Genomic DNA, 118678 nt, shown 5'->3' on the forward strand with positions numbered 1-118678 from the left:
TGTATTTGCGTAATCGCTGCTTTTTTGCAGTTTTTCCCATTGAATTTAATGGGGGAGGTAAAATCTGCAACAAATAGCAGATGTTGCGATTTTTGCAAAGGAAATCCTTTGCTTCTTTGTCCAGGCTATCCTCCTGGAATGACGTTTCATCCCATGTGACTGCTCACAGGGTGCAGAAGTCACATGGGATGAAATGTCATCCAAGGGGGCCGGCTGCTGGATGGCATGGCTATGGGTAGGTATGTGCTGTTTTCCACAGCTGACATTCCGCCCAAAATCTGCACCACAATTTGGTGCGTTTTTCGGCCGGAGTTCCCTGCAGTGACCAGGGCGGATAAGCTGTGTTCTTTTACACAGCGTATCTGCCCTGTGTGAACATACCCTTAATGTATATTACTACGCAACAAATTGGTCCCATTTATCCGACTAGAGGTAACCGAAATCCATGTGCTTGTCACAGAATTGTAAAAAATTATTTTTATTCTGTTTCTGAAAAGCAGGATGAACAAAAGACAGCAATGTTGCCATTGTTTTACAGTTGTTTTTTTTTTTTACCGTGTTCACTGTGCAAGATATCGTATGGGTCAATACAGATGTGGCAATACCAATTATGTATAGACTTTTACCAATAATAAAGAAGTTTGTAATGGGCTGTTTTTCTTTTTTTTTTTTAAACTAAAATAATTTTTTCACTTTTCATTTTAGTAGCAGTAAGGGATTTGAAAAAGCGATCCTCTGATCGCTTCTATAATATATTGCAATACTTCTGTATTTTGACTGTCAGCGTTACACTGATAGGCAGCCTATTTGGTTTATGTACCTGGCCCGTGTCATCACTCTGAAATACTATTACTCTCCCGCAAAGTAATAGTAAGTAAGAGGGTGGGAAGGGATTAAAATATATAGAGAACTGTAAAATTCTATAAAAACATGCATCCATGATGATGTGATATGGATGGTACAGGTTTTTAGTGCACAGAAGTTTTTACCAATTCCACAATGCAAAAACACAATAATACAGCTAAAGTTTGGTTACCTGCATTAGAAGATTTTTTTCAAAGTTTAGTGCTTAGTTCATTTCACGCCTTTAACCCAAACAACATCTTTCTACTGAGTAATACCGATGCAATTTGTTGTTTAACAGCTTAAAAAAAAAAAGAAAGAAAAAAAAAGGATCTTTCTTTGTACAACCAATTGAATGGTGTGTTTGAGTTGTTGATAATGCTGTAAGTGCCAGTGTCCATTGAGCGTTTCTATTTAGTCCATGGTGAGAGAAAGACAAAGATGAGGGATGGAGCAAAGAAGAGCTATAGGCAGTGGTGGATACTACTACAGATTAGGGATGCACGATGCATCGAAACTTCGATACTGTTTCGATACTCTGCATCCCTAAACGGTTCGATACCGCTATTTCCTGTATTTCGATACTTCGCTGCGCAGCCGCACAGCTCAGTATAGTAATACATGAATGTATGGGAGCGCGGCTGCGGATGTGTGATACAGCCATTGCTCCGCTCCGGAGTCCTGATAACAAGTGCCGCGGGGTCAGGATGATGCGATGCGGCCGCCGCTGCACTAATGAGCGGCGGCACTGAAGACAGAACATGGCGGGCGCACTGCAAACACCCCTATGTTCTGTCCTCAGTGCCTGAACCGCCGCTCATTAGTGCAGCGCCGGCCGCATCACCTCATGCTGACCGCGCGCGCACTTCCTGTCAGGAGCGGGGCAATGACTGTATTACACAGCTGCAGCCCCGCTCTATAACGGCGGAGATCAGAGAAACCTCTCCTCTCCGCCGCTATTCCCCTGAATGCTGCGATCACAGCTGACTGCAGCATTCAGGAGAAAATGAGAAGGGGGGATGCCCCTGGATCGCGTCACAGGGAATTCCTGTGACGCGATCGAGGGCCATACCATATATGGGCAGACAGCCCAGGGTCTATTGACGGACCCCAGGGCTGTCTTACCATATTTCCTGTTGTTAGGGCATACTTAGGTATGTCCTAACAACTGCCTGTGTGCTATATGTACACAGGCTAATGTACTGGCATATATCTGATATATGTCAGTACATTAAAGTTTAAAAATAAAGTAAAAACAAAGTATTGTTAAATTTAAAAAAAATACACATACACCTTTTTTACAATAAACATTAAAATAAGTCTCAATACATAAAATATACACATTACGTATTGGCGCGCACAACTATTTTTTTTGCATCATTTATGATGTGTACGCTGTAAAAAAAAATGAAATAAACATGGCTTTTTATAACTTATTAATGTGAGGCGCGAGGTGCGATGAATTTACCCTCCATGTTCCTCACATTAATAGTAATTAACTCCATCATGTACCTCACACATTAACCCATTATGACTCAGAAACATGATGGGATTAATTACTATTAATGTGAGGCGCATTCAAAATTCATCACACGTCGCGCCTCACATCAGAAAACTGAAGAAACTTTTTTTTTAATTACTGTTGCCAAAAGTGTCGAAAGTGGTATCGAAATCGCAATACTAAACGAAGTATCGGTATCGAATTCAAAATTCTGGTATCGTGACATCCCTACTACAGATACGTGGAAGGTTGGACACCTGTCCCTGCATAAGTGTAAAGTAGATGGAGGGGGGAATAAGGCAAATAAATTAATGTTGATTTTCAGGGACTGATTGTGGCAGGGCGCATTCTGAAACACCTGCCTTGGGCACCAGGAGAGCATGTCCTACCCCAATCCGCACCAAGTGTAAGCTATTATCAGACGCATTATAAATCCCTGGACAACATTGTCTAAACACAAATGGTTTTGAATTGCACAGGGTAGATGTAACACTAAAGTAGTGATAGAACATACATGTAATTAGGTACAATAGACAATTATCTGAGTAAACTGAAAGTAGAAGAACTTTATTGTTAAAATAAATGCACTGGAAATGAATAAAAAGTATCTATAGATTATACGTTACTAGAGTTAGTTTTAGTAACTAAACATAAGAGGAAATGAAAGTAGAATTCAAATGCATCGTTCATACCACAACGTTTGATAAGATGAAATCTCAGGCTATTAGTCAAGTGCCCCAGTGTTAACAAGCACCTGACCAAGAATCTCAAGGTTTACTTCTGTAAGAAAAAAAGAAAGAAAACAACATAAATAAACTGTAATAAATAAGTTAAATACTTCACTTACTACTGCTGTAATCCCACAGTTAAGAGCAACACTGGTCTGTTAAGCCAAGCCCAATGTATATTGAAATTACTATAACTGCAAGTTTGAACACAACAATACCTAGTTATGCATGTGTGATAAACCCCTTTTTAGACTTGACTACATAAGTGAACAGACTTAAAATTCGTGCATACAGCTGGGACAGTAGTTCCACCGTATGACGCACCATATTCATTGCAAAGCTTTGGAACCTGACATTTTTTTTTTTCTCACAGATGTATATGAAAAAACCTTTATATCTCCATATGAAATCGGAGGCTCCATATGGGCACATAAGCAGTCTATGGGAGCCGTATTGTGGATTTGTACAACAGTGGTTCGTAATAGAGCCGTGTGAATGGGCTCTTAAATACCTTCAAAGAGTAAACCGGTTATTTCTTTTCTCATGCCTGGGAGGTCCTTAACAATGCTTTTAACCCAATTTTTAAAGTTGGGCAATATCCTCTTTCTCCATCTACAGCTATGGTGTCCGTCATTATATTCTCCTGGTTTTTATAATCACTGATGACACTGAAATCTATTTATAAAGTCCTGTGCAAGGCACATTCACATCGCATTTGAGAGATCCACTCTCGCATACATCTTTTTTTCTTAAAAAATGTAAACAGATACCAGCACAAGGTGAAAAGGGAAATAATTACCAAAACATTTACTAAGGGAATATTTCCGTAACCTTCTGGGTAACCACTTGAAAAATCTATTTTTGATAAAAAACCAGAAAAAAAAATACATGGAAGAGCACAACCCATTGTGAAAGACCCTTACTGCAGACTTAGGCCTCATGCACACGACCGTGCCCGTAATCACGACCCACGATTGCGGGCACAACCGGCCACGGGCCGCATTTTCGGGCTGTGCTCCCTTACAAAGTAGGACATGCTCCATAATTCTCGGCACGGTTCCACGGCACGGACACCTATCCATAGCGATACGGAAAGGTGTCCGTGGCCACTAGAACCGGGCGGGTCCGTAATTGCGGTCCGTGAGTTTTTTACGGTCTTGTGCATGGGGCCTTACTACTCTTCTTTTTTCCTCAAATACAGTCCACAGAATTACAATACTATAATGACTGTAATTCAAGGGACTATGTTTGGCATGCAGGCACATACAGTGAAGGAAATAAGTATTTGATCCCTTGCTGATTTTGTAAGTTTGCCCACTGTCAAAGACATGAACAGTCTAGAATTTTAAGGCTAGGTTAATTTTACCAGTGAGAGATAGATTATATTTAAAAAAAAAAAGAAAATCACATTGTCAAAATTATATATATTTATTTGCATTGTGCACAGAGAAATAAGTATTTGATCCCTTTGGCAAACAAGACTAATACTTGGTGGCAAAACCCTTGTTGGCAAGCACAGCAGTCAGACGTTTTTTTGTAGTTGATGATGAGGTTTGCACACGTTAGATGGAATTTTGGCCCACTCCTCTTTGCAGATCATCTGTAAATCATTAAGATTTCGAGGCTGTCGCTTGGCAACTTGGATCTTCAGCTCCCTCCATAAGTTTTCGATGGGATTAAGGTCTGGAGACTGGCTAGGCCACTCCATGACCTTAATGTGCTTCTTTTTGAGCCACTCCTTTGTTGCCTTGGCTGTATGTTTCGGGTCATTGTCATGCTGGAAGACCCAGCCACGAGCCATTTTTAATGTCCTGGTGGAGGGAAGGAGGTTATCACTCAGGATTTGACGGTACATGGCTCCATCCATTCTCCCATTGATGCGGTGAAGTAGTCCTGTGCCCTTAGCAGAGAAACACCCCCAAAACATGTTTCCACCTCCATGCTTGACAGTGGGGACGGTGTTCTTTGGGTCATAGGCATTTCTCTTCCTCCAAACACGGCGAGTTGAGTGAATGCCAAAGAGCTCAATTTTAGTCTCATCTGACCACAGCACCTTCTCCCAATCACTTTCAGAATCATCCAGATGTTCATTTGCAAACTTCAGACGGGCCTGTACATGTGCCTTCTTGAGCAGGGGGACCTTGCGGGCACTGCAGGATTTTAATCCATTACGGCGTAATGTGTTACCAATGGTTTTCTTGGTGACTGTGGTCCCAGCTGCCTTGAGATCATTAACAAGTTCCCCCCGTGTAGTTTTCGGCTGAGCTCTCACCTTCCTCAGGATCAAGGATACCCCACGAGGTGAGATTTTGCATGGAGTCCCAGATCGATGTGGATTGACAGTCATTTTGTATGTCTTCCATTTTCTTACTATTGCACCAACAGTTGTCTCCTTCTCACCCAGCGTCTTACTTATGGTTTTGTAGCCCATTCCAGCCTTGTGCAGGTCTATGATCTTGTCCCTGACATCCTTAGAAAGCTCTTTGGTCTTGCCCATGTTGTAGAGGTTAGAGTCAGACTGATTAATTGAGTCTGTGGACAGGAGTCTTTTATACAGGTGACAATTTAAGACAGCTGTCTTTAATGCAGGCACAAAGTTGATTTGGAGCGTGTAACTGGTCTGGAGGAGGCTGAACTCTTAATGGTTGGTAGGGGATCAAATACTTATTTCTCTGTGCACAATGCAAATAAATATATATAATTTTGACTATGTTTTTTTATATAATCTATCTCTCACTGGTAAAATTAGCCTAGCATAAAAATTCTAGACCGTTCATGTCTTTGACAGTGGGCAAACTTACAAAATCAGCAAGGGATCAAATACTTATTTCCTTCACTGTACAGGCATGTAGGCACATAAGGGTGAATCTATTAATTTTCTACGCCATTAGCTGCAATTTTCACAACAAAATTGTGACTTATAAATGTATGTACGCCGCTCATGGCACTTTTCAGAAAGTGGGTGTTTAGCGAAAAATGCGTGGCCTGTCTTAGCACGATATATTTACTATACTATACACCAGAAATTGGTGTAAATTATAGCGATAATCTGCACCAGCTCATAGACCGCGTGGATCTAACTTTCAGGCGCACAGCCAGACAGAGATAATAGACTTGTTAGTAAATAGTACAAGCCTTGGACTGCCCTAAGGAAGAAGTCAATAAAATCCTAAAATATATAAAGGTAAAAAAAAGCCAAGAAAAACTGCATTAAAGAAAAACAGAAGTAATGTCATTATAATATTAAAAGCTGTATATTTAAATGTTAATTTGAACTCCTACTATTTATCTATTTGTACCGACTCTACGTATATTGGCGGGCACGAGAAAAGCAGCACCCATCCGAATGCAATAAACCTTAATTGGAGATGTGCCTAAGGCTGGGTTTACATTGTGCGTTTCGTTGAGTATTTAGCATGCATTTTTTCTTTTGGTTGATGAACTCAAATGGTGAGACATGGGAGTTTATCTACCAGGACAAAAAAATGCATGCTTTAAATATAAAAACAAAAACGCAGTGTGAACCCAGCCTAAATAGCACAACTCCATCAGGTTAGCGATGCATATATGTAGATATTCCTACTACCACCTGCCTTGTTTAGCAGGTTTTACCTCAGCTGTGAGGTGTGGAGCTTGTTTCTTTACACTTACCCTGAAGAGCCGGATAAAAGGGAGAAAGGGTCCTGAGGATATTTGTCACAGTATTTGCATCTTTTCCTTTAAGAAGATGAAGTATGTCAGGACTCAAAGTTTTGGATGTTTTTCCATGTGTATGGCTTGATGAAGGCTTTTCAGAAGTAGGTTCATTTGAGCTGTTGCTAGTGGAAGATGATGGCCCAGAAACAACAGTATTTTTCTCAGCACCTACATCAGACATCTCTTCTATATCCCTGTCATTTGTTGACTCGATTTCTTGAACGGCCTCAATTTTTGAACTGTTGTCATTCTGAGAGACACTATTCTGTGGTGTATCTTTTACCATCTGCATCTCTCCACCAAATGTCTCGGGAACATTTGATTTTTTGTTAGGAATGCTGAATGTGTAATAATTTGGGTAAGAATGTGAAGAAGACACTTCAGATGAGCTAGGCCGGGGGGATCCCACGTCATTCATGTAGGAAAAAGATGAATGCATGGTGGAAAAATTATCAAGCTCCTTGTGCTTTCTCTTTTTTCTTCTCTGACATTCTAAAATAAAAAAATTCAAGTTATGTACAGTCATTTATGCATACATTGAAAACACTCACGGTTTACCCCACTTTACCATTAAATTCAGATATCCTTTTTATTGTACAACTTCCTTCAAAATGATTCCCATTTTGACATTGAAATTATTTTATGAGAATAATCTTTGCAAAACGCCAAAGAGTTAGTCTGTTAAAGGCTCAGAAGTTTACAATGTATCTTCAATTTTATTACAATAAAACTAAATACATATTTAAAGAGGCTCTGTCACCAGATTTTGCAACCCCTATCTGCTATTGCAGCAGATAGGCGCTGCAATGTAGATTACAGTAACGTTTTTATTTTTAAAAAACGAGCATTTTTGGCCAAGTTATGACCATTTTTGTATTTATGCAAATGAGGCTTGCAAAAGTACAACTGGGCGTGTTGAAAAGTAAAAGTACAACTGGGCGTGTATTATGTGCGTACATCGGGGCGTGTTTACTACTTTTACTAGCTGGGCTTTCTGACGAGAAGTATCATCCACTTCTCTTCAGAACGCCCAGCTTCTGGCAGTGCAGACACAGCCGTGTTCTCGAGAGATCACGCTGTGACGTCACTTCCCCAGGTCCTGCATCGTGTCAGACGAGCGAGGACACATCGGCACCAGAGGCTACAGATGATTCTGCAGCAGCATCGGCGTTTGCAGGTAAGTCGATGTAGCTACTTACCTGCAAACGCTGATGCTGCTGCAGAATCAACTGTAGCCTCTGGTGCCGATGTGGCTGACACGATGCAGGACCTGTGAGTGACGTCACAGATCTGCACTGCCAGAAGCTGGGCGTTCTGAAGAGAAGTGGATGATACTTCTCATCAGAACGCCCAGCTAGTAAAAGTAGTAAAAACGCCCCGATGTACGCACATAATACACGCCCAGTTGTACTTTTACTTTTCAACACGCCCAGTTGTACTTTTGCAAGCCTCATTTGCATAAATACAAAAATGGTCATAACTTGGCCAAAAATGCTCGTTTAAAAAAAAATAAAAACGTTACTGTAATCTACATTGCAGCGCCGATCTGCTGCAATAGCAGATAGGGGTTGCAAAATCTGGTGACAGAGCCTCTTTAAGAATGGAAAGGAGAGTAATGAGAGGTGAAAATTCCTATATCTAAAGGAGAGAACCTAGACATTTATGGCGCATCCTCAGGATATGCTAGAAAAGTCTGATAGGTAAAGGGTCTGGTCTGGTAAAGAGGTCACTTGCTCTGGTAGAAAAAATCCTTCAGACTTCCCGATAGGCAAGGGTCCCAGTGGTTATGCCATAGATTAGAAAACCCCTTAAGGCCAGTTTCACACAGTGTAGTCAATTTTTTTTATGCAACTTTTTTTTTTTAGTCAAAACCAAGATTGGATTTAAAAAAAAAAAAAGAAGAGAAGTCTTTCCTTTATAATTCCTCTTTTCAGGATCTACTCCAGGTTTCGGCTTTGTTCACATGCCAACTACTGTGTTATGTGTAATGGAAATAGCAACTACTTCGTGCTATGTAGAAATTAAGCGGCAAGAACAAATAACACACAGTACAAGGTCTTTACAAATTAAAAGGTAGAAAACACATATAAACACTGTGACAATGTGACAGCGGATTTTCCATTTTTGAGGTTAAATTACACAAAGTTATGCTGCGCCAATTTTTTTATATTTTTAGTAAATTGGGAGATACTTTGTAAAACTATAGGGCCAGCAGAATCCCTACTGTTGCCAGGCATGATGTGCTTTTAATAATATGAAAAAAAAAACGTCTCCCTAAGTTTACATGCGATACAATGGGAATTAGAACTTAACCAGCAAGTTGGTTTCCAGGAAGTCGCATGACAGTACTACGATGGAGATTGACTCTGATCAGTTGACATGAACGGGGAACAGAGGAATAAAAGCGACTCCAGCAACCTGAACTGTTTTTTAAAGTATTGCTTGAAAACCCCCTAATAAATAGCAACCAAATAAATAAAGGTAAGTTATACAGGTGCTGCCCTGAGGATTCCTGGAAGCGATATTAGTGGCAAGTACAAATTCACATTTTTCCTCAAGACAGCACCATGTCAGAGAACTATACAATATAAAATCTATGGAGGAACAAGTACGTCTAATCTGAAAAGCACAGTTGAACCCAACCTTAGGGAAATAATTCCCTTAATTCCCTTGGTCGTCCTTCTTTGCACCCGCTCTAGTTCAGCTATGTCCTTAAACTTAAAAGGGGTTTTCCCCATCAGAGACATTTATAATATCAGATATATGTGGGTCCCACCTCTGGGACCTGCACCTATCTCTAGAACGGGGCCCCCTAAACCCCGTTCTATTGCTCTGTGTTGTCGCTGAATCGTGTAATTTCCGACCATGAATTACAGAAACAGCATAATGCTGCGTAATGCTGTTTCCGTGAGTCCCATAGAACTGAATGGTAGTTCCAGAAACAGCGTAGCTCGCATGCTACGCTGCTTCCGTAACTGCCATTCACTACAATTGGAGTTACGGAAACAGCTCAGCGAGCTCAGTTCGTTACCCAGAAACTACAGTTAGTTACGCAAAAAACAAGCCCTCACAGGTCTCTTGATGAAAAAATGAAAAAGTTATGTCTCTTAGTATATGGCAAGACAAAAAGTAAATGATTTTTTATAAAAAGTATTTTATTGTGCAATTGCCATAAGATATTAAAAAAACTATAAACATGGTATCGCCGTAGTCGTATCGCCCCGCAGAATAAATTGGATATGTAATTTATAGTGCATGGTGAACACTGTAAAAAAAAAAAAAAAGAAGGAATAAAAAGCAATGGTAGTATTGCTGTTTTTTTAGTCACCACGCCTCTTAAAAAAATTGAATAAACGCTGATCAAAAAGACACATGCACCCCATGAAAACTACAATGAATTCCTCAAGGGGTCTAGTTTCCAAAATGGGGTCACTTCCCCAATACTGGTATCTCAGAAGCACTGCAAATGCGAAATGGCGCCCAGAAAGCAATCCAGCAAAATCTACATGCCAAATCGCACTCCTGCCTTTCTGAGCCCTGCCATTTGTCCAACAAGCAGTTTATTACTTCATATGGGGTATGGTCGTAATCGGGAAAAATTGCTTTTCAAATATTGGGGTGCTTTTTCTCCTTTATTCCTTGCAAAAATTTAAAATTTGTACCTTTTATCGGAAAATACGTGGTTTGCTATTTCACAGCCTAATTCCACGAAACGCAGCAAGAAACCTGTGGGGTCTAAATGCCCACTATACCCCTCGATAAATTCCTTGAGGGGTGTAGTTTGCCAAATGGGGTCACTTTTGGGGGGTTTCTACTGTTTTGGCACCACAAGACCTCTTTAAACCGGACATGGTGCCTATAATATAATCTACTAAAAAGGAGGCTCCAAAATCCCCTAGGTGCTCCTTTGCTTCGGAGGCCTGTGCTTCAGTCCATTAGGACACTAGGGCCACATATGGGGTATTTCTGTGGTAAAACCTTCTGTTGTACAGAAAAAGAATGGAATAAAAAGGATTTTCTGAAGAAAAAATTAAATTTGTAAATTTCACCATTACTATGCTCTAAAGAGGCTTTGTCACCAGATTATAAGTGCCCTATCTCCTACATAATCTGATCGGCGCTATAATGTAGATAACAGCAGTGGTTTTTATTTTGAAAAACTATCATTTTTGAGCAAGTTATGAGCAATTTTAGATTTAGTTTCTTAAAGACCAACTGGGCGTGTTTTTACTTTTGACCAAGTGGGTGTTGTAAAGAAGTGTATGAGGCTGACCAATCAGCGTCAAACACTTCTCATTGTTCCAGCCCAGCTTCTTTCACTGCACAATCACACTGTAACAATCACACTGTGCTGTGGATCATGCTGGGCTGGAACAATGTGTATGACGCGGATTGGTCACTGATTGGTCAGCCTCATACACTTCTTTACAACACCCACTTGGTCAAAAGTAAAAACACGCCCAGTTGATCCTTAAGAAACTAAATCTAAAATTGCTTATAACTTGCTCAAAAATGATCGTTTTTCAAAATAAAAACCACTGCGGTTATCTACATTACAGTGCTGATCACATTATGTAGGAGATAGGGCACTTATAATGTGGTGACAGAGCCTCTTTAAATTCCTGTGAAACGCCTAAAGGGTTAAGAAACTTTCTTAATGCTGTTTTGAATACTTAGAGGCATCTAAGATTTTAAAATGGGGTGATTTATGGAGGGTTTCTAATATATAAGCCCCTCAAATCCACTTCAGAACTGAACTGGTACCTTGAAAAAAAAAAAAAACGGCTTTTGAAATTTTATTCAAAATATGAGAAATTGCTGCTTAGTTCTAAGCCCTGTAACGTCCTAGAACAAAAAAAGGATGTTCAAAAAATTATGCCAACATATAGTAGACATATGGGAAATGTTAATTAGTAACTATTTTGTGTGGTATTACTATCTGTCTTACAAGCAGATGCATTTAAAGGGAATGTGTCGCTAGAAATTTTTTCTTTTCTTTTCAGTTAAACAGTTAGTATATAAGTGATTAAACATTGTTTTAATTTTTTCACAAGTCAGGAAATATTATAAATTAGATTCTTATTTATAACATTTCCATGTGCTGGTCACTAGAGGGAGCAATTCCCAAAATTGCAGCATTGGCATGTGGTAAAGCAACCACATTGCTTTATGCTGCAAATTTGGTGTAGACACACTCGCTCTAGTGTCCTCACACAATCCCCCCTCCCTTATCCTGGCTAGTGCCAGGAGAAGGAGGTGGTTGAATCTTCTAATCCTCCTACGCTGTGCATTCGCTCAGAAAATGGTAGCACACAGTGTAGGAGGATTAGATACAGTGGTAATCAGACAGTATAGCACGAACATAATACACACATCACATACACGAACATAACTTACCTGCTCCTGCTGCCTCCGCTCCTACTCCTCGCTGCCTTGAACATATGGCCGGAAGCCGTGACCGTAAGTCGTCATCTTACTGTCCGGCCGCGGCTTCCGGTCCACATGAAAATGGCGCCGGATTTCGCTCTGCCAAAGACCTTCCTTTTGGTCTGTGTGGGAGTGGCGCATGCACCGTTCCCACATAGACGGCGTACGCTATAGTGAATGGAACGGCTCCCGTTCGCATTCTCTATGGGGATGTATGTGCCGTATTCCATCTCTGTATGTGTCGTTAATCGACACATACAGGGATGAAAAAAAAATGGCAGCCCCCATAGTGAAGTAAAAGTAAGAGAAAAAGAACACCACAAATAAATTACATTTATTTTAATATCATACTAAAAGCAATATTATATAAAAAAAATAATTTACGTGACACCTTGCCTTTAAATTCAGAAAAATTATAATTTTTCACATTTTGCTATTTTTCACATATAAACACTGAATATATGACCAAACTTTACCACTAACGAAGTCCAATGTGTCATGAGAAAATAATCTCAGAATCGCTTGGATAGGTGACAGCATTCCTGAGTTATTACCGCATAAAGTGACACGTCAGATTTGAAAAATGGGCTCTGAGCCTTAAGGCCCAAACTAGGCTACGTCATTAACCCCTTAATGACTAGACCATTTTGTGTTTTTAATGACCAAAGATTATTTTTAGTTTTTTCACTGTTGCCTTCCAAGAGTCGTAACTTTTTTTTTATTTCGTCGACATAGCCGTAGAAGGGCTTGTTTTTTGCGCGACGAGTTGTATTTTGCAATTGCATCATTTTTGGGTGCATATAATATATTGATTAACTTTTATTAACTTTATTTTAGGAAAGAATTGAAAATAAACGGCAATTCCAGCATTGTTTTTCACGGTACAAATTGACGCCGTACACTATGCGGCAAAAATAACGTTACCTTTATTCGATGGGTCGGCACGATTATAGTTATACCAAATATGTAGAGGTTTTGTGTTTTCCTACCTTTGCAGAACCAAAACCATTTAAAAAAAAAAAATTACTTGTTTTTGCATCGCCGCATTTCAAGAGCCGTAACTTTTTTTTTCTCCGTCGATGTAGCTTGTGGGAAAAGGTGTAGTTTCTATTGGTAGTATTTTAGGGTACATGGGACTTATTGATTAATTTTTATTTTTTATTGTGGGAATGGAAGAAAAAAAAAGGATTTTTGCCATTGTCTTTTGCGGGTTTTTTTGGACACTGTTCACCCGGCGGTTTAATTAATGCGTTAACTTTATTGTTCGAGTCGTTACGATTGCGGTGATACCATATATGTGTAACCTTTTTTTTAAATATATATATATATATATATATATATATATATATATATATATATATATATATACTTACTTGGGGAAGCTTTTTACACAACTTTTTGGGGGAAAAAAAGTGGATTTTATTTTATTTTTACTGTAAGCTTTTTATTATATTTTTTTCATAAACTTTATTTAACGGTTTTACTTTTTCAGAGACTGTCGTGCACCATGGTGAGAAGATAGAAGCAGTTTTTACAGCTTCTGACTTCTCTGATCTCTCAGGGCTCAATGAGAGCGGTGTATGGAATAAAACGCAGCTGCCTCTATTGGTCCCGTTGATCATGTGACTGGTCACATGATCGCCGCGATGCTGTTAGTGGCAGGCTGATGCTGGGTCTAACTACACCCAGCACAACCCTAACAGTGACAATAGTCACTATAACAGGGCTGATTACCCCTGTAACTGGGGCTTAAAAATGGCTAAACGGTGTCTGGTCCTGAAGGTTCAAAATAGCCCGGTCCTGAACCGGTTAAACAAACTTGTATAGACTTAGGGTACATAACTAGCAGTAGTGAAGGGCTTAAAGGAGGGCTTGTCTAAAAAAAAACATTCTTCAAATTTGTAGACTCCTATATTGGTAACGTATAATGAACTGGCCAAAGTGTGAATAAAGTTCCTAACTCTGAAGCAAGGGATTTGTTGCCTCAGCCATCTATCAATTAATACCCATTCTAACTCTAAAATTTTAAAACTTTCCAGCCTCTCCATCAGACAACAGGAAAACCAGAAGAAATCAGTTTTTCGAGCAACTGCACCTGCAGAAGTTAGCCCGTAAAAACAGACTGCAACCTTCCTACATCAAGGAAAAGCTAAAGAAACAGGCAGGGAAAGACCACTTCTGTTGAGATCAAGGCCACAGCAAATTTTGTATCTAGTGTGCTACCATAGAAGGGTGGGAGAAATGACCGAAAGGGAACACGGTTGCGACCTAACCATAACAGAATTTTTCAGGGGGATCACCAGGCCACGGCACAAAACCCATGGGATACCATGCAGTGAACCGGTCTGCTGAAGATTACTTACCTTGGAGTTTTTTGGCCAGAATTCCCTGCAGCGTCCAGGGCAGATACGCTGTGTGCTTTAAGGCTACCTTCACACAGGGCAGATACGCTGCGTAAAAGGAAATCGTGAAATAAAAAAAAAAAAAAGGATATTCTTATTATGGCGACGCGCCTCTCCAACATCCTGCAGTCCTGGGATGACATTTCATCACATGTGACCGCTGCTTTGGTCACATGGGATGAAAAGTCATCCCAGGAGGCCGGCCAGGACGAAGAAGCACAAAATTCTGGGTAAGTAAGATTTTTCCGCTGCAAAAAAAGGCAACACCTGCCGTTAGTTGCAGGTTTTACCTCACCATTGAATTAAATGTTTAAAACCCGCAACACAAAAGCAGCGATTATGCAAATACAAGTGACATGCTGTGGATTAAAAAAAAAAAACGCACTGCAGGTCAGTTTCTGAGTGTTTTTTCCGCTCATCATTTAGGCAGCGTGTGGATGAGATTTGTTCAAATCGCATCCACTCTACTGCTACTGTATAATGCTGCAGATTTTCTGCAACTAAATCCATTGTAGAAAATCCACAGTATTTACCCTATGCGTGAATTTACCCTAACGCAGAGTATCCGCCCTGTGTGAACATACCCTTAATCTTTTGTGGTTTCCTGTCCCCGTCAGTTAATTGGAGTTAATCTCAAGCGTGGTGCTGTCATGAGGCAATATTCTTGAAAACTTTAAACTGGCTTATATGATTTGACTCGTCAGCAATTTCTATTTTGAAGTGAAAATGACATAAATGGGTTCAGGATTATAATTATTAGGTTATGGAGGGATATAGAATATTTAGCAATAAAAGAAAAGTTGTTGTAGGGAAATAAAATTATTGCAAATATATATATATATATATTTAAAAACATACCGCTGCTGCTTTCTGGAATCGCATCACTCTGATGAGAAAAATCTTCAGACACTCGAGGTTTGCGTCCCCCACCCATGTTATCTGACCGTTTTACTGGCATGCCATCAAACAAATGCACTTTTGTTTGTGTAGACATGGAAGAAGACGGCTCTTGTGGGTGCCACTGCATCTTCTTTGCTGCAATCTTTAAGCCTTAAAAATATGAAATAAAAAACATTGCACAAGAATAAGCTTAACATTTCCACTTGTTGGTTTTTACTAAAATCATACCTGAAGCATTCTTGCGAATTATAATATGCCTGGCATAAATGATATAAAAATAGCAATATTTTAGCTTTCTTTATTCATTATGCAAGAGCAAAATTATAATTGCCATTTAAACGAAAATATCACATACCTTGGTTTGCAGCACTTTTAGAATGTATGTTTTCATTAATATTTGGAGAATAATCCTAGAAAAAGACACGCCAAAGTTATTATGTAGTATCACTTGTTATAATGTTGAATAACACGTTCACTCACTGTGCATAAATACAAACATAGTGTATGTATCTTCATGGAGCTGATGTAATGATGCAGCTTGGTACTCCATTACTTGAGATAGGTTGCTACTGCTTAGTGTACATGTCTGTATTCAGAACAAGACAAGCTCAAGACGTTTTTGCGCTCTAAATAACGGTAAGATTAGTGACATCAAGTGCACGAAGCATAAAGACAATCTTGCAATGGAGACATCATTATCCATACAGCACGCAAAAATGTACAAAGCAAAGGCATGTAAACTCTGGGTGCAAACGCTTCAGAGTTATGGAGATACAAAGCTGCGTAATTTAATCAGCTTATATTTCCATGATTGATTTTACAGTTTGTACCTATATACAATGCATATTTTGTACTAATTTTGAGTTACGTTATGTGTTTCTCTACATTTACAACAAAAATCCCAGAGTTGTCATATTGTTAATTGAGCTCTCACACTGCAATGAATGCTGAAAGCTTTACTAAATTTGACTGGACTAAAAGATACAATGCAATTCAAAATCAGTACAAGATAAGCAAAGTAAAGCAATTAAACTTAATATGTCATGTACATTTAAGTACCTACCGATGGCGCTGGTGTGGAGTTTGTGAAGGTGCTGTCTGACATTGTGGAATCCAGAACCTTAAAATTTAAGAGAGTTACTGGTCAGTGAAACATGTATTGCTAGAACGGACTAGCCAATCACATCAGACCGGGAAAAAGAAAATTTCTAGTTGTATAATGCAGGGATAATATATTCATATTGACATAATACTTGGAGAAGGCCAACCTTGCAACCATTTTATTGTTCCAATGCATGTAAAATGAAATAGGCCCCATAGAAGCTCAAAACAATTAGATTTTTAGGTTGCGAAGGTAGACCTCCCCTTTAAGGTATACCAAACGTTATTTTAGACATCAGTCCTTCTCCCCATTACTGCCTGCTAATAAGTGACAACCTATGCGGAAATGTAGATTCAGCTGGACCCTGCTGTAAAGATTATAACCTGTTCATAGGCAATACTAGGGATCAAGCCTGAGGTTTGACAGAAGGGTTGCCAGTTTATTTTCTTTTGCCAAGTGGGAGGAAATACCCAATAATCACAGAGGCAGGATCACTGGGTTAGTAAGCATGAGACAACTGCTCCATTCAACGTCTATAGGACTGACCGTAACAGCCGAACGCTGTTCCATTTAAAGTCCTTCTCACCGCAGTGGAGCAGTGAGAAGGAAAGAGGTGGGAGCTCAGGACCGCCGTTCTCGTGATTGGTGGGGGTTCCTACAGTGGAGACCCCAGCGATCATAGGATAAGTGATAATTATCTAGATAGGTGATAATCGTTGATTCTGGTACAACCCCTTTAAAGGGCTTTTTCGATTTTATATAAATAAAGCTTAAATCAAATCATCAGAGCAGAACTAGTAAACTGTACAGGTTTGTAGCATGTGAACATAAGCAAAAGTGTCCCTTCACGGACGGCAAACAAATATCTTGAAAAGGATGAGAAAATGAAATGCAATGTACAATGAAAAGTTGTATTGCATTTTCATTTATACAGGGATTACTCTTGATTTACAAAACCTGGAAAAACCCTTTGATAGTTTTTAAATGTACTATTTCTTACTAGTCCTTTTACAAAGTCATTCCTGTATATCGATCAGTAAATATCTTTACTGTAACAATGGCAACATAACAGTGGTGTACACATCTTTCAGCATCGAATCTACCATTCATCATCTTATTATACTAATAAAATTTGGTAACTCTAGGTTCCCGCTGCATTTTCGGATATGCTTTATGAGTAATCTAGTGTATGGTGAAATCCACCTTACTATAGAATGTACCGCTAAACCACTCATATATATGGAGATGATAAATTGTAGGTTCCTGCAGCATCTGGATGCAATGACCTTAATCACACCAGAGTTCTTAATGGACTTATGAGATGAGGCGAAGGCACTATTAAACAAAAATATCTATAAAACGCCCTTAAAAGGGCTTAACTAATGGGTGTCAAGAGCTCCATTACACAGATCCAAGAAGATCTACAGTTGGGGACAATATTGTTGTTCAGAATAGATTATGTATTATGTTTTTTTCTAGTCATTTTATATAGAGTTGCAGAACTTACATCTAGAGTTTTGTATTTCAAAAAATATTTCTCCAGTTGGTCACTCAGCTGCTGTGTTAAGTTCAGCACTATGGTTGCTTCTTCCCGAGATGAGATCTTGAACTTTTCCTACGAAATGTTAAATTGTATTGTCTTACATTACAATTGGACATTTTTAGAGAAGTAAATAAATAAAAGAAAAAATATATACTATGTAATTAAAACCGGCTAAATAATATCTAGTTAACTTACCGAATAATTTAAAGCCATTTGTCTTTTATCTAAAACTTGAAACTGTAAAATAAATAAACAATAATTATTAGCTGCATATTTAAATTATATTATAGAAAATGTTTTCATCCGGGACTGCATCAAACTAAGATCTAATCAAATTAAAGCTCTGTTCACACTGGAGTCCAGGCTTTCGTTTTTGATTAAACGGAACAAACGTAACAGATCCTAGTGTGCACCGTTGATTTTAATGGAACTTGTCAGGTTTTCGGCTTTACTTCTTTACTGCGTAGCATAGCATAGCAGACTACGCTATGCTGCGTGTCAAAAGCAACACCAATGGAAACTGACTAAATAAAGTCTAACTGAAGCCAAATGATGCCATGTGCCTTCAGAAAAATCCTTTTGAAATCAATGGGGAAGTTAAAGGGAATCGGTCATGACTTTTGTCCCACCACACTCCCAATACAACTACATAAGGGCACGGGAGAGAAGTTTAAGCATACCTACGTCGGCATTCTGGCTGAAAGCAAGACTCTGGATATTAAGTTTTAACCTTCACGTGCCAAATGTGTCCGACTTCTTGCTGTAAACCCTCTCGACTGCTCGAGTGACGGCTCTACTGGTCATGTTCATATGCCATGCAAACCAAGAGGCGTCAGTCAACAGCAGATGGGAGGGGTTACAGCGAAAAGCCTGACACTTTACATTTGCCATGTGAAATTTAAAACGTAATTTCCAGAGTGTTGCTTTCAGCCAGAATGCTGACATAGGGATGTTTAAAGCGACCCTCAGGTCTCCGGACAAAATTATAAATGTGATGGGATATATGGAGTAATATTACCTGGTTCCCTCCGTTTGCCCCCCTATGCGGTGGATATATTGTTTTAGGGTCCTCCTGTGTAGTCTCAAAATGGCCACAGCGCTTCTCAGATGGGGTCTAAGACACACCCCTCGGTTCATGGATTGGACAGAACTGCTCACATAAGCAGCTCTGGTCAATCAGAGAACAGTGGTAGTGTCTCAGACTTGTAGTCCAAGAAGCACTGCAGCCATTTTGGGACAGCACAGAGGGGACCCTAAAATGGCGGATCCACGGCAGAAGGGCACAACTGGATGGCACTGGGTAATATTACTCCATATACACTATCATATTTAAAATGTTGTCCTGGGACCAGAGGGTCGCTTTAATCTGGTCTCCCGAAACCCATATCTAGTGGATTCATGGATTCATCAGTGTGGGGGGACAAAAGTCCGGATACACTCCCTTTGACAGAAACAATTCTCTGTATTTAAAAAATAAAAATGATAAAGTAGAAAAAAAATGCAAGTATGAATAACGTCTAAAGTTATTATAAAACACAAAAGTGTCCTTGCAGGTTGAGCAAAGTAAGTTGACCTGCTACAGAGAATGTGGTTACAATATAATTGTTATCATCTTAGTAATGCATCATCTGACACTTATACAAGAATATCTTCTGCCTTCATGAGCGTAGTCACCTTCTTATCCGTTGAACCTCCAAAACGAAAGGGATTATGTAATATGTGTTTCCTTTTTCAGTAGAGTCAGTACCATAACAGTGCCAACCAATGGCTCCCAGACACAACACTGGACCTCCACGCTCCTGTAACGCATCGTCCTTTTAGTGGCGGCAGCAAAGAGAAGCTCCAGTTTGTGGTACTCTGTCCTATGCGATCAGGCAGAGCACTCGGCGTATAGTATTGCTCCTGCCTAACCATTAACCAGGGGAAGGCACTGCAACCTATCCAGCTGCCTTCTAATGGGGCCTGGGCTCCACAGAACACACAATGCCCAAGCTGAGCATCACTGCTCTAAGGTCTGTATGAAATAGAATTTATTTTCACACTTCTAAATTTGCTGGGATATCACTACTACTGCCCTGACCATTTCTTTATCATTGTATGCAATTTGCAATTAGTTTTTACATGCGGTTTTCAATTATGCAGTTTTTCCTCTATTAAAGTGAACCATAAAAAAAAACTGCAAAAAATGTGACAAAAAATGTACTGAAAAATGCACAGCTTGAAAACATGATACAAACCTGATTTACATGTAAAATCTGGGTGCTGCCCGTTGACTCCTTCTGGTGGCCACAGCCAGGGCCGGCCTTAGGAAAGATGGCACCCCGTGCGAAATGATCTTTCGGCGCCCCACCCCATCATAAAAAAACGTCCCATAAAAAAAAGTATAATGCTCCCACAGTATAATGCCGTATATAGTGCCCCCACACAGTATAATGCCCCTCATACAGTATAATAATATTTAAAAATATAATCTATTATAACCCCCTTCAAGGACACAGTATTATGCCCCCTAAGTGCCACACGCAGTATATTGCCCCCTGTATTACCCCTACACAGTATAATGTCCGCTTAGTGGCCCCCACACAGAATAATGCCCGCCTCTCCTGGCTGCAACACACAGCCCCCCTTGTAGATAGTGCCCCCTGTAGATTGTGCCATACAGCCTCACTCTAGACAGTGCCATAATCCCCCACCACCTCCTTGTAGACAGTGCTATACATCCCCCACCTCCCCCTTGTAGATCGTGCCATACAGCCCCAACCTCTCCCTTGTAGACAGTGCCCGCAAAGAAAGGTACCACTGGAAAAATAAAATTTTCTCAGGGCACCCCTACCAAAAATTGTTTAGAGAAAGACCGAAAACGGCTAAAACCAAGCACTACACTCTTAGGCTGTGTTCACATCAGCATTGGGCTTCCATTTATCGTTTGCGTTCGACATTACCGTTGGATGAACCGATGAACGGAGAGCCAAACGGAAACCATAGCTTCCGTTTGCATTACCATTGATTCCAATGGTAATGCTTCCGTTGCAGTTAGTTTCCGTTTGGTAAAGTTTACGTTTTTTTCTCGAAAACAATAGCAAATTCGACAAACATTGATCAATAAAATGTATAAATTTTACACTGTTATTATGCTGTCTGCAACCGATCTTTATCGTAAAGTCCTCTGACCACTTTTCAAAACAAAACTCGTTGCGATAACGATTATTGCTGGTGAGGAATGTCTAATACATTTTTATGGATGAAACGGATTTCGGTCTACTAAAAAAAACAAAAACATTGTTATAGGTGAATGCATTAGTTTACGAATTTGCACAAATGGATTAAGGTTAGAGTTTGCATAGGGGATAGGAAATTATATAGATATATAATCCCCAATTTAGTTTGCATGCAAAAATCTGTTAACATATTGCTGCGGTTTGCCGTTACTTTAAAACACACAACAGTGAACATAGACATGTGTGATATGTATGAGCTCCTTACATCTTAAAGTGTTTTGCAAAGTACATTTTGGAATGCAAAGCTGTCTGCTTGATAAGCATTTTAGTCGCAAAGTTGAATTTTACACAATTTTTGCTTATAATCAGTTTGATGTAATGTTGCATGAAGATGGTTGTGCATATAAATTGATGAATTTTTATAAACTGCATTTAAAAAAATAAATAAAAAATGAACGCCATATATTGAATCACTTCCGTTTCAGTGTTTTTGAGATCCTTGTGGTATATATAAACTTTGAATGCCTTTGCATGCCTTGATCTATGATTTTTATATCGTTTTTGTGTGTAAGCCGCTGCTTGGATAAAAGTTTTGGGCGCAAATGTAAAATCTAAGGCAACATTTGTTTGCATGAAGGAGGACATGTCTGTAAAAAGCAGGTTAAAACAACTGCGCTCCTCAGGATGTCAGCTTTCAGCAGATATAAAGAGTTTAGGAGTACTTCCACTTTCTGCATGAGGTAAAGCAAAAAAATGCTCAAGGAAAATTCCTCTTACCACCTTAATATATAAAGGTACACTATATGGCCAAAAGTGTGTAGAAACTTCAAGTTATCGAGTTCAGGTGTTCTAGCCATACCAATTACAAACAGATACATAAAATCAAGCACACAGCCAAGTGATCTAGATAGACAAACAATACTAGTAGTATGGGTTGTACTGAATAGCGCAGTGACCACAAGTCAGTTTATGAAATTTCTGATCTGCTCCGATTGAATATTAGTGCTACAATTGTAAAGTGAAAACATCTAAAAAGGCACATCAGCTCAGCCACAAAGTGGTATTCCATGCAAGCTCACAGAGTAGGGCCAAGTGCTGAAGTGCGAGGCATTTCACCTGTCCTCTGTTGCATCACTCTCTACAGAGTTACAAACTGTGAACCAGGAGCTTCACAAAATTGATTTCCATGGTGAAGCTACACACACGCGCCTAAGATCCCATGTGCAATGCCAAGTGGTGGCTGGAGTAGTGTAAAGAACGCCACCACTTGACTCTGGAGCAGTGTAAGCATGTTCTCTGGATTGATGAATCACGTTTCACTATCTAGAAGTCTGGGGGATGAATCTGGGTTTGGCCGATGCCAAGAGAACTCTACCTACCAGAAACCAGAATGTAAAATTTGGTGGAGGAGAGATAAAATGGTATGAGACTGTTTTTCAGAGTTTGGTCTGGGTCTCTTATTTCCAAAAAAAAAAGGTAATTTAAAAAGACATACAACGACATTTTGAACTATCGTATGCTTCTAACTTTGTGGCAACAGTTTGGGTAAGGCCCTTTCCTGTTCCAGCATGAATGTGCCCGCGTGTACAAATTAAGGTCCATAAACACATTGTTTAACAAGTTTGGTGTGGAGAAACTTGAGTGGCCTGTACAGAGCCCTGACCTCGACCCCTATCTAACACCTTTTGGGATGAATTGGAATGCAGAGCCAGATCTTCTCATCCAACATTTTTCTTGACATCAGAATGCTCTTTTGGCTGAATGGACACAAATTCCCACAGACACACTCCAAAAACTTGTGGAAAGCCTTCCCAAAAGAGAGGAGGCTATTATAGCTGCAAGAGTTAACCCAACTCCATATTAATGTCCTTGGTTTTGGAATGGGATGTCCAAAAAGCTCATAGGTGTAATGGTCAGACGTCCACATACTTTTGGCCATAATGTGTTTATATAATTTTGGGATGATATGATAGTGCTGTAGAGCATCCTCCTTGTGTTATTTATTATTTATTTAGTAAAGCACATCATCGATGCTGCGAGCCCGGAGGGTGACCATGGGGTATTTACAAGGGGAGTATGGGCATATTTGCTATTATTGCTCATAAGCAGAAGCCAGAATGTAAGCTTTCCATCTAGTAAAAGTAAAATATGAAACAAAATTCAAAGGCAAAATGCACAAATGTATTTTCAAGTGTGTTTTTTTTCGAAGATGCAAATGGCGCTTTTTAGGGCCATTGATACATGTGGTATAAAAATTCAGTGTATTGTCAGCATTTTACTTGCTGTTAAAAATCCACATTATGCACTGAATTTATTTGACTATAGTATAAGCAACTGGTGCACACACACATAGTTCAAAATAAAAGGTATGAGTCTATTTTTTATATAAAGAACGAAAAAGAAAAAGATTTCCGGACAGAAAACCAGCACTCACTGAGTTACGAAAATATTGCATTTAATCCCCTTAGTTTTAAAGTCTAAGAATGTATAAATACCATTTCCCTGAATAATACCAATTACAATAGTATAACAAACAATTTACAAATGAAAGCATCACCCAAATTGCTTGCCAGGCATTGGAACAGCAGAACCATAATTACCAGAATGGAAAAAACCCAGAATCCTAGTATAATCACTATAGGAAGCAATATATGCACAAGGGGTTATAGAACTATAGAAAACACAGCAAGATTGTAAAATAGTCCTTGTAATGGAATCCGTTAAATGTGGATTTTCCAGACAAAAAATAAGAGCAAATGAAGTGTATAAAGAGATTTGAAGGAGTACATAAACTCATCTATTTGAAGATCTACAGCAGCTCTGTTTCAGCAATGTATGGCCAGGTGATCTGGACTTCAATCCAGGACAACCAAAGTGAACCACATCATGAGTATATTATTCCCCATTCTCAGTCGGATGTAAGATTTCCACTTGCCCTTAGACTCCTTAGTCCCGTCTTGCAGGGAAGAACAAACAGGCCTCACCAATTCAATATCAGCCGGCAGGCGAGCAATGGTCTGGTTTCAAAGTTACATGGTCAGGGAATTTTAGGCGATTTGCCTATGCTCTACAGCTGTCTCGCAACATGCAGTATTTTCGAGACCTGTTAGATCGATAAGCTGGAACATATGGCAGCTGCACGGCATGATGAAGTCTTTTCACGTCCGTCACAAAACAGAAGTGTTTGGCTGACGCATTTCATCCCAGCTGGGATTTCCTCAGGGCCGTTGTGCCTTTAGCATACTAGCACCTTTTATAGTACTCCATTCAAGGAGCAGTACTCCTCCACATAGTAAGTTTCAGAAAATATCACTAAAGTGATTACATTTAGACTATCTTGGTCAGTAGAATACAAAAAGTATCACATAAATTCCAAAGCAGTAAAACGCTTGGTAAATAAATCTATCCTAACAGGAAATTTGCACCTATTTGAAAAACCAGGAGTCTCCCAAAATTTGGGCTTCTCTTATATCGAAGAAGGACTTAGAACAAAATTTAAATAACATGATGAGTATACAGGACATCAATATTAATATCATTTCAAGTCCAAAGGACAAACCTATCAATGGAATAGGTATTTTCTCCCAAAAAATAAATAAACTGGAATATCAAGAAAATTTGCCGCTTTGCCGATGCGGTAGGTAGTAGGGATGTCACGATACCAGAATTTGGACTTCGATACCGATACTTCGTTTAGTATTGCGATTTCTATACCAATTTCGCTACTTTTGCCAACAGTAATAAAAAAAAAATTCTTCCGTTTTCTGAGGTGAGGCGCGACGTGTGATGAATTTTGAACGCGCCTCACATTAATAGTAATTAATCCCATCGTGTTTCTCAGTCATAATGGGTTAATGTGCGAGGTACATGGTGGGGTTAATTACTATTAATGTGAGGAACATGGAGGTTAAATTCATCGCACCTCACATTAATAAGTGAATGAAAGCAGTGTTTATTTATTTTTTTTTACAGCGTACACATCATAAATGATGCAAAAAATTGTTGTGCGCGTCATTACTGAATGTGTGTATTTTATGTATTGAGACTTATTTTAATGTTTATTGTAAAAAAGGTGAATGTGTATTTTTTAAAAAATTTAACAATACTTTGTTTTTACTTTATTTTTAAACTTTAATGTACTGACATATATCAGATATGTGCCAGTACATTAGCCTGTGGACAGATAGCACACAGGCAGTTGTTAGGACATACTTGGGTATGTCCTAACAACATGAAATATGGTAAGACAGCCCTGGGGTCCGTCAATAGACCCTGGGCTGTCTGCCCATATATGGTATGGCCCTCGATCGCGTCACATGAATTCCCTGTGACGCGATCCAGGGGCATCCCCCCTTCTCATTTTCTCCTGAATGCTGCAGTCAGCTGTGATCGCAGCATTCAGGAGAATAGCGGCGGAGATGAGAGGTTTCTCTGGTCTCCGCCGTTATAGAGCGGGGCTGCGGCTGTGTAATACAGCCATTGCCCCGCTCCTGACAGGAAGTGCGCGCGCGGTCAGCATAAGGAGGTGCGGCCGGCGCTGCACTAATGAGCGGCAGTTCAGGCACTGAGGACAGAACATGGGGGTGTTTTGTAGTGCGCCCGCCATGTTCTGTCTCCAGTGCCGCCGCTCATTAGTGCAGCGATGGCCGCATCGCATCATCCTGACCCCACGAACTTATCATAACTCAGGAGCGGGGCTGTGGCTGAATTACACATGTATTACACAGCCGCAGCCGCGCTCCCATACATTCATGTATTACTATACTGAGCTGTGCGGCTGCGCAGCGAAGTATCGAAATACAGGAAATAGCGGTATCGAACCGTTTAGGGATGCACAGTATCGAAACAGTATCGAAGTTTCGATGCACCGTGCATCCCTAGTAGGTAGTAGTACAGCTTCATTCTGCATGACTACAGGTGCAAAGCCTTTCATCTCCCTACTAATATCTCCATCCGTATGTTCTTTCTATGTGCATGTCAGTCTTCACTGCAGTTCTGGCATTTTATTCATGAACTAGGCAGCTCAAGATGAACAGAACTGGAGACCCCGCCTATATAGGGGAGTGCTGTAGGGAATCTAACAGAAGGAGTGTCTAAGTGGTAAATTTCAGTATCCATAGACTTCAAATTTAGAAAACATCCCAAACACAACTAAAAATTATACAGGGCCAATTTTATCCTTTTATTTTATTTTTCCCTCTTTGCATCCTGGCGCTCCTTTCCTTTTTCATTTTTTGTTCGACGTTGCTGTATGAGACATTGTGACACTGCAGGTTTTTTTTTTTGCTATTATTATTACAGCATACACCGATCATCATACATGATGATGTAAATCTATTGTACAGGTTGTTACTGTCGTGACAATACCAAATACGTAATTTTTTTAATGTTTTGGGACTTCTATTTAAAGAAGTTTATTGTAAAAATAAAATTGCATTTGTGGGTATTTCTTTAAACATTACTCTCTTTTAATTTTGATGTTTGTTTGCCATTACATTAGCCTACATACTGATGGTACACAGGCAGTTGTTAGGGCATGCCTAAGTAGACAGCACTAGATACCTAGTCAGATAGCCATGGGGTTCTTCAATGCCCATAGAATGTGTGTTTCTCCACTGCGTCACAGGTATTTCCAGTGACGCAAACAGAGGGGGTTCTCCATTCACTCTTTTGCCTCTAAATGATGCAACCCAAATAGGTTACGGCAATCATGGGGTTAACGACAGAAATCAGAGGTTTCCCTGATCTCCACCGTTATAACAGGGCTGCGGCTGTGTATTACAATTGTTGCCCCTCTCCCAATTGCACGGGCACACCTGCTGTGCCTGTGTGATCAGCATGAGGAATATGCTCGAAAATGCTATGGATTTTTTAAAATCACAAAAATGAATATTCCAGTTTACATGTATTAATTTAACACTACATTGTAATAGGGCTCTGAGCTCTGTTTCTTTGATACACAGATCTTTTGTAATCAAATTTGGTAAATACATACATTTCTGCTGATGGATTATACCATGGTCATCAGCAATTGGCGAAAATTAGTATTAGGGTGATGAAACATCACGGGCATTCGCATTTTATATAACCATAGAAATACACTGTTCAGCCATAACATTTGAACCATCTGCCTAATATGCTGTAGGTCCCCCTCATGCCGCAAAAATAGCTGAACTATCGAGGCATGGACTCCACAAGACCTCTGAATGTGTTATGTGGTATCTGAAGAGACGTTAGCAGAAGCAGATCCTTGAAGTCCTGTAAGTTGCGAGGTGGGGTCTCCATGGATCAGACTTGTTTTTCCAGCAAGTTTCGATGCACTGTGTGTTCTGACACCTATCATAGCAAGCTACAGTTACTCTTCTGTGGGATTAGACCAGACAGGCTAGCCTTCTCTCCCCCTGTGCATCAATAAGCCTTGGGTGCCCATGACTGTTCACTGGTTTTCCTTCCATGGACCACTTTTGATAGGTAGTAACCACAGCATACGGGAATCACCCCACAATTCTTTCCGTTTTGGGGATGCTCTGACCCAGTCATATATCCGTTACAATTTTGACCTTGTCAAAGTCATTCAGATTTCCTGCTTCCAGTGGTTTTGTTATGGCTAAATGGTATATATACTTTACAGCTCTAAAGTACCTACAACATCTAAGAACTGAAGCAATAATTATAGGAATGGATCAGAAAAAAATAGAAAGATTAAAAGATAGTGTACCTTTTTGTTTGTTTGGAATTCCTTTAAAATGTCAAATGAAAATTGCATATGTACGTAGACTTTTATAAGGGCTAAAATCACACATGCAGTGTTTTGAAAGAAACACAGAAGTGGATCCAAAAACAGAGGAGAGATATCAGTCTTTCCTTTATGATTTTCATTTTTTAGGATCCACTCCTGTGTTTGTCTCGATAACGTGCATCAAAAACTACACGTGTGATTCCAGACGTTTTTTTATATTTTCGTTTTTCAGATTCAAATGTACTTGTTTTTTTTTTAGAATTGTATTAATTTTTAAGTTACGGCCCAGGAAAGATGCCATCTTTCAGGTTTGCACTTCTATTATTATAGATTTTTATTAGCTTATGTTTTGTGCACTTTGTGTTTTGACAGTGGCCTGAGAGTCTGCAACAATGGAATCCGTCTGTCATTGTGTTGAAAGACTTTGCATTCTGTCATTTGTTGGGGAACTTAAATTCACACCCACTAAAGTAAATTGCAGTCCAACAGAACAGGAAAAGGTTTATCTCATTCAACAAGTAGTTAACCTGCCTCTTCTCCTTGATATTGATCAGGCTCTGTTCAAGCTGTTATCGAGGCTTGCGTTTCTAAGTAAATCACAACATATCCATTTGTAACAGATCGGAGGCCAAACTGATGACATTTATCTTAATGGTATTTGTAAGGTTTCCATTTTTTTAAATATTTTTACTGGGTAGAATAGTGTAGCAGACTACGCTATTCTGCCAGAAATCAATGGAAACCTAACAGAACCGAACTAAAGACAGTTGTTGGCATGAAAGTCCCATTTAAATCAACGGGACATTAACAAAAACAATTCTCTGTGTTTTTCTGTTAAAATGACGGAACAGAAAAATGTTAACAAAACTTTAATGAAAGACTCCACAAGCAAAGTTAAAAGCGTACCTCCACTGTCACTGAAAAATTATTGTAGTGCAGGAGTGTGCGCAATAATCGTTCATTAAAATAACTTGCATGAGCGATTTTTCTTCTAGCAGCAGCAGAACGGTTGCCAGCTATAGGATTCAATAGTGCTGGCGACCGCTTTGCATACGAGAGCCATGGAGACGAGCAGGACGCTCTGTCTCTAACTGCAGAGTTATGAGCCGCTGGAAGTACAGACTATAGGCGGTCCGTACTGCTGCTAAAAGCAGAATCACTAATACAAGTTATTTGGAAAAACTACTATTGTGTACACTCCTGCACTATAAGGCCCCATGCACACGACCGTGCCCGCAGTCGCGGCCCGCGATTGCGGGCACGGCCGGCCGCTGACTGACAGCCGCATTTTCGGGCCGTGCTCCCATACAAAGTATGGGAGCACGGCCCGCAAAATGCGAAAGAACGGACATGTTCCATAATTGCCGGAACATTTCCACGGCACTGACACCCTTCCGTAGTGCTATGGAAAGGTTTCAGTGTTCAATGACAGTGAATGGCTGCGTTTTTGCGGACCGCAATTGCGGTCCGCAAAAACGGAGGTTTTTTGCTGTCGTGTGCATGGGGCCTAATACTTTTTCACTGAAAGTAAAGGTACGCTTTAAGAGTTAATAGCTATTAACCCCTTAATGACCAGCTAAATTTTTCTGTTTTTGCCTCTCTGACTTTCAGCAGCCATAACTTTTTTATTTTTTCATTGACGTGGCTGTATGAGGCCTTGTTTTATGCGAGAGAAATAGTATTTGTTTTTTTCCCACAGTTTGGGGGTAAAAAAAATTACGGCGTGAATATAGGAAAAAGCGATTCTCGGAATAGTTTTTTTTGTTTCTTTTTTATCCCGTTCACAGTTCACCCTAAATAACCCATTAGATTGATTCTTCAGGTTATTACGGTCGTGTAGATACCTAATATGTGTAGGTTTTTTGTTTTTATTTAGTGTAGAGGCAATAAAATGTATTTTATGCAAAATAAAGACTCTTTTTGGGACTTTTTTTAATTTATTTATTTGTGTTGTTACTTTTTTTTTTAATCCCATCAAGGGATAACTTTATTTGTAACTTTTTTTTTTTTTACTTGTAATATATTAGCATACTCCTGTATGCTAATACATGACACTGTGTCACTGTGACACAGGCTGCTGATCGGGCAGCACATAGTGTGCCCGAACAGCAGGCACACAGAACAGACAGCCCTGGGGTCCTTTGTAGGTCCCCAGGGCTGACTGCAGAGGGATTCCCCGATGTTTGATCGCATCACCGGAATCCCGGTGATGCAATCAAAGAGGGGAATTCCCTTTGATCATGCTGCGGTCACGGGCCGCGGTAATCAAAGGGTTAAACAGCTGGGGTCCGAATGTTTGCCGACCCCAGCTGTGTTCAGAAGGCTGCTCTAAGATCAGGAGCTGTAAGTTACAGCTCCTGCTTAGAGGATGAGCGCTCACACGAGCGCTCATCAGCCTCTCCAACAGCGACGCCAAAAGACGTCCCTGTAGACTAAGCACCTGCACCGCCTGATGTCAAAAGACAGTGGGCGGTCAGGAAGGAGTTAAACAACTGTTTCTTATGTTCAGTACTCTTATTTGATTAACGATAACATTTCATTAAAAAAAAAAAAGTATACTGAAATATTGCCATCTGTATAGACTATGATTGTGGATCATAGCTGCCAATTGAAACTGGCTGGCCACACAGACGTGCATTTACACCACATCATATGCCTTAACTCACACCAGATCTGATGCCTTGGTACACAACTCCTACTTCCTAAGAGCCAAAAGAGGAGAAGTCTCAGGTCGTCCTGCAATCACTACTGCGGAACATTGGAGGTGGGTAATAACAAAGATGAACATAAGGTGTCGAACACAACTTAAAAAAAAAATAAAAAATTGTTTCCATTTGAAGAGAGCCATATGTCACTGGGTTTAATTCTTTTATTTGGGTACATAGTCAGTACCCAAAACATACTACCTGTGAAGATGACCTCTTTCCTTGCAGAAACCAGATGCTTCAGTACCTATTTTGTGCTACAGAATCAAAGACATAATAAATTCACGTGGGCAAAATGTACTTACTTTTTTCTGTTCAAGATCATACCTGCAATGAAAGGAAAAAGAAAACCCACTATCAAATGAATGCAAATAATGAAAGTTTTAGCTATTTACAGCGCACAAAAATGAAGTTACTACTTGATACAGTAACTTAACGTAATGATTATTTTGGTAGCGAAAAAGCAAGTCTCTTTATTTCCATTATATTTTATTTGCTGAATAATTACCAAAGTCACTTCGTATATGATAAAAAATTTAATTTAAACACTTACTCTAATCTTTCTTCTTGTTCAGTTATCCAGTTGTCTACAAAAAAAAAGCATATTAAAAAAGGATCAAATATATTAAGACGGCTGAAAATATTGAGTAATTCACCTTTGAACATGCAGCAAAAAGAAAAAAAAGATTTTTCATTTATGTGTTGTGAATGGACAATAAGCAAAAAAATAAAAATATCTGCAACAATTTCATGCTCCTAACCAACCTTGTGCTTTCTTCATATCGGCTGCTGAAACACATTCCATCTAAAAACAATAAAAGCAGTGTGTTAAATGTACTATTGAAAGTATGCATCCACTCCATCATAAGATATCAGGCTTACTAGGATGCAAAACCATTTTATCTGTATGCTTCAAGTCTGGGCAAAACACATTTGATGACCTTTGTGTTTCATGTCATACTTCTACTTTCCAGGATGACAACGGCAGGATAAATGGGGAGACATGTATGTTTGATAATATGTTGAACTCTGACTGGCTGGAAAAATGATCAATGTCAATCTTATAAAAAAAAATTGTGTCATTATTTGGAAAGACGGCTAAATTGCACATCCTGTTAGTAGACAAGTAGGGCACAATAGAGGGGGACTTTCTGGTCTAGAGGGGAGGCATCTTCAAGTATCAGGCAAGCAATGATAAAGCAACTAATTATTATTTTTTTATCTGGGGAATTTATATAGCAATTTCACACTACAGAGTTTGTTGCTTCACGCATGTGAATGATTCTACATGCAATGAAATCTTAAAAGTGGTTGTTAAGCGAATAAAAATTCATTATAAACCAGCTCACAATGGCATAAAAAAAGCCATACTCACCGATCCCCTGCCACTCCCATACCATTGCTGCCTTCCTTGTCCCCTGCCGGTCTCTATTTCCTGCTTCAGCGATGAAGCCCCAACACAGAGACTTGACCGCTGGGAGGATAAGATTTTATGAATTTTTGACTTGTGCACACCATTGTAAGCTGGTTTAAAAATATTTTGCTGCGTTTTATGTCCGCGGCACTCAATGCACTCAAACGCAGCGAAAATCGACGTGCAGGCAGAGGAAAATCTGCCTCAAAATTCCAAACTGAATTTTGAGGAAGATTTTCCTCCTGCAAAAAACTCTGTGTGAACCCAGCCTAAACATAGACTCTGCTCCAGTTGGTACAAAAAATGACAAGAGTTTTCATATTAACACAGGGTAGGACTTCAAAAATTGATTAACGTCATGGAAAGCCAGTGCTTCCCGCAAATAGTCATATACGTACGACAAACGGATGGCACCGGCTCAGAAGCTGCTGCAATGGCGGGGACCGAAGTTAGCTGTGTGGCACTACCTACAGGGGGGCTGTGGCAGTATCTACAGAGGGAAGTGTGTGGAAAAAATGTACAAATAAAATTCATCAGTTTTTCAAAATCGGCCGTTAAAAACGGAAGCACGGCCCGGAACGGAAACAAAATGGATGCAAAACAGCAGAGAAAAACGGACCAAAACAACCGCTTATATCGGCCGACACTCAGACCCTCGTGTGAATAGAGCCTAAAACTTGCCCATTTGAAGGTAAAATATTTACATTTTATTATCCTCCGATTTATTTTTATTGAATCGGCACCTCTTGATAGTTGTTATTCATCAAGTTCCAGATACTATGAGCTGTATAGAGTTACAATACAATGTAAGTGAACCCTTAGGAATTACCTGGATTTTTGCATTGATTATTAATAATATGTGGTCTGATTGTTATCTAAGTCACAATTATAGACAAATACAATCTAACTAATAACACACAAATAGTTGTGTTGTTCAGGTCTTTTATGGAGCACATTGAGTAAAGATCCACAGTTCAGGAAGAAAAAGTTTGGGAACCCTTGAATTTAATAACCTCTAAATCAGCCTTTAGCAACAATCACCTCCACTAAATGTTTGCTGTAGCCGTAAATAAGATTTGCACAATGTTGAGAAGGAATTTTGGACCAGTCCTTTGTGCAAACGCGTTTCAGGTTTTGCCACAGCATTTTGATAGGGTTAAGAACGCTCCGAAAAATAAATCACCTTTTTCAACTATTCTTTAGCTTATTTACTTGAATGCTTTGGGTCATTGTCTTGTTGCATCACCCAACAACTCTTCAGCTTGAAGTTATAGAGGCTCTTTCAACACATCATAAGTGGCCTATCTTCTACATAATGTGATCGGCACTGTAATGTAGATTACAGCAGTGTTTTTTATTTAGAAAAACGATCATTTTTTACGGAGTTATGACCTATTTTAGCTTTATGCTAATGACTTTAATAGACAACTGGGCGTGTTTTACTTTTTGACCAAGTGGGCGTTGTAAAGAGAAGTGTATGATGCTGACCAATCAGCGTCATACACTTCTCTCCATTCATTTACTCTGCACATCGTGATCTTACTAGATCACGATGTGCAGTCACATACAAACACACTAACATTACTGAAGTGTCTTGAGTTAATAGACATCACCTCCAGCCAGGACGTGATGTCTATACACAATCCCGACGCGTGATCACGCTTGCTCTGCTGTCAGTCACACACAAACGTTACCGAAGTGTCGGGATTGTGAATAGACATCAAGTTGTCTACAATGCTTTTGTAGAATTTTCCAGCTGTCTTCTGAAAGTGGTTTGCCTCGAGGAATGGTTCATACTAACCAATCTTTCTTGAGAAAACATTTGTCAGTAACTAGGCTTTGCGTGCTTTTATTTAAAGGGGTTTTCCGAGTTAAAATGTGTATATGTTAATGCTTGTAACTTATGAATGCAAACACGTTTGTAATGTACTAACATTTTCCAAATTGGCCCGTTTGTAGATGCTGCCGTGGGGTACATGACGGTTCCTTGCTGTTACCGCACATGCGCGTTACTGGCTGTACAACAGAACAGCTCATACACAGCACGTCACTAGTGACATGTCGTATACCCGGAAGAAAATTGATGACAAACACAGCGGCCAGAGAATGACGTCACTAGTCATGTACCCCACGGTAGCATCTGGAAAAGGGACCAATTTAGAAAATGTAAGAACATTACAAATGTATTTACATTCATAAGTTACAAGCATTAACACTTACACATTACAACTCGGAAAACCCCATTAATGGACAATGCACCTGTGAAACCCACACTTCCAATGTAATCTCCTTAAATAAAACAGCTTTTGGCCAAAAAATCTGTGTTAACGGAAAAGCCATTAACACAGAGGTTGACTTAAGGGCCTTTTACACCGGCCAACAATAGGCCGTTGGAGCGAGCGCCAATCAACGAGACATCGTTGATCGGCGCTCGCTTGCTCCTGTCACACAGAGCTATGGATGGGGACGAGCGGTCGTTACTCCGATCGCTCGTCCCCATCCATTATTATCATGTCGGCAGCGTGTCTCCCTGTTTAAACAGGGAGATGTGCTGCTGACAACGATAATATTTTAGTTTTTTAAAACGATACGACCAGCAGATGATCGAGCGTTTGCTCCTTCATCTGCTGATCGCTGCCCTGTTTACACAGGGCAATTATCGTCAACGAGCGTTATATAAACGCTCGTCTGCACGATAATCGCTCCGTGTAAAAGGGCCTTATAGAGGCTCTGTCACCACATTATAAGTGCCTATCTCCTACAAAGGAGATCGGCGCTATAATGTAGCTGACAGCAGTGCTTTTTATTTAGAAAAACTATCTATTTTAAACCACTTTATTAGCGATTTTTAGCTTTATGCTAATTAGTTTCTTAATGCCCAAGTGGGCGTGTTTTTACTTTCGACCAAGTGGGCGTTGTACAGAGGAGTGTATGACGCTGACCAATAAGTGACCAGTCAGCGTCATACACTCCTCTCCATTCATTTACACAGCAGCATCGCGTTCTTACTAGAACATGATGTGCAGACACATACACAGACATTAACGTTAATCAAGTGTCCTGATAATGAATATACATTACCTCCAGCCAGGACGTCATGTGTATTCAGAATCCTGACACTTCTGAATCTTTTCTGCGAGATTCCAGCAAGCCACGCGTAATCTAGCGAGATTACGATGTAAACGAGATTTAGTTTCCCTTGCTGGAAATCTCACAGAAAAGATTGAGAAGTGTCAGGATTCTGAATACACAGGACGTCCAGGATGGAGGTAATGTATATTCATTATCAGGACACTTGATTAACGTTAAGGTCTGTGTATGTGGCTGCACATCGTGTTCTAGTAAGAACGCGATGCTGCTGTAAATGAATGGAGAGGAATGTACCCACTTGGTCGAAAGTAAAAACACGCCCACTTGAGCATTAAGAAACTCATTAGCATAAACCAAAATCGCTAATAAAGTGGTAAAAATAGATCGTTTTTTTAAATAAAAAGCATTACTGTCACCAACATTATAGCGCCGATCTCCTTATGTAGGAGATAGGGCACTTATAATGTGGTGACAGAGTCTCTTTAACTTTTCTCCCTGCACTGAGCCTGTTTACTCACTGTGATCAATAAAACACAAACAGTACAACGGTTTATGTCTGATTAGTTTAGTTAGATTGTCTTTAAATGGACTTGGATAACAAACACAATTACCCCACATTTTCTCAGTAATCACTGTAGAAACCCATGTTATTCAAAAGGGTTCACTTTCTTTTTGTTGCAACTGTATTCTACTGTTCAGGATTAGAGTGGTTATAACATAACCTTTAATAAAAGTAATGAGATATTTTTGGTTCCATAAAATTCAACATACAAAACAGAAAACAAAAACTTTATATTGAGGATCATGGCAGTACCAGCAGGGGGACCCCCATTGATAAGGCAGTTATGGCATATCCTAGCAAACGGTTACAATCTTGTGTGTGGCAATGAAATCGATTAAAATGAAACTGCATATGAACCTATTCCAAGGTAATGTTCCATAACTGATAATACAATGCGGAGTCTTACTTTAATACCCCGAGTTCCTTCTGCACGTTCAATCTCTTTTGCATAATCCTTAAGTAGCTTGACAAGCTGGGTTTTGTGATGACATGATCTTTTTAAACTTTGAAACACTGAAAAGTAATGTTTTTCCTGCAATTAAAAAGCATAAACCTATATGAGATATTTATAGCACAAAAATGCGAATACAAATATAGCCGACATAGTATTCAGAAGCAAAGCAACAAGGATAAGAGCATTAGCCAGAATTTGGAACACATGCCATAAATATACAACATATGTTAAATTTTACAGTAATTTTTATTGTCATCTTCCATTTTCGTCAATGAATCGTACTTGATTACAACAGTGTGTGCTATAGCCACAAGATATCACTAGCTTACTAAATAAAACATTATGACTTAACCCGTTCCCGACATTTGTCGTATGGATACGTCATGGAAAGCCAGTGCTGCCCACATTTTGCCGTTTCCATACAACAAATGGTGGACACTGGCTCAGAAGCTGAGTCGGTGCCACCATCCCCTGGTGTCAGCTGTATGACACCCTGCTGTAATGGCGGGGACCGAAATCAGCTCCGATTCCCGCCATTAACCCCTTAAATGCAGCGGTCAAAAGCGATCGCTGCATTTAAGGGGTTTGCAGCTCATCGGCACCCCAGCAATGAAATTGCCGTGGTGCCGGTGGCTGCAATGGCAACCGGAAGCGTAATACTGGCCTCCCCAGTCTGCCTAGTATGGAAGCCTTGCATGCCCCGCCCGGAGGCGGGGGCTAAAAGGCTTCCGTAGCAGATGAAAAGATGGCGGTGTATGTTAGCTGTATGTTACAGCTGACATCCACCTGTAACGGCAGGAACCAGAGCTAGCGCCGATCGCGGCCATTAACTCCTTACATGCAGCGATCGCTTTCACTTAAAGGTTGGTAGCAGATCGGCAGCCTTGCCATGGGATCGCAGGGCGGCCGACTGCCGCTACGGCAACAAGAGGCCTAAAAATGACCTCCTGCTCTGCCATTACGGAAGCCGATTAGGCCCCGCCCGAAGGCGAAGCCTAATCGGCTTGCGGTCAGTGAATGACTAACAGATCTAATAGATTGCACTACGCAGGTAGTGCAATGTATTAGAAAAAATGGGACTAAAAAAAAAAATGGGACTAAAGTGGGACTAATAAAAAAAAGGGTAAAAAAAAATAAAAAAAAGGCTTATTTTTTCTGTCGCCATGTTGTGAGAACCATAACTTTTAAATTTGCCCGTCGATGGAGCTGTAAAAGGGCTTATTTTTTGTGAGACGAGCTATAGTTTTTATAGGTACCATTTTTGGATACATGCGACTTTTAAATCACTTTTTATTCCAATTTTTGTAGGGCAAAGTGACAAAAAAAAACCACAAATTCTGGCATTGTTTTTTTACACCGTTCACCGTGTGGAATAAATAACATAATATTTTTATAGTTCAGGCCGTTACAGTTGCGGCGATACCAAATATGTATGGTTTATTTTTTTTCAATAGTAAAGGACTTGATAAGGGAAAAAGGGCGATTGTGTTTTATTTTATTACTTGAAACTTTTATTGCATGTTTTACATAGTTTTTTTGAACGTTCTTTTTACAAAAGTCATTTTAATTGTGCATAAATCGGTAAAACTTTAAAAAGTGCTATAAATTTGGTATCGCCGGAATCGTACTGACCCGAAGAGGAAAGTTAACATGTAATTAACAACGCATGGTGAATGCTGTATAAAAAAAGACTATGCCAGAATTGCTGTTTTTTGGCCACCTTGCCTCCCAAAAAAAATAGGATAAAAAGTGATCAATAAGTCGCATGTACACCAAAATGGTACCAACAATAACTACAGCTCGTCCTGCAAGAAAACAGCCCTCATACTCCTACGCTTATGAAGAAAATAAAATAAATTAAGGCTCCAATACGTCAGAAAAGAAAGAATATGCAGTCGTGCAGGCCCAAAGGGAACATTTCTTCTGTTTCAAGACACGATTTATCAATGCCCTAAAATGAGGGAACCAGGAAGGTAAGGGCCCAAATATATCTGCTGGAAGAGAGGGTGCTCGTATTATACCAGGACAACACTTTCCCAGCAAAATTCCCCAAACAGCAAAGGTGCAGATTGTGGACCAAAAGGGCATAAGAAAGGGCACCAGCGTGGCACTGGCTTGTGCATAAACCCCATTATTATACTACTTGACTATGCCGCTAATATACTCCACCTAGCTTAATTATAAACTGAAATATCAGTAATACCCAAACAAAACTACTTCAAAGCAAAACCCACGCTCCAAAAGCCAAATGGCACTTCCTCCCTTCTGAGCCTTACAGTGTGCACAAACAGCTGTTTACTTCCACATATTTGGCATCGCCACACCCAGGAGAACCCTTTTAGCAATTTTTTGGGGGGTTTGTCTCCAGTAGCACCAACTGGGCACAACATATTTGCCACTGAAATGGCATATCTAGGGAAAAATAAAAATGTTTACTTTGCACCATCCGCAGTTCATTCATTTATGGAAAAGACCTGTGGGGTGAAAATGCTCACTACACCTCTAAATACATATAAACATATGTCTCAACAGGAAAATGGTTATGAGGGCTAGGTCACCAGCATGTGCGGATTTAAACCTCCCTTTGTCAGAATAGAAACTCCAAGATAATTATGAAAAACACTAGAAACAGGAGTCATGCACTATTGTAATACAATTTGCCAATGGCATAGAAAAATAATTTTTATTGGACAATACAAAATACATAGAGTTAAAAAAGACTACAAATCTGAAGACTGTACACCTCCCAAGTGATGAGGATGAACCTAAAGGAACCGCTCCTTGTATGGCAGTTGCAGGAGGGAAGAGCTTAACTAACAGATAGCAAATACTAACTAGGACTAAGGCAGAGAATACAAAAAAGTAGTACTCGGTATATAAGTTAGGGTATGCAAATGTAAGTAAGTACCAGCATACATACAGCCAGAGTCACAAAAGTAAACGAAGGTAAATATTGTGAATGGATTCCAAACTGAGCAAAACAGTATGTGCTCTCAAAGAATCCTCACAAAAATAGACAAAGTCTTCCCAGAATATTATCGCCACAAGAAAGGAGCAGGTAAATATGTACAGCACAGCATAGAGTGTTACTAACCCATATGGTTCCTGTAGTTCAGTATCTTCCAGAGTACAGAGAGACCCCGACGCGCGTTTCGCGTGGATGGCTTTTTCAAAAGGGGTATACTAACTACAACTAAAGCCTTCCACTTTAAATATGCCTGAGCAACCCGATCAGCTGTTAGGATTTGACCAATGGGATCTCCCCGGCCGTGCCTGTCAGGCTAAGACACCGCGAGACTCACGCACCTGAGAGCCGAGCTCCCACTGCGCACGCGCGGCTCCGGAAACCACGCATGCGTAGAAGAGAACAAACGGCAGACAGAGCTAAAGCCAGCGGTGACGCGCCTGACAGGCAGGGCCGGTACAAACACTCATAGAATGAGACACCCAGGGTAAGTTCCAAATTGAAACAGATTTTAATGCTCCGGAAAGATAAATAAAATAAATAAAAGATACTCTGTTATATACATTTCTAGTGGGACAAAAATTAAGGAAGACTATGTAATATATCAAAGACCCCCAGAGGGGGGAAGGGAATAGTGACAAGTGACAACCATAAACGCAGTGATAAACAAATACAATATAGAAATCAAATAAATAAATAAACATTTATCATTTCATATAAATAAATTAATAAGCTGAAAGTGCACAGAAATAAATCCCTAATAAACTAACATAATAATGTTATGTTAACAGCATACGATGCTGAAAAACAACAACAGTGAAAGGCGCCCCCACCGCGAGGAGGGGGATATATTGTAACTGACTAAACAGTGACATTATATATTTACTCCAAAAATTATATCAATCCTACAACATTTGAATAGAACAAACATAATGTGATTATTTGTAATAACAGTGAATAAAAAATAAATAATAAATAAAAAATAAAAAATATAAAAATAAAATAAAAAAATATAAATATAATAGTGAAGAATAAATAAAAAACGTTATTATAAAGTGTAATAGAATGTCCCACAGCGTATAGAGACGTTTAATACGACTCCAAACAGATCCGTACAACAAAGATTGGAGTCCCGCAACACTCTTGACAGATGCCTCAAATATCGATCTCAGGTCAGTATAAATGTATATGATCAGACACGGCAAAAGTGGAAGACTAGAAGAGGAAAAATTAAAAATTAATAGACATACAGTATAAACACACAAAATTTAAAAAATGGTAGGAGAATTATAGGAAGGACGCAAAGCTAAGTGTCTCATTCAGACCAACAGGGGCCATTGTTCCAAGGGTGATAATCCACTTGCACTCCCTCTGAGCTAACAATTTCTTGACATCCCCACCTCTGATACCACAGATCACCCTGTCTATCCCCCATGCTTTAAATGATTTTGGATCACCTGCATGATAGGTTTTAAAATGTTTGGGGATTGTTTTGAGCAGTGTGAGATCTTCAATATCCCTAGCAGCGACTATGTCGCGCACATGTTCTCTAATTCTGATCCGTAATTGTCTGGATGTCAGACCAATATATACCTTCGAGCAGCCGCATGTAGCATAATATATGACATTCGTTGTGCTGCAAGATATATAGTGACGGATCTTAAACTCTCTATTCTCAGTCATAGAGGAAAAACTAGATGTACGGACCATATTTGTGCACGCCACACAGTCGCCGCATGGGTAACAGCCTTGTCTAGGGTTTCTTGATGAAAATACATTAAGTTCTTTTGGCACGTAGTGGCTTTTCACCAGCATGTCTTTTAAATTCATACTTCTACGTGCCGTCATTTGTGGTTTTAGAGATAATTTATCGACAAAAGCGGGTTCTGAATGCAGAATTGGCCAATGTTTTTCCAGCACCACTCTCATCGCTTGCCATTGGTTGTTATATGTGGTAATATAGCGGATGTTATTATCTTCACTCTTATTAATGGTATTCTTAATTGGTGGGTGCAGAATGGAATTACGATCTGTAGTTTTTGCCCTTCTGTAGCCCTTCTTAATGCTTCTGTGGCTATATCCCCTGTCTCGGAATCTCTCCTCTAAATCTCTTGATTGCCTCTCAAAATTACCGTCTGAAGAGCAGATGCGCCTCATTCTCAAAAATTGGCCAATAGGGACGGCCCCAATCGTGGACTGGCTGTGGGCAGAGGTGGCATGTAACAAGGAATTGACGGATGTCTTCTTTCGAAACACATCAGTCTGAAGACATCCCATGCTATCCACCTCAATACTGATGACTGAGAATAGAGAGTTTAAGATCCGTCACTATATATCTTGCAGCACAACGAATGTCATATATTATGCTACATGCGGCTGCTCGAAGGTATATATTGGTCTGACATCCAGACAATTACGGATCAGAATTAGAGAACATGTGCGCGACATAGTCGCTGCTAGGGATATTGAAGATCTCACACTGCTCAAAACAATCCCCAAACATTTTAAAACCTATCATGCAGGTGATCCAAAATCATTTAAAGCATGGGGGATAGACAGGGTGATCTGTGGTATCAGAGGTGGGGATGTCAAGAAATTGTTAGCTCAGAGGGAGTGCAAGTGGATTATCACCCTTGGAACAATGGCCCCTGTTGGTCTGAATGAGACACTTAGCTTTGCGTCCTTCCTATAATTCTCCTACCATTTTTTAAATTTTGTGTGTTTATACTGTATGTCTATTAATTTTTAATTTTTCCTCTTCTAGTCTTCCACTTTTGCCGTGTCTGATCATATACATTTATACTGACCTGAGATCGATATTTGAGGCATCTGTCAAGAGTGTTGCGGGACTCCAATCTTTGTTGTACGGATCTGTTTGGAGTCGTATTAAACGTCTCTATACGCTGTGGGACATTCTATTACACTTTATAATAACGTTTTTTATTTATTCTTCACTATTATATTTATATTTTTTTATTTTATTTTTATATTTTTTATTTTTTATTTATTATTTATTTTTTATTCACTGTTATTACAAATAATCACATTATGTTTGTTCTATTCAAATGTTGTAGGATTGATATAATTTTTGGAGTAAATATATAATGTCACTGTTTAGTCAGTTACAATATATCCCCCTCCTCGCGGTGGGGGCGCCTTTCACTGTTGTTGTTTTTCAGCATCGTATGCTGTTAACATAACATTATTATGTTAGTTTATTAGGGATTTATTTCTGTGCACTTTCAGCTTATTAATTTATTTATATGAAATGATAAATGTTTATTTATTTATTTGATTTCTATATTGTATTTGTTTATCACTGCGTTTATGGTTGTCACTTGTCACTATTCCCTTCCCCCCTCTGGGGGTCTTTGATATATTACATAGTCTTCCTTAATTTTTGTCCCACTAGAAATGTATATAACAGAGTATCTTTTATTTATTTTATTTATCTTTCCGGAGCATTAAAATCTGTTTCAATTTGGAACTTACCCTGGGTGTCTCATTCTATGAGTGTTTGTACCGGCCCTGCCTGTCAGGCGCGTCACCGCTGGCTTTAGCTCTGTCTGCCGTTTGTTCTCTTCTACGCATGCGTGGTTTCCGGAGCCGCGCGTGCGCAGTGGGAGCTCGGCTCTCAGGTGCGTGAGTCTCGCGGTGTCTTAGCCTGACAGGCACGGCCGGGGAGATCCCATTGGTCAAATCCTAACAGCTGATCGGGTTGCTCAGGCATATTTAAAGTGGAAGGCTTTAGTTGTAGTTAGTATACCCCTTTTGAAAAAGCCATCCACGCGAAACGCGCGTCGGGGTCTCTCTGTACTCTGGAAGATACTGAACTACAGGAACCATATGGGTTAGTAACACTCTATGCTGTGCTGTACATATTTACCTGCTCCTTTCTTGTGGCGATAATATTCTGGGAAGACTTTGTCTATTTTTGTGAGGATTCTTTGAGAGCACATACTGTTTTGCTCAGTTTGGAATCCATTCACAATATTTACCTTCGTTTACTTTTGTGACTCTGGCTGTATGTATGCTGGTACTTACTTACATTTGCATACCCTAACTTATATACCGAGTACTACTTTTTTGTATTCTCTGCCTTAGTCCTAGTTAGTATTTGCTATCTGTTAGTTAAGCTCTTCCCTCCTGCAACTGCCATACAAGGAGCGGTTCCTTTAGGTTCATCCTCATCACTTGGGAGGTGTACAGTCTTCAGATTTGTAGTCTTTTTTAACTCTATGTATTTTGTATTGTCCAATAAAAATTATTTTTCTATGCCATTGGCAAATTGTATTACAATAGTGCATGACTCCTGTTTCTAGTGTTTTTCACCTCTAAATACATGCCTTGAGGGGTGTAGTTTCCAAAATGGGGTCACTTCTCAGGGGTTTATTTTATTATTTCACATCAGAACCTCTTCAATTGTGAACCAATACTTTGTAAATCGCCAAATTAGGCCTCAATTTTGCATGGTACTCTTTACTCATGAGCCTGGTCGAATGTCCAGGCAAAATATTAGGGTCACACGTAGGGTGTTTCTAAAACCGGGAAACACAGCATAATAATTAGAGAGCTATTTTATTATGGTGGCACAAGCTGGGCACCACATATTGGCATATCTACGGAAAAATTCCCATTTTTACTCTGTAACATCGAGTGCAAACTAATTTCTAAAAAACACCTGCGGGGTTAACATACTCACTACAGACCTAGGTGAATACCTTGAGGTGTGTAGTTACCAAAATGGGTCACTTCTGGGGGGTTTCCACTGTTTTGGCTCCACAGGGGCTTTACAAATGTGACATAGCACCCAGAAACCAATCCAGCAAAATCTGCCCTCCAAAAGTTAAATGGCACTCCTTCCTTTCTGAGCCCTACTGTGTGCCCAAACAGCAGTTTATGACCACATATGGTGTATTGCCTTACTCGGGAGAAACTGCTTTACAAATGGAGGGGTTCTTTTTACCTTTATTTGTTGAGAAAATGAAAAATTTGGAGCTAAATTTACGTCTTATTGAAGAAAAAGGATTTTTTTTATTTTCACTCCTCAATTCTAATAAAATCTATGAAACACCTGTGGGGTCAAAACGCTCACTGGGTGTAGTTTCGTATATGGAGTCACTTTTGAGTAGTTTCCACTGTACTGGTGTCACAGCCGTGGACCGCCGCCGTTCCTTACCTTGCGATGGCCGCGACCACGGACCTCTGGCATCCAGCCAGCGTCTCCCCCCTAGGAGAGGCCAGCACTAGCGGCCATCCGGTCTGTGCTCTGAAATATAGGGTGCGCGTGCTCGGTCCCAGCCTTAAGGGGCCAGTGCGCGCAAATGTTAAATGTTCCCTAACCTATCCCAAAATCACCCTGGCCTATAAAAAAGGGCTCCGCCCTTCCACTCTTTGCCTGAGAATTGTTGTTGTTGTCTACCCATGTTCGTACTGCAAATCGTCCCTTAGTTGCATCCTGCTCCAAACGTTCCCGTGCCCCGTTACCTGTATCCCGTGCTGTTTTTGTTCCTGAGCCTTATCTAGTGTTGGAGTCGTGTTGTGCCATCTGCCACACCTTCTGTAATACACGTCTGATGTCATTTGCCACGCCTGTTGTCATACACCACGTCTGGTGTCATCTGATACTCCTGGTATCATCCCCCACATCTAGCGCCACCTGTCATGTCAAGCTCCATCTGTGCCAAAACCTCTGCTACTGTCTGGAGTCTTGTGCTAAGGACTTTGTATAGACTGATTTGGCCAGCTGTCACTCCGCTACGGAGCGTCCTTGTGGGTCCACATACCCGGGATCGTAACAACTGTTACTGTAGGGGCTTTGCAAAAGCGACATGGTGCCAAGAAACCAATCTAGCAAAATCTGTACTCCAAAAGCCAAATGGCGATCCTTCTAATCTGAGCCCTGCCGTGTGCCCAAACAGCAGTGTATGCCCACATATGGGGTATTTTCGTACTCCACAGAAGTTGCTGTCCAAATGTTGGGGGACTTTTTCTTCCATATTCCTTGTGGACATTGTTACTCCATGAAAAAACTTTAAATTCTTCATTTTCATGTCCAAATTCTAATAAAATCTATAAAACACCTGTGGGGACAAACGCCCACTACACCCATAGATCAATTCCTTGTGGGGTGTAGTTTCCAAAATGGGGTCTTTTTTGGAGTGTTTCCTTAGTTTTGGCATCACAAGACCTCTTCAAACCTGACATGGTGCATAAAATATATTCTAATAAAAAGAAGGCCCCAAAATCCTCTAGGTGCTCCTTTGCTTCTGAGGCCTGTGTTTTAGTACATTAGAACAAAAAGGGTCACATGTGGGATATTTTCAAAAACTACAGAATCTGGGCAATAAATATTCAATTGTGTTTTCTGGTAAAATCTGTGTTACAGCATTTTTATTAAATATTAATTCCTGCAAAAAAAATAAAAAAATTGTAAATTTCACCTCTACTTTGCTTTCATTCTTGTGAAACGCCTAAAGGGTTAAGAAACTTTCTAAACACTGTTTTGTTTACTTTGAGGGGTGCAGCTTTTAAAATGGGGTGACTTATGGGTGTTTGTATTGTATAGACCCCTCAAAGCCACTTCAGAACTGAACTGGTCCCTGAAAAAATAGCCTTTCGACATTTTCTTGAAAAGGTGAGAAAATTTGGCTAAAGTTCTAGGCATTGTAACGTCCTAGAAAAATGAAAGGATGTTCAATATATGATGCCAATCTAAAGTAGACATATGGGAAATCTTAATTAGCAACTATTTTGTGTGGTATTACTATCTGTCTTACAAGAAGATACATGAAAATTTAGAAAAATTAAAATTATTGCAATTTTTTGGTGTTATTCACAAATAAACGTTGAACGTATCGACCAAATTTTAACACTAACTTAAAGTTCAATGTGTCACGAGAAAACAATCCCAGAATCGCTTGGATCGGTAGAAGCATTCCGAAGTTATTACCACATAAAGTGACACATCAGATTTGAAAAATAAGGCTCGGTCAGGAAGGTCAAAAGTGGCTGCAGCGGGAAGAGGTTAAAACATGCCTCTCAGTGTTCTGTCTTAAATATATGGTCTAATAAACATGCAGTTAACCCCTTAAGGGTATTTTCACATGGCTTATCTTCGACCCGTACATGGCCGAAAGATCTGAATCAGAACTTCTCCAAACATCTGCCCGTTGATTTCAATGGGAAAAACGGCGTTCTGTTCCGACGTAAAAAAACACCTGCCAAAAAGTAGTACATGTCACTTCTTGAGCCGTTTTTGGAGTCCTTTCTCATTGACTCTACAGAAAAAGAGCTACAAAGATGGCCGTATAAAACTCGAGTTGCTAAAAAAAAAAAAAACGCTAAAAATCAGGAGCGGTATTCCCTTGAAAACATTTTTTAGTAAGCGTGTGAACATAGCCTAAGAAAACAGCCTGTTTTGGCCTTATGGTGCAGGCCAATTTTTTCAAATCTGACGTGTCACTTTATATGGAAAGCTTTTATATTTTCACACGATTCTGAGATTGTTTTCTACTGACTTTATTTTAGTGTTAAAATTTGGTGTATACTTTCAGTGTTTATTTGTGAAGAACAGCAAAATTTGGAGAAAATTTGCAAAAATGTGCATTTTTCTAAATTTAAATGTATTTGATTGGAAGACAAATAGTAATCCCACACAAAATAGTTACCAGTTAACATTTACGATATGTCTACTTTATGTTGGCATCGTTTTTTTTTTAAAGGGTAACTAAACTTTCAGAAAACTTCTCCCATCTCATAGTGACATGTCAGAAGTTTTGTTCGGTGGAGGTCGAAGCACTGAGACCACCACCAATATCTAAAACGAAATGTCAGAAGCACTTGAGTGAGTGCTGAGCCGCTTGGCTTCTGATCTTATTTTCTTGGAAAGCTGAAGTAACTGTGTACGGCAATCGAAAGTGTATGGGCCAGTAAACGGTTTCATCGGCTTTCAGAGAATAAACTAAGCAGCTTAGCGCTTACCCGGGCGCTTCTGCCGCTTCGTTTTAGCTATCGATGGGGGTCACAATGCTCGGACCCCTAGTGATCAAAACTTCTGACATGTCACTATGTCTGAAGTTTTCTGAAAGTTTAGTTACCCTTTAAAAAGGGGTTTTCCCAAATGTGACATATCCACAGGATACGTCATAAATGTCAGATATGTGTCTGCCCCAGAGCTGGGACCAGCGTCTATCTCTAGAACGGAGTCCCCTAAACCCCTTTCTAGCTTTTTGTGCTCACGCTGACTACCGGCCACTTCCAGATTACATGGTCGGGACATCGTCGGAGGTTACGGAAACAGCGTAACTCGCTGAGCTACACTGTTCCCGTAACTCCCATAAAAGTGAATGGCAGTTACGGAAGCAACATGGCATGCGAGCTACGCTATTTCCATAATTACTATTTAGTTCTATGGGAGTTACGGAAACAGCAAAGCTCAGCAATTTACGCTGTTTCCGTAACTCCCGACCATGTAATCAGTTAGTGGCCGGGAGGCAGCGTGAGCACAAAAAGCTAGAACGGGGTTTAGGGGACACCGTTCTAGAGATGGATGTAGGACCCGCATCTATTTGACATTTATGACATATCCTGTGGATAGATCATAAATGTCTCTGATGGGAAAATCCCTTTAAGTCCTTTTATTTTTCTAGGACGTTACAAGGCTTAGAACTTTAGCAGCAATTTTTCACACTTTCAGAAATTTTTCCAAAACCTATCTTTTTAGGGACCATTTCAGTTCTGAAGTGGTTTGAGGGCCCTTATTAGAACCCCCCACCTCATAAAAATCGCTTCATTTTAAGAACTGCACCTCACAGAGTATTCAAAACAGCATTTCGAAAGTTTCTTAACCCTTCAGGAATTTTACAGGAATTAAAACAAAGTGGAGGTGATATTAACAAATACATTTTTTTCGGGGCGAAATTTAATTTGAATCATTTTTTTTCTGTAACACAGAAGGTTTTACCAGAGAAACTCAACTCAATATTTATTGCCTAGGTTCAGCAGTTTTTAGAAATATCCCACATGTGGCTTTAGTGTGCTAATGGACACAAACACAAGCCTCAGAAGCAAAGGAGCATCTAGTGGATTTTGGAGCCTTCTTTTTATTAGAATATATTTTAAGCAGCAGGTCAGGTTTCAAGAGGTCTTGTGGTGCCAAAATAGTGGAATCACCCCAAAAAAAGACACCATTTGGCAAACTACACCCCTTAAGGACTTTATCGAGGGATATAGTGAGCATTTTGACCCCACAGGTTTTGCTGAATTTAGTAAAAATTTAAATCTAAATTTCTTCCAATAAAATGTAGAAATGTTTAATTTTTACAAGAAATAAAGGAGAAAAAGCAAATCAACATTTGAAAAGCCATTTCACCAGAAAGGGAAGGAGCGCCATTTGGCTTTTGGAGTTCTAGCTTTGCTGGATTGGTTTTGCCATGTCAAATTTGCAAAGCCCCTGAGGGAACAAAACAGTGGAAACCCCAAAAAGTGACCCCATTTCGAAAAGTACACCCCTCAAAGAATTTATCTAGAGGTATATTGAGCGTATTGACCCCTCAGATTTTTGGCTGAATTTATTGGAATTAGGCTGCGAAAATGAAAATCTAGATTTATTTCTAAAAAAAATTTAGTATTAGCTCAGATTTTTTCATTTTCACAATAGATAAAAGGAGAAAAAAAAACCAACATCTGAAAAGCAAATTCTTCTGAGCACGGCAATATCCCAAATGTGGTAATAAATTGCTGTTTGGACACACGGCAAGGCTTAGAAATGAAGGAGCACCATTTGACTTTTGGCACCGAAAGAAAGTCGTTTAGGCCCACCTCCGGGCGGGACCTAAAAGGCTTCTGTAATTGGCAGACCAGGAGGCCATTGTTCGACCTCCGGTTGCCACAGTAACCATCAGCACTCCCGCGATCGGACAGGACAAGAAAAGGGTTTCACGGTGAGTACTTAAAAAAAAAATCCTGTTTTCTTGCTCGTATCATTGAGGGACACAGACCATGAGACGTACTAGAGCAGTCCCCAGGAATGGAAAACAGAACACATGACAAGATCAGCTATTTCACAGATGCCTGCAATGCCTTTCAACACAGAGAAGCGTCTGCAGAATGCACTTGGTCTTTTCTGCACACCTTTATGAAGTTCTACCATGTGGCTGCCTTGCATAATTGAAGTGCAAAGGCTTGATGGGGCACAGCCCAGAAAGCCCCAACCGTTCTGCAAGAGTGGACCGTGACCCGGAAAGGGGGTACCTTTCCCCGGACGCGATAAGTCTTGTGAAAAATATGAATCCACCAAGCAACAGTGGCCTGAGAGGCCCCCAAACCCATCGTGGGACACTTTGGGAGGATGAAGAAAGAATCTGAAAGCCAGAAGGATTCAGTGATAGAAAATGACATCCTGGTTGTGGAGGGAACGCTCCCTCGTATAAAAAGACAGCAAAACAATATTTTCATTCATATGGATGGCCGAAACAACTTTAGTCAAAAAAGGAGGCTAAATGTGCGGAGCACCACCTTGTCTTGGTGAAGAGTCAGAAACGGAGAATGACAAGAGAGAGCTGCCAACTCTGAGACCCTCCAGACAGTGGTCACTACAACCAGAAAAACCACCTTCCAGGATAGAAAATGATGTAAGACATCCAAGACCAAATTCAGATCCCACAAGGGAATCGAAGGACGATAAGGGGGGACAGCATGAGCCACCCCCTGCAAAAAAAAAAAAGTTTTAATGCCAGGTTTAGACCCCAATGGGAGACTGAACAAGATGGGAAGAGCAGACACCTTCCCCTTCAGGGAGCGGAGTGATAAATCGTGATCCAAACCCCTCTGTTAAAGGGATAGAATTCTGGACAATGAAAAATTCAAGAAGCCTGCAATCCTCACACCAACCAAAATAAATCTTCCATGTACGATGGTAAATGTGGGCTAAAGAAGACTTTCTAGCCTGAAGCAAAGTGAGGATAACACTCTTCTGCCAGGAATCCAGTCTGTCTTGAGCTGCCGGAGGCGACGCAGCAGGAGAGGCAGAGGAAAGGAAGACGTACAGGAAACTGAAGTCGGACGATGGCGCCATTAGAGCGTCCACTATATAAAAAAATTGCCTGAGGCAATAGAAACACGTTTTTTTCCAAACTACTAGCTACCTAGTAGAATAAATAAAATGTAAAAAATACCTTTATTTAAGTCAAGTAGGGACAAAGAACATAGAAAATAAAACTACAATGTGTGCCAACCAGTAATAGTATCAAAATTCCTATGCCATACAAGAGATAAGAATAGCCCAATGCAAATCATAAGCACTGGGTAAAAGTGCTAGCTGTAGTCAATAGTAAAGATCAGCTTTCACTAAGTAAAGGTACTAACTATGGTCAATAGTAAAGGTGAGCTGTTAACATTGATCTAAAGTAGGATAAATATAGCCCACCCGACATGTTTCGCTGCAGCGTCCTCAGGCGTTTTGGGGCATAGAGCATCCATGGCGTAGGCCTCCAAATCCTGAGCTCCGGAGATGAAGCAGGGGACCTGTCGATTGAACCTGGAGGCCATCAAGTCCACGTGCAGCGACCCCACCTGAGATAAATTTGGTCAAAGTCATCTTGGTGAAGAGACCACTCCCAAAGATTCACCGTTTCGCGACTGAGAAAGTCGGCGACCAATTTGTCGACCCCAGGGAATGTGAACAGCTGTGAGTGTCGGAACATGAACTACCGCCAAGACCAGGACCCTGGAAGTCTCGGCATTACTGCGATGCAGCAAATGCCACCCTGGTGATTTAGATAAACCACGGACGTGGCATTGACAATTTGAACCCTCACCGGGTGTCCGAACAGAGACTGAGTCCAGTGTAGGAGGCACAGAAAAATGCTTCTCAATTCCAGAAGATTGATGGGAAGGGAAGACTCCTGTGGGGACCACAGCCCCTAATCCGCGAGGTTCCCAAAAGGCGCACCCATCCCTTAAAGATAGCATCCGTGTAGAGGGTTAGCCAGTTCAGCGGGAGGGGGGAGTGCCCCATGGGACAGCCGGAGAAGTGATCCACCACTTATGCGAGCGACAGACAGAGGGGAAGGATGAACTTCAGATTCAGCAATTGCAAGAATCTGTCCCACCGGGAGATGATCGTCCTCTGTAAAGGTCGCGTGTGGAACTGCTCAAGTAGAATGGACTTAATTGAGGCCACCTTGGCCCCGAGAACCCGCATGCAGAGGTGGAGTGAGGCACAGCTGTCTTTAAGGAACGGATCCCGTACTGAAGAAAGAAGGGACACTCTGGAGAAAGGGAAAGCTTTGCAGAGTGTCGAAAGCAACCCCAAAAAAACAGAGTCTTGAAGGTAGGTTTGGCCTTCTGATCCTGGTGGGGCTGCAGCCTGAAGGATGTGGTGTTGGAGAACCACGAAACGAACAAAAACGCAGATCCGCATCTTTGGCCAGAGTAGTGCGCTATTAGGTAGTAGGTCTATTTTGAGGAAGATGGGAGCTTTTGCCACCCAGGGCTTCTGAGATTCTCGTCCAACATAGGCCCAAAGAGACAAGACCCTGTAAGAGGAAGAGCTGTAAGCAAACGCATGGAGGCTGAAATCAGCAGAGCCAGGTAGTCCTGCGGATAGCGACAAAGGAAGTTCAGGACAGCACCACCAGGTGGGTAGCGTCAAGGGCAGCTTCACAGATATACTTGGGCGCATTGGAGAAAAGGAGACACAGATTAACTAGTTCCGGAGGAGTAGGACCTAAGAGCAGGCCATGAAAGTGTTTGTGTACCCATTCAGTGACAGCTCTGCTAACACAAACAGATGCAAAAGTTGGGCGAAGGGTACAGCCAGCCAGAGGATTCAAAAGTGGTTGTAGCGATGCAGTCCAGGCGGCGATTCAGAGGATCCTTAAAGGAAATGGAATCCTCCATCGGCAAGGTACTGGCCTTGGATGAGCAAGAAACCGGAGGATCTGCAACCAGAATCGTCACGAATGCAGAAGAATTGCCCTTTTGAAAAAGGGTAGAAATCATCCAGATGGCTATAGTGGGAAAACTTCTTGTCCTGGTGCTTCCATTACTTTAAGACAATACCCTCTAGTTCTGAGTGGGCTGGAAAGACAGCCTGAGAACTTTGAGGCTGAAGGAAAGAAATTGAGTCAGTGGAAGGTGCAGAATCAGTGACCTGAAGTGTGACACTGACAACTCTAATTAGTGCTCCAACAGAGGTGGGAATAGGGGTAGAACCTTTACCAACCGAAATCAGATTCGGAAACCGATAATTCACCGTCAGACAAAACCTCTATAGGATGAGAGGAAGCACCAGACTTGACTTCATGACCAGAAACACCCTGCCCACATGGGGGAGGTGAAATAGAAGAGGACAATGAAAATGAAGGCAAGCGAGAGGATCTGGTCCACTTGCGGGCTAGACCACGAGGAGAAGACATGGACAGGGGGGTCCATATGAGGATGGGCAGAACAAGAGTCCGGCGGGCGGGCAGACATGCCACCTAGAATGGACTGAGTAATGTTCACTAGGTTATCAACCGTCTGGAAAAGGGACTTAGCCCATTCCGAATCCAAACACATCATACCAGGGGTGAGCAACACTGGGGTTGGCAGGGGTGAGAGGCATTTGGCTAGGAGGCCGGCATGCATCACATGAGGAAGTAGACTGATCACAATTAAATTTAATATTGCACTTGGAACAGACATAATAATTTGCAGAGGTTGTCTGGTGTGAGGGTTCCCCTTTAGGATCAGACAGGCAGTAGAGAGTGTTGCTTTACTTCACACTTCGGCAGTGAGAAGGAAGAAAGAAGAAAATACTCAAACTGCACAGCATGGGGTACTCCTAGTCAGGGAGTAATGGCTGCTACACCTAGCGCTGCTAGAGAAGAGCACTGCCTGAGAAATATACGTCCCCTCAGGGAAATAACTCTGTATCTGTAGGCTTTGGCACCTGTAGAAGAAATAGAAAGAAGCAGGGGCTTCTGACAGGTAGGATCACTGACATCTTGAGGCAAGAAGCAGCAGCTCTGTGTCCCCAGTTGTGTCCGTCCAAATGGAGAACAGTGAAGTGCTGAAGCGCCACCTACGGAGCGGCACGACTGGCCGCTGGCGGTTAAGTGAAAACGGCCAATCAGGAGAGTGGCATTATTCCTCATGAGGATAGCTGATGTGAAGGTCACCTCCCACCTGTGCAGTAAAGCGCAAAACGGCATATGCTGCCCATAATGTAAAAAAAAAAAATAGTGCTGCTGGCCTAAAAGTGCCAAGGAGCGTGGATTAGGCCAAAGGAAAGCCCCAAGGAATAGGCTGGTCTAGCGGACCACTAAAGTGCACGAGCAGTGGCCCAGTTTTGGGGGGGGGGGTCGCAGGGGTTAAGCAACACTCACCCTGCTCTCCATCTCCCAAATGTGCTGACCAGCAGGAGCACTCAAGCACTCACTCAGTGTTACTGCCTTTACTAAGGATACGCTGGTGGGAGAGGTGTTAGAGGTGCTCCTTAGACTGGTGGGTGACAGAGGAGCTGATGCTATTGTCCCTCTTATCTTGATAGGCAGATTGAACAACAGTGCATTTACAAATGGCACTGTGCATCCGCCGTAAGGTGAACACAGGGAGACCCTGTGCCCCTAGTTCTTCATGATGAAAAGAATAAAATTAAATTAAAATTCTTGGTAGAGACTCTGCTGCTATAAGCAGAAGAGTCTCCCTCCTACGACACGAAGCCAAGACTGACCAGCTCAGTGTCTGTGGGCAGGGTATATCCTGTAAAAGGTTTCACTTTTTTATTTCATAGTGTCAAGCCTCCTAGTGGGAACTGCTTATACCCACAGTCTGTGTCCCCCAATGTAACGAACAAGAAAAAAAAACTGTGATTCCTCCATTGGTTTTATTTGGGTTTAATTTTTTACGGCTCTTCCATAAAAACGACATGTTACCTTTATTGTGCGGGTCAATGTGACTACGAAGATACCACATTTTTGTAATTTTATTACCGGGATACAGCAGTTTCAGAAATATCCAATATGTGGCCCTAGTGTGCTACTTGACTCAAACACGGGCCTCAGAAACAAAAGAGCACCTTGTGGATTCTGGGGCCTCCTTTTTATTAGGATGTTTTCCAGGCACCACTATAGCCACCAAAACATAAAGAACACCCCCCCCCCCCAAAGATTATATTTAGGAGACTACACCCCACAAGGAATTCATCTAAAAGGTGTAGTGAGCATTTTGACCCCACAGGGGTTTCAAATATTTAATTAAAACTGGGCTGTGAAAATTAAAAATATTTTTTTGAAGAAATATAGAAGAAAGGGCACCCCAAAGATTGTTATGCAATTTCTCAAGAATACGGCAATATTCTGTTTATGCCCTGCTGTGTGTCCAATTTGTTTTTTGGATCGCAGATTTACTGGAATGTTTTTTTGATGCCATGTGGCATTGCCGTGAGGTATCAGTACAGTGGAAAACCCCCGAGAAGTGAACACATTGTAACGTCTATGGCCGGGGGTCGTCGTTCAGACTTACCCCTTGACGCCATGGACATCTCTCTTCACGGCATCCGCTCCCTCCAGGGAGACGCCGGCACTCACTTCCGGGTCCTCGGACTGATTCCCGCAGGGCGCGCGCGCGCGCCCCCACGCGTGCACGGCCTTAAAGGACCAGTACGCGTCCAGCTGTCACCCATCAATTATTCGCCCAAATGGCTGCTGGACTATAAAAATGGGCTCTGCCCACTGGTTCCTTACCTGAGCGTTGTTGCATAACTAAGTTTGTCTTGCAAATGGTCTTCCAGTGTTTTCCAATTCCTAGTGTTACCCGTTCCTGCTGCCTGTACCCTGTATCCCATGCTATCGTATCTACCGTGAAAGTCAAGTCGAGTCTTCCGCTGCATCCACGGTGCTACCTACTAAGAAAGTCAAGTTCTCCTTCCGCTACTGTCTACATTGCCTCAGGTACCCTTTCCGAACTATAGACATTGTTTTGTACCTTGCTGGCCAGCTGCTACCCCGCTACGCGGTACGGCCCAGTGGGTCCACACCCGGCGCCGTGACACACATTTTGGAAACTACACCCCTCGAGGAATTATTCTAAAAGGTGAAGGTAACATTTTGACCCCACAGGTGTTTTCCAGAAATCAGTGCTCAATGGCTGTTGCAGAGTATGGTAATGCGCGATTTGTGGTCTGCTAGGTACAGAACGACCGCCATTTGGTTTGTGGAGCACAGCTTTTGCCTGGTAGTTTTGTTTGGGGTTTTAATAGTATTTAAATTTACATTGTCAGGGCATATGTAAGCTGTCCGGAATACATCAGGGCATAATAAGGAGGTAGAACAACAGGTTAAATAAATAACAAAAATTAATAATCCATGAATGTTTGGTAAACTTTGAAGCAATCCTTTATACACAGGCCAGTTTTTTCAGGGCAAGAGTCACACTGATAAATATAATCCTTTCTTATCCTCATTTTGGAACACACTCTGAATACAAAGGAAGGACTCAAAAAGGTGCAATTTGGGGAATTTTGCTGGGAAAGTGTTGCCCTGGTTTAAAACTGGTGGTCTGACTTTTAGTGGAGAATATGACATTTTGGGCAGATGTGCTTGGGCTCTCCCCTTCCCAGCTGTCCAATTAAAAGGGCTTTGATAACCACATCTTTAAACGGAAGGAAAGTTCCCATCTGGCCTGCACAACAGGATAGTACAAAAGCGTTATACAATGCTATCTGTACGATGTGGACAGCCAGCTTTTTGTACATGGCTGTGCGGTAAATCGAGGTATTGAAGAAAATATCTGTGCTCCAGTATTGCCTAGTCTTCGGCTTCTTTTCTAGCCCTATATGCAACACAAGACCCCAAAACGTCATAATCTCCGCTAGATCTACAGGGTCCACCATTCGGGTCTAGCAAATGATGACGTGGGGTTTTGGGGAGAAAAACTGATGGACGTATAAATTAATCACGGCTATCTTCAAACATTATTGTGTTCCAAGACTTTTTATTTTTTTGAAGGAGATGTGAGGGCTTCTACTTTGTAGGACAAACTGCAGTTTTTATTGGTACCATTTTGAAGTACATGCGATTTTCTTTATCACTCTTTTTCATTTTTTGGGAGGCGAGGAGACCAAAGAAACAGCAATTCGGCCATTGTTTGGCATTCGCTGTGCGGTATAAACAATCTAAGGGCCTGTTTACATGACTATTCGCTTTCCGTTCAGGGGTTCCGTCTGAGGTTTCCGTCGGGGAACTCTGCAACGGAAAGTCAAACGGAAACCACAGCTTCCGTTTGCATCACCATTGATATCAATGGTGACGGAAACACTGCTAATGGTTTCCGTTTGTCACCGTTCCGGCAGGTTTCCGACGGAATCAATAGAGCAGTTGTCCTCCTCTTTCTAACGATTTAAATGCTGCGGTCGCTATTGACCGCAGCATTTAACGAGTTAAATGAGCGGGATCGCACTCAAGCGTGATGCCGCTCGTTACTCTGAAGTGTCGGCTATAACAAACAGCCAACACCCGCATCGTATGAAGCGGGTTCACTCTGTGAGCCCGTTCCATACTTCCCCTACCCAACTTCGGCGTATGGATACGTCAAATGTCGGGAAGGGGTTAAAGACTTGTAAGGGAAAAAAAAAATGCGATTTTTATTTTTATTACTTGAAACTTACCTTTTTATTTATGCAACTTTTTTTTGTAGTCCCATGAGGGGACTTGAAGACCTGTTCTAAGCATTGTTAGAATACACTGCACTACTTATGCAGTGCAATGTAGTTTAACTAACTGTCATTTTTGAACTGACAGGCAGCCTTTTAGGCCCTGCCTCTAGCAGGGCATAATAGGCTTCTGTACAGCGCAATCCAGGAGGCCATTGTTAGGTTTCCTGATTGCCATAGCAACCATCAGCATCCCACAATCGTGTCGTGTTGTGCTGATGGAGTACAGAGGGAGTCCCCCTCCCTCTCTCAACCACTTAGATGACCTGGTCGCTATTGACCGCGGGATCTAAGGGGTTAAATAGGCCTGCAAAGGATCTGTAGGATATTTTACGCAAGACTATTTCTTATTTTAGATAAATATGAATTTTGGGGGGGTGGGTGGGAAATCTATTGCATAAGGTTGATATAATCTTAAAAGGGAACCTGTAATCGAGGTTATGCTTCTCTTAGGCTGGGTTCACACGAGCATGTTACGTCCGTAAAGGACGGAACATATTTCGGCCGCAAGTCCCGGACCGAACACACTGCAGGGAGCCGGACTCCTAGCATCATAGTTATGTACGATGCTAGGAGTCCCTGCCTCTCCGTGGAACTACTGTTCCGTACTGAAAACATGATTACAATACGGGACAGTTGTCCTGCAGCGTGGCAGGGACTCCTAGCATCGTACATAACTATGATGCTAGGAGTCCGGCTCCCTGCAGTGTGTTCGGTCCGGGACTTGCGGCCGAAATACGTTCCGTCCATTACGGACGTAACATGCTCGTGTGAACCCAGCCTAACTGTGAGCAGCATAAAGTAGCGACAGACACGCCAATTTCAGCAGTAGGTCACTTATTTGCGAACGTGCCGTAGCATGCAGCCAGTGCCATCAAAGAAGAGTCACACTTCTTCATGAGCTGCCGCTCCCCCTGCCGCTGATTGACAGAATTTTTTCCTATGCAGAGTGATAGGGAGAAATCAGTCAATAAGAGGCGAGTTGGCAGAGGGAACTGCAGCTCATGAATAAGGGTATGTTCACACGCTTAGCAAAAAACGTCTGAAAATACGGAGCGGTTTTCAAGTGAAAACCGCTCCTGATTTTCAGACGTTTTTGTAGCAACTCGCGTTTTTCGCTGCGTATTTTACGGACGTTTTTGGAGCGGTTTTTCAATGGAGTCATTGAAAAACGCCTCCAAAAACGTCCCAAGAAATGACCTGCACTTCTTTTGACGTGGTGTCATTTTACGCACCATATTTTGACGACGCGTAAAATTACGTCTCGTGGGAACAGAACACCGTAAATCTCATTGCAAGCCATGAGCAGATGTTTGTAGGCATAATTGTGCAGTTTTTTCAGGCGTAATTCGAGGCGTAAACGGCCCGAATTACGTCTGAAACCACTGCGTGTGAACATACCCTAAGCGTGACTCTTTTCTGGCAGCGTTGACGACGAGCTGCATGCAAAACTACTTCATATTAGTAAACAAGTGACAGCCTGCTGAAATCAGCATGTCTGTCACTGCTTTATGCTGCCCCCAGTAAGGGGAGAATAACCTAGATGACAAGGTCTCTTTAAAAAAAACATGTGCACTAATAACAGCAAAAAAACAAATATACTTACAAAATAAATAAATACATGCTTTCTTTTGGTGGAGGTTTCTTTGTAGATTTCCCCAAAAAACTGGTGGAGATGCCAATTTATGTGGCTACCATGTGGTTAATGTGGCTAATTGAGGAATATATTGTAATATAAACAAATGAGCATGAAGCAAAGTAATGAACTTACATATAAATAACACTCACCATGTAGACTTTAATGTGATTTGCTCCAACAAGGTGTTCCTTCATAGTCGCCATTTGCCCCTTCACGTTGCACAAGTTACACTTTACAACACTCTTATCAGAATCCAACATTTTAATATCCACTACATACTGCAGGCCTGAAAGCAAAAAATATGAAATAATTCAAAGTGATGAAAAGAAACCCACAATCAAACTGTAAGGATATGTTCACACAGAGTTTTTTGCAGGCAGAAAATTCTGCCTCAAAATTCAGTTTGGAACTTTGAGGCAGATTTTGATCTGCCTGCACGCCGTTTGCTGCGTTTTTCGCTCCCACCCATTGAGCGCCACGGGCAAAAATGCCGCGAAATACGCTTTCTCTGCCTCCCATTGATGTCAATGGGTGGTCAGAGACATAAACGCCCGAAGATAAGCGACATGACCTCTTTTTCCCGCTCGCAGGAAAAAATGCCTCCGCCTCCCATTGAAATCAATGGGAGGCATTTTCGGACGTTTTTTGGTGAGTTTTCCGATGCGTTTTCCGGACCCTCAGGCCTTACTTACACGAGCGTATTTCATGTCCGTGATACGCGTGTGAAAATCACGTGCGTCGCACGGACCTATGTAAGTCAATGGGGCCGTTCAGACATTCCGTAATTTTTACGCAGCATGTGTCCGCTGAATAAAACTCACGACATGTCCTATACTTGAGCGTTTTTCGCCCATCACACACCCATTGAAGTCAATGGGTACGTGAAAATCACACGCAGCACACCGAAGCACTTCCGTGTGTCACCTGGAAAAATCAGGTCCGGTTTTTTTTAAGTGGTCTTGCAACACAGGCTTTTTTTGTCGCCGTTTTTTACCTATTTCTTCAAGAGGTAAAGGAAAAATCAGTTTGTGGCGTTTTTTCCATCTCCCATTGATTTCAATGGGGTTTTTGGAGGAGGAAAACGCCTCAAGATAAGGCATGTCGCTTCTTTTTCCTGCAAGCGTTTTTTTCTGCTCGTGGGAAAAAAACGCCCCCACCACCCATTGAAAACAAATATTATGATTCCAATGTACATTAAATGTAACAAACAGCACACATTAACCCCTTAATGCACAGTGATGTGCATGTACATCATCAGCGGGATGTAGTTCCCACACAATGCCATACACATATATCATTGTTGAATGCCTGGGCACAACGCCTGGGATCGGAGAAAACTCAGATACGGGATGTTTAACCCAGTACCTGATCGCTAGGGCTCACTGGGAAATACGGACAACCCTGGACCTAATAAAGGCCCTCCTGGGCTGTCTAGTATTAATCTCTTAGTTCTAACATTTGCCTATGTATTTTACACACATATAAAAAAATAAAAATTACAAAAAGTAAAAGCCCCATAATGGGACTTAAAATTTTGTTTAAAAATTAATAAAATAAACGATTGTAAAAAATAAAAATTGTCACAACCAGAAAAAATACACCGTTTTTTTTTTTTTTTTAAATTTTTAAAAAAACAACATATTTCCCTACACACGTTTTGCCGGCAATTTTTAAACCGTGCCATTGTAGAATATTCACCTTTTTGTTGTTCAAGCACTCCCGTCTTGCTTTGACCCTGTGATTTGGATCACTGTTCTGCTGAGAACTTTAGTTTTTAGCAGCTTGCAGCAGGTCGTCTGGCTGTATTTCGCATAATTTACTAGTTCCCACTGAGAGCACGCACGCACGCACGCACGCACGCACGCACGCACGCGCACACACACACACACACACACACACACACACTCCAGTCTAAGTTACTATACTCTGTATCCGCTTCAAAGTGGTTGTTGGCCTGCTGTAGCTTCCCTATGAGGATACTTTTTGCACTGTTGCCGAGTTTGGAGGCAATGCCTGTGTGGTATGATGCAGCTTCCACTTCCTTACAATTAATCCTTCAGTGCATAATGGGATATCCAAACACTTGGATATTATTCTATAGTCTTTGCTTATCTTGTGAAAGTCTATAAACAATGGGGGGAATTTATCAACCTTTCTACATCAGTTTTCTGGCACAGACTACAAATTTCAGCCTTTTTATGCAACCAACCCCACTTTTGTGTAAAGGAACGTGGCTGCATAAAAGGGCGGGGCCAAAGCGGACCAACAAATGTGTTATAATTTATGCCAGAAAACTAGCGTAAAATAATAGCAGAAATCTGCAGTCTGTGGGGAATAGCAAGGTACAGGTCCGTGCTGGGCACCGTTGCCCACTTAAAAAAGATAAAAAATATTCGTAACGTCATCAGTGCTGCATCACATACAGCACGGATGACGTTGAGTGCCGATTCGCATAGGTACGGACGCTGCCCAGCATCAGTACCTTGTATGAGCCGCGGAATGAAGAGGGAGCCTGTGGGGAGAAGAGGAGCGTTAAGTTTAGTATGTAGTTTTTTTAATTTAATCTGATGGGTTGGGGTGGGGTGGATGGGGTACGGTAGTTATGCCAATTGTGGCACACAACCAGCTGAAAGATGCAACACATTTATTGAGAGGCGTTCGCCTCTTAATTAATGTCACCTCTTAATCCACATAATTGATCATTAAGACTGAAATGTCAGTCTTAATATATCTGCCCACGTATCTGTATTTTCTTGGGATGTACTTTGGTCTACATTTTTAGTAACACGTCAAATTCAGTCTGACCAATTTAAATATGTCGTCATTTATCCAGAAAAGGCCAATTGCAAGTTATTTATTCAGGTAATATTTTTCATCTTTGTAAATTTGGAGCTTCCATAGAACAGGGGTTGAACACTTAGGCTGGATTCACACGAGCATGTTACGTCCGTAAAGGACGAAACGTATTTCGGCTGCAAGTCCCGGACTGAACACACTGCAGGGAGCCAGGCTCCTAGCATCAGAGTTATGTACGACGCTAGGAGTCCCTGCCCCTCTGTGGAACTACTGACCCGTACTGAAAACATGATTACAGTACGGGACAGTTGTCCCGCATCGAGGCAGGGACTCCTGGCGTCGTACATAACTTTGATGCTAGGAGCCCGGCTCCCTGCAGTGTGTTCGGTTCGGGACTTGCCGCCGAAATACGTTCCGTCCTTTACGGGCTGAACATGCTCATGTGAATCCAGCCTTATACAAGCAACATATTTCAGTCTTTAATTTTGTTTAAAAAACAAATGCTCACAAATAATTAGTTAGCATACTAGTTTACAATAAAAAAAATACTGACGGGAACAATAAGGTAATGTTTAATTAGTAAACCAGACAAATCATTAACTTTTTAGGAGGTTGGATACTTTTGCAAAGCACGGTTTCCCTAAGGGTCAGTAGAATGTCCTTTGCAGAGAATGAGTCTGGAAAGCCAACTTTTATATTGTGGAGCCTGGACCTTGTTCTCAACTCTGCTTAACATGTCATGTTTCAGCATTTACGTAGTATACCACAAGTGATATAACTATTGCCAGTGCATCAGGTATTGCTAAAGGTATTCTGTCTATGGGAAATCTTCAAATTATGTTCTGTTGGGTGTACATAAGGACACTGGGCTAAGATTTAACAAAGGTCATAAGCTTGTAGAGCCAAGGATTTTTGTAATTGTGTGAAGTCAGAGGTAAATTCTACATGGGCCTCCTTAAAGGGGTATTCTGGAACTAAAAAATTACATTTATTTAAATAAAACAATGAAAATGATATAACTTTACAATGTACTTACGTTTCATCAGATGGCTGTAGCGTCGTATATCCTCCTCCGTCACCGCCCCCTTAGTGAAGCAAAATCTGCACTTCCTGTGCAGACCCGTCCATTTAGTCTTCTGCCTTGCTTCCGGTTTCCGGCTTTCACACTGTACGGTTACGTCACAAATGACGTAACCGTACCACGTGCTTCTTTATCTCAGAGCATGCGTGGTTAACACACTCCACCGCGCATGCTCTGTGAAATTATAACCCTTTATAAATTACCGACGGAATACGAAGTTGCGGGAATAACGGCCGTTTCGGCCGTCTTCCCGACAGGTGCAGGAGCTGTGACAGCTGCTGTCTCGTACAGAAGCTGCCGCAGCTCCTACAGCGGGGACCGATCGCTGTGTCCCCGCTGTCTAACCCCTTAAAAGCCGCGTTCAATAGAGATCGCGGCTTTTTAGGGGTTAAGTTACCATCGCCGGCCTGCTACACGATAGCGGCCGGCGATGGTTACTATGGCAACCGGACACCAAACAATGGCGTCCGGCTATGCCATCGACGGAAGCCTAATGGGTCCTGACAAAGTCAGGACCCACTATGCTTGCTGTCAGTGAATAGCTGACAGTTCTAATACACTGCACTACGCATGTAGTGCAGTGTATTAGAATAGCGATCAGGGCCTCCTGCCCTCAAGTCCTCTTGTGGGACAAAGTAATAAAGTAAAAAAAAAAAGATGTGTAAAAATAAGAAAATAAAAGTTAAAAAAAATCCCCTTTTTTTCCCTTATCAGTCCTTTTTTATTAATAAAAATATATAAATAAATAAAATATACATAATTGGTATCGCCGCGTCCGTAACGGCCTGAACTACAAAATTATCCCGCACGGTGAACGCCGTAAAAGAAAATAATAATAAACCGTACCAAAATCACAATTGTTTGGTCACTTCACCTCCCAAAAAATGTATTAAAAATAGATCAAAAAGTCGCATGTACCTAAAAATGGTCCTGATCGAAACTACAGTTCGTTACGCAAAAAATAAGTCCTCGCACGGCTTTATTGATGGAAAAATAATAAAGTTCTTGCTCTTAGAATAAGGTAACACAAAAAGTGAATGATTTTTTACAAAACGTATTTTATTGTGCAAACGCCATAAGACAAAAGAACTATAAACATCTGGTGTCACCGTAAGGCCGAGTTTACACGAGCGTGTGCATTTTGTGCAAGCAAAAAGCGCGGCGTTTTGCGTGCGCAAAAGGCAATTAACAGCTCCGTGTGTCAGCCCTTTATGATGCGCGGCTGCCTGGTTTTCGCGCAGCCGCCATCATTATGACACTCCGTTTGGATGTTTGTAAACAGAAAAGAACGTGGTGCTTTTCTGTTTTCATTCATCCTTTACAGTGCTGTTGCGCGAATCACGCGCGTCCCACGGAATTGCTTCCGTGCGACATGCGTGGTTTTCACCCACCCATTGACTTCAATGGGTGCGCGATGTGCGAACAGCGCACAAATATAGGACGTCGTGCGTTTCACGCAGCGGACATACGCTGCGTGAAAATCACGCACCTGTCTGCACGGCCCCATAGACTAACATAGGTCCCTGCGACGCGCGTTGCACGGACGTATAACACGCTCGTGTAAATGAGCCCTAATCGTATCGCCCCGCAGAATAAAGTGAATATGTCATTTATAGCGCACGGTGAACGCTGTAACAAAAATAGAATAAAAAAACAATAGTAGAATTGCTGTTTTTTTAGTCACCGCGCCACTTAAAAATAGAATAAAAACTGATCAAAAAGCCGCATGCACCCCAAGAAAACTACAATGAATTCCTCAAGGGGTCTAGTTTCCAAAATGGGGGCACCTTTTGGGGGTTTCCACTGTTTTGGTACCAGAAGACCTCTTCAAACCGTTTAACCCCTTAATGACAGGGCCATTTTGCACGTTAATGACCAAGGATTATTTTTGTTTTTTTCACGGTCACATTCCAAGAGTCGTAACTTTTTTTTTATTCCGTCGACATAGCCGTATAAGGGCTTGTTTTTTGCGGGACGAGTTTTATTTTGTAATTCCACCATTTTTAGATGCTTATAATATATCGATTAACTTTTATTAACTTTATTTTAGGAGAGAATTGAAAATAAGCAGCTATTCCAGCATTGATTTTCACGTTATAAATTTACGCCGTTTACTATGCAGCGTAAATAACATGTTAACTTTATTCTATGGCTCGGCACGGTTACGGGGATACCAAATATGTAAAGGTTTTATATGTTTTCCTACGTTTGCACAATAAAAAGCCTTTTAGAAAAAAATTACTTGTTTTTGCATCGCCGCATTCCAAGAGCCGTAACGTTTTTATTTTTCCGTCTATGTGGCCGTACGTGGGCTTGATTTTTGCGGGACAATGTGTAGTTTTCATTAGTACTATTTTGGGGTACATAGGACTTAGATTAATTTTTATTTAATTTTTTATGGTGGGAATGGGAGAAAAGAGCGAATTTTGCCGTTGTTTTTTTGGACGCCGTTCATCCAGCGGTTTAATTAATGTGTTAATTTTATTGTTCAAGTGGTTACGATCGCGGGGATACCATATATGTGTATGTGTGATTTGTTTTGACACTTTTACTTTAAAAAAACCACTTTTTGGGCAAAAAAAGGAGTTTTATTTGATTTTCACTGTAATTTTTTTTTTTGTTTTTTCACCAACTTTATTTAACGGATTGACATTTTTTTTTTAGTCCCACCAGGGGACTTCACTATGCGATGTGCCGATCGCATATATAATGCTTTGGTATACTTCGTATACCAAAGCATTATTGCCTGTCAGTATAAAACAGAGGGAGCTCCCTCCCTCTGTCAAACACATTAGATGCCGCTGTCACTATTGACAGCGGCATTTAATGGGTTAAACTGCCGGAATCGGAGCGCGCTTCGATTCCGGCAGTTGCAGCAGGAGCCAGGCTGTGTATAACAGCCGTGCTCCTGCCGCTGATCGTGTGGGTACACTGGCAGTACCCGCGCCACCACAGGACGGATATATCCCTCCTCCTGCGCGAACTAGCAGCTGCAGAGCACTGATATATCCGCCCTTCGGCGTTAAGAGGTTAAAAACGCAGATATCCAGTGATTTCAGCTTGTGCTATCAGTAATAGAATGAGAGCACCAAAATGAAGACTGAGATTGCAGAAGTTAGTAGAGCTGGGTGTAGTAGGCGGAGCAAGTGCACTGCTGCATGCACATTGCATGCTGGGACTAGAGCAGTGCATGCAGGGAGGAGAAACACAGGAAGAGAAGAGGAATGAACTTACTGAGCAAAACAAACCTCTCAAGGTAAACAATAGGGAGTAATGTTACTAAAACCATTTATTATCAAGAAAAAGCTAGTCAGAGTGCACTAATCTATTAATAGAGGAACATTGCATTGATTTAAAAAAAAAAAAAAAGGATTGGAAAACCCCTTTAATGCTCAGTTCACACCTTATTTTTCAGGTACATCGAAGGTACGTACAGCGCTCAGATGTTTCGATCGGCCCCATAGACATTGAATGGAGCTGCAGGTCACATGTGGGACCGCTGCTCTATTAACCAGTTATTGACCGCCAATACGCCTTTTCACAGCGGCCACTAACGGGCTTTATTCTGATGCATAAGCCTTTTTACGGCACTGCATCAGGATAAAGTAAACAGAGCCGGGAGCTGTCAAATCTCCCTGCTCTCAGCTGCCAGAGGCAGCTGAGGGCTGGGGGCGTCCCTGCTCTGCCAGGTGAGATCGATATTAGTATCGATCTCATCCGTTTAACCCTTCAGATGCGGTGCGCAATAGCGTGCACCGCATCGGAGTGTTTTTTGGAGAGAGGGAGGGAGCTCCCTCTCATCCCACTGACACCCGGCGATAAGATCGCCGAGTGTCTGTGTCTCCAACTGCAGCCGGGTGCCTAATAAAGGCCCCCAGGTCTGCCTGTAGCGAATGCCTGCTAGATCATGCTGCAGGCATGACCTAGCAGATGCCTGTGTATTATAATAAAGTTAATGAGAAAAAAAAAGTGAAAAAAAAAAATGAAAAACCCACTTTTTCACCTTACAAACTGCTTTAGTATTAAAAAAACTAAATAAAGTAAATATTTGGTATTGCCGCGTCCGTAACGACCCCGACTATAAAGCTATTAGAAAAACAAAAGGGAGGAAACATCCAGCTCACCAATCCTGCGTCTCAAGTGGAAAAACCTCGCTCGGATCCCCTCGACGGCCCACGGTAGATAATGCAGAAGAAAAAGGAGAAATGATCCAGCGCTGTAGAAGGATAAAAGGGAAGCTGTGTTCCCACTTTTATTGGTGCAAAAATGCTTTAAAAATTGACAAGAGACACAGTCTTAGGGTGGTTTAAAGTACGGGCTATTGCCCGAAGCCTACGCGTTTCGAACACCGGCAGTGTTCTTATTCATGGCAGAAATACACTGAGCAAGTGTACCTGCCCTGTCTATATCCTCAATTAGTGATTGGGGGCGGAATCGTGCTGTCAGATACACCTGTGGTTAACAGGAAATGGAAAGCACAATATAACCCTCTCGATGCCGGGTTAAATAAGGGTAAATGAAATACGTAATATGTTATATACCTTTGTACCTCCTACTTGTATGAGATGAACTAATATTTAATGAACGAATGTATATAGGGGAAAGGTGTATTGATCTGTCAAAGGGATATATATTAGTTGTAATGCCCATCACTGACAGAACATAGACAGGGAAAGAAGACACACGTAATTTAAAATACTATTGGATACATAACGATGGATGGAACATAGTAAGAAAAAAAATGCAGAATCAGATCCAGTAGTTAGTAATACAGCTTCTTGTAATAGAACATTTGTTGCATATCTAATGCGTGTAATTCTATGTATATTAACAGCAGCTACTGGTTGATCTGCAAAATTGAAAAAAGAATGAACGATTAAAAACACTGGATTTGAATATATATCTAGTTTTACACAACACATGAATACTATAAATGTATTTCAGAAGATTCAATATTTGATTTTGGGATGTAATTTGCAGTGAGTCGATAAGGTTTTAAGTGTCAATGTGTGAATATAGCACTATAGCGAATGGGTCTGGTTTGACAGTCACGGATGACACAAACCCGAACCCATCAGCTGGAGACCCCACATAGGAACGGAACCCCAAAAAAGAGCCAGTTACGAACTGAACGTCTCAGTAGAAGGACGTCATACATGGACGTCAGGTAAATATGCGATATTGTTCTCTTGTGTATATTATTTAATCTTTCCCATATAGCGGATAATATATTACATTAGTGGATTGTATTAGATCATAAAGAATCTTATGTTATAAAGACTTCCAAGATGCAATTTGGAGTACAATGCAGCATGTACGTTTGATGAGAGTATCTCATCATCAAATTTGATAGATACTTATTTGAACCGTGATGTGCGTGGCAGACTGAACAAAATTAATAGTGGAACATAAGTTCTTTTTTTAGATTTAACCCTGTTAGAAATCTTGTTTTCAGATTATAAATCCAGAATGCTTCTCTGGTTAATAACCGATGTTTGAGATCCCCCCTCTAGAGAGCCCCCTGATCTTTTCAACTGCATAGGTGCTAAAGGAACTAGTGCTCCAGTTGTGAGACATAATGAAGTGTCGAGCTACGTTGGAGATATTGGTGATAGCTGGATTTCTTATATATCCCAAATGTTCTAAAATGAAGGATTTTCTGGTAGTACAACCTACATATTTTAAGTTGCAACAGGTATATTCTATAATATAAACAACATGATCACTGTTGCAATTAATATAAGATTTTATCGGAAAGCTCATTAACCCTTCGGAGTCATTAAATTGTTTTAGAGTATGTACATGTTTTGAAGGATGTGACAGATCAATACAACTTTCCCCAATACACATTAGTTCATTAAATATTAGTTCATCTCATACAAGTACGAGGTACAAAGGTATATAACATATTACCTATTTCATTTACCCTTATTTAACCCGGCATCGAGAGGGTTATATTGTGCTTGCCATTTCCTGTTAACCACAGGTGTATCTGACAGCACGATTCCGCCCCCAATCACTGATTGAGGATATAGACAGGGCAGGTACACACGGTCAGTGTATTTCTGCCATGAATAAGAACACTGCCGGTGTTCGAAACACGTAGGCTTCGGGCAATAGCCCGTACTTTAAACCACCCTAAGACTGCGTCTCTTGTCAATTTTTAAAGAATTTTTGCACCAATAAAAGTGGGAACACAGCTTCCCTTTTATCCTTATACAGCGCTGGATCATTTCTCCTTTTTCTTCTATAAAGCTATTACATTACTTAACCCGCACGGTGAACGCCGTAAAAAATTTAATTAAAAAAACGGACGGAAAAATTGCAGTTTTCTGTAAATCCTGACTTTAAAAAAATGTGATTAAAAAGTGATCGAAGAGTCGCAACTACTCCAAAATGTTACCAATAAAAACTACAAGTCTTCCCGCAAAAAAAAAGCCCTCATACAACTGCATTGGCGAAAAAATAAAAACGTTACGGCTCTTCAAATATGGAGACACAAAACCAAATAATTTTGAAAAAAAAACGTTTTTACTGTATAAAAGTAGTAAAACATACAAAATCTATACAAATTTGGTATCATTGCAATCGTAACAACCCGCTGAATAAAGTTATTGTTTTATTTATACCACACGGTAAACGGTGTAGATTTAGGACGCAAAAAAGAGTGGCAAAATTTCTGATTTTTTTCTATTCCCCCCCCCCAAAAAAAGTTAATAAAAGTTAATCAATAAATAATATGTACCTCAAAATAGTGCTATTAAAAAATACAACTTGTCCCGCAAAAAACAAAGACCTTATACAGCTATGTAGATGTAAAAATAAAAAAAGTTATAGCTCTTGGACTGCGACGATGGAAAAACTAAAAAAAATTGCTTGGTCAATAAGGTCTAAAATAGGCTGGTCATTAAGGGGTAGGGATAGGAGATAGAGAAGTGATGAACTGGTGACATAGCCTCTTTAAGGATATTGCTTTACAATATTACAGAAAAGTGTTTAAAAATGGTATATACCGTAGTTGTGACCCAAGTTCATACAATGCAGTTTGTTGCAGCTTTTAAATATAGTCTATGAGAGATGAGGAAAGCAGCCAGGAAAAAAAAAAAAAAAAAATACAAAATACAAAGAAATAGGTCAATAAAATGCATTTTGAAGGGGTAGGAGAGGCAATCGAGTCAAAAAAACTGGGGCCTATCAATTATTCAGCATGAAGACAAATGATGCGCTATTTGATATATTATATGTAACTTTTACCAATGGAATTGGCTGATTTTGTAACCGGAGGTACATCGAAAGACTATTTTATACCACTCCGCAGGTTGTTTTCTACAAACTTTGTAGAGAGCAGTGGCAGTGACCACTTGTTTGGAGAAAGCTGTGATTATCTATTATAAACAACAAGTTTGTGCATTAGGGCATTAACCTTTTACACCACCCACAGGAAAAATGTATAGGTATAGACCTATGTAACCTGTAGGAGTTGTGCAATGAACAAGCACAAATCTATGAAACATTTGACTAGCTGATGCACAGGACCAAACTCCTCGATGGGCAGCAATAGGTCCAAGGGCAAAAAGGAATTGTGCCTGGTCTGTGCCGTGCGTTGCAGAGTAGTGGGACAGAAACTGAATAAATAGATTGTAGGCAAAAAAATATAAAATAAAAAAATACCTACAGTTTTAAATAAAATAGGAGGGTCATCAACATGTTGCCATAACAATCAATCACACTACCGTGCACATAAGGATTAAAGAGTGAATAAAGAAAGCGGAGCGGAGATAGGGACTTGCCTGGCGTGCAGCACCTAATTTTTTTTGTAAATGCTATTGCTATCTGGCGTTCAGAGCAGATTTAACCAGCTGGTAGTGCTGCTAAGTTTTTGAACTACGGAAGCCGGCTTGGGACATTAAAGCTCATTAAATTATGCATTGCAGTGCATGAAAACCCTACAGGGAGTTGAAAACATTACAAAAGAGATGAGTTCTACTAAATAAAAGTTAAGGTAGGCTATGCTGTACTAAACTATGGGTTTTGAATCAAAGAAAAATATGATTGAAAAGCTTGAGTAAATTCCAGAGACACCTTAACCTAACTCAATGCCTTCATTCCGTTCATCTGGTGCCAAACATTGGAGTTTGAAGATCCAGCATACATCCCTTCTATTCGAGGTAGAATGTCTCTAGAATGCTTCAGAGGAAATATATTCAATGGGAGTGATGCTGATGGGGTCAAAGACTCCCTTATGAGCATGTGTTTCAATACATGGACAGGCAGTGTTTTAGGAACCCAGACCCTGTGTTGGACCGGCGACCCCTGAACCTTTTTCTGATGGGTTGTGTGGTTTGACCGACAGATTGCAACCCTTGGGTACATTGTTTCAAGTAAATTAAATAGAAGTACCCACAATTTAAAAGTACTTGATGTTAAAAGTTTCTTGTTACACTCGAAGTGAAAATTTTAGTGTTGTGAGTAATGTTATTGCAACAAAACGCATTCTTGTGTTCGCACTTATAAGATCCCGTGAGATTGGCAAACAAGCTGTTAGTGGACCCCTTTCCGTTCTTTTCCTTCAAATGACTCAGACAATAATATTTTTCAACGTTATGGTATACAATTCTGGATATAATAGGTCTCCGTGGAGGGTTGTTTACAACCCTACGGGGTTTTGGCAGGAACTAGAAGCAGGTGATCAATGGTGTTGGGAGATTTTGAACAGGACATATTTTATTTTTGTTAAGAATACTTTTTTGAAAAGCGATGTTGATCAAAGTTGTGTGCTCTACTGTATAGGAGGGAATATTGTCTTGTCTCAGTTTTGTGTAGTAATTTTCATCCAAAACGATGCGTTCAGCTTCCCGTAAATAAGTATCCCTGCCCTATGCTACATTCCCCCCACCCTTATCGGGCATTCTTATTACAAGATTTTCACTATTTTTGATCCCTGCCATGCACAGTAGTGTGATTGGCTGTTATGGCAACATGCGGATAACCCTTCTGTTTTATTTCATATAACTGCAGTTTTTCTTACCCACAACCTATTTATTCATAGTGACGCTGATGCAAGTTGATATTAACATTTGAAGAAGTACTTGTATGCAACATTATCCTCCCCCCATTGCACATACTGGTTTTTTTCTATTGTATATGTCAAGAGCCTCTTATGTAACGGAGGCCGGTACAGGATCGAAACACATTGTGCCATTTTGTTCACCAATAAAATCTGCTAATTTTGTAAGAAAATCTTGTGGACCAGCAGCTTTTGTCCCACTTCTCAACAGCGCCAGAAAGGGGAAATTCTTTTTGGCCTTCTACCTCCAATTTCATGCTGCATGTTAAAGTCAAATGTTTTGTATCTGAACTTCAGCTTTATGCCAACTACATATCACACAGAGAGAAATATTTTGCCGCCTTTTTCATAATAAACATCTTAAGCAAATAAAAATCTGTTTGTTAGAATAGAATGTTCGTATAAAGACATTTGTAATAAAAACAGTAATTAACGCCTTCAGGACATTTGACGTACATCTACTTCATAGTGGGAATGGAAGATGTATGGATCAAGCGACATGGGGTGAACGCGCGCCATACACTGCAGGTGTCAGCTGTATTTTTACAGCGGACACCTCGCACTAATGGATGACACCGTTCACCCATGCATCGAGGTGGTACCGATAGTTGGCATGGCAGCCTTAACCCCTTAAGGACGCAGCCTAGTTTGGGCCTTAAGGCTCAGAGCCCATTTTTCAAATCGGACATATTTCACTTTATGTGGTAATAACGTCGGAATGCTTAAACCTATCCAAGCGATTCTGAGATTGTTTTCTCGTGACACTTTGGGCTTCATGTTCGTGGTAAAATTTGGTCGATATATTCAGTCTTTATTTGTGAAAAATTGCAAAATTTAGAGAAAATTTACAAAAAATAGCATTTTTTAGAATTTAAATGCATCTGCTTGAAAAACAGACGGTTATACCACCCAAAATAGTTACTAGTTCACATTTCCCATATGTCTACTTTAGATTGGCATCGTTTTTTGAACATTATTTTATTTTTCTTGGACGTTACAAGGTTTAGAACATAAACAGCAATTTCTCATATTCTTAAGAAAATTTCAAAAGCCTTTTTTTGAAGGTGCCAGTTCAGTTCTGAAGTGGATTTGAGGGGCCTATGTATTAGAAACCCCCATAAAACACCCCATTTTAAAAACTAGACCCCTCAAAGTATTCAAAACAGCATATAGAAAGTTTTTTAACCCTTCAGGCATTTCACAGGAATTAAAGCAAAGTGGAAATGAAATTTGCAAATTTCATTTTTTCGGCTGAATTTCAATTTTATTCAATTTTTTTTTAGTAACAGAGAAGGTTTTACCAGAGAAACACTACTAAATATGTATTGTCCAGATTCTGCAGTTTTTAGAAATGTCCCACATGTGGCCCTACTGCGCTCGTGGACTAAAACACAAGCCCTAGAAGCAAAGAAGCACCTAGTGCATTTTGAGGCCTCTTTTTTATTAGAATATATTTTAGGCAGCATGCCAGGTTTGAAGAGGCGTTGAGGTATCAAAACAATGGAAACCCACCAGAAGTGACCCCATTTTGGAAATTACACCCCTCAAGGAATTCATTTATGGTTTTTGTTACCATTTTGACCGCACAGTTTTTTCACAGCACCTATTTGAATTGGGCTGTGAAATGAAAAAAATGATATTTTTTCCAATAAGATGTCATTTTTGATCAAAATTTCTTATTTTCACAGGGAACAACATACCCCATTTTGTTGCCCAATTTGTCCTTAGTGCGGCAATACCCCATTTGTGGTGATAAACTGCCGTTTGGGCCCATGGGAGGGCTCAGAAGGAAAGGAGCGCTATGTGTTTGTTGGAGTCCAGATTTTGCTGGATTGGTTTTCGGGTGCCATGTCGCATTTGCAGAGCCCCAGAGGTATCAAAGCAATGGAAACCCACCCGAAGTGACCCCATTTTGGAAACTACACCCCTCAAGGAATTCATTTATGGTTTTTGTTATCATTTTGACCGCACAGTTTTTTCACAGCACCTATTTGAATTGGGCTGTGAAATGAAAAAAATGATATTTTTTCCAATAAGATGTCATTTTTGATCAAAATTTCTTATTTTCACAAGGAACAACATACCCCATTTTGTTGCCCAATTTGTCCTTAGTGCGGCAATACCCCATTTGTGGTGATAAACTGCCCTTTGGGCCCATGGGAGGGCTCAGAAGGAAAGGACCACCATTTGGCCTACTGGAGCTTTTCTGGTGCTAAGTCATGTGTGCAGAAGCCCCTGAGGTACCAGTACAGTTGAAACCCCCGAGAAGTGACCCCATTTTAAAAACTACACCCCTTAAGACATTCATCTAGAGGTGTAGTGAGCATTTTGACCCCACAGGTACTGTGTAAAAGATAATGCGCAGCAGATGGTGCAGTGTGAGATTTGCAATTTTATATATGTATATGCCATTTCAGTGTCCAATATAGTGTGCCCAGCATGCGCCACCGGAGATATACACCCCTTAAATTGTAATGTGGGTTCTCCTGGGTACGACAATACCCTACATGTGGCTGTTATCAGCTGCCTGGGCATACGGCAGGGCTCAGAAGGGAAAGATGAGGGGGGTAAGCTGTGCGGAGTGCATCAGGGTAAATTAAAAATCAAGGGATGTATGATACATTTTAAAACAATCTTTTATACAGAGCCCTGGTTTTTCGGGACACGTGTCACATTGGTATATTGTGTTCTTCCTTATCCCCCTCTTATAGCAGACTCTGCACCTCTTTTGACTCTTTCCCTTTCCACCGGTTTGGGGACCTTCTCCTGGAAAGTGTTGCCCTGGTACGATGCGTGTGGCCTCGCTTCCAGAAGTACTGGGTGCCCCCCCTTCCTGGTCCCTAAAGATTAGATCTTGAAATTCCAGGAAAGTTCCCCTCTGGCCTGCACATCGACGTAGCACATACGCATTGTACAAAGCCATCTGTATGATGTGCCCGGCCAGCTTCTTATACCACACCGCATGGCGCTGTAGGGCTTCAGGACTTGATTTGACAAGTCCATCCCTCCCATGTACCTATTGTAGTCCAGGATGCAGTCTGGTTTGGGGGTGGCCTTTCCTTCATATATCCTAAACCTGTAGGTATACCCTGATGCACTCTCGCACAGCTTATACATCTTCACGCCATACCTTGCCCTCTTACCTGGCAGGTACTGGCGGAATTGAACCCTCCCTTTAAAATGTACCAGGGACTCATCAATAGAAAAACACTTCTCGGGGGTGTATGCTTGGGAAAACCGGGCACTGGAACGGTCTAATAGGGGTCTCCGTTTATACAAACGGTCAAAACTGGGGTCATCTCGGAGTGGGCACGGCTCATTATCAGTATAATGTAAGAAGCGAAGTATTGCCTCATTTATTTATTTTTTTAGGTTCCAGTTCATTTCTGAAGTTGCTTTGAGGGGCCCATATATTAGAAACCCCTATCAAACACCCCATTTTAGAAACTAGACCCCTCAAAGTATTCACAACAGCATTTAGAAAGTTTATGAACCCTTTAGGTGTTTCACAGAAATTTAGAGCAAAGTAGAGGTGAAATTTACTCTTTTTATACCATTTTTTTTATAACACAAAAGGATTTATCAGAGAAACGCAACTCAATACTTATTGCCCAGATTCTGCAGTTTAGAGAAATATCCCACATGTGGCCCTCGGGCGGTAATGGACTGAAGCACCGGCCTCCGAAGCAAAGGAGCACCTAGCGGATTTTGAGCCCTCTTTTTTATTAGGCACCATGTCCGGTTTGAAGAGGTCTTGTGGTGCCAAAACATTGGAAACCCCCCAAAAGTGACCCCAATTTGGAAACTAGACCCCTTGAGGAATCCATTGTAGTTTTCTTGGGGTGCATGCGGCTTTTTGATCAGTTTTTATTCCATTTTTAGGTGGCGTGGTGACTAATAAACAGCAATTCTACTATTGTTTTTGTATACTTTTTTTTTTACAGCGTTCACCGTGCGCTATAAATGACATATTCACTTTATTCTGCGGGGCGATACGATCACGGCGATACCAGATGTTTATAGTTTTTTTTTATGTCTTATGGCGTTTGCACAATAAAATACGTTTTGTAAACAATCATTCACTTTTTGTGTTACCTTATTCTAAGAGCCAGAACGTTTTTATTTTTCAATCAATAAAGGCGTGCGAGGACTTATTTTTTGCGTAACGAACTGTATTTTCCATCAGTACCATTTTTAGGTACATGCGACTTTTTGATCTCTTTTTATTCCATTTTTTGGGAGGTGAAGTGACCAAACAATTGTGATTGTGGTACGGTTTATTAATATTTTTTTTTACGGCGTTCACCGTGCGGGATAAATAACAAAATAATTTTGTAGCTCAGGCCGTTACGGACGCGGCGATACCAATTATGTATAGTTTATTTGTTTGTTTATATATTTTTATTAATAATAAAGGACTGATAAGGGAAAAAGTGGGACTTTTACTTTTAAAACTTATATTTTCTTATTTTTACACATCTTTTTTTAACTTTTTTTTTACTTTATTACTTTGTCCCACTAGGGGACATGAGGGCAGGAGGCCCTGATCGCTATTCTAATACACTGCACTACATGCGTAGTGCAGTGTATTAGAACTGTCAGCTACTCACTGACAGCAAGCATAGTGGGTCCTGACGTTGTCAGGACCCACTAGGCTTCCGTCTATGGCATAGCCGGACGCCATTGTTTGGTGTCCGGTTGCCATAGTCACCATCGCCGGCCGCTATCGCGTAGCAGGCCGGCGATGGCAGCTTAACCCCTAAAAAGCCGCGATCTCTATAGAACGCGGCTTTTAAGGGGTTAATCAGCGGGGACACAGCGATCGGTCCCCGCTGTAGGAGCTGTGACAGCTGCTGAACAAGACAGCAGTGTCACAGCTCCTGTATGTGTCGGGAGGACGGCCGAAACGGCCGTTACTCCCGTGACGTACTATTACGTCATGGAGCGCGAACGATACAGCTGCCATGACGTAATAGTACGTCAAGGAGCGGGAAGGGGTTAAGGCCTAATGAAGACCCCCCAGGTCTGTAATCTTAGTCCTTCTATTAAGCCCTGCCAGAGGAAAGGCTTAATACGACGATGCTAAAAGCACTATACACTGCAGTATTTAAGTATTGAAGTATTTATTTCACCAGCGATTTGACGATCATATTTTCAAGTCCCTATGTGAGACTAAAAAAAGAAAAAAACTTAAATATTTGTTAAGTCATATAGGTAGAAAAATATTTTAAAAAAAAACTCACCTTTTACCATTTTTCCTCTACAGTAAAAAAAAAATGACCATGATTGGTATCGCCACATCCGTAACAGTCTGAACTATTACAATACAACATTATGTATCCAGCACAGTGAACACCATAAGAAAAAAAATAAAGCACGACTTGCTGTTTTTTAATCACCTTTCCTCCCCAAAAATTAGAATAAAAAAAGTGACCAAAAAGTAACATGTACCACAATATGGAATAAAAACTATAGCCCGCCCCGTAAAAAAAAAAAGAAAACAAGCCCTCACACAGCTCCATCAATAGAAAAATAAAAAAAGCTATGGGTCTCAGAATATGATGACAACGTTTTTTTTTTTATGTTTTACTACTTTTATATAAGAAAACCGAAAAATTATATAAATTTGACATCGTCGTATTTGTATGGACTCACAGAATAAATTTAACATGTAACTTTTAGAGCTCGGTCAACACCGTAAAATAAAACCTTCCTCAAAAATTTAAGAATTGTAGTTAACAATGGAAAAAAAAAAAAAAAAAAGAAGTTACGGTTTTTGTAAGGCGGGGAGGAAGAAACAAAAATTAGGATTTTTGGACTTCCTAGTAAAATCCCTTTCTCGTTGAATTCAGTGGGGAACACAATATCGTGTGTATAGGACGCTGTCACTTGGAGGCTGACACTAGGTTAGTCTAAAAAAAAAAGTGTGGCTCCGCCCAGTGGGCTATACCCTCTGCTCAGCACACAGCTCCTCAGTTTGTACCAAGAGCGGTAGGAGAGGAGATGGTTCAACACAATATGTTTCCAACAACCAAAACAAAACTCTCAATGTACCCAAAAACATACTAAAGAAATAGGGCAGGATCAGTGTCCCCCAGTGAATTTAACGAGAAAGGTATTTTACTGGGAAGTACAAACATCCTAATTTCTAGTTAAAGTATTTAACAGTCCCTTAGGGTGGGCAAAAAGAATCATGGCCATACGAGCAGCCTAAACCACGGATGCATGCAACAGCATCTGACCCAAACGGTCATCGGCCTCGAATAAGTATGTAATGGGGCTTGGCCTGATGCTGCACAGCCCAGGAGGCCCCAACTGCCCTAGTAAAGTGAGCAGTGACCCAGAAGGGAGGTTCCCTACCCTTCGCAGAGTAGGCCCTTTAAATGTCCAAACGGATCTATTCTCTGGGGTCCAGACGTTCCCGGCTTAGGTAATCCGCCTCCCAGTTGGCGTCCGTTGTGATGACTTGCCAGTGGAGAGCTGTAAAGGGCTTTCCCTGAGAAATGTTGGGGAAGGACATCCACCACAGCAGTTCTTTCTCGACTGAAGGGGACAGACGGATCATCAGATCCAAGGAATCCCGAGACTTGTCACAACGCGGTAGGATTGCGAGCTGTAGAGATCGGGAGTGAAACTGAGCAAATGGGACTGCCTCGAAGAGTGACACTATCGTCCCCAGGACTTTCATACAGAAAAAGATGGAACAAGGAACATTCCTGTGGAGTACTGTCACTTCCTGTCGGAGAGTGGTGATCTTGTCCTTGGGCAGGGCAAGAATATCCTGGCTGCCTGTGTATCCAGGACCATCCCTAGAAACTCAAATTTTCCAAGAAGGAGTGAGAGAGTACTCGATGCTCTTGATCAGCCATCCGAATCTGCAAAGACAATCCAGGATAATGTTGAGACTGTCCAAATTGTCCTGTTTGGAAGGTGCCTTCACCAGAAGATCGTCCAAATATGGGATAACCGCTATCCCCCTGGATCTGAGCAGAGCCATGGGCGCCGCCATGACCTTGGTGAAGACCCTGGGAGCCGTGGCCAGCCCAAAGGGAACAGCTACAAACTGGAAATGCTCAGAACCCACCGTGAAGCGCAGGAAACGCTGATGTATTTGAGCAATGGGAAAGTGAAGATAAGCATCCTTGATGTCTATCAAGGACAGGAACTCGCCCACCTCCAACAAAGCCACTACTGATCGAAAGGACTACATGCAAAATCTTCGGATATTCACATGTCGGTTGAGACGTTTCAGATCCAAAATGGGTTGAAGGGATCTGTCCTTCTTTGGTATGGTGACGAGATTTGAATAAAACCCCCTTGTGTTGGCACTGGAATAATTACTTCTTGTTGGAGGAAGCTTTGAATGGATTGAGAAAAAGCTTGAGCCCTGGAAGGGCACCGAGAGGGCGTCAACAGGAAAAACCGCCTGGGAGGGTGAGAAGAAAACTATCTTGTAGCCTGTCGACACAACATCACGCCCCACGCGTCTTCAACGTTTTCCAGACAGGTCTCATGGAAGGAGAGCAGCTGTCCCCCCTCCCCCCGTTCACCAAAGGGAGCAGCTCGGGTGAGGGCAAACCTTTAGGATGTGGAAGCCCGCTGGACCAGGCAGGTCTGGCGGATCTGATGCAGGGTTGCCAGGTGTTTCTAGACTGGAAGTAGAGTTCCGAAATTTACGACGTTGTGGCAGTAAGTTGCTCGTTCCTCCTGTAGCCTCAGACATTAGTTGGACCAGCTCAGGTCCGTAAAGGAGATCCTGGGCAAATGGAAGGGCGAAAACCTTCTTCCTAGAGGCAGTGTCAGTATCCCAGTTACTAGTCCAAATGGCTCTGCGGACACCCACTGCATTAGATATGGCCTTAGCCGACCATTGGGCAGCTTGGACAGAGACATATTTAGACATCTGCAAAAGCTGTGCAGCTAGAAGGGAGGTATTCACTTGAGCGTCCCCTGAATCAATTGCATCCGGAAGTTGAGTAGCTAGTTCAACACTAGCCGAGCTGACCCAATATGCGGCAAAAGAGGGTTTGATGGAAGCCACAGTCATGCTGAAAGTGGCCTTTGCCATAGACTCCACTTTGGCATCAACTGGAGCCTTTAAGGTGGAAGCATCTGCAACTGGTAAGGTAGAATTTTTATAAAGCCGAGCCATGGGAGCATCTACATTGGGGGGGGGGGGGGAGTGTGAACACTTGGCAATACACTCCTCAAAGAATGGGAACATATAGTCCACACTCTTGAACACATGCCTAGACCAGTCAGGGTGCTTCCATGCATCAGAAAACAGCTGGTCAAATCCAAATCCCTTGTGATCTGGTAAGACCAAGAGGGGCTGCCTGTGGCGATGCAATAATAACTCATCCTGAGGGGATTCAGCAGAATCATCTGCAATTTTAAGGATTTCTCTCACCGCCTGGATGAGGTCCTTCACTGCAGGAGTGGATTCGCTGCTGTTACACTCAAACTCCGAATTGGAGAGAGGCGCGTCAAATGAAGAAGCTAGTTCAGACATTTCTCTTGAATGAAAGGAATCAAGGATACCTGCAGCATTTTTGGCCAAAGAGGAATCAGAGGCGGAATATTATCTCTTTGATTTCTTGACCCGCTTGCGGGATGCACTAGGAGAACTAGAACGAGTGCGATAAAGGGAAGAATGCCTGGGGGCCTGAATGAGCTGAGGACTGAGAGGTGCCGGACACTTGAGATGCTAACTGTTGATGAAAGCGTTGCAAAGCATTTGCCATGGCCTAAGAGAGGCGGACGAGGGTAACAACCACCTGGGTGAGGGAAATCGCCCATTGGGGGGTATCATGCTCACCAATCGTAGAAGCTGGGGGATCCTGCGGTGGTTTAGGCGGAGCGCAATTAACTTTGGAAACTCTGTACTGCCCCGCGTACATGTAAAATGCGTTACAATGGCGAGTGGGGTCTTAGGAGCATTAATCTTTGAAGACGTATTATAAGACCTTTACAAAAGAAGCATCACACAAAAAACTGTAGCCAGCGGCTATCCCCCCAGGTGTGGTGTCCCCCCGAGAAGCAGAAACGTTCCCAGTGCTGTATGAATTCTGCACACCAGCTCAGAGTACTACGGTGTTCACTACCGTCGAGAGTGTGAAAATAGCGCCTGAGAAAAACAGAAACCCCTCCCCTCCGGCCAAGCCCGTGCCGCAATGGTTGGACAGGGCGGGCATGCGACTCGGGTCCCGTCAGACGGCCAATCAGAGCTTGTCACCCCCTCGGAAAATGCACACACGTGGTATGGCTGTCCAGCATCCTCAACCGACGGTGCGGTAATAATAGGGGACTGGGTGACCAAGGCGAGGAACAACCACCTAATCGGTGGGCATCCGCTGAGAATCAGTGGGAAAAAGCATCCGCCAAAATGGGCATCAACTGAAACAAAGGGAATCCATACCGCCCAGCACCCGCAAGAGGTTCATCAAGTGGAAAGCACGTGGGACCTGCACCTGAAAGAGAAATAAAGCTAAAATAAAAAAATATATAGCAGGTCACGTCTGCCTCCTATGGACACTAGGCTAAAACTGAGGAGCCGAGTGTTTAGCAGACTGTAAGGCCCACTGGGCGGAGCCAGACATCTTTTTATTATATTTACCTAGTGTCAGCCTCTTAGTGGCAGCGGCCTATACCCATGCTACAGTGTCCCCCAATGAATACTTGAACGATAAATAAAAAAAATGGCTGCTGCAGGAAGGGGTTCAAATAATAAAAAAAATTGTAAAAAAATAAACAATACTTTAGACTACAGAATGTTATCAAATATTTTAAAAGCACCAGTTATAAAATGATAAGGTTATGAAACACAAGTTCATAGTCTGATATTTCTTTAGTGCTTCATGTTGGTGGGAAATTTCAGTTTAAACTCCTCAAAAGAGGGAAAAAAAATGTATAGGAAAATCACTCCAAAATGTACATTGGTATTACACATGTGTCATGATATTAAAACATTTATGACACATTCATAAACAATTAACGGAAACAATATTTGAATGTACCAATAAGTGATCCCTCCCGCCTGGGATCTTCGACAAACTCATGCAATGACTGTGGATTATTGGTCTCTGAAAAACAAACAATTTGTAAAAGTGGTAAAACATGCAAAGTTATAACAGTGTAGGTATAAAGGTGAAACAGTGTAATAACCAAATATACCATTAAACAGGTTGTGCGCTCCCTAGTAAAGAGTTGTACACAAATATATAGAATATTCATGGTGCAGTGCAGTTAAATAATGAGTAATGAAAAGTTTTCAACAGAACAGATGTTTAACAATTCTCAAAGTGTGTAAATGGCCTTTTTACATGGGCGATTTATCGTGTAAAATATTGTTAAGATCAATTGCACATTCAGCTAGAAATTGCTCGCTTGTTTTTGATTAAATCTTTTATGATAAACAAAAAATTTCCTAAATCGTTTGTCGGCGTTACATCTCCAGGCATCTGCTAGTCATTAGCAGACAAGACAGAAGGAGAGACAAGTAATCTCAAAAGCAAATCGAACCTAAAAAAACACATATGATTATTGTTACATGTCTAAGGCCCCCTGCACGCGGCTGCGCCCATAATCACGGCCAGCGATTACGGGCACGGCCAGCCGCAGACAGTCAACCGCTTTTGCGGGCCGTGCTCCCGTTTTAAAGTAGGGAAGTAAGCATCCGTAAAATAAAAAAATAGGACATGTCCTTTTTTTTGCGGGTCATTTCTACGGCCTGGACTCCTTTCCGGGCAATAGAAATGAATAGGTCCGTACTTTGATCCGCAATTACGTTCTGTAATTGCGATCAAAACTACGGCCGTGTGCATGGGGTCTTATGTTGACCACTCGCTAGATCGTTAATTGGAGCTTGTTTTTATTCATTTAAAAGAGGCTCTGTCACCAGATTTTGCAACCCCTATCTGCTATTGCAGCAGATCGGCGCTGCAATGTAGATTACAGTAACGTTTTTATTTTTAAAAAACGAGCATTTTTGGCCAAGTTATGACCATTTTCGTATTTATGCAAATGAGGCTTGCAAAAGTACAACTGGGCGTGTTGAAAAGTAAAAGTCCAAGTGGGCGTGTATTATGTGCGTACATCGGGGCGTGTTTACTTCTTTTACTAGCTGGGCGTTCTGACGAGAAGTATCATCCACTTCTCTTTAGAACGCCCAGCTTCTGGCAGTGCAGACACAGCCGTGTTCTCCAGAGATCACGCTGTGTCGTCACTCACAGGTCCTGCATCGTGTCAGACGAGCGAGGACACATTGGCACCAGAGGCTACAGATGATTCTGCAGCAGCATCGGTGTTTGCAGGTAAGTCGATGTAGCTACTTACCTGCAAATGCTGATGCAGAATCAACTGTAGCCTCTGGTGCCGACACGATGCAGGACCTGTGAGTGACGTCACAGATCTGCACTGCCAGAAGCTGGGCGTTCTGAAGAGAAGTGGATGATACTTCTCGTCAGAAAGCCCAGCTAGTAAAAGTAGTAAACACGCCCCGATGTACGCACAGAATACACGCCCAGTTGTACTTTTGCAAGCCTCATTTGCATAAATACGAAAATGGTCATAACTTGGCCAAAAATGCTCGTTTTTTAAAAATAAAAACGTTACTGTAATCTACATTGCAGCGCCTATCTGCTGCAATAGCAGATAGGGGTTGCAAAATCTGGTGACAGAGCCTCTTTAAATTCACATAGAAGAGTTCCCGAACAAAGGCAGAGCTTATATAGCTTATGATTTCAGTCAGCATAGTACTGAATCCACAAATGGGCTCCATTAAAAATCACAATCTACTTCAATATTAACCCTATTCAAGCCAGGTGGGATACATACATTGATTTGCATCAGTGTCTCCAAACCCTGTCCTCAAGGAATTCCAACAGGCCATGTCTTGGGGAATTTTAGCTGCATCTGAACTAAACACTAGGCTTCATGCACATGAGCACGTGCAATTTTGTTTATAAAACCAGAACAGTTTCGTGCCTCTGAGCGAGCATCGGTTTCACAGATCGAATCTTCCTCTAGAAGCACTAAATTCAGCATGCTGCTTTTTTTATGTAGATTCTGCAAGCATTTACTACCACGTAGGTATGCACAAGCCCATGGAAATGCAATGTCACTGCATTCTGGACTCCTGTCATATGGATCCCAAATATGCTTGTGTGCATGAGGCCTCAATGTTGCAGAAATCAATAATTACATATAGCCTTTTTTGCGTTTCTTTTTTTTTTCCTGGTAAGTCTTCATTAAAATGCATGCAATTAGCTTCTAGGATTAGTCTTGTGAATAGAATATGAAAGTTCAATAAATAGCAAATCCCTACAATTTATTAGGTCTCAAAGCGGGCCTAGATTATAAGGGAGTATTAAAAAGAAATATAGATGATATACTTACTTAGGTATTTTTTCTGCACGACACATCCCATACAAATTTACGAACATGCAAGAAAAAAACAAAAGCAAAAAACAACCAACACATTAGTTGGAACACCAACTAAAAAATATTTTAAAAGCTTAAACAGTAACGGTCACCTCTCCCAACACGTCTGTTTTAGTAAATACTCACATTCCCCATGAAATAACAATAATGAAAACGGTAAATAAGGTAATAAAATCAGCAAAAATACTAAATGAAAGGCAGGTGGCCAAGGATAGTAAAACAAATCCCAAAAAATTATTCAAGTATATAAATGCAAAAAAGCCAAGGTCTGAACATGTAGGACCCCTAGCTAGTGGTAATGGGGAGTTGGTCACAGGGGATCAAGAGAAGGCAGAGTTACTAAATGGGTTATATAGCTCTCTATATACAAACAGAAGAAAGAGCAGCTGATGTAGCCGCTGCCAGTGCTGTTAATATATCAGTTGATATATTGGATGAATGTAGATATGGTGCAAGCTAAATTAAATAAAATAAATGTACACAAGGCCCCCCGAGACCAGATGGGTTACCTCCTAGAGTTCTTAAAGAGCTTACTTCAGTTATTTCTGTCCCCCTCTTCATAATATTTAGAGATTCTCTAATCACTGGTATAGTGCCTAGGGACTGGCACAGGGCAAATGTGGTGCCTATTTTCAAATAGGGCTCTGGGTCTATAGACCAGTTAGCTTAACATCCATCGTGGGGAAAATGTTTGAGGTGCTATTGAGGGACTATATACAGGATTATGTGACAAAAAAATAGTATTATAAGTGACAGCCAGCACGGTTTTACTAAGGGCAGAAGTTGTCAGACCAACCAGATTTGTTTTTATGAAGAGGTGAGTAGAAGCCTAGACAGAGGGGCCGCTGTGGATATAGTGTTTTTGGACTTTGCAAAGGCATTTGACACTGTCCCTCATAGACATCTAATGGGTAAATTAAGGACTATAGGTTTAGAGAGTATAGTTTGTGATTGGATTGAGAATTGGCTCAAGGACCGAATCCAGAGAGTTGTGGTCAATGATTCCTACTCTGAATGGTCCCCGGTTATAAGTGGTGTACCCCAGGGTTCCGTGCTGGGACCACTATTATTCAACTTATTTATTAATGATATAGAAGATGGGATTAATAGCACTATTTCTATTTTTGCAGAGGACTCCAAACTAGGTAGTAATGTTCAGCCTATGGAAGATGTTCGTGAATAGCAAGCAGATATAAACAAACTAAGTGTTTGGGCGTCCACTTGGCAAATTAAGTTTAATGTAGATAAATGTAAAGTTATGCATCTGGGTACCAACAACCTGCATGCATCATATGTCCTAGGGGGAGCTACACTGGGGGAGTCACTTGTTGAGAAGGATCTGGTTGTACTTGTAAATCATAAACTAAATAACAGCATGCAGTGTCAATCAGCTGCTTCTAAGGCCAGAAAGATATTGTTGTGTATTAAAAGAGGCATGGACTTGCGGGACAAGGATATAATATTACCACTTTACAAAGCATTAGTGAGGCCTCATCTAGAATATGCAGTCCAGTTCTGGGCTCCAGTTCATAGAAAGGATGCCCTGGAGTTGGAAAAAATACAAAGAAGAGCAACGAAGCTAATAAGGGGCATGGAGAATCTAAGTTACGAGGAAAGATTAAAAGAATTAAACCGGACTTCCGGTTCCGGCGCTGACATGTGAGGAGGGTGCAGAGAACGCTCCGTGCTAACCTGACCAAAAAAAAAGCGACTTACACAGCATTCACGACCGAAATCCTGCCTCAGCTCTTACCTCAGCTCCTACATTAGTTTGCGGGGAAGAGCGGAGCAGCCAGGTGATCAACAAGACCGGGTTCGGAAGAAACCGACGGAAGCGCAGCATCAGCCCGGCGCTCCCGCGTGACTACTCCCGACATTGCCTGACAGAACACGGGGAAGGAAGAAGACAAAGAAGGATGTAACATCCTTGCCATATGTAAAGGTACGGAATCAGGGAACGATCACGGGGAAAAATCCACTCCACACAAGCCAGTAAAGATCGGCTCTGTGGAAAGAGGAGGAGACGAGACACTCACTGGAAGAAAGCTGGGCGCCATTTTGCAGCATGGTCAGGTTCATGATGCAGTGGTCTTAGAAAATAAGGCAGACGGCTGAACGATCGATCAGTGTCGGGAGGAGACAGAAGGAAAAGCTGTGACAGCCCCAGTGAGAGCACTCCCAACACTGTCAGACATAGGCAAGCGAGAAGCAGAATATAGCAGGAGCTAAAAGAAGGGAAATCAGAGACCGGCAACAGAGAACAATCCCTCTGCATATAGACAGTTACACACAGACGCTGCTGAAAGATACATAGATATTGACTGGGGGGAGGCAGAAGCCATTTTAAGATACTGTCCCGCCTCTCACGAAGCCTCTTATTGCTGTTGTGACCAGTTCAAGAGATAAAGTGCGGGCACTTACCTCTGGGAACAAGATGCCGCCAGTAACCCGCAAGGAGAAACAGCCCGCAGGTCATTCCTCCTCAGAGCATGAGGATCAGCTATCGGATGATGATGGGATGGGATCAGCTTCTGGCGCGGCAATGACACCAGTGAACGATTATAAAAAATTGGCCAGGGAAGTGGCTAAGCGTATAACGCCAGATATACAGGACACGCTAGCAAATACGATAGCGGCCTCATTGCAGCAATTTCAAAGTGAGCTCACTCAGCATGGGGCACGGCTAGACGAAGTGGAACAACGCATCTCAATGCTTGAAGACGAAGCCGCAGACACTCACGGGACACTCCAGGAGCTACTGGAGGAGAAGCAGAGGATGGCCCTCAAAATAGACGACTTGGAGAACAGGTCGCGGAGAAACAATTTACGCATAGTAGGTCTTCCAGAAAACATACCGGTTATACACCTGAAACGAATATGCGAGTATGACTTGCCAAAAATGTTGAACATGAACGGTCCGTGCAAGGTTGAAAGAGCACATAGAGTGGGGCCAGAACGCCAGCAGCTGCAGCCACAATTAGGAGCTGGAAAGAGAGCCAGACAAGTCATAGTAAGATATCTGGACTATTCCGACAAAGAAGCCCTACTACGAGCCTATAAAATGCGACAGGGACCGGCGAAGCTAAATGGAGTATCAGTCATGATATTTGGGGACTATTCAGCTGAGGTGTCCAAAAAACGCAAACAATTCCGCAAGATATGCACCGCTTTTTATAACAAGGGATTGAAATTCCAGCTCCAATATCCGGCGATATTAAAGGTTACAACTCCAAGCGGTACCTTACAGATCTACACTGATCATCGAGAAGCTGAGGAAGTTTTCAAAGATTTGCTGCAGGAGGACCTTACGCTGAAGGGGACAAGATCATCGTCAGAGAAGGAAACGCCAACACAAGCCCAAACCCCGTCGATGAAGAGTCAACCACCAAGGGAAAAGAGAACGACGCAGACTCCACGAGTGGTGAAATAAAACACGTGGACTATAAATTGATGGGACTTTGGAGACTGGCCTGTTTAAACGAAACGGGTAGAAGATGGGTGAGCATGACAGATGGCCCATCTGATTATTCCCATACGATGTGATAAAGATAGCATAAAGTAGAAACATTTAAAAAAAAAATAAAAAAAAAAAAAAATGCATTTTGATAACTGATAAAAAAGTATGAAGATGTTGGGGGTGGGATTGACTGCTGGGGGATGTGATACGTAATTTGGTTATTTGGTCGGAGGATCGGATCTATTTGGTTAGGAAGGCGGGAGAAAGCACTATGTTAGAAAAAAGTGAAGTGTTGAAAATTATGGGTACGGGGAGGCAAGGGACCCTTGGGGATAGAAGGGAAAGTTATGGGATTTTTAAAAGTTTTGGTTCTCCATCAAAAGACAGAAGATTAACAATAAACAAAGTAGCCACAAGGGAGCTAATTAGTAGTAAAAATACCTACCCAATTTGCTGGTTTTGGTCAATTTTAGGATTGGGACTAAGAGGTTTACCTGGTCAACATAGCTCAATGTTGTTAATTGTTTTATGAGAATAATAACATGGAACGTTAAAGGATTGCTGTCCCCCCACAAGAGAGCCATGGTATTGAGACATTTACACTCGCTAAAGGTTGATATAGCTCTACTTCAGGAGACGCATCTGGCAGATAAAGATTTTTTCCGTATGAGAAAGTGGTGGGTAGGAGAAGTCTATGGGTCAGCGGCAGATAAAAAAAAAAAATGGAGTGATGATCCTAATTCATAAAAATTTAACATCCACAACACGCTCACAGTATGCAGACACGGAGGGACGCATGATACGGCTTTTATTAGACACACCGGCGGGGGAAATATGCATATATAACATATACGCTCCCAATTCAAGAAACCGTGCGTTCTTTCAAGAACTGCAAGATACAATTCTGGCAGACACAAATGTACTGAAAATAGTGGGGGGAGATTTTAACTCGGTAATGGATCCGGCTGAAGACAGGCAACGAAATCTCCATGCACAATCTCTTGCAACAGACGGCATACTGCCGAACTTTACACAGGCCACAATGCTGGGGGATAGCTGGAGACATATGAATCCAGATGGTAGAGAGTACACTTACTTTTCGTCACAGCATAAATCATGGTCCAGATTGGATTATATTTTTTTGAGCCCACACTTGATACAGAGATTGGAGCAGGTTGACATCAAAAATATGGTCATCTCAGATCATGCTCCAATGAGCCTAATGCTGGCTGACGCATACCCTAAAGAGGGGGATTTCATTTGGAGATTTCCGACAGTGCTAGCAAATGAGGAAGGATTTCAAGAGCTATTGAGAGGTTGGTGGTTAGAATACGATGGGGATAACGCGGCACACAGAACAGATTATGCGTTATATTGGGAAACAGCTAAGGCGGTACTGAGAGGGAGGATCATTGCTTATGCTGCATTCAAAAAGAGGCAGACGTTTCAGAAATATAAGGAATACAGTGATGGTCTAAGGGGGGCATATTCCAGCTTTCAGGCAGACCCGACGCCAGACAACCAGATACAGTGGGTAGAAGCCAAGAGATTGTTCGAGGAGTGGTTAGACAAAAAAGAGAAATACGGCAGATCAATTTACGAAGCTGAACTTTTTCGGTTTGGAAATAAGGCGGGGAGGCTGCTAGCAGGATTATCAAGGGGCTTTCGGCCTCGCTCACATATCACAAAGTTAAAAGATCACACTGATCAGATGCACACAGATCCCAGGAAAATTAATGACATTTTGAAACGCTATTATCAGACATTGTATAAAGAAGGACAGACGCCGGACACCACACAGGGAGATCAATTGCTTGATAGAATAGTTATGCCAGCTTTGACCACAGATCAATTGGACAGTCTTAATACGCCAATTATTATGGAAGAGCTACAAATGGCAATTAAGGGACTACCAAGAGGTAAAGCTCCGGGACCAGATGGTTATCCGGCAGAGTTCTACAAAATACTGATGGAACAGATAACACCAACATTATTATCCTATTTTAACTCGTTGATGCAGGGAACTCACATACCAGCAGCGGCAAACATGGCGTACATAAAGGTACTACCCAAACCAGGAAAATATCTTTCGCAACCGGGTTCTTACAGACCCATATCACTAATAAACCAGGACCTTAAATTAATATCGAAAATAATGGCAAATAGATTGGCGGTCTTGATGCCTCAGTTGGTGGGACCATCACAAGTGGGTTTTATCAAAGGTAGAGCTGCAGTCACTAACATCAGAAAGGTCCTGGGGGTGATGGATGAGATTAAGGCTTGGCCATCGTCATGCGACCAACCAGCTCTGGTGGTCATAGATGCAGAAAAAGCCTTTGACAATGTTGAATGGCGATGGCTAAACATGGTCCTGGATAAGTTTAATGTACAAGGGAACTTTAGACAGTATTTGAGAGCGCTATATACGGAGCCTACTGCAGCAGTCTGTACGCCGGGATTCAGGTCGCCGACATTCGCATTACAGAAGGGCACGCGGCAGGGATGCCCCTTATCGCCGTTGCTATTTGATCTGGCGCTGGAACCCCTTATCAAGATCTTAGAGAGTGATGAGTTGTACTCGGGTATACACATAGGGGATAGGGAAGTGAAGTCAGCAGTATTTGCAGATGATATTCTCCTGTTTATGTCAAAACCCACTTTACACTTACAGAAGGTCTTTGACCTGATTCGGCACTATGGTTCTTTTGCGGGGCTTAGGATTAATCCGACAAAGTGTGAGTTGCTGAGATTATCACAACATAATCATAGGGACAGCATAGAAATTCAAAAAACAGGTATTAAGATAGCGACATCACACATAACATACCTAGGGATTAAGATAGGGCAAACGTCAGAAACTCTGTATAAACTCAACTACAAACCGCTCTTCCAGAAAATAACTACTGAACTTACTAGATGGGCAAATTTGCCCCTTTCGCTATTTGGTAAATGTCATCTGGTTAAGATGATATCGTTTGCAAGAATGCTGTATCCACTCCAGACATTGCCCATTCTATTGAAGCATAAGGATGTGAAGGACTTTAATACTAAAATATTGAAGTTTATTTGGGCAAATAAAAGACCCAGAATCGCAATGGCTAAATTACAAGGCTATCACTGGCAAGGCGGGATAAATATACCACACTTGAGGGGATACAATATAGCCAGCTTGTTCAGACATGTGGCGGACTGGCTACAACGTTCTAGCCACTATTCAAATTACGAATTGGATGAGGCATTGGCGGGATCTCATGACCTCGTCTCGCTATTACATACTAGACTAACATCGCTTCCTAGACATGTAAAGGGATCAGTGCTACTGAGGGATACTATAATGTGTTGGAAGGAGGTGAGGAAGAAGATGGGGCTGTCATTTCAATTATCCAAATATCTACCACTATGGTCACACATAGAATTTCCAGCGGGGCAATCGAGTTCCTTATTCACAGCATGGAAACAAAGGGGAATTGAGACAGTAGGCAATATACTCCATGCCACGGAAGCCAGATTATGTACATTACCGGAGTTGGTAGAGAAGTTTGGGATTTCCTCTAACCATTTCCTCCAGTATTTACAAATTAAATCGTTCTGCACAAAGCTGGTAAGGAATTTGGAATCAGAAATTATAGACCATGTCTTTGATGAAGTGATTGGAGATGAGACACATAGGACGTCACTGTCGATGCTTTACAAAACAATAAGAGATCTATACATCCAAGTAGCACCGAGAGATCAGTTTGCATACTGGAGACGCACCCTGAACATGCAAGACGTTAAAATTCCTCTTTTGGAGGGCTGGAAGATAGTGCGGAAATGTGTGGTGAATGAGGTATGGAGGGAATCACACTTTAAACTAATGCATGCGGCAATATATGCTTTCAATATTCCAGCAACGACAGCTAATCCCAGCAGAATACATGCTTGTCCAAAATGTAGTCAATTGAATACTGATTTATACCATGGCATATGGTCATGCCCAGAGATACAAAAGTTTTGGAGGAGAGTTTTAGATTATGTACAGCTACTATGGAACAGAGAGATACCAGCAGATCCTATGTTACTGCTCTTCCACTACAAGGCTGCTGCTAGTGCAGAAGTAACGGAGATTCAGGGGCACATCCCCCCTCTGATGCATATAATATTTCTTGTAGCCAAAAGATGCCTGCTAAAATGTTGGCTTGAAAGCACTATCCCCTCACTACACCAGGTAACTCAGCAAATGAGAGTCTGTATGTATTCAGATAGAATAGAAACGACAAAACATAAGAAACAAAAAACATCAGGTTTTTTCAAACGGTGGAGGCCATTCATAGAACAGTTGCCTGCAAGAGAGATAGGGGAACTGATGGAGAACTTCAGATATACTTCTTGGTATCTTACAGAAGATATTAAAGGGACTCTGGGAAGTTTGAAAGTGCATTGATGGAGGGAAAGGAATAGAGGAAAGGAGAGGATGAAAGACCAGGGGAAGATAGTGGACAAGGAAGGGGCTTAAGTGAGGGCCAAGATAGTATGGTTATGAGTTCAAAGAGACAGGGATATAATAAAGGTTAATCTCTCCAAGGTACAATGTCTTTGATGTTCTCAAGAAAGGGAGACAGAGTATAATAAAATGATGTTAACCCAAGGAATGACAAGATCTCAAGTATTGCTTTGTGTACGCTCCTGCGTGAGTTGAAGATGACATCTGTCTGAGTGTAAATATAATGTTATGTTTGAATTGTATTATGATTGTTTGAAAACCAATAAAAAAATGTTTTTAAAAAAAAAAAAAAAAAGAATTAAACCTATTTAGCCTTATAAAAAGACGACTAAGGGGGGACATGATTAACTTATATAAATATATGAATAGCACATACAAAAAATATGGTGAAATAGTGTTCCATGTAAAACCCCCTCACAAAACAAGGGGGCACTCCCTCAGTCTGGAGAAAAAAAGGTTCAACCTGCAGAGGCGACAAGCCTTCTTTACTGTGAGAACGGTGAATTTATGGAATAGTCTACCGCAGGAGCTGGTCACAGCAGGGACAGTAGATGGCTTTAAAAAAGGCTTAGATAAATTCCTGGAACAAAAAAGTATTACTCCTATGTGTAGAAATTGTTACCTTCCCTTATCCCATCCCTTGGTTGAACTTAATGGACGTGTCTTTTTTCAACCGTACTAACTATGTAACAATTCTGGAGCATTTTTTTCTTAGAGCTATGTAACTCTTCGTTGTGCCCATCCTCTGTTATTTCTCCTAGAAATGTATGAATAAATTGACAACCGGGTGTACCTAGTAGGGGGGGGGGAATGTCCCTACACAAACTGATAATATCCAATAGGTGCTGACAGAGTGAGACTCTTTAGATACACGCCACTTTGACAAGAAAATTTTTAACACCCAATTGTCAATGTAGTCATAAATTTCTAGGAGGCATAACAGAGGAATGGCACAAAGCAGAGTTCTAAGAAAATATGTGCTAGAATTGTCTATTTTAATAAATACTTGTATTTCCCAAGAAATAACATGTCAGGAGAGGTGACAGATACTTTTTAAAGAGCTTTTCCCACTAGATATTTACAGCATGCCTGATAGGTAAGGATCACCACATATTAGAAGAATGGGAGTCAACTGACTCTTGTTCTGCAACCTATCCCACATTTATAGCATAATCTAGACAGAAGTATACATAAATATACACAGAAACATATATATTTACATGTTATGTTGCTATGTGTGATTTTCTGCCCTTTATCCCTGGCATGCAGCACAAACAACGAGTAGTCCACACTGCTGGGTCTCAGAAAGGGAGCATAAACAATTAGCGTACGCCCATACGAGATGGGAAATTCAGCCGAAAATAAAGTTGCAAAATTCTTTGCGAATGCACAGCATATCCGCAGCAAAATTGGCATGCAAGACATGCAGATTTTGATGCGGTTTTTACCCGTCTTATTGAAATGAGTGAAATCCGCAGTAAATACACAACAAATTGACATGCTGCAGATTTAAAAATCTGTAATGTATGTAGGGCTGGGCAATTGATAAAAAACAAACACAAAAATCGAAATTCAGCGCAATTAACCGACGTCATCTTGCACATTTCGGTTTCTAAATTTTTTTTCCCCAGTTTCAATTTTATCTGCGTCCTCAAGACGCAGATACAGTTGAATCCAATGGTAGAGCAGGGAGTCGTAAAGTCCCTGCTCTACCATTTACTAGGTATCACCATTCACTCACGGCTCGGCGCAGAAGGCGCGAGGCAGTTATGTAATTACGCCTATCTGCGCCGATTCACACAGACTGCAGGACCAGAGCGATCTACTCCACTAGTCATTGGAACGGGTTAGGTGAGTATTTATTTTATTAGCCACTATTCGGGCGGTGTACAGAAAGCATTATATGGTGTGGAGGACCAGCTATAGGGGCATTATACTGTGTGGAGGGCAGCATACTATGTGGAGGGCAGCTTTAGGGGTATTATAGTGTGTGGGGGCAGCTATGGGGGCCTTATACTGTGGGGGTCAGCTATGAGGGCCAATATACTGTGTGGAGGGCAGTTATGGGGAGCAATATAGTGTGGAGGGCAGTTATGGGGGCATTATACTGTGTGGAGGGCAGTTATGTGGCATTATACTGTGTGGAAAGCACTTTGGGGGCAATATACTGTGTGGGGCAGTGTCAGGGGGTATATTATATACAGTAATATACAGCAGGCATGTCAATTTAAGTGCAAACATTTTCGCAGCTTGTGGATGAGAATTGTTGAATCTCATTCACTTTGCTACTACTGTAATGCGCTGTCAATTTTCCACCCACGAATTTGGACAGGAAATCTGGAGCTTATCCTTATCTTGATGCAAAAAGTGCATGATATGATTTAGTTTTTATTATTTACTATTGAACCCACACTTCAACCAAAGTACATGAACACATGCGATTTAAGTGTAAAAAAAATTCATACATTTATCTAGTAAGGGTTCGGGCACGTGGCCTTATTACGGTTTCGTACAACCTTCGAGTCTTACAGAGCAGTAATGTGGCCCTCATAGAAGTCTATGGAGCCCTACTTTAGTTTTATACTTGGGCATACAGAGGTTTTTTCTGTTGGAGTTACATAGGTAGTACTGTTGAAAAAAGCACATGTCCATCAAGTTCAACCAAGGGATGGGAAAAAGGGAAGGGATGAAATAAAAATTCGACACATTCACATAGGAGCTGATATTTTTTCGTTCTAGGAAATTACCTAAGCCTTTTTTAAAGCCATCTACTGTCCCTGCTGTGACCAACTCCTGCGGTAGACTATTCCACAGATTCACAGTTCTCACAGTAAAGAAGGCTTGTCGTCTCTGGAGATTGAACCTTTTTTTTCTCCAGACGGAGGGAGTGACCCCTTGTTTTTTGAGGGGGTTTTACATGGAACAGGATTTCACCATATTTTTGTATGTGCCATTAATATATTTATATAAGTTATCTCTTTTCAAGGCTAAATAGGTTTAATTCTTTTAATCTTTCCTCATAACTTAAATTCTCCATGCCCCTTATTAGCTCCGTTGCTCTTCTTTGTATTTTTTCCAACTCCAGGGCATCCTTTCTATGAATTGGAGCCCAGAACTGGACTGCATGTTCTAGATGAGGCTGAACTAATGCTTTGTAAAGTGGTAATATTATATCCCTTTCCCACAAGTCCATGCCTCTTTTAATACACGACAATATCTTGCTGGCCTTAACAGCATGCAACGTCAATCAGCTGCTTCTATTTTTTTTATGATCTACAAGTACACCCAGATCCTTCTCAACAAGTGACTCTCCCAGTGTAGCTCTCTCTAAGGCCTCAAGCACACGACTGTAGTGGAGTGCACGGCCCTGTGATTTGCGGCTTGGAGAGCCGAGGAGTGTTATCCACGGGCCGCCTGCAAGTCACGGGCCGTGCACATGACCGTGTACATTCATTTCAATGAGCCCGGACCGCAAAATGCGGCCCATATAGGACATGTCCTATCTTTTTGCGGTCCAGGCTCCCGGGCAATGAACGTACCATGGAAACCACGGTCATGTGCATGGGCCCATTGAAACGAATGGGACCGTAATTCACACGCAGATTTGCGTGTGAATTGCGGCCGCAAAAACATGTTCGTGTGCATTAGGCCTAAGACATATGATGCATGAAGATTGTTGGTACCCAGATGCATAACTTTACATTTATCTACATTAAATCTAATTTGCTAAGTGGACGCCCAAACACTTAGTGTGTTGAAATCAGCTTGCAATTACGAACATCTTTCATAGACTGAACAATACTACATAGCTTGGTATCCTCAGCAAAAACAGAAATAGTGCTATTAATCCCATCCTCGTCTATATCATTAATAAATAAGTTGAATAATAGTGGTCCCAGCACTGAACCCTGGGGTACACCATTTATAACCGGGGACCATTCAGAGTAAGAATCATTGACCACAACTCTGTGGATACGGTCCTTGAGCCAATTCCCAGTATCCACTAGGGCTGCCATTTCAGAGACGGACACCCTCGAATCATAACCCAACTTGGCAATTTTGCTTGGAATATCAGAAACAGGATTGGCCTTCCTTTTCTTGGATCCCGTTCTACTGCCCCTAACTACATTAACCCAACTACTTGCCTGGTCCTGCTGACCCATGTCTTCACCCTCCAGATCTACCACACGAACTGCGTGCTCAGTGAGCAGCATGCTCCGCTCAAGATTGTCTATCTCCCTTAGTGTTGCATTTTGCTCCTCCAGATCCCTAATACGAGCTTCTAGATGAATATCATGCGCACATCTGTGTCACGATATATTAGATGTCGTGTTATGGAGGTATTCTCTCCTACAAGCATTGCTTTTAGTGTCGGTTATCTCAAACATATGGTGCTGCACAGAGCACATGTGACGGCAGACAGAGTCCTGTGGCTCTGTGCTACAGATTGGCAGGAATAGCCAGGAGATGCTGAACAGTTCCCGCATATGCTCTGTCGTGTACATGAGTTCTAACTCAGCGTGACTGTGCTGATCCATAGAGTTGTCCATTTGGAGAACGGGGCAGATAAATAGAAAAACCACGTACGAGTCTGTGACTGTCTGGTGTATCTTATCACATCAATCACCACCTCTGGGTGACACTCAAGACGTGATGAGAGCTGCTGTTGTGGAAAGCCAGACAAACAGAGACAGGCGTAAACATATACTACAACAACTACCGAGATAGAGAGGCTGGCTCCCTCCACAACCTGAACTCTGCAATTTCTTTAAAAAACTCTTGCTGCTGGTCATAGTCGATGATCGTTATCTTTAGTATTTAATACCTTGTACACGTTTTCCCCTTGTGAATCACATTGCTGCTCCTCTGAATGACTCATTTTTAAACTGCAGGCCTATAAAAGCAAACAAATAATAATTATAAACACATTTTTTACATATATTTATATGAAGTCTTCTGCAAAGATCTGAGCGCCTTTTGTCAAATAGCTTTTTTTTTTTTTTTTAAATTAGAAAATAGTTAACAAAAATTAAAAAAAATCTAATGGGAAACCATGATCGTAAAAATCTGATAATTTTAAATCTTCTAAAGTTTGGTGTCCTGTATCCATCGCGGGACGGATTGGGCACTGTGTCGTGGCTTCCGATTCCAATGGAAGCCATGATGCAGATGTAAACAGAGCCTAAAAAAACAACACACTGACCTAGTTACTGCAGTATCAAGAAACAGCACCTATGCAATGGTTAGGTATCTTTTACAGGAGCCCCCAAGTCAAGTAGGTACGTTGCATGATTTCTGTAGCTTGTATCTCATTCGATTTACAGCTCACCATTGTATTAAGACTGTGTACGTGCACACTTCCCTATTATGGCTCCATTTTTATTGAGGCGGTCATAGAGGGCCAGGAGGCCTCTACTATACATCCATATGCCTCTGATTTCATAAATTGCGGCATGCTCGGAATTTGTATGTAAGACGTATTCTCCTAGAAGCATAAGCCAATACAGAGGTCTTTTTCACAGGGAATCAGACAGAAAAAAAAAAAAAAAAGAAGTGTGCCATGTTCAATTGGATGCCATATTACAGAGGTAATTTCTCCTGGAAGCAATACAAACAACATTTCCGTAATACAGCAAAGAACAGAGGCCAGTGCTGCTCAAGCTTCGAGGGTAAAAACAAGTGATGTTTGTGCCATTGGACGAAAATGGCGCTGGCATACAGATTTACTGGAGTTCGCTGCATTTTTTTAAAATGCTTGTTAGCACACCTGCGTTTTTTTGCAGGAGAACAGCAATGCATCAGCACTTCAGCCAAGTGGAGGTTGCTACATGTGGACTCATACTGCTGCTCCCCAAGTTGTTGTCGAGACGTAGCTGGGGAGGCCGTTTTCCTCATAAGCTACACATGCTTTACTTTGGCTGCACTATTCCCTGGTGTAGCAAATTATTTTTATGTTATACTGCATTCAGGAAACAAAAGATAAAACGGAGACTAATTTTTTTGTTTACGCATTGAGTGTAACCAATGTGGCACCACCATGTTCTGGATGGTAAGCCCACAGTAGAAAACAATTTAGAACCCCTGGCATAGACGACCCCCAACACATTGGAAGAGATTTAATGAATTAAGAATGAAAGTTATGTATTGATGTGATGAAGTTTTGGGTTTAGGTAATAACACAATTATTGTATAAATATATGCTACTTGAGGGTGCCTGTACACGTAGTGTACAGCGTGGCAAAATCACATTCGACTGTACTGTAAGTTTCTGCGGCTATGCGATTTTTGCCCATGATACTGGAGCAGGTGAAACACATGGCTTCAATGTTTCATCTGTACAAGCTGCGCAAGCAAAACAAGCGTCTTAAAAACTGTGGTAATTCACATTAAAACTACACCACACTGATACGATTATGGAACTTAAAATAAATACTTTTATTAGTTATACATTAAAATACTACACCAGTGTAGAGTCCTGGCAAAAAGTTTTGGAACGATACAGATTTTTGGTTTTCACAAAGTTTGCAGCTTCTGTTTTTATAGTGGCAATTTGCATTACCTCTAGATTGATATGAAGAGTGATCAGCTGAATTGCAAAGTCATTCCTTGCCATGAAAATTAACTTAATCACAAAAACCACTGCATTTTAGCCCTGCCACAAAATGACCTGCTGACATAATTTCAGTGATCTTCTCATTAGCTCAGTAGAAAGTGTTACCGAGGAAACACTCCGTCATGCTGATTGAATTAGAAGAGCAGACTGGTTGCTTTAAAAGGGGGATAGTGCTTGAAATCATGGTCTTCTTCTGTTAACCATGGTTTTCCTCCAAGGAAACACGTGCAGTCATCATTGCTTTGCATCAAAAGGGCTTTACAGGCAAGGATATTGCTGCTTGTAAGATTGCCCCTAACCATTTATGGGATCATCAAGAACTTCAAAGAGTGGTTCAATTGCTGTGAAGAAGGCTTCAGGGCGCCCAAGTCCAGCAAGTGCAAGGACCGTCTCCTAAAGAGGATTCAGCTACGGGATTGGTTCGACACTAGTGCAGAGTTTGCTCAGGAACGGCAGCAGGCGGGTGTCAGTGCTTCTGCGTGCATAGTGAGGCGAAGGCTTTTGGAGGTTGGCCTGGTGTCAAAAAGGGCAGCAAGGAAGCCACTTCTCTCCAAGAAAAACATTAAGAACAGGCTCACATTCTACAGGGATTGTCCAAAGAAGAAAAGGTGAGTGCTACTATGAGTCCTGTATCATGCCAACAGAAAAGCATCCTGAGACCATTCAAGTGTAGGGTTGCTTTTCATCCAAGGGAGTGGGCTCACTCACAATTTTGCCTAAGAACGCTGTCATGAATAAAGAATGGTATCTATACATCCTTCAAGAGCAACTTCTCCCAACGGTCCAGGAGCAATTTGTTGATGAATAATGCTTTTTCCAGCATGATGGAGCACCATGTCACAAGGCAAAAGTCAAAACTAAGTGGATCGGTAAACAAAACATTGAAATTTTGGGTCAATACCCAGGGAACTCCCCAGATCTCATTGAGAACCTGTGGTCAATCCTCACAAAGCGGATGGACAAACAAAAACACAAAAATTGTGATAAACTCCAAGCATGGATTAGGCAAGAATGGGTTGCCATCAGTCAAGATTTGACCCAGAAGCTGATATCCAGCATGCCAGGGTGAATTGCAGAAGTCCTGAATAATAAGGGTCAACACTGTAAATATTGTGTTTTTGCATAAATTTGTATTGGTCAATAAAAGTTTAAAAGCTTTTGAAATGCTTCTAACTGTACTTCAATATACCATAAAAACATCTGACTAAAAGATCTAAAAACACTGAAGCAGCAAACTTTGTGAAAACCAAAATTTGTGTCTGTCTCATTACTTTTGGCCAGGTCTATAGACCTGCAAACAATTTTTTTGGACAGCTTCCCAATCATGGGATATATCACACTCCACCCTGGGAAACACCTGTATGACTGGCTACTTATTAGTTACAGTTAGCAGTAGCGCATGAGCAGATCGACAGACCCGTTTTGTCGTGAATATTGTGAGAGGACGTTCCCTGTTGTCGGCAATAGTCCTGTATAAAATTTTGTATAGAATTTTGTGATCACACTATTCAACTTGTTTGCTCTAACTTGCCAGTACACCTATCTAATAGCCTAGCGTGTCCTGGAGATTATAGTGTATCCGTCCCTGACATACTACGGGTTAGACACAGGTCCGTCTCTCTAACACTGTCCCTACAGTTTTCAGAAAGCTGCCTATCCGACTAAAGAATTATTTTACCCTACGCGCTTCAATATTGCCTAATTTCTTCATGGGTCCTTTAGAGCAATTATTTTCAAACACTTAGTTTTTAGCTTTTGTATTGTGAGCATTCGGCATTGATAATAGCCACTCATTTGGGTAGTTTCACCGGCTGATTAACCGCTTAATGACAGGGCCTGAAAAGGCCTTAACCCCTCCCCGCTTTGGCCACTTTTGACCTTCCTGACAGAGCCTCATTTTTCAAATCTGACATGTTTCACTTTATGTGGTAATAACTTCGGAATACTTTTACCTATCCAAGCGATTCTGAGACTGTTTTCTCGTGACACATTGGACTTTATGTTACTGGCAAAATTTGCTCGATACATTCATTATTTAATTTAAAAAAACAAAACACCACAATATAGTGAAAAATTGCAAAAATTAGCATTTTTCTAAATTTAAATGTATCCGCTTGTAAGACAGGCAGTTAAACCACACAAAATTGTTGCTAATTAACATCCCCCATATGTCTACTTTAGTTTGGCATCGTTTTTTGAACATCGTTTTATATTTTTCTAGGATATTACAAGGCTTAAAAATTGTAGAAATTGCTGCTAAAGTTCTAAGAAAATTTCAAAAAGGCTATTTTTACAGGGGCCAGTTCAGTTGTGAAGTGGCTTTGAGGGCCTTATATATTAGAGACCCCCAATAAATCACCCCATTTTAAAAACTTCATACCTCAAAGTATTAAAAACAGCATTTAGAAAGCTTCTTAATCCTTTAGACGTTTCACAGGAATTAAAGTATATATAGTTTTTTCTATATTTTACAAGTAAAAACCGAAGTGTAAAAAATAAAATTTATTTTGTGTCGCCAAATTCTGAGAGCGATAACTTTTTTATTTTTCCGTTGATTAAGTGGTATGAGGGCTTATTTTTTGCGGGATAAGCTGTAGTTTTCAATGATCGCATTTTGGGGTACATGCAAAGTTTTGATCATTTTTACTTAAATAGCGATTCTGGTGTTTACATTTTTATTTATTTTTTACGGCGTACACAGTGCGGATTAAATTGTGACATATTATAATAGTTCAGACTTTTACGGATGCGGCGATACCAATTATGTTTATTTCCTAATTAGTTTTTTACTATGCTGTAGGGAAAATGGGAAAGGTTTTTTTTTTAAAAATGACATTTATTTTTTTTATGTAAAAAAACGTTATTCGACTAATTTTTACTTTTTTTTTTTTTATTAGTCTCCCTAGGGGACTTCAACCAGCGATCGTTAGATCGCTTGTACTATATACAGCAATACTAATTTATTGCAGCGCTTAATAGAAGCACAAAGATGGTGGACCTGGGGGCCTTCATTAGGCCCTCAGGCAGCCAAATCAACCATCGCCACACCGCGATTGCATTGCGGGGGGCGCGATGATAGGTTAGAGGGGGTCGCCCCCTCTTTCTAATGATTAAAAATGGCGCTATTGACCACGGCATTTAACGAGTGTGATCGCGCTCGAGCGCGATCCCGCTCGTTACTCTGAACTGTCGGCTGTAACATACAGCCGACACCCGCATCGTATGGAACGGGTTCACTTCGCGAGCCCGTTCCATACTTCCCCTACCCGACTTTGGCGTATGGATACGTCAAATGTCGTGAAGGGTTAATCCATTTTTTTGTAACAGAACGTTTTACCAGGGAAATGCAACTCAATGTTTATTGCCCAGATTCTGCAGTTTTTAGAAATATCCTACATGTGATCCTTAGGGTATGTGCACACACACTAATTACGTCCGTAATTGACAGACGTATTTCGGCCGCCAGTACCGGACCGAACACACTGCAGGGAGCCGGGCTCCTAGCATCATAGTTATATACGATGCTAGGAGTCCCTGCCTCTCTGCAGTACAACTGTCCCGTACTGTAATCATGTTTTCAGTACGGGACAGTAGTTCCACGGAGAGGCAGGGACTCCTAGCATCGTACATAAGTATGATGCTAGGACCCCGGCTCCCTGCACTGTGTTCGGTCCACTACTTGCGGCCGAAATACGTCCGTCATTTACGGACGTAATTAGTGTGTGTGCACATACCCTAAGTGTGCTGATAGACTGAAGAACAGGCCTGAGAAGAAAAAAAAAACACCTAGCGGATTTTGGGGCCTCCTTTTTATTCGAAAATATTTTAGGCACCATGTCAGGTTTGAAGGGCTCTTGCGGTGACAAAACAGTGGAAATCCCCCAAAAGTGACTCAAATTGGGAAACTAGACCCCTGAAGGAAATTATCTAGGGTTATAGTGAGCATTTTGACCCCACAGGTTTACAGCAGAAATTATTGGAAGTAGGCCGCCAAAATTAAAATCTACATTCTTTCAAAGAAAGCTAATTGTTTCTCATTTTCACAAGGACTAAAAGGAGAAAAAGCACTGCAACATTTGTAAAGCAATTTCTCCCGAGTAAAACAATATCCCACATGTGGTCATAAACAGCTGTTTGGACACACGGCAGAGCTTAGACGGGAAAGAGCGCCATTTGACTTTTGGAGCTAAAATTTAGCAGGAATGGTTTGTGGAGGCCATGTCGCATTTGCAAAGCCCCTGAAGGACCAAAACAGAGAAAACGCACAAAAAATGACTCCATTTAGGAAACTACACCCCTTAAGGAATTCATGTATGGGTGTAATGAACATTTTGACCCCACAGGGGTTTCATAGATTTTATTAGAATAGGGCAGTGAATATTAAAAAAAAAAATCCTTTTTTTTCAGTAAGACGTAGCTTTAGCTCAAAATTTTTACATTTTCTCAATAAAGAAAAAAATTCACCACAACATTTGTAAAGCAATTTCTCCCGAGTACGGCTCACAGTAGGGCTCAGAAGGGAAGGAGCGCCATTTGGCTTTTGGAGTACATATTTTGCTGGATTCGTTTCCGGTCGCTCTGTCGCATTTGCAAAGCCCCTGTGGAACCAAAACAGTAGAAACCCCCCAGAAGTGACCCCATTTTGGAAACTACACCCTCAAGGTATTCACATAGGGGTGTAGTGAGCATGTTAACCCCACAGGTGTATTGCAGAAATTAGTGTGCACGCGATGTTGCAGAGTGAAAATGCGATTTTTTCCTTAGATATGACAAAATATGGTGCCCAGCTTGTGCCACCATAACAAGACAGCTCTCTAATTATTAGGCTGGGTTCACACAACCTATTTTCAGGCGTAAACGAGGCGTATTATGCCTTGATTTACGCCTGAAAGTACGGCTCCAATACGTCGGCAAACATCTGCCCATTCATTTGAATGGGTTTGCCGACGTACTGTGCCAACGACCTGTAATTTACGCGTCGTCGTTTGACAGCTGTCAAACGACGACGCGTAAAATGACTGCCTCGTCAAAGAAGTGCAGGACACTTCTTTGGAAGTTTTTGGAGCCGTTTTCTCATAGACTCCAATGAAAACAGCTCCAAAAACGGACGTAAAAAAACATCGCTAAAAACGCAAGTTGCTCAAAAAAACGTCTGAAAATCAGGGTCTGTTTTCCCTTGAAAACAGCTCCGTATTTTCAAACGTTTTTGGTCACTACATATGCACATACCCTTATGCGGTGTTTCCCGGTTTTAGAAACACCCTACATGTGGCCCTAATCTTTTGCCTGGACTATCGACAGGGCTCAGGAGTGAAAGAGTACCATGCGAAGTTGAGGCCTAATTTGGCAACTTACACAGTATTGGGTCACAATTGCAGAGGCTCGGATGTGAAATAATAAAAGAAATCCCTGAGAAGTTACCCCATTTTGGAAACTGCACCCCTCAAGGCATTTATTAAGGGGTGTAGTGAGCATTTTCAGCCCACAGGTCTTTTCAATAAATGATTGCGCTGCGGATGGTGCAAAGTAAAAATTAAAATGTTTCCCTAGATGTGACATTTCAGTGGCAAATATGTCATGCCCAGCTTGGACCACTTGAGACATACACTCCAAAAAATTGTTAAAAGGGTTCTCCCTGGTTTGGCAATGCCATATATGTGGAAGTAAACTACTGTTTGGGCACACTGTAGGGCACAGAAGGAAGGGAGCACCATTTGGCTTTTGAAGCGTGGATTTTGCTTGGTAGTAGTTTTGTTTGAGTATTACTGGTATTTCAGTTTATAATGTGGGGGTACATGTAAGCTGGGCAGAGCACATTAGGGGCATAGTCAGGTGGTATAATAATGGGGTAAACAATAAAATAATCTGATAAATGGTCTCCTTTCTTATCCCCCCTTTGGTCCACACTCCGCACCTTTGCAGTTTGAGGAATTTTTCTGGGAAATGTTGTCCTGGTATAATACGGGCGCCCTCGCTTCTAGCAGATATGTTTGGGCCCTCCCCTTACTGGTTCCCTAATTTTAAGGCCTTGATAAATCGCCTCCTGATAGGCCTGCACAACTGCATATTTTTATTTTCCTTACTTATTGGAGCCTTAACTTATTTTATTTTTTCATAGACGTAGTGGAATGAGGGCTGTTTTTTTGCGGGACGAGCTATAGTTATTGGTACCATTTTGGAGTACATGCGACTTTTTGATCACTTTTTATGCTATTTTTTTTTGTGAGGCAAAGTGACCAAAAAACAGCAATTCCAGCATAGTTTTTAGGCGTTTTTTATATAGCGTTCACCACGTGTCATAAATTACATGTTAACTTTATTCTGCGGGCCAGTACGATTCTGGCGATACCAAATTTATAGCACTTTTTTTTTATGTTTTACAACTTTTTGCACAATAAAATTACTTTTGTAAAAAGAATGTATTTTTTCTGTCACCACGTTGTGAGAACCATAAAACGTTATAATTTTTTTCAATGACGTAGCTGTATGAGGGCTGTAAGACGAGCTATAGTTTCTATAGGTACCATTTTTGGATACGTGCGTCTTTTTGATTACTTTTTTTTCATTTTTTTGGAAGACAAAGTGACCAAAAAAAACAGCAGTTCTGGCAGTATTTTTTAGTTGTTTTTTTTACGGCGTGTACTGCGCAGGACAAATAACATCATATTTTTATAGTTCCCGCCATTACGGACTCGGCAATACCAAATATCTATCTATCTGTACGAACCATACTACTACCAATGTTTCTCTATGGAGATCGAATGGCTGTGTGCTTAATTTTATGCACCTCTTTGCAATAGGCATGGCCTAAACACCTGAACTTAATAATTAGGCTGGATTCACACAAGCATGTTCGGTCCGTGGACTACTGTCCCGTACTGAAAACACGATTACAGTACGGGACAGTTGTCCCGCAGCGAGGCAGGGACTCCTAGCGTCGTACATAACTATGATGCTAGAAGGCCGGCTCCCTGCACTGTGTTCGGTCCGGGACTTGCGGCCGAAATACGTTCCGTCCTTTACGGACCGAACATGCTCGTGTGAATCCAGCCTTAGGAGGGTTGTTCACATACATTTTGTATAATTAATTCTAGTTTTTTTTAATATACTTTCTGTATCCAATCCTCGCAATTTTAAAAATCTTAATCTCAGTCACTTAATAGATATTGTTTAGTCCCAGGGGATATATACATATAAAAAAAACAAAAAAACAAAAAAAAAAAGAAAAAACGGACACACACAGGTGCACGGCTTGTTACAAGACACAGCTCTAACACACATACTGTAAGGTGTTCTGTACCTGTGTGTCCATCACATGACCAGGACACATTTCTATCCACTGGAACTAAACAATGAAGAATCCTACTTGAATAACAACAAGCAGAGATCTTGAAAACCATGCTCAATTAATACAGAAACTATATTGGAAAATGTACCCCTTCCCGACACATGACATACAGTTACGTCATAGCCGGGTAGGGAGAAGTATGTTACAGCCGACACTTCACATTAACGAGCAAGATTGCGCTAGTTTAACCCGTTAAATGCTGCGGTCAATAGCGACCGCAGTATTTCAATAGTTAGAAAGAGGGGGGGGGTCGACCCTCTATAGCAGTTCATCACGCCCCCAGCAATGCAATGGTATCATTGAAAACTACAGCTTATCCCGCAAAAAATAAGCCCTCATACCACTTACCCCATACCTCGACGGAAAAATGGTTTTAGCGACACAAAATAAATGTACAAATTTTTTACACTTCGTTTTTTCCTTGTAGAAGTAGTAAAATATAGAAGACTATATATATATATATATATATATATATATATATATATATATTTGGTATCGCCGTAATCATATTGACCCACAGAATAAAGTTTAACATGTTTTAATTGAACAGTGAATTCAAAAGCACAAAAAACCATGGAGGAATCGCTGTTTTTTTTTTCATTTTCTACCCACAAATAATTTTTTGCCCGTTTCCTAGTACATTATATGGCACAATAGATGGTGCTACGAAAAACTACAACTCAGCCCGCAAAAATCAAGCCCTCATAGTACTATATCGACGGAAAGATAAAATAAAAAAAGTTATGGCTTTTGGAAGGTGGGGGGGAACTAAAATGAAAATCTGAACGTTGTTTACGACGTGAAGGGGTTAAATGACATTTCATTATACAAAGAATAGGCCTTATTTGCTGAAACTGAAAAAGGGTCCACAATAAAATGGAATCCTTCATACGCTGAGGTCTTCTGCTTCTGTATACTATTGTATTTGAGGAGATTGGTTGCGTTTTCTGAGGAGGACTTTGCAGATTCTGGGTGGGCACTGACTGGCACTGATTCCAATAGCAATGTCTCATTTTAGCTATGCCAATACAACATGTATAACATGCATAAATGTGAGGAGCCTGGAAACGCTCGACTAGTCACCACAGCACTGTCTCTCTGAGGTAAAACGTGTATTGTTCATGTACCTGAATATGTGTATTAGAACATACAACAATTTAGGATACTAAACCTGCTCCAGGCGGCTGCAATAGTCCCCGTTATCGCCGAAGCACCAACAACCGCTTGCCACCTCCTCCTCTCTTGAACTTGCTGCAGACAAAATCGCACGTCACCAGCTCAATGCGTAAGTATTGTCGCCAGGTTGAAAACGGAAGCACAAACCAGCTTCTGAGAGCATTTGGAAGAAAGCTTCCATTACATGCCTGACTGTAATGCCATAAAGTGCGCTACCACACTAAATACGCATGCGCAAGGGGGTTTACCAGCGTTCGATGTGTTGCTGTACGGCTGAATATTGTGCACAAGCTGGTGACTCGCTGTAATGGTCTGCGGCGGCGGCGGCAGTGCCAGAACGAGACATTACATCAGTTTTTACAGTTGTATTTTAAAAGCTCAGTTGTAAAAAGAATGTAAATGAAATAATTCTTTATAACCTATTACATGAGAGGACCTATTTCCGGAGTTCATGGTCTTGGCCTATGCACTTTAGCCTTGTTTCTGTACTCCATTAGAAAACGTTTTTGGCCCGTTTAGTTATATGAAATCGTAGTGAAGCTAAAAAGACTTGACATATTTTCATGGTAAATTTCCCTTTTATAATAAGTAATCCAGATTATGAGTGTAAGTAGAACATGGAATATTATCTAATATATTATAGGGGTATTCCCATCTTAAACATTTATTACATATCCGCATAATATGCCGCAAATGCATATGCCGCTTAGCAAAAAACGTCTGAAAATACGGAGCTGTTTTCAAGGGAAAACAGCTCCTGATATTCAGAAGTTTTTTTATTCAAACTCGCGCTTTTCGCTGCGTTTTCTTATGGCCGTTTTTGGAGCTGTTTTTCTATGGAGTCTATGAAAAACGGCTCAAGAAGTGACATGCACTTCTTTTTACGGGACGTCTTTTTACATGCCGTTCTTTGAAAATGAGGCGTAAGAAAACGCCCCGTCTGAACAGAACGCAGTATTTCCCATTGAAATCAATGGGCAGATGTTTGTAGGCGTTCTGCTTCCGATTTTTCAGTCGTTTTTCGGGATGTTTTCGGCCCGAAAAACGGCTGAAAAAAGCCTGTGTGAACATACCCTTAGGGTATGTTCACACGCAGTGTCTTAAGGTGTATTTTGGGCCGTTTTTAAAAAACGGAGCGTAATAAAGACGCTACGTAAAAAGAAGTAGCATGTCACTTCATGAGGCGTTTTTTGGAGCTGATTTTCCATTGAACACTATGAAAATCAGGGGAAAACAGCTCCGCAATTTCAGACGTAATGGCAAGTGCAGGCGCTTTTCGCTGCGTCCATTACGGACGTAATTGGAGCTGTTTTTCCATGGAGTCAAGGGAAAACGGCTCCAATTACGTCTCAAGAAGTGACAGGCACTTCTTTGACGCGGGCGTCTTTTCTACGTGCCGTCTTTTGAAAGCGGCGCGTGAAAAAAATTACCGTCGGCACAGTACATCGTAAAACCCATTCAAATGAATGGGCAGATGTGTGCCGACGCTTTGGAGCCGTATTTTCGGACGTAATTCGGGGCTAAAACGCCCGAATTACGTCCGTAAATAGGGCGTGTGAACATACCCTAAGCGCGTGAACATACCCTAAGGCCAGATTCACACGAGCGTGTTCGGTCCACGATATACGGTCCGTATGTTGGCAGTATTTCCCGGACCGAACACACTGCAGGGAGCCGGGCTCTTATCGTCATAGTTATGTATGATGCCAGGAGTCGCTGCCTCGCTGCGGGAAAACTTTCCTGTACTGTAATCATGTTTTCAGTACGGGACAGTTTTTCCGCAGCGAGGAAGCATCATAGATAACTGTGACGATAAGAGCCCAGCTCCCTGCAGTATGTTCTGTCCGGGAAATACTGCCGACATACGGACCTTATATCGTGGACCGAACACGCTCGTGTGAATCCGGCCTAAGGGTATGTTCACACGCAGTGAGCAAAAACGTCTGAAAATACGGAGCTGTTTTCAGGCGAAAACAGCTCTTGATTTTCAGACGTTTTTTTAACAACTCGCGTTTTTCGCTGCTTTTTTTTTTACGGCCGTTTTTGGAGCTGTTTTTCAATGGAGTCAATGAAAAGCGCCTCCAAAAAAGTCCCAAGAAGTGTCCTGCACTTCTTTTGACGAGCCGTCATTTTACGCGCCGTATTTTGACAGCGACGCGTAAAATAAAGGCTCGTGGGAACAGAACATTGTAATTTTCATTGAAAGCAATGGGCAGATGTTTGTAGGCGTATTAGGGGCGTTTTTTCAGGTGTAATTCGAGGTGTAAAATGCCCGAATTACATCTGAAACCACTGTGTGTGAACATACCCTTAGGGTATCTTCACACGCACTATTTACGGACGTAATTCAGGCGTTTTACGCCTGGAATTACGGCCGAAAATACTGCTTGAAAACGTCGGCAAACATCTGCCCATTCATTTGAATGGGTTTTACGATGTACTGTGCAGAGGGTCATTTTTTTTACGCGCCGCTGTCAAAAGACGGCGCGTAAAGAAGATGCCCGCGTCAAAGAAGTGCCTGTCACTTCTTGGGACGTAATTGGAGCCGTTTTCCATTGACTCCATAGAAAAACAGCTCCAATTACGTCCGTAATGGACGCTGCGAAAAACGCCTGCACATGCCATTACGTCTGAAATTCAGGAGCTGTTTTCGCCTGAAAACAGCTCCGTAATTTCAGTCGTAACGGACGTGCACGTGTGAACATACCCTTAGGATGGATTCATACGAGCATGTTCGGTCCGTAATGGACGGTACGTATTTCGGCCGCAAGACCCGGACCGAACACACTGTAGGGAGCCGTTAGGAGTCCCTGCCTCTCCGTGGAACTACTGTCCCATACTGAAAACTTGATTACAGTACGGGACAGTTGTCCCGCAGCGAGGCAGGGACTCCTAGCGTCGTACATAACTATGATGCTAGCAGCCCGGCTCCCTGCAGTGTGTTCGGTCCGGGACTTGCGGCCGAAATACGTTCCGTCCTTTACAGACGTTAATGTGTTTGTGTGAACCCAGCCTTACTCTCATTCACTGCTATGGGAGTTCTAGAGCACGAGCATAGCACATATAATCCTGGCCACGTTTTCATTCGTTCTCCGCTTGGATGCGGCGGTAGATATGCCATACATGTCTAAAATGGGAATTACCCTTTAACCTCTCTTTAACAGGTTCCCGACCGCTGGCTGTATTTATACGGCCAGCGGTCAGGGTCTCTGAAGTCCGCCGTATAGACTATTTACGGCGGCACTTCAGAGACTGTGCACGCGCGATCGCGTGCACACAGCTCTATGCCCTGGCTGTTGCTAACAGCCATGGGCACTGGGCAGAATGTCAGGGGCCAATCTTTTGGCCCCTGAACATTTGATCGCTGTGACAACCAATCACAGCGATCACATGCATTTCTGCATATAAAACAGTGTGCACGCGATCGCGTGCACACAGCCCTGTGCCCACGCTGTTACCAACAGCTCTGGGCACTGGGCAGAGTATCAGGGACCAATCTGATGGTCCCTGAACATGTGGTCGCTGTGAAAACCTATCACAGCGACCACATTTGTTTTATTTTGACTTTTCTGGCAGCAAATCTCCTGCCTCTTTTCTTCTCCTCAAACATTGTTTCAGTTTGAGGAGAAGAAGAGACTCGAGAGAATTGCTGCCAGAAGAATACAGTGAAAAAAAATACAGTTACACTATAAAACATTCTCTGTATAGATAGATTTCTATCTATCTATACAATCTATCTATCCATCTATCTTTTTTTCTATCTATCTATCTACCTTTCTTTCTTTTATTCTATTAGAATAGGCAGGTAGGGAGTATATAATTATATATATATCCACATATATATAATATATATAGCAATAGCGTTTTATTTTTTTGTTAGCGGTAGTGTAGATATATATACCAGTTAGTTTGTGTGTTTTATAAAAAAAAAAATTATAATTTGTTTAGTTAGTGTTAGTATTAGTTACGTTATGGCGAGGAAGTTGTTTAGCGCCGAGGAGGCATACGCCATGCTGTGGTCTGAGTCGGAGACCGCATCAGAGATGGCGTCCGAGATGGAACCTGTTTTAGGTAGTGACGATGACAGCGTCACTTCAGGTTCATCTTCAGGGGTCGTTGTCCCTGATGCAGTTGAAACTGCAGAACATGAAAGCGCAGGGCCAAGTAGCGCTGTAGCACGGGACAGCCTGGTCCCTCCAGTCCAGGCTCTTGTATGGGCACCTGCCCCATCTTTTGGGCCTAGAATCCATGGATTTACTGCCACTCCTGGCATAACCGTGGACAATACAAATTTTGTCCAAATGGATTACTTCCATTTATTTATAACGGACGACATCCTAAATCAGATTGTCCACGAAACAAATTTATATGCCACGCAATATATAAGGCAGAAACCTTCATCCACCCATGCCAGAGATTGGACGCCCACCAATTTGCAGGAATGAAAAAAATTTTTGGGGCTCACCCTAAATATGGGTATTGTCAAAAAGCCCTCCATTAGGTCTTACTGGTCAACAAGACCCGCCCAAGCCACCCCAGTACATTCTGCAGTAATGCCCAGGTCTCGTTATGAGACAATAATGAGGTTCCTCCACTTCAATGACAATGCACAGGCCCCCCCAAGTACCGATGCAAACCGGGATCGGTTGTTCAAAATAAGACCACTGATAAATTCCCTGAATAATTTATTTCTGCAACTCTACACCCCTGAGCAGATTGTAAGCGTGGACGAATCCCTCCTCAACTTTCATGGCAGACTTAGCTTTCGCCAATATCTACCTTCCAAAAGGGCAAGATATGGCGTTAAGCTCTACAAATTGTGTGAAAGCGGGTCAGGATATACCACCGCCTTCAGGATTTATGAAGGGCGGGACCGCACAATAAATGTTCCTGGATGCCCCCCTGATCTTTCCACCAGCAGTAAGATCGTGTGGGAGATAATGCAGCCTCTGCTTCACAAGGTGTACCACCTGTACTGCGACAATTTTTATTCCAGTGTGCCCCTGTTTAGGCATTTGCATGCTGCAAGGACTGGGGCATGTGGTACCATGCGCAAAAACCGAATTGGTTTTCCACAGCAATTAAGTGGGGAAGCGCATGGTAAAGGGGGACTCCTGTGCTTATGCATCTGAAGAATTGCTGGCGGTCAAGTTCAGGGATCGCAAAGATGTGTATGTGTTAAGCACGATTCATACCGCAGGAACAGTGGCAGTGAGGGAAAGGGGGGCATCATCGGACAAGCACAAACCAGTGAGCGTGTCTGAATATAACAAGTACATGGGGGGGGGGGTGGATTTAAGCGACCAGGTTTTACAGCCCTATTTAGTAAAACGCAAAGCTAAAATCTGGTACAAAAAAGTGGCCATTTATTTGTTACAGGTGGCCATCCACAACTCATTTGTGCTCTACAAAAAAAACAGAGGCAGAGACACATACCTGGATTTCCAGGAGAAAAGGCCTCATTTTTGATGTTCAGGACACCCGAGAATGCCCCCAGTCTGAGGATGTCACGCGACTGACTGAAAGACACTTCATCAGTCAGATTCCCCCAACACCAACCACAAGCAACCCCCAGAAAAAGTGCCGCGTCTGCAGAAAAGACAGGCACCGCAAAGATTCCCGATATTTCTGTCCCTCATGTCCTTCGCAACCAGGCCTGTGCATTGAGCCATGTTTTAAAAAATACCACACTGTTCTGAATTATTAGATTTTAGTTAATTCGTTGAAAATATATTTGCCCTACAGTACTTTTTTATTTTTCCCCTGATTTTACTCCAAGGGTGAGGGAGGGAATGGGTGGGGGTGGATGTCATGTTTGCATGTTTTCCAAAGTTCATCTGCTGGATAGCTCCATTTGCATAAACCTGCAATTTCTTATTTTAGAAAACCCAAAAAAATAAATTCCCATTATACCCCTAGATGAATATTTTGGGATTTCTGCTTCAAGAGCAGATATTTTGGAAGTGTTATAGAAACTCTGTTGAGTTTTGTAAAACCAGCTTTGAAAAAAAGCGATTTGTGAAATAATCTTCTTCTATCGTTCGCCCTCCTACTTCTCTATGTGATAATAAGGCCCACATATTTGGTATCCCCATGCACAGGAGAAGTGGCAGAATGTGAAAGGAGATGAATTTTGTCAGTGGTCTATACTGTGTGTGAAAAATGCTGGTATAAACTGACGCATTTGCTAAAAAATTGCTAATTTTATTTTGATCCATCTTATTCAAGAAACTTTCAGAAGAAAACTGGACTGTCTAAAAATATGATAAACCCCTTGAAGGAAACCTTGTGGGGTCTACTTGTGTGAATGAAGTAATTTATGGGGTGATTCTAATCTTTCAGCAGCATTAGGCCCCCCAGAAAACAGTATGCGGCTATAAAATCAAGTGCAGAATTCCTGGACCGAAAAGGCCAAAAAGCCTCCTTTTATGCCAAGCCCTGGCACATGCCCGTGAATAAAGCACACATATTTGGTATCCCCATGCACGGGAGAAGCTGAAGAATGTGAAATGCGATGAATTTTGTCCGTGGTCCATTTTCTGTGTGAATAAGCTAGCATAAACTGACGCATTTGTTAAAAAAAAAGCTAATTTTATTTTGTTCCATCTTATTCAAGAAACTTTCAGAAGAAAACTGGACTGTCTAAAAATATGATAAACCCCTTGAAGGAAACCTTGTGGGGTCTACTTGTGTGAATGAAGTAATTTATGGGGTGATTCTAATCTTTCAGCAGCATTAGGCCCCCCAGAAAACAGTATGCGGCTATAAAATCAAGTGCAGAATTCCTGGACCGAAAAGGCCAAAAAGCCTCCTTTTATGCCAAGCCCTGGCACATGCCCGTGAATAAAGCACACATATTTGGTATCCCCATGCACGGGAGAAGCGGAAGAATGTGAAATGCGATGAATTTTGTCCGTGGTCCATTTTCTGTGTGAATAAGCTAGCATAAACTGACGCATTTGTTAAAAAAAAAGCTAATTTTATTTTGTTCCATCTTATTCAAGAAACTTTCAGAAGAAAACTGGACTGTCTAAAAATATGATAAACCCCTTGAAGGAAACCTTGTGGGGTCTACTTGTGTGAATGAAGTCATTTATGGGGTGTTTCTAATGTTTCAGCAGCATTATGCCCCCCAGAAAACAGTATACGGCTATAAAATCAAATGCAAAATTCCTGGACCGAAAAGGCCAAAAAGCCTCCTTTTATGCCAAGCCCTGGCACATGCCCGCACAGTGAATAAGGCACACATATTTGGTATCCCCATGCACGGGAGAAGTGGAAGAATGTGAAAGGAGATGAATTTTGTCCGTGGTCTATACCGTGTGTGAAAAATACTAGCCTAAACTGACGCATTTGCTAAAAAAGCGCTGATTTTATTTTGTTCCATCTTATTCAAGAAACTTTCAGAAGAAAACTGGACTTGCTAAAAATATGATAAACCCCTTGAAGGAAACCTTGTGGGGTCTAATTGTGTGAATGAAGTCATTTATGGGGTGTTTCTAATGTTTCAGCAGCATTAAGCCCCCCAGAAAACAGTATGCGGCTCTAAAATCAAATGCAAAATTCCTGGACCGAAAAGGCCAAAAAGCCTCCTTTTATGCCAAGCCCTGGCACATGCCCGCACAGTGAATAAGGCACACATATTTGGTATCCCCATGCACGGGAGAAGTGGAAGAATGTGAAAGGAGATGAATTTTGTCCGTGGTCTATACCGTGTGTGAAAAATACTAGCCTAAACTGACGCATTTGCTAAAAAAAAGCTGATTTTATTTTGTTCCATCTTATTCAAGAAACTTTCAGAAGAAAACTGGACTGTCTAAAAATATGATAAACCCCTTGAAGGAAACCTTGTGGGGTCTACTTGTGTGAATGAAGTCATTTATGGGGTGTTTCAAATGTTTCAGCAGCATTAGGCCCCCCAGAAAACAGTATGCGGCTATAAAATCAAATGCAAAATTCCTGGACCGAAAAGGCCAAAAAGCCTCCTTTTATGCTAAGCTCTGGCACATGCCCGTGAATAAAGCACACATATTTGGTATCCCCATGCACGGGAGAAGTGGAAGAATGTGAAATGCGATGAATTTTGTCCGTGGTCCATTTTGTGTGTGAAAAAGCTAGCATAAACTGACGAATTTGTTAAAAAAAAAAGCTAATTTTATTTTGTTCCATCTTATTCAAGAAACTTTCAGAAGAAAACTGGACTGTCTAAAAATATGATAAACCCCTTGAAGGAAACCTTGTGGGGTCTACTTGTGTGAATGAAGTCATTTATGGGGTGTTTCTAATGTTTCAGCAGCATTAAGCCCCCCAGAAAACAGTATGCGGCTATAAAATCAAATGCAAAATTCCTGGACCGAAAAGGCCAAAAAGCCTCCTTTTATGCCAAGCCCTGGCACATGCCCGCACAGTGAATAAGGCACACATATTTGGTATCCCCATGCACGGGAGAAGTGGAAGAATGTGAAAGTAGATGAATTTTGTCCGTGGTCTATACCGTGTGTGAAAAATACTAGCCTAAACTGATGCATTTGATAAAAAAAAGTTGATTTTATTTTGTTCCATCTTATTCAAGAAACTTTCAGAAGAAAACTGGACTTGCTAAAAATATGATAAACCCCTTGAAGGAAACCTTGTGGGGTCTACTTGTGTGAATGAAGTAATTTATGGGGTGTTTCCAATGTTTTAGCAGCATTACGCCCCCAAGAAAACAGTATGCGGCTATAAAATCAAATGCAAAATTCCTGGACCGAAAAGGCCAAAAAGCCTCCTTTTATGCCAAGCCCTGGCACATGCCCGTGAATAAAGCACACATATTTGGTATCCCCATGCACGGGAGAAGTGGAAGAATGTGAAAGGAGATTAATTTTGTCCGTGGTCTATACCGTGTGTGAAAAATACTAGCCTAAACTGACGCATTTGCTAAAAAAAAGCTGATTTTATTTTGTTCCATCTTATTCAAGAAACTTTCAGAAGAAAACTGGACTTGCTAAAAATATGATAAACCCCTTGAAGGAAATCTTGTGGGGTCTACTTGTGTGAATGAAGTAATTTATGGGGTGATTCTAATGTTTCAGCAGCATTAGGCCCCCCAGAAAACAGTATGCGGCTATAAAATCAAATGCAAAATTCCTGGACCGAAAAGGCCAAAAAGCCTCCTTTTATGCTAAGCCCTGGCACATGCCCGTGAATAAAGCACACATATTTGGTATCCCCATGCACGGGAGAAGTGGAAGAATATGAAATGCGATGAATTTTGTCCGTGGTCCATTTTGTGTGTGAAAAAGCTAGCATAAACTGACGAATTTGTTAAAAAAAAAAGCTAATTTTATTTTGTTCCATCTTATTCAAGAAACTTTCAGAAGAAAACTGGACTGTCTAAAAATATGATAAACCCCTTGAAGGAAACCTTGTGGGGTCTACTTGTGTGAATGAAGTCATTTATGGGGTGTTTCCAATGTTTCAGCAGCATTACGCCCCCCAGAATACAGTATGCTGCTGTAAAATCAAATGCAGAATTCCTGGACCGAAAAGGCCAAAAAGCCTCATTTATGCCAAGCCCTGGCACATGCCCGCACAGTGAATAAGGCACACATATTTGGTATCCCCATGCACGGGAGAAGTGGAAGAATGTGAAAGGAGATACATTTTGTCTGTGGTCCATACCGTGTGTGAAAAATGCTAGCATAAACTGACGCAATTGCTAAATTCTTGCATTTTTTTCCAATTTTGCCCACTTTAGAGAAAAAAATAAAAATGATATATACTGACAAATGCCACTAAAACAAAGCCCTATCTGTCCTTTAAAAAGAGTGTAAAATTCAAAGATGAACTTTATTCACCTGCAGAGTTATAGTCATCTAAAGAAGCGCATAGCAAAATTGTGAAATTTGCTCTGGTCATTTAGCTGTAAAACAGCCTAGTCCTTAACCGGTTAAAAAGTGATTAAAAAAAGACATGTTCTGTATCCCCACCATTTTAACCCCTTAAGGACATGGCCAATCTTCGTTGTTTCATTTTAGTTTATTCCTCCCCATCTTCCAAATGCCATAACTTTTTTATTTTTTTCGTCGACATAGCCGTATGTGTTTTTTGCGGGACAAGTTGTAGTTTTTCTTGGCACCATGTATTGTACCGCCAATGTACCATGTATTGTACCGTTGATGTACTGGGAAGCTGAAAAAAAATATTTGTAAGGTGAAATGGGCAAAAAACTGCGATTACGCCATTTTTGGGTGGTTTTGTTTTTGCGGCATTTATCAGGCAGTAAAGTTTATTGAAAAAAAACAAAACAAATTTATGTTTTTTTTTGTTTTACCACTTCTATTAAAAAAAATGAGCTAAAAAAAATTGTTTTCTGTCTCCATATTCTGAGGGCCATAACTTTTTTCTTTTTTCGTCAATTGAGCGATGTCGGGGCTTATTTTTTGCGGGGTGAGCTGTATTTTGTACCGATACCATTTTGGGGTACATGCGATTTTTTTCATCTCTTTTTATTACATTTTTTGGAGAGCTAAGGTGGCCAAAAAACAGCAATTTAGGTGTTTATATACATATTTATTTTATTTTTTATTAATTTTTTACGATGTTCACCGAGCGGGTAAAATAACGCTATATTGTGATAGTTCGGACATTTACTGACGCCGCAATTCCAGTTATGTTAACTTTTATTTATTTCTTTTACATTGCTTTAGGGAAAAAATGGGAGAAGGGGGGTTTTTCGAACTTTTTAATATATTTATATTTATTTTCAAACATTAAAAAAAACTTTAACTGTTTTTTACTTTTTTTTATTAGTCCCTCTAGGGGACTTGAACCAGCTATCGTTGGATCACTTGCATAATATACTGCAATACTAATGTATTGCAGTATATCGCTATACTGACAGTCTCTGGCAGGGCTTCAAAGGGAGTACAAAGATGGCAGACCTGGGGCACCCTGGGATCACGTCGCAGTGGGGGGGGGGGGGCAATGGCGCGTCGCAGTGGGGGGGGGGGGGCAATGGCACGTTGGAGGGACCCGTCTCCCTGAGTCTAACGATTTAAATGCTGCAGTCATGATTGACCGTGGCATTTAAGGAGTTAAACGGGCGGAATCAAAAATCACTTTACAGTGAGGTGCCACCATACACTGAGGCTACATAGTAAGGGGAGCTCTTTTTGGTGACGTTTACTTGTGTGCGGGACTGTGCCGCAGTGCCTGTCGCTGTGCCTTTTGAGGCAGGACTAGCCTAGAGCCAAGCTTTAGCTGTATGCTGGAGGAGACTGTCAGCAGGATTGTATGGTGACGCTGGAGGAGACTGTCAGCAAGATTGGGTGGTGATGATGATGGAGGAGACTGTTAGCAAGATTGGGTGGTGATGATGGAGGAGACTGTTAGCAAGATTGTATGGTGACACTGGAGGAGACTGTCAGCAAGATTGGGTGGTGATGCTGGAGGAGACTGTCAGCAGGATTGTATGGTGATGCTGGAGGAGACTGTCAGCAAGATTGTTTGGTGACGCTGGAGGAGACTGTCAGCAGGATTGTATGGTGACGCTGGAGAAGACTGTCAGCAGTATTGGGTGGTCATGCTGGAGGAGCCTCAGCAGGAT

The 118678-nt window shown here is 41.4% G+C and overlaps 1 protein-coding gene across 1 annotated transcript; it reads right to left on the reverse strand.

The window, feature by feature from the left end:
* Nucleotides 1–2881: 2881 nt before the first annotated feature.
* Nucleotides 2882–107179, reverse strand: LOC142652532 (uncharacterized; the record flags this gene model as incomplete). The annotated part of the gene is made up of 15 exons (XM_075828178.1): nucleotides 2882–3124; nucleotides 6724–7260; nucleotides 15456–15647; nucleotides 15853–15907; nucleotides 16561–16617; nucleotides 18107–18214; nucleotides 18338–18379; nucleotides 31110–31131; nucleotides 31358–31391; nucleotides 31570–31609; nucleotides 36277–36402; nucleotides 58776–58912; nucleotides 81587–81652; nucleotides 83967–83979; nucleotides 107084–107179. Coding segments are annotated over 15 exons (1581 nt in total), but the record flags the coding sequence as incomplete, so codon positions are not given.
* Nucleotides 107180–118678: the final 11499 nt, after the last annotated feature.

This window comes from Rhinoderma darwinii, chromosome 5, assembly GCF_050947455.1.
Source record: "Rhinoderma darwinii isolate aRhiDar2 chromosome 5, aRhiDar2.hap1, whole genome shotgun sequence".
Taxonomy (NCBI): Eukaryota; Metazoa; Chordata; class Amphibia; order Anura; family Rhinodermatidae; genus Rhinoderma; species Rhinoderma darwinii.